Consider the following 144,179-nt stretch of genomic DNA (forward strand, 5'->3'; position numbering starts at 1 on the left):
TAATGGAGCTGTTTGTTTGTCATACACTTGGTGGCAGTCTTCACGTCTTCCTAAGCCTTTATTTTTTCATTTTTAAAATGGGAATAAAATAACCATTTCGTAAGGTTACTGGGAGGAAAAATAAGGCATTACGTGCGACGCACGTAGCACAACGCCCACCATGGAGGACGTGCTTCCTCGTTATGTGATGCCTGGTGAGGGCAGCCCTAGGGCTCCGAGGTTCTGGCCGGGAGCTGTGGCTACACAGGTTATGTGATGCGAGAAGTGATGCCAAAGTGTGTTTCCTGCTTCAGTGTCTCCCTCCACTTTCTTGTTGACCAGGTGGAGGTCCCGAAGACAATTCCTGCCGCCTGGGAACACCGTGAGGACTAACTAAAGTACTACAGGAGGGACTGTCTCCTCAGCTGTAAAGACTGGTTCCTAGTATTCTAAGGGGCTGGTATGTGAGGAGGGACCGTGACCAGGAGAATGAGGACGAAGAAGGAAGAACCAGGAAGACACTGAATACAGATTTTCCCGCCCTCAGTCACGCCCAAAGGCTACCCCAGCTGTCTCTGAGAAGTCCAGCTCCCCAAATACGGTTGTGCGCTGCAACGAGCGGGCTTGCGCCAGAGGCAAACAGTTTACCATCACTTACTCTTTCGACTGAGAGGTTCCAGACTCACTGATCTATTCCTGGGTCAACAGCACGCAGATGACGCCGGAAGCCACGGCCTCCGGAATGCAGGGCCGTGGGCTACAGAGCGCCTCCCTCACTCCTGCTACAGGATCGCCCTTCCCTCCCCAGCCCGCCAGCACTGGAGAGATGGGATGGCCAGGACGGCGTGGACTGCAATTTCCCCAAGGCACTTCTGTTCCACCAGCCAAGGCCCACCAAGCAAATGGCAAAGTATATTGACACTTGCTGGCCTGCCCAGACTGACCTTTGAACACATGAGAAAATGAATAACCACAAAAGAGTTAGGTTATCACAAGGTTCATTCTCTTCTAAAGTAACAAAAGTCCCAGCCAGTGTGTTGAAGTCTGATACCCTCTCCCCTTCCCCCTGCTACAGGGTCCTCAGTAATAACATTACGAGCTCAGGCTGGAATGTCAACTTGAACTTTAGCATTTGCGGCACAACCAACCATTACTCCGTTTAAGCAGACTTCTTTTATTTGATTGAGCATTCCAATTTACTCTGCACTTCCTGAGGCCCTTGGGTTAAAACAACATGATCTGATGCAATGAAAACCAGCAAGAAAATATATTCCTTACTTCCAGTAGCACCAGGCCAGCTGAATCCACCCAAGCACACTTCAACGGTGTTAATCAGCCTGGAGATGAAATGGTTTTCTCTCCTTTCTTTATGTCCACACGTTCAACTCAGAAGCCCGCCCCCCATTCCACTCAGTCTTTTGATGGTATATAAACGCTCACAGTTTCAGGAATAACCCAGAATCTCTTGGAGCTAAAAGGTAGTGTCACTGAATAGTTTTGAGGCATATTAGACCAAGAAGAAAAGAAGTTCAGCCTTCAATAGTTAATTCTAATTCTATAACTGCTGCCAGCAGTGCGGGGTATAAGAACTTTATAATATTCTTTTCTTTCTTTTTAATATTTACTTTTTATTTATTTTGGCTGCCTCGGGTCTTAGTTGTGGCATGCAGGATCTTTCGTTGCAGCACGGGGCTCTTCAGTGTGGTGCACGGGCTTCTCTCTAGTCGTGGTGTTTAGCAGTTATGGCGCATGGGCTTAGTTGCCCTGCGGCATGTGGGACCTTAATTCCCCAATCAGGGATCGAACCGGTGTCCCCTGCATTGCAAGACAGATTTTTAACTACAGGGAAGTCCAAAACTTTATAATATTCTTGAGGACATAAAACCAGGAAAGGGATCAGGGAGAAGTTGGTACTGACTTGGACTTTAAAGCAAAGACAGGACTTGGTAGATGAAAAGGAGAAAAGAGGATGAGCTGGCACACGGGGCCACACAGTGAAGGCAGGTACGCACAGGTGAGCACGGCATGCGTGCACTCAACAAGTGTTTAATAGGGCATGTTCTGTGTGCCAGGAAATGGGCCGGATCCGGGAGCCATCGACGAACGCAAATATCTCCTGGAATTTGCACTCTCTTGAAGGCAGAGGGACAACAAAAAATAGGTGAGTAACATGTGGAGATGCCAGTTGGTAACAAGTGCTCAGGTGAAAGGACAGAGCCAGGAAGGGAGTGGGGAGCTTGAGTCACGGAGTCACTCTTCCCACAGAGTGACCGAGCGATGCCTCTCTGAAAAGTGACCATCTTAGTAAGTCCTGGGGGAGGTGAGGGAGTGAGCTTGACCGCTCGATGGGGGAAGAGTGTTGTGCACAGACGGTACAGTAGGTGCAAAGGCCCTGAGGTAGAATTACATGCAAAGAGTGAAAGCACGCATTCTCAACAGGGAGACATCATCCAAAGGGGCAGGAAATTCACTCTTGGAGGACGAAAAAAGCTTACTCTTTTAATGTGTAAAGCAGGGGTCCCCAACCTCCAGGCCATGGACTGGTACTGGTCCGCGGCCTGTTAGGAACCAGGCCGCAGAGCAGGAGGTGAGTGGTGGGCGAGCGAGTAAAGCTTCATCTGCCGCTGCCCGTGGCTCGCATGACCGCCCTGACCAACACCCCCAACCCGTCCATGGAAAAACTGTCCTCCACAAATCCGGTCCCTGGTGCTAGAAGGGTTGGGGACCGCTGGTGTAAAGCACAAACACAGAGACGGTGGATAATCAAATGTAGTATATTTATGGCGCTAAGATTTCATGGGGTGATGTAAGAGGGTCATTAGGAAAAAAATATCTAAACAGCACTTCCCTTCTGCTCCCGGCAGAGGCAGTAATGAAAAAAAGTCAAGAAACAGAGTTTGAGGGACAGTAAAGGGGCTGGGCTGGCTAGAATGGGGTGATCAAGAGGAGGAGAAGAGGAAAGAGCAGATGCGGGAAACGGTCTGATAGGTCACTGTAAACCCTCTGACTTTTACAATGAGAGGCGCTGCATCACAGAGGAGAGGTGCGACTTAGCTTTTCAAAGAATCCCTCTGGCTGCTGCGCTGAGAGCAGACTGCGGGATGACCACCGCGGGTGGGCGCTGTGGCCCAGGTGACCGGTGAGGGTGCTCCGTCTAGGATGTCCAGGTGAGGTGGTGGGAAGCAGTGGGTTCTGTGTCTGTCGAAGATGAGACAGACGGGAGACGCATGGATTGAATGTGAGGGTGAAAGAAAGAGAAGAGTCGAGCACGACTCCAAGTTTTGGCCGGAAGGCCGGGAAGGACGGGGCGAATGCTGACCAGGAGAAGGGGGATGCGGAAGAAGCACCAGGAAGAATCGCCACCGTGTTCGAGGGGACCACTGAGAGAGGAGCAGGAAGGGCCGTCGGGAGGCTGGGCCTGGTGTGGGTGTGAGACGCCTACGAGGTGCCCAAAGACAGACGCTGAGGAGACAGTTGAATCTCGAAGTCTGGGGTCCAGGGGAGGGGCCCAGGCTGCAGATACAAATCTGGTCCGTGAGGCCTGGCGGTGAGATCAAGAAGGCTGTGAGGCGGGGAAGAAAAAGGAACAAAAAGAGAGTAGACAAAGAGAAGACAAACTCAGTGGTGGATCCAAACGCAAGTATGTCAGTAATTACGTTAAAGATTGATGGAAGGCAGCTGAAAGGCAGAGACTGTCAGAATAGAGATTCTCTATATATGCACCGTCCAGAAGAAGTGCAGGTTGAATACAACAACACATGTAAGCTGCAAGTAAGTGGATGGAGAAGGATACATGCAGCAAAGAGCAGGCATGAGACGGCCCAGGGGCTGCATTACTGCAGAGGAAAGAGACTTTAAGACAGGAAGTACTGGGCTTCCCTGGTGGCGCAGTGGTTGAGAGTCCGCCTGCCGATGCAGGGGACACGGGTTCATGTCCCGGTCCGGGAAGATCCCACATGCCGCGGAGCGGCTGGGCCCATGAGCCATGGCCGCTGAGCCTGCACGTCCGGAGCCTGTGCTCCGCAACGGGAGAGGCCACAGCAGTGAGAGGCCCGCGTACCACCACCAAAAAAAAAAAAGACAGGAAGTACTTCCAGAGATGAAAGGGGACATTTCATTGCAATAAAATGATCAGCTCATCCAAAGTCATAACAACCATAAACGTGTGTGTGTCTAACGACAGAGATTCAAAACACAGGAAGCAAATATTGCTATAATTAAAGGGAAAGGGAGCTGTCTCCACAATTCTAGTGCGAGATTTTAACAGCGCCCTCTCAGCAATTGACAAGATTGCTAATAGAATAACCAGGCAAAAATCAAGAAAAACAATAAGATCTGAACACTACCACCTACGTTTTTAGGTACCTGACAAGGGCAGAACAGCGTTCTTTTCAAGTACTCATGGTACCTCTACCAGCATAAACTATATGCTGGGCTATAGAAAAGTCTCTATAAACTTTAAAATATTGAAATCATATAAAGTATGCTCTCTGACTACAATGAAATTAAATTAGAAATCAATAATAAAAATATAACTAGGAAAACCCCAAATATTTGAAAATTAAACAACACACTTCTGAACAACCCACAGATTGAAGAAGAAGTTAAAAGGGCAATTAGAAAAGGTTTTGACAGACTCGCAGACACAGAAAACAAACTTATGGTTACCAACGGGGAAGGGAGTTTGGGATGAACAGATACACACTACTATATATAAAATAGACAAGCAACAAGGACCTACTGTATAGCACAGGGAACTCTATTCAGTATCTTGTACTAAACTATGGTGGAAAAGGATCTGAAAAAGAATAGATATATGTAACTTAATATATTTATATATAACATATATATATATAACAATCACTTTGCTGTACAGCTGACACTAATACAACACTGTAAATCAACTAAACTTCAATAAAAACATAAAATAAAAATGAAAGCAAACAAAACAAAACAAAGAAGTTTTCCAGTGGAAGGATAATAAAACTACAACATGTCATAACTTGTGGAAGGCATCCAGAGAATACTTAAAGAGGAATATACGGACTGCAGTCTTTTCATTTAGAATCGAGAAGTCCAGCACAGGTCACCCCATTCTATATTTTGAGTGCTGCTGACCTTTTAATCCTGCCTCAGCAAGGGAGAAGCTCTCACTGAGTGACTGAAGGTCTGCACGCTTATCACAGGGTCCTACCCTCAACTCCCAAAAGCCCAAGTGTCTCCAAGCAAGATGCTTGGACTACAGGAGAACTCAGAGCAGAAGGCAACCCCCCAACACCGTAAGTACAGGCTTTTGCTTTGATACAGATTTCTGGGAGGTTGGTGAATGAAGGCCATGAAATACAGTAAGTTTCTGCAAAGTCCAAGAACGTTAAACATCACCATCCCAAATAAACTGTAAATGAGGAGATGCCACCAGAAGGCTCGGAACACTGTGAGGATGTTTTCCCAGCTCTGGTCTAGATACGTCACAGTTTCTGGTTTTAGGTCCAAGGCTGATTCAATTTTCTAGATAAACAAACCCTCCCCAGCCCTGATCCTGCAGCTTTGCTCGAGCAGCACTGGTCTGGCGTCAGCAGAAGGCGTCCAGAGCAGGGCTTCACAGCTGAGGCCGGAGCTCGTGTTTAATGAGGCGCCCACGAGCCTCTGGGAGGAAGACCAGGCCCCGCCACCAGGTCTGCTCAAGTGGCACCGGTGACAATGCCGGCCAGGCACAGACAGTGTCTAGTTACAGTACGGTCACAAAACTCATACTTCTCGCTCCTCCTTTGAATGAGAAAGCATCAGCGCTGGGTTTCCTGCCGCCCCCGTGCACACCTCGCACATCGTGCACACCTCGCACATCGTGCACACGCCCGTCTCTCAGCTGCCTGCTGGTCTGTACAGGCTCTTCTCCCTGAACCCATCTCTTCGTTAACTCAGATCCCAGCGCATCCCCAGGCTGGAAGAGGCCTCCACACTCACACCCGTCTGGCCCCTCGGGCTGCCCCAGCAGGCCCTCTACCTCTTTCTGCAGCCCTCCTGGGGTTTAGAGACCCTCCTGCCTGGAAAGTCTTGCTTTGCCAGACCTACAAACTTGACAGGATTTTAAACATCACACGTCCCCTCGGAGCGTCCTCAGCGGAGGCACCATCCCTGCGGCGACGCCCCTTCACCTGTCTGGGGACCACTGGACGTCACGGCCCGAACGTCTCCGGACGTGACCCGTTCCAGGTCTCTGCAGCTGAGTCCTGCCGGGCAGGGCCCCGGCTTGCAGAGCCCAGGGCTGGGCACCACGCGGGCTGGAGAGGGTGTGGCAGGGATGGGACACGGCAGCCTCAGCTGGACCGCGGCCCCGCTCCCCCTCAGCAGCACCGCCCCCCGCCCCCCCGCCCGTCCACCCTCCCGGCCTGGCCCGGCCCTGGTCGCAGAGCTGGGGACAGAGGTGGCAGGGGGCGGCGGCGGCGGGGGTCTCCGTGTGACGGACCACACGAATCCGCTGCCGTCACTCCCGGGCGCCCCGGCGGGGAGAGGCCTCGCTGGCCGCCTCGTGCCTCTACCAGGAGCCGCTGCCCAGGCCTGAACTCCCGCGCACGGCCCCGGCCGCCCAGGGGCCGCTGTCCTGCCCGCAGGACGGGTGAGCGGGCAGCTCCCCGGCTGCGGAGGCCACGACCCCAGGCGCCCCGTGGCGCGTGCAGGGCGCTCGTGACCCCCGGGCAGGAGGGCCGGAGCCTGCGACCAGGCCCGCCTCTGCCAGCCTCCCTGAGGGCCACCTGGCCCCGGAGGGGAAAGCGTCCCTCCCAAATGCTTACCTGGCACCTGGCAGAACAGCTAGCGCGGAGGGGCCAGGAGTTTCCCGCACGTCCTGCAAACCTGCGTTATGAGAGTGCGGTCAGGTCTCTCGCCCTCGTGCGCGGCGGCAACGTCCCCCTCCGCGGGGACGGAGGCTTATTCACGCCGGGGGCCCGGCCGCGCGGGCGGGGACGCCTCCGTTTGCTCCTTCACTCCCCTCGTACCTTCCGGCCTTTTCATTTTATTCCATTTGACTTTAGTATTTATTTGTTTGTCTGTTGGGCTGCGCCGTGTCTTAGTTGCAGCGTGTGGGATCTTCTTTAGTCGCGGCGAGTGGGATCCAGCTCCCCGGCCGCGGATGGAACCCGGGCCCCTGCCCTGGCAGCGCGGACCCTTAGCCACCAGGCCCCCAGGGCAGTCCCCCTTCCTGCCTTTCTGGTGGTCTTCTGGAGGCTTCCGTGCGCATGCCCCGCGTCCAGGACCCCCCAGAAGAGGCCTTCCTCTCCCTCGGGCCCCGACCCTTCTGGAAGGGCGGGCTGGGTTCACGGCGGGAGGCACTCGGCTGCTCGGACTCTGCTAAGCGGCTGCGGACGCCGTGGACAAACAGGCCTCGATCTCGCCAGCGAGCCCTGAGCCCCGCTTCGTTCGGCTCTCCTTGCGGGCGGCGGGGGCGTCTGCTCGGCCGGCGGGGCCCCTGGCTCAGGCAGCGTCGGGCTGGCGGCCCCACAGCCCGTCACCCACACGGGGGCGGTTCCGAGAGGGAAGGTCGCGGTCCCCGGAGGCGCCCGCGGCGGAGCTGAGCCGCGCTGCCCCGGGCGAGCCTCGGTCCTCGGCGCAGGGAAGGGCGCTGACTCCCGCTGCTGCCCCGAGCCGCCCCCGAGCCGCCAGCCCGGCCGGACGCTGAGGTCCCGCAGCCAGGGCCCAGCAGGGCCCACAGCGCCAAGGTGGGCTTTTACAAACCTCGCTGGGCCTGGTGGGCAGGTGCACGGGGTCCCTGCCGCCCCGAGGGCCTGGGGCCCTGGCGAGGCAGCGCCGCGTGGTCACGCCCCTGCCCCCACCTGCCCAAGGCAGGACCCTTCCCTGGCACACGCATGCACACACACGTACGCACGCACGCACGTGCAGATGCACACACGCAGCGCACGCACACACACGTACGCACGCATGCGCACATGCAGCACAGCACGTACGTACGCACGCACACACGCACACGTACGCACGTGCGCGCGCACACACACACAGACACACACACACTCTCTCTCTCTCTCTCTCTCTCCCTCTCTCTCCCTCTCCCTCTCCCTCTCCCTCTCCCTCTCCCTCTCCCTCTCCCTCTCCCTCTCCCTCTCCCTCTCCCTCTCCCTCTCCCTCTCCCTCTCCCTCTCCCTCTCCCTCTCCCTCTCCCTCTCCCTCTCCCTCTCCCTCTCCCTCTCCCTCTCCCTCTCCCTCTCCCTCTCCCTCTCCCTCTCCCTCTCCCTCTCCCTCTCCCTCTCCCTCTCCCTCTCCCTCTCCCTCTCCCTCTCCCTCTCCCTCTCCCTCTCCCTCTCCCTCTCCCTCTCCCTCTCCCTCTCCCTCTCCCTCTCCCTCTCCCTCTCCCTCTCCCTCTCCCTCTCCCTCTCCCTCTCCCTCTCCCTCTCCCTCTCCCTCTCCCTCTCCCTCTCCCTCTCCCTCTCCCTCTCCCTCTCCCTCTCCCTCTCCCTCTCCCTCTCTCTCACACACTCCCCAGCCGACCCACCTCACCCGCCAGCATCGTGCCCCCCTGAGCCCCTCGAGGGCCGCAGGGACTGAGCGGTGAAAATGGGGTCCTTCCACCCGAAGGGCCACGTCCTGCCGTGCCAGCACTGCAGGTGCCCAAGTGGCCCTGCGCCATCCGCAGCCGTGTCCTGGGAGCAACCGGGGCCACCTCCCACCTCTCTCCTTCACTCTTCCCAGAACCGCAGGGTCACCCCCATCCCCCAGCATCTAGCGCACCAAGCAGCGAGGTCGGCCGCCTTCCCAGTGCTCACGGCATCCTGCACCCGCCACCGCCCAGCCCACAGCACCTCGCGCCTGGACCGCTGCAGTAGTCCTAAGGGCCTTGCTTCTCCCCTCACTGCACCCCCGTTCGGTCTCTTCTCGGCACACAGCCCTCTAAGACATAAGCGTGATCTGCTCCAACCAAAACCTTCCAACGGACCCAGCTCACTCCTCACATGCCTCCAGGGCCCCACGTGATCTGGACCCTCCACCCATCCAAGCTCATCTCCTGCCGGTGCCCCTGCCGATCGCTCCGCCCGCCCCACGCCAGGCCTGCTCTAGCCGGTGGGCCTTTGCCCCAAGTCTTGGCGCCGTGTCACCGCTCGACCATGCTGACCCCCCAACACGCTATTTAAAGTGGCAACGTGGGGCTCCCCAGCAGTCCAGTGGTTAGCACTCTGCGCTCCCACTGCTGGGGGCACGGGTTCGATCCCTGGTCGGGGAGCTCGGATCCCGCGTGCCGTGGGGTGCAGCCAAAAAAATCAAAAGACAAAATAATTTTAAAAATGAAATAAAACGGGTCTGTTCCCGCACCACTCACGCGTCTGGATTTTCTCACCCTGCACTTCTTGTACTGTATTCATATCACCTATCACCTTCTAACTCACCACATAATTTACTTAAGTGTGATGTTCACCATTTGCTGTCTGTTTTCCCGTGGAAGCGTGCGCGTTCCAGCGGGCAGGGGGGTTGCTGTTCAGTGATGTGGCCCAAGCACTGGGGAAATTTCCTGGCGCACGAGAAGGCGCTCAATTAATGTTTGCCGCGTGAATGGGCAAAAAGAATGTCACCCTTTACCAACAGACGTTGCAGCTCGTACTGGGCCCTGAAGCTGCCCTGCCAGTGCTGCCAGGACCCCCAGAGCCCATGGTGCGAACCCCACTTCCTGCTAGCTCGTAGGTGTGTCTGCGCCTCGGCGGTGACTGCACAACTGGGATTAAACCGGCATCACCGGTTTAAGCCAGATACGGAAGAAAATACAGTAAGTCCCCTACATCCTAGCGAGTTCATTCCAAGAGCGCATTTGTAAGTCTGATTTGTTTGTAAGTCCAACAAAGTTAGCCTAGGTATCCAACTAACACAGTCGGCTATATACCACTGCTTTCACGCTCGCTTCCGGACATCCTGGGCTTGAAATAAAGATGCTGCACTACTGTGGTCTACACAGTCCTGTAAAGTACACAAAAGCACGACCACTTGCAGAGGATGCACGCACGTGACAACGTACGCCAGACACGTGAACTAACTCACATGACTGGGCACGCGAACGCACGTTCGCATCTTTGAGAGCTCGCGACTTGAAGGTTCGTATGCAGGGTCCGTACTGCACGAGAAAGGGCAGGAGAACCCCCCCCGCCGTGCAGCTCCCTGTCAGAGAAGCAGAAGGTGGGGAGGTGGCTTGGTCCGGTTCACAGACCTGGCCTAACTCCCAGCCACTCCACCGCTACCTGGGCGGGTAGAGGACAAGCGCCCCGCAGAGTCGTTACAGCGGCTACGGAGATGATCTTGTGCGACAACCCAATCTGTAGTAGGGACTTGATCGATGACTGAACGCAGTGGCTGCCTTTGTAGCCCAAGCAGCGTGGCTGCGTTTGCCTCGCACATCGGTCCGGTATCTCTGAGGCTCATCACTGCTGTCCGGGCACCACCGGCTCGGCTGGTAGCTACCCCACAAAAGTAACAAACATCCTGGCTTCGTACATGCACTGGCCTGGGATGGAAAGCTGAATGATCAGAGAAGTGCAGTGCATGGAGCAGTCACTACACAAAAGCAACCAAGTAGTTCAATTTGCTAAAAATCCCCTTCATGGCTTCTCACCACAGGGCAGTATAACTGAAGGCCCGATGGAGGGTGAAGCAAATACACACGTTCCTGGTTAAAATGAAACATCCACAGGTGGTAACTGCTACATCAAAGTCATATTCTCTTCTCCTTCGGGAAGATTTTTCCACTTCCTTCCTCTTCAGGTAGAGAAAGTCCCAAGCTCTGTTTCTAGAGCCACCACGGTACTGCTCACAGGTCCGCAGATACTGGACCCCGTCCCTCCCTGGCCTCTCTCTTTGGGAAAGAAAGGAATCTGTTTCATTCTGTAGGTTTGGCTTCTCCTGGCTGGGTTCTGCTTCCTTCTGTTCCCCCTGGGATCTGAGCAGAAAAGCAAAGATCAGATCGAAGCCGGTCTAACCCATCACCCGCCTACTGAGGTAACTTCCCCCCCTTTTACTTTTTTATTTCCCCCCCTTTTAAATTCTTGCCAACTCCTAAGAGATACAAAGCCCACTAACAATAATGCCTGCTTTCCCCCAAGTTAGATAGACAATAAGTACCATCGATTCAGCACCTTCCGTTACGTCCATCGTCTCTCACTTAATTGTCACAATCACCCTTCAAAGCAGGTCACACAATCCCCGTGTTACCCGCGAGGAAGATCACACTTCCCAGAGCTGGTTTTCACAAGGTCTCGGAGCTAGAAATCCGCAGGGTTGAGATGTGAACTCAGGTCTATCTGAATTCCTTTGCACTGACTGTCCTGGCTGACCATTCGGTGTTCCCAGCGGAGATTAATCGCATCTCACCCTGGGCTGTAAACCTAGCAGGTAAGGAAAGCCAGGTACCCAGGTGCCAGCTGACTCTCAGCTTGTCCCTAATATCATCCCCTGGCTGGACTCCTGACCCGCCCCATCCACCTGCCGGCGCTCTCATCAAATGGCCCACTTCCCTGTCTCCTGTTTCCAACTAGCCCGGTTTGTTCCTCCTCCAGTCCAGTGGCCAGCACGGCGGTCCTGGCACATCTGGCACTCAAGCCCACTCGCGTGATGAGAGTGGGTGGTGAGTAGAACCCCGCCAGCCAAAGCCTTTGGATTTTTCAGGGTGGATAGAAGAGGGTAGGCAGATGGCTTCCTGCAACAGCCCAGCACGTCCTTCCTGCAGGTTCTGTGTTGCTCAGATGACTTCCTCCTGGGTTCCTTCCCTCTGTCCCAGGCACTGCCCTAGACTGCTCACCTCCACATGGACAACTAAGTGTCTTGTCCATAGGGACATCAGAATACTGCCCTCGAGGATGTTTTCCAGCTCTGAAAACTCCATGATTTAAACACCAAACAGTAAACCTACAGCCAAAGAAACAGCCAAAAACAACCAAGGAACTGCTGTGCCCAAGGCAGGCATCTCATCGGATGCAAACCTGAGCTACTCTCGTGGGCACTGCTTACCATCCCGACAGCTCCAGAACCAACAGGTCCGACGCGACGGTGAGAGTTCGGATGAAGGGGGAGAGAACTTAGCAGAGGGTGTGATTGCCTCCAGGTAAGGGGTAGGGGGTTTACTCATTCAACAGACCTTTATTAAGCACTTACGTGCCAGGCCCTATTCTATTCTAGGCGCTGGGGACGCTGCCGGAAACAAACGAGACACATACAGGCCCTGCCTTTGTGGGGTTTGCTCCTCAAGTGGCGGGAGAGAAGCCACAAATCTATAACGACTAAACCTCATGAGGATGTGCAGTCCTGCTCGGAACACGAGGCTGCTGTCCACCTCCCTAACCTGAAGCGGAGTCCACTGTCCGCCCGACACACAGGGAGCTCTGGAAAACAGGTGGGCTAGAGCAGAGGCAGCGAGGTTTTCAGGAGGATAAAACCAACAGGGACTCGATGTTGGGGGGCAATGAATGACCACGGCCGCAGGGCGCGGCTCGGGCTTTGTGTCGGGCACGCGCTAAGGACTTTCCCAGCATCGCCACGTTTGTCCCGCGCAGCAGGTCCTACACACGCTCAGCAACAGAGAGCCTCCTTGAGTCTATGGCAGAGCCTGGACTTGACTTCAGTAGGTCAGACTCGGAGACGGTGCTGACTCAATATCCCCGCAAAAGAAGTGTGTTCATTAAAATAAGTTCTCCGCCATTTCCCCCTTCCTGTCTCTTCAGGGTCTGCTTGCAGTTCTAGCAGCTTCTCTGAAAGCGTCCCCGTCCTCCTCTCCCGCCCCAGCCCTAAAGTGTCGGGGGGACCTTCCTTCCTGAAAGCAGCCCAACACCGCCACCTAGTGTCACCAGCGGGACGGCCCAGCCCGCCCCGTGCTGAGATCTGCGGGTCCTGATGCCGCTTCAAACCCTTTGTTTTTTTCCTGACTGCAGAAGAAGATGCTTATTGTAAAACTTTCAGGTATGCTTGTAGAGAACGACTCTAAAAGCCAAGTTACACAGTGGAAAGCCAAAGCAGCCCTGATTTGACCTCCATATGGGTGTTTCTCTAATTTTCCTTAACTCCCAAACCCCACCAAATGGTATCTGTTCTTGTGATAGTGTTATTGGTTATGTGAGGTGCTATCCTTACCTGTGGGAGAGTCACGCTGGAGTGTGGAGGGTAAGTGCTACAATGTCTACAACTGACTTCCAGATGGTCTGGGGGGAAGGGAGGGAACGGGGCTATGACAATGTGACCGATTCCGGATGGTAGCACACAGGTGTCCGTTGGCCAGTTCTCTTCACGCCTCATATGTCTGACATTTTGCAAAATAAAAAGTCACAAGCGTCACTGGGACAGGCGAGGAGAGAGGCCAAGCATGTTCCCAATGTCAGTATCCAGATTCGGGAATGGGGACCGTGTGTGCCCTTGCGTGGGGCTCCTCGGGGCCTGTGTGCTGCTTATGGGCAAATCGGACCCTGGGGGACTGGATTCCAGCCAACAGCCTCAAGGGCAGCCTCGCACCTTCTTGGAGATCAGTGGCTTTGCCTGCTTGATAAGCTCGGTGGAGCCAACCAAACAAAACATGGTCAACCCTGCACGGCATTAGACAGAAGATGATGGACATGACTGACTGACTGGAAGCAGAGAGGTTGCAGGGAGAGGGTCTCCCGCTGGCCTGCAGCACAGGCGCTGGCTTGAGTTGGCTCGTCTTTTTTTTTAAGATTTATTATTTATTTATATTTGGCTGCGCTGGGTCTCAGTTGCAGCGCTCAGGGTCTTCGTGGAGGCACACGGGCTTCTCTCCAGCTGTGGCGTGCCAGTTTTCTCTCCTCTAGTTGTGGCGCGTGGGCTCTGTAGTTTGCCGCACGCAGGCTCTCTAGTTGAGGCGCGTGAGCTCAGTAGTTGTGGTGTGCGGGCTTAGTTGACCCGCGGCATGTGGGATCCTAGTTCCCTGACCGGGGACTGAACCCGCTTCCCCCGCACTGGAAGGCGGATTCTTTACCACTGGGCCACCAGGGAGGTCTCAGACTTGACTGTCTCTTGAGCTCAGTTTCTCTCTCTCCCGGTTGGTACACAGGCGCCGCTCCATCCCCTCTCAATCCTGGACAGTTTTCCTTGTAGATGCTCACTTTCCGTTCTTGATCAGCTGACATTCCTTTTCTATTTCTACACCAAAGCAGGAGAGGAGTCAGAAACAAAATGGCAAGTGACAATAGTTGAAGGGACTCGGGGAAGGGCCCCGAAGGGTAGGCTGGCCCTTCTCCGGTGGGGTTTGGGGCAGAGGACACAGCGTGTGTGGGAGAGGAGAACCCTGCAGGCTCCCGACGGGACCACGTGAGCCAGAGGTAAGTTAACCGCACCCGTCACCCAAACACTCTTGCTGTGGACAAACCCCGAGCTGAAGTAAAGCGTTAAAAAAGTGTGCCACTTCTTCATATAATTGGAAGCACCGTCGAGGGGGGACACAGGCAGGGAGAAGGCCCTTTGCAAGCGAGCTTCATGCCCGGATCCCCATCCTTTCCCTCCAGGCCTGCGGCGCACGGTTCCCTAACTGAGGTCATGGACGGAGCCCGTGAAAGTGCTAACTGACAGGGCGCAGGGGGCCGGTCCTGGCCGAGAGAGGGTCTGGCCCAGCGGCCTGCCCACTGCCTTTCCTTCTAGTCGCGCCCGGGGCAGGGGAGACTGGCCTGGGGACTTGTCCACGTTTTTATTAACTAGAGATTTGGTAGGGCGATAATGCTGGTCAGATATGCAGAAGTGTGCTGGTGAATACTTAACAACAGGCCCGGGGGGTGGGGTAAAGCCTGGTTTGAGGGTTAGTCCATTTCCATGGTGTCCATATTACCACTGTGGCCAATTTCGAGCTGCCAACATGCAGTCATTAAACACAGAATTGGGAATTACACGCGCACAGTTGCACAGCCAGCGCCCTTGAGCTTGGCTTCCTCGCACCACTGAAAACCACAGTAGTGTTTCCCGAAGAGTATTGGAAGTAACAGAGGTGATAAGAGCGTGTATCTGTTCACGCGGTTGTCCGGGACAGCTTCCCGTGCCGCGCCGCTGAGCCCCACGTGACGTGGAGCTTGACACGCTGCCTCTGCTCCCTCCTCGGGGCTCAGCCCCAAGGTCACGTCTTAGGCGAGGCCTTTCCAGGCTCCCTCCCTTGTGGGTCTCTAATTTATTGCCGTGTTTGGTTTTCTCCACAGCAGCTATTTCTGTATTAGGCATTTTGTATTGAATGCTGAACTTTTTGTGCATTTATGTTTTCAGATTATGATTGTTTTGCCCTGGCTGGAGCAAGCGCTTGACCTGCCCATACAGAGATCTTTCTATTGATCAGCTCCTGTCTTCTCCCTGCTGAGAAGCCAATGACTGCACCTGAATCTCCTCCCATTTCCTTATCCCAACGTTGCCGCGCTTTCCTACATCACGAGCCTCGAGCCCCGTCTTCCGGGGTTGCAGGGCTAGGTTGCTTCCACGTCGCCAATGGTGCTTCACTACCTTCTCCCTTCATCTCTTGGTTAGATTTTGTCAGTTTTGCTTTCTTCAAGGTCTCTGACCCTTTTATGTTTGGGAGTGTCTGCTGTCTTTATATTTGAACAACTTCCTAACTGTAACATCTGGGTCACAATACAGTTTCTCAGACATCTGTTAGAACTTCGCAGACGGTGCTGCATCACGTCCTGCCAGGAAGCGTTGCTGAAACCGGCACTTTCTCTCGTCCCTTGTTCTGCTCGAGCCGGTTATCTGCTTGCTCGCTCAGGTCCGTTTTCCTCCCGTTTCTTCCCGTCTCAGGGCTGCAGAGCACGTGCCGGGCTCTCTCGCCGTCCTGCTTCTGGGTAAGCTCTGCCGAAGTGGGCCGAAGCAGAGGTGGGGAGGTGGGCCTTCGCCCTCTCTGCGCAGCTGGCATCTTCCTCAGTGGGCTCGCCTTTGCCTTGGACCCGGCTCCCCGGGCGGGGCTGCCCCTCTGTCTGCCCTCCAGGTCGCTCGCTGCCCCGCTGTTCCCTCCAGTCAGGCCTGCCTTGGTTTACCCTCCGCCAGCTTCAATTTCCCTCCTTTGGAAATACCCAGGGTGACTTCTACCTTCTGGCTGGGCCCTAAGTCAGGGGTGACTGGATGTGCTAAACTCCACCAAAATTTTCTATCCGCTTTTCTCTAACCAGCTGCCACCTTTCACAGATTATAGGACAGGTTTGTACTTTTTTCATTGTGTTGAGGTTTGTGGAGGAATATTCTGGCTCTTCAAATGCTATTGTTTTGTTAAGCGTTGGGGGATATTTCATCAGCTATCTTATGCTGTAATTCCATCATCAGTATTTTACATAATATCTTTGCAACCCTTGTGCTTGTCAAACAGGTAAAGAGAGATGGAGCCTGAGATTCTGCATTGGCATTTTAAAAATCAGAGTTTCTCCAACCATGGAACTATCTTCTGCTTATCACTTTTAACAGTTTTAGCTCAAAAAGATGATAAAATGTCAAGGTATCAGAATGGGAAAAAAAAAGTGAAATTTAAAGAAGTGGCCTGTTGATACTTCACAATGACTCCGTTCAAGCTCTCCTCTTTAATCATGAATTTTAATAAAAATGTTTGAATGTATTACATTTAAATATTAAATACAAATTTGACCAATCCTACCAAGCACATAGCTAAAATGTTTACTTCACTCATTCATGCAAAAATATCTGAGCATGCACTAGGTGCTGACTTTTCTAGGTGATGGGAATACACAATACAGTAAAGAAACAAACATCATTGTCCTTGCAGTCTGCCTTTTTCATCCGAGGGAATAACCCTGGGACTACCTCAACAGGATGAGAAAACGTGAGGCCACAACACACCCGCACAGGCTGGTCAAACTGGGCAATTAAACAGTAGGCACACACAAAAAAGAAAGAGACACCTGTCGATGCAGTGCACCCAGTCGCAAAAGCAGGGAATTCTCCCACCCCAGCTGTTCTCCTCTAGGGTGGTTGTGTGTAATAGACGATCCTCCACCAGTGACACGTCTCAGAGCGCAGTGTGTGCTTTCTGCCTAGAACACCCGTCCTGAAAGCAGCATCTGGTTGGATGTCAAGGCATCACCTGAATCGAAGACATGGGCCTAGCAAACCTTCCCTCCCTGTGAATCCTGGACCCAGTCTCCAACCCCCCTCACCCGGCCATGCCCAGGCTTCTCCCATCAGAAGTAGCATCTTGCTTCTCAGTGGCTTATTGAATCTTAAAATGTGTTCAAGCTGACTAACCTTGCCTGAGAGAGAGAGAGAGGGCACATTTCACAATGCTAGCAATTAAAATGGGTTTGGAGTTCGGTTTTGGTAACCAACTGTCATTTCTTAAAAGGAAAACATACAAAACTAGCTGCTGTTCCGTTCCTATCTCCCAAGGTGAGAGGACCAAAATTACAACTTGAAGAAAAAGCTCCGTAATCTTTGTCAATCAATCCTCTTAAATTGATTCTGTCCGTAGCCCTTTAACACTCATCATTCATTCAGTAACTATCTTCTGAAGAATACCAGCATGCAGGTGTAGAGAGCGGTGCTCTGATCTGGATGGGAGGTCGGGGAAGGCCTCTGGGAAGAGACTGAATGGGCGGCCAGCTATAGCTGTGCAGGCCTCTGGGAACAGGGCTTTCCACACAAGAGAACGGAGGACCCTGGGGGACTCACTGCAGCAAGCAAGGGAGGAACCAGACATGAGACAGCGCTGACGTTCGGGCCTTGAACACAAAAGCCACGGGGGAGCTCTGGGTTTTGTTCTGAGCGTGACAACACGGACAGCAGGCTGTGCACGTGCGTGGGCGCGGACAGGAAGGCAGGAGGCCTTCAAGAGGACCGAGGACTGGGCTGGAGGGGCAAACGTGGGCAGGGGCTCTCAGGCCCAAAGCACATCGTGAAGGCAGAGCACGTGTGAGAACAAAAACGTCTGGGTCTTGAGCAACTGGGGGAACCGCGGTGTCGGCCCCTGAAGACGGGGAACAGGGGAGGATAAAAGTCTTAAGCGCAAGAGCTCCTCTTTTTCTTAAGAGAATTTGCCATGCGTGGTAAGGCAAGTGTTAAACTAACTTGTGGGGAGCTCAAGGAAGAGACCAGGGCTGCAGATAACCTGGGTGAAACCGACCTAAGAGTGGGATTCTTAAAGCCAAGGGCCTGGACGCGCTCACCTCGGCAGGATGCACTTTTGGGCACTCCCACGGCTCGGCATCGGGGGCAAAGGGTACAGCAGGTCATAACGGCATCTAAAGAATCCCAACGCCAAGCTTTTCACTCAAACAGTGCAGTTAAGACATTATATGAAACACGACTGGAACACCACTCTTCAAAAATTCTGTAGTAACCTGGTATCTTAAGTTTTCTTCTTCAAACGCATAAAATTATGCACTCTTTCAAAACAGACTGCTCTGAAATAACTGCACAATGTAGTCAAAACGTATTTATTACTTTCCAGTGTCATTCTGTACACTCCAGTACAAATACAAGAATATAGCCATATTTACAGGTATTGAAAAGAAATCCGTATATTCAAACCCCACATCTAAACACAGTAGCTTTAAGTCCTGAACTACAACAGTTCTGGTTTGCAGTGAATTACTTCACGCCCTGCCCCCTCCCCCCCCCTGTTGAAATAATCCCTCGAAGTTAAGGTTGTGTTTAAAGACAACAATAGATTGTTTCTGAAATGGGTTCACAATTAATTCTTTGAAAACTTTTAAGCACCTCCTTTCCAAGATTTTACAACTGTGAAGCAGATACATAAAATCTGGAAGATAAAACCACTCATTTGGGCTATTAAAAGCAGCACAATGTCTTTAAAAAGGGCTGACAGAGTTTTCAGTGTGCTTAAAATCTGGAGATATAGCCCAAGTTTTAAAATGAAAAAGTTAGTCAAACTAGTTAAACAGAAAACAAAGGGGAAAAGGTAGGGAGGCTGGCTCCTCGGGGATAAGACTCTAACAGACCCACCTTCACAAAATACATTTTACTACAACATCAGTTTTTAAGGTTTGAATGTACCACCACTCAGGTCCCTTTTAAAACAGAAAAATAAAAACCCTGAGGTTTCCCAGGGGCTATTTGTATTTCTATTCGCAAACTATCTGAACCAAGGTGTCCACCAAAATGAGATACATGCTCAAAGCCATGGCAACAGGACAACCAGATAGAGAATATTCTGGGATACTATGCCTATTTTAATAAATATTCCCTGGTTACCTCAAGAAGGTTAGTAGCTGGACACCATGTGTGTATTAAAGTGCAGTATTTAAAGTAATTCACTACAGAATAAGTGAATCAAATATTATAAAAATATTTCCACAAAATTTTTAATTGTTTAAAAATTCACCGGGAAAATTTCAAATTAGGCATCACATATGTGTATGTGAGCAGTTCCTTTAGGGATATGAACATTTTTAAAAGTCAAAACAATAAGGTGACATAGATCAATAGACAACTGGCAAATCAAGTTCAAAGTTAGCTTAAATCACAAGTTGCCATCTGACTGGGAAACATCTGCCTACTACATCATCTCTCCAGAAAAGGTACAGGCCTACATCAGTAAGGGTTCTAACTTAACATAGTTCTCCCGAGTTTCATTTACATGCACTAATCAAGTCCAGCAAATCAACAATCTCACAGGTATTAACACTTTATGGCGATATAATTTATAACATTTGTTTTTTCTTACATTTTAAAAGTATCCTCAAGTTACAATAAAAAAAAATCAGTTTCCAGTATGACTTTAATTCTTAATTACACTGGAACGTTTTTGTATTTTAGAAAGTATCATCCATACTACTGCTTAGAGTTTACCGCTCTGAAATTTACTGAGAACGCCGAGCACTACCTTCCATGCTTTAAATATGCTTAAAGCGCAGGAGCAACGTGGAACTGCGGCATCCCAGAATGCAGTGACAACGGCTAACATCACAAAAGAAGCCCTTGGTGCTGGCGGTTCTGAGAGCACGTGAACACATCTGCCCAAGAGGAAAAAAAGGCCTCTAAATTGGGTAAGTTAAGATTTTGAAATTAGGAGGATTTTCAGCATAAAGAAACCCTTGTGATCTGATTTAATACTGGCAGTGTCTTGCTAAGGCCATGTGACCAATATTTTAGCAAAGAAAAAAAAAAGCCAAGGTAATTTTATAGTAGCAATAGTTTCTTTTTTTATTTTAATATACTTTAGGAAACAATATACAAAGCTGAGCCTTCCCGCCATTCCCAGGTAACAGCAGGAAGCTCTGATTACACAAATGTAGCGTGTTGTGATGCTGAGAACAGCAGTCAGCACCAGACCGGAACAGTGAGCTACAGCACAGACACCCTCCAAATGAAACGGCATCAACAGCAAGACAGGTAAACCAGGGGTTAACAAATGACAACCACTTGGGAAGTGACTTCATCATTCTTGTTGAATTTCATATTTCATTAAATATTCTTAGACACAATTTCCTGTTAATCGCTTTAAACAAAACCTCCCTTAAGGAATTACTTCAATTAAGTATAGATGTTCAACAAGAATAGTTCTGACAAAGAATCCCCAGGTAGTTCAAATTCTAATATGCATTGACCGAAGGTAAAGAAAAATAACAATTTGTGTTTGTTTTAACATGTTTATTATAACAGATACAATTCACATCTGACTAGCTGTTTCCTCTTCCCCCACGACCATGTTCATTGGGCCATTTCCTTATATTTGAGCCATCAATGTACTTTCAGCACACATGCCCAGCAGTACTTTTAAGTCCATTCTTACAGGGTGCAAATGGATTTAATAATTTACACAAACAAGTGGGTTATGCTCAATCACTGCAGTTTTACGCTACTGTACACAGGAATGCAAAGGGTACAGAAAAGTGCCATGGCAACAGTGCCTTAAGAAAGGAGAGGAAGAGGAGCCTTAAAAAGTGGATAAAATCAGGTGAAGGATTCCAGAGGGAGATGGAGCACACGGGAAATGAAAACACTTCTCTGCGAAACAAACGCGAAGCACTGCTCTTGATCAGGGGCAAGTGTGGAAACCGCTGCTTCCTGGTATTTTGTACTCTGCCCATATGGTTCAAAATTGTATCCTCAGACACAGATCGCCTGGCGCTTGCACTGAATCTTTTGAAAATGCAAGATTTCTGAATGATAAATTAACCCCCCAAATTTTTCTTTAAAAAAGCTAATTTTGCAGACAGGTTTACGTGTAAAAGGCTAGGTATTCAGCCACCTCAGCACTGATTAGTTTTGGATGTCTAAGCTCTGTTACACATGGCTTCCCATGGCTTCACTCTACAAAACATATTTACAACGTGAAGAATACATCTACAAGAAATCTACATTTCAAGGGTTTTACAAATCCATCTTGTATCTTTCCCCTGAATTGAATCTCACAGACCCCCACCCCTTGTCATCTCCTTTGCCCAGCTTAACGGTCCAAAGTCTACTTAAATGCAGCTCAAAAGTGTTAAGACTGGGTAACAGATTTACAGTCCTGTTCTCAACACCACGTGCAATTATTCACATCTTCACACCATGAAGGAATTCTGATTTTTTAGCTTTTCGAGTTCCTTAATTTGTTGTCTCAAAAATAGTATCCTGAAAAATAAGAGAGGGCGTTAGAACCCACGTGGTCACTATAAACGCTACAGAAAAACCAGGCTTTCAACTATAAAGATAGCTTTACAAAGAAAATGAGTAACTACTAGTTAAGATGAAGTAATTTAAAACTGGTTAGTCTAGTTAGGACAAAATCACCATTTGAAAACATTACATATATTAAAGTATCAGGATGACAAAAGTTAGAAGGTTTCCTAGTTTTCTAAAACCCGTTCTCAATAATTAGTTTGAATATAATGACTGACTTAAAAGGTAACTGTTCACTGTATCATCACCAGACACAAAAGGCAGCAGATAACATGAGATAAACTTACACTGCATGTTTTCTGGACCACAATATAGTAAGCCTAGAATTAACGAGCGGCAAGAGGCTAATTGTTTCTGAAGAACAATTCTCAACATAAATGTAGGTTCATAAAAATGGAGCAAAGTCCAACTGACATGCATATCTAAAACAAAAACTAAAACACAAATTCCACAGCTGACTCGATTTCCATGAACTTTGTTAACACTGTTCCTCTCTGACCCCTTTCTTCTGTGAACTATGACGGTTACTGCTTTGATATAGCATGGTATCTGTGTACAGTCAAACATGATACATGACACGTGACTGATACGATACCTGACTGCTTCAGTAAGCTGCTCTAACGAGTATCGCCTGCCTAGCAAGCCAAAATAAAGTTAAGTTTTATGTACGTCAGAACTACTTTCAGAGCAATCCTAGAGTAGAAAATTCCCAACTGATATTCAACAAGTACCTCCAGACATTTCAGTAGTTGAAAGGTTAGATAAAAACTCACTTTTCCAAGTTTACTATAAATCCCAACTTGGCATTTATTAAATTTTTGTGATTTCATGACAAGATTAACTCTACTTATTGACCCAGTCACTCAATATAGACAGGAAGTGAAGCCAATGAAAGTTAAGTCCTCGATTTTGTAATAGGCATTAAAAAAAATATCTATACTATTTAACACGATATAGAAATCCTACTTGAGTAAGATACTAGATTAAGAAATATGAGACAGAGTTTAAGTGAAAACAATTAAAGAAAGCAGATATATATCATTAAACTTCCTGGACAACTAAATTCTTAATGTAATTGCCAAGGGATCTATCGATGCTGCGAGGACAATGTCAACAGCGATTTGAATTTCAACTGAAGTATGTACCCTCAGCAAGAGAGCGCTGCCCTCAGTCGAACAGGGGGCTCCTGGTAACTCGCTGCTGTCAACACCCCGCTTTTCAAGTGAAACATTACTGGTACCGTATACTGTCATAACGCAAGAGAAAAAGTCCAATAATGAAGCATTTACCATGGGTGAAGAGAAATAAAATCTAGATGCCACTACCATTCGCCAGGAATACTATTAAATTATGAAAACACAGTTTACAGTATCATGGAATGTGATGTATCAAAGAACTTTAAATTTCAGAAATGAAATTCGACTTACGTTCTTTAGTCCAATTTAAGATCTAATTATTTTAAGATATGTAATTTTTAGCATTACCTAAAAAAAACAGAAAAAAATTCATTTCAGTGAAAGGCTTACCTTTGCTCTCGCAAAGTTGCTTGAATTTCACATACTCGGACTAAAGATCTTAAATTTTTTAATTCAGTACAGATTTCCGACATATGAACGCTTCCCATGTTATGGGCTTCCTCTCGCAATCTCGATGCCTATAATTAAAGAAATGAAAATCTCATGAAATATAAGTCATATTCACATACAAAAAATAAAACATTAAATTTGAGTTTAACTTTATACCAAGATTACAAAATAAATCTTTTCCTTTAAATCCACAAAAATGCTCATGAATCTAAGGGGGAAAACGATTCTGTTTTAAAGAACTGTCTCTAATGGTGGAAGGTGTTCATTTTAAGGTTTCCCCTTCAGGTTTCCTTGGGAGGATAGTATTTCCCATCTCACAGTAGTTCAGTGCTGGGACAGAAGGACTCATGATTTGTGGTTAAATAAAGATGCTGGATCAGCCAAAGTGAAGTTCAGGTATTAACACTGATAAAAGGGCCTACTGTATCCCTGTATCAAGAGATACACAATGCATTTCCGTGAACTTACAGAACATTTCAGATGGTTAGTCATGTGATAAAAGGGAAAAGCCAACGGCAGTGACTGCAATGTCCTAAGGTCCCTCATCCCAAAGCAGAAGTGTTTCCTAACTCCAGTAGCTAGTCTGGAGGGACAGACAGCTGAACCTTGAGCAACAGATCTGAACTGTGCAGGTCCACTTACACGTGGACTTTCTTCAATAAACACCACGGTACTACACGATCCACGCTTGTCTGAACCTGCGGATGACGGACTCCGGATATGGAGGGCTGACTATAAACCATACTCGGATTTTCGACTACGTGGAGGGCTGGCCTCCCAGCCCCTGAGTTGTTCAAGGGTCAACTGCACTAACAGGTTCTAAAACTATCAGAGTAGCCGGCTGAGTAGAAAAAGCACAACGGCTCTGAGTCATAACACTGCAGTAACTGCGTGACCCTAGTATAAATCTACTTGGTCTTAAAGGCCTCATTAGTAAGATGGAAAACTCATTATCTGCACTGCTTAGTAGTTTTAGAAAGTGGAGAAAACAAACATAAAGCACTTAGCACAGAGCTAAATGCTGAGCACTTGATAATGGGGGCTATACTGATAATTAAAATATTTTATGTGAAAGCACAAAAAGTTACCTCACAAACATCCACATCAAATATTTTATAGAGGGACCACAGACCATCTAACTGGAACATTTTTTTTTTTTTTTTTTTTTTGCAGTACACAGGCCTCTCACTGTTGTGGCCTCTCCCGTTGCGGAGTACAGGCTCCGGACGCGCAGGCCCAGCGGCCATGACTCAGGGGCCCAGCCGCTCCGCGGCATGTGGGATCTTCCCGGACCGGGGCACGAACCCGTGTCCCCTGCATCGGCAGGCGGACTCTCAACCACTGCGCCACCAGGGAAGCCCTAACTGGAACATTTTATAGAGGGACCACAAGACCATCTAACTGGAACATTTTATAGAGGGACCACAGACCATCTAACTGGAAATTCGTTGCTTTAAATACAGCTTGAATCCACTGGTCCAGATTGGATTTTCTCCAGGTAGAATTAAGCTGCCAGTCACCCGCAGGTGAAACACCTGCTGGATCACGTGACATACCTGCTTCTCAGCATGATCTGCAGGCCATCCTTGAACATGTTTGATGAGACTTTCATTGAAGTGTGCTGCTAGCGTAGGTGTTAATGAACACGCAGGACGGGCAGATGAATTCTGTGGTACAGCTGTTGCATTTGATGCGTTACTACTAGAAGTATGATTTGGACCAGGTGACGGACTTCTCTGGCTACTAGAAGAGAAAACACTGTTGAATGTGTAGGATGTTTACAAGTGGTCTCTGGGTATCCTAGACACTGTCTGTCAATACCTTTCATTAATTTAAAGGTACACAAATTCCTAACAAAAATTTATTATTTTAACATCAAATCAACAGAACTTAAAATCCGACGTATACTTATATCGTGTATTCCTAATACACTTTTGGGGGGTTAAAAGAGCCCCTTTAACATTAACGTCAGAGTTATCAGTACTCTCCCAAATTTGACAGCAGAACCTGTTGACTTTGTACACTACAAACACTAACGAGAATGTAACTAAGCAATGGTCACATTTGAACAGTTGTAGATATAAGGCACATTATTCTATCTTAAGTACATGAAGATATGGAGGGGGAAAAAGTACACTGCCTCTGACTGTTTAATATCAGAATAAAGTGCTGAATCAGAGGGTGAAATAATGTGAAGCAAAAAACTTTTAATTGCAAAACAATGAATGAGTTTAGTGGCAAAATAAGACCAAAAAAAGCAACACTCTGAGGTTGCTTATCTTCTTCTGAAACTATATGGCTTGGGCTAGGATTCGGGGATATAAATAATCACCCAAGTTGATTTCCTACCTGCTTCACATCAGTTATTTCCAAAAACTAAGTCTCCCAAAGGATGAAGCGTTTTCACCACTGAGGATATTTACAATTATACTGCAGCCTCTAATGCCAATTTAAAAAAAGAATTTCCCCCAAATGTTCTGAGCAATGGCAACACTGCTGCAGTAGATAGCTTCCCAAAGTGATCATTTTGAAGGGAACAACTCTCATGTGGATGTATATGCTCTGAAATGCTTGTTTAGAAAACAACAATAAAAACAACAGTTGAATTATGTTGCCACCTCATAACAAGAAATAAAAATAGGAAAATCAATCAAATTAAAATCATTTAAAGTTAATTAACAAAGAAAACCGACAACACAATACAGCTCTGTATCTGACAAGCAATCCGTACAGGGTCAGAGTTGAGGCTATTATTAGGAAAGACACACACACCAGTTGTAAAATACTGGCCCAACTTTTAGATGTGAGATATTTGGCTTTATCAATACATTCAAATCTAAAACTGCTATCAGGAGGTTAAAAATGGTATCATTTCCAACTAATGAAGTAGTATAAAATCACGTGCCCTCTGCAAGTATCACATATTACTACCCCCCCATCCCAGTTCACCAAGTAAAATTCTAAAGAAAGAGCCACTTTCTTCAAATTAACCCAGGATTCATTACTAGAGACAATCTACTTATTGTAGTAAGATTTGCCTTTGTAAATTTTGTAATCCACAAAACTATGGTTAAGCTATTCACGGATTCTTCCAAGATCAAGTTCTACTACATATATATATATAAAATAATATCCAAACAGTATGGCAATGTGCCACATTAAGGAAAAAACAACGTGGCCTCAACACGCCGCAGCAACTTACTGTGAGCGCTGAAGACTTCGAGGAGAGGCAGGTTCATGACCCTGCTGCTTGTCAGCAGGCACAGGCTGCTGCGTGGCTGATTGGGAAACTGGTCCTTGCTTAACTACCGGAGTACTAACCTGAAACATCAAACTCTGGTGAGACAAGGCTTTGCCACAGAGACAAAAAGCATGAAAACTAGATAAGAACGAAAAGTTCTACCAATGAAATTATTTCTATTATTATTCTATTATCTTCCCAATTATTTCTATTCAGTGATTTTTAAGGTAACAAGAGTAGTCCTAACTGTCCTTACCTAATAAGATTAGTATTAGAAGTCCTTACCTAATAAGATCAGTATAAGTGATACAGCCACATTCAATTGTGTTAAACTATTGTCATTTAGGGCCGAAATCCACATACTCCTCTAAGTCTAGTTAGTAATCTTAAACACTTTATATAATCTAGAGGTTTAAAGAAGTAGAATCAAATGAGTTTCCAAAGGTCATGTAGTTAGAAGAAAGTCAAGTTCTGAGACTTAGATCTAATTTCATAAAACAGCCCTGGGCCAAAAAATTACTTAGCAAACCAGCATAAGAAACTAGTTCTCCTGATTTTGAGCCCAGTTTTCTTTCCAGTACACTATAATACCTCTTTTGATTTACTGTTATTCCTGTATCAATAAAAATAAATATGTTACCACCTCATACAAATACAGCTGCTCAAATTTCAACCACATACGAAGAGAATGTATACACCGGTCTATCAGAGAATGAGCTACGGCCCATACACAATTCAACTGGAGTGGCCTTCAAAGAGATGTCACCCTATACAGGCAGACCAAGAGGTCCATGACTACAGTGGGGACACATATATTAGGGTGGCCAAAAGTTCATTTGGGTTTTTCTGTAAGATGTTATGAAAAACCCGAACGAACTCTCTGGCCAGCCTAGTATGATTCACATTCAGATACGACAGGGAGAAAACAAGGAGTCAAAAATGGAAGCCCGAAATTAAGGCACGAAGGCAGACGGAGGCACCTGTGATTAAGTCACACCGTTCAGCAGCAGAGGCTGTTATGGGGGGGGGATAATTAATATCGCCCCAAACAACTCTGGTTAGCACTGCTACTTCTGAATATAGAAGAGTATGTTCTTTTATAAAGAATTTTTTTGTGAGATCAAATGTCCACTTACTTTTAAAAACAACTTGTAAGTTTTTAATGCAAAAACTCAGAGCCACCTGCTTAAAAGGATTTGAAGTGACAATGTTAGCACCGACGGTAAACCCAACACTGCCACTCATGCCACGTACTCCTAGAACACCACTGCAAGATGAGCTGTAAGCTCTAAGAATAAGGTCTCTTTTTGCTAAAACTCACCTTTTAATTCTTCTCCCATCAAAATACAGGCAAACAAGAACTGCACAAAAAACTAACAATTGTAACTCAAAATTTAAAAACTTAATCTAGACTGACTCCAAAACACACACAGACAAATGGCTGATGTAGGGAATGTAGGGAAGATGAGCCAATAGAATAGAAGACCTGAGAGCCGGCCCACCATCGATTTCAAGCTGTTTCAATACATTTTTATTTTCAAGCTTCTGCTTATGATTTTATTTTTTTGCGGTACGCGGGCCTCTCACTGTTGTGGCCTCTCCCACTGCGGAGCACAGGCTCTGGACGCGCAGGCTCAGCGGCCATGGCTCATGGGCCCAGCCGCTCCGCGGCATGTGGGATCTTCCCGGACCGGGCACAAAGCCGTGTCGCCTGCATCGGCAGGCGGACTCTCAACCACTGCGCTGCCAGGGAAGCCCTTATAATTTTATTTGAATAAAGAGTTCTTTGGCATGAAAGTTTCAAACAGCCCACTGTTTTACAACTAAAAAGAATTTCCTCCTATAGTTACCAGTAAGAGTTAATAAAAAAAAAAAATTAAACCTGTACATTCCAACTTCCAAACAGCTCAAGTTTTACTGGTGGTATGCTACAAAGCAAAGAATGAGTGTGACTGGGAACCGCTTATGAATTTGTGCGTAAGACTCAAAGGATGTAATATAAAATTGGCAGTAGCATGGTAAGGTCCTGTTCACAGTCCAGTAAGAATAGAAACCAGCAACTTTCTAACCGTGCTCTGAGGAGCCAGCCATACGCGATTTCACTGGGAAAACCAGGCAGTGTAGCTTAGTATTAATGAAATGGGTTCTGTGCTCAGAAAGGCCTAGGTCTCAAAATCTGACTTGACCACAAACATCAGACTTAACGGAAGATTTCATTTTCTATTAAATGAAGCAAATAGTAGCTGATGTGAAAATTAATATAATATATATAAAGCTCTCAGCACAGAAACTGACTCATTTCTATAATTTGTAGACAGATGGATGCACCTAGAGTCTGTCATACAGAGTGAAGTCAGTCAGAAAGAGAAAGACAAATACCATATGCTAATGCATATATACGTAATCTAAAAAAAAAAAAAATGGTTCTCAAAAACCTAGGGGCAGGACAGGAATAAAGACACAGACGTAGAGAATGGACTTGAGGACACGGCGAGGGGGAAGGGTAAGCTGGGATGAAGTGAGAGTGGCATGGACGTATATACGCTACCAAATGCAAAATAGATAGCTAGTGGGAAGCAGCTGCATAGCACCGGGAGATCAGCTTGGTGCTTTGTGACCCCCTAGAGGGGTGGGATAGGGAGGGTGGGAGGGAGACGCAAGAGGGCGGGGATATGGGGATATATGTGTACATAAAGCTGATTCACTTTGTTATAAAGTAGAAACTAACACACCACTGTGAAGCAATTACACTCCCATAAAGATGTTAAAAAAAAAAAAAAAGTATGGAGAAAATCACTGGAAAACATGTTCTGATATCTCAGTCTAAAACTTCTACAAGTATTAAGACTCAATTAGTATACCTTCTTTGGTATATTATTATACCTTCTTTGGTATAATATTAAGACTCAATTAGGATACCTTCTTTATCCACAAAGCCAATGAAGAGAAGAGAACCAGTGTATAGAAGTGGCCCGATGCAATTCCCTCCTCCAAGCCATCAACTGAGAGTCTAACCTGAACCTATTCTCACTCACCTGTCATTCATCCCACCACTACCTCATTCCCAAAAGAGAGCTTTTTCTCCAATATTCTAAAACATTATGAAACTTGCTTTAACCAGAAGCGGTGTCTTTCCCAGTTTCCCTCAAGGGCGACATACCTTGGGCTGTGATGAAACAGGAGGAGTACTAGCCAAAGGCTTGACAGGGACTGCGTTCGTCTGAGGTGTGCTTATTCTCGGAGACACATAGGATCTCGGGGATGACGCGTCAGACGTCAAAGACATCGGAGACTGATTAGACGGCTGGGCTGTGAAGGGTGAAGTAAACCAAAAGCCGCTGTAGTGCATGTGCAGGAGATCTGCACGTCTCTCCACGCGCCCCACAGCCCCAGAGAGAACAGCTATCTGAAGAAGTCAGCATCTAAGCACTCGCTGGGGTCGCACTGACCAAATGAGCTGCTGAGCGAGACCGGCACACCCAGTGCGGCCCCCACTGGTCTGAGAACGCACTCACCAGAAGGCCTCACCTCGCCCTCGCTGCCGCCTCCTCACCCTACGAGGAGGCCTGGCCGCCCCCTCAGGCCCCCGCCCCTCGAGCCGCCCAAGGGCTGGTGGCCCTCGTGCGCCGCGCCAGACACTCCTGCTGCTTCGGCGGCTCTCGGCACCGGGGCTGGGGGCAAGCCAGGCAACCCTTCCATTCCCCACGTGCTCCTTCGTGCCCCGTCCCCGCTGGGCTCCTGCACGGGGAAGCGGGCTGGCTAACTCAAGGCAGGGCTTGCGCGTTTCTGCATCCTCTGGTCAAAACCCATCTAACACCAACTTGAAGCAAACTTCAACTCTTAAAACAGATCCAGCGATTCGCAAAGATTGAGGCTATATCATAGTTTACTTTAGCTTTGGAGTAAAACATCTCACTAACGACTTAAATGCTGAATTAAATATAGATTATATTGCAGATATGATGGCAACAGTGCAAGATATATGTCAAAAGCTTGTTTCATCTAGAAAAGGTAAAGAAAAATACTACTTGTATACAGCAGTGTTAAAAAATCAAAATAAAATCAATATCATAGCTACGCTCTCTTCAAAGACTAAAGAAAAATCTGCTACGAATCCCACCTGCCCCCACCAAGGCACAATTCTAGAGGCATCTAAGAGTATAAGTACCTTGTGTAGAGAGCTGAGCAGCTTGAGAGATCAGAGAAGTCATGTTGAAAGCAGATGGTCCAGCAGTGAGAAACTTATGAATGATAGACTGCAATGAGGCTTGGGTCACAGCTGCTGTAAGAACTATAAACATATTACATCTTAAATTCAAATAAAAACACAGTGGCATATGTGGTATTAGTTACAACTTGAAAACTCAAAAGGAACCCAGAAAAAATCTGGAGTGTTTCCATACTAGAATTCCCAAAATAAAAGTCTAGAAGATAGGAGTAATACAATGAGCCTAGAGATGTGAAATGATCTGAGGCAAAGGCAAAGAAGTTTAGTGGGTTTATATAATAAAACAGTAGAGTTTCCTTTACAGTAAAGTTTAGGTGTCCAGTTAAAGGAAACTCCTCTATGAGACTTTTAAAACAGCAAAGAGTATTCACCGGAACTTCTGATTATACCAGAAACCTATCCGTACACAGGCAACGTACTTAGTACATTACTTGGAATTAACTAGGTAAACAGCAGTTATTTCATCCGAATGCATCCTTACACCAGCTGAGCACTCAAACCCTACATCAACACCCACCCACAACAAGCTTTCAAAATGGATATTAAAAGCTGGGTACTTTGGAATACCATGTATTTCTGAAGCATAAGATCTTTTATTATTGACATTTGCTTAGGCTATCATTTCTTCAAAATGTTTAAAAGCCCCACTTTGCCCAGTAAAATGTTTACCTATCAAACAACAAATACAGAAATGCTGAAGAGAATAAGAATGGAAGATTAATGACCAACTAGCCTAAGATAGCTCCACTTTTAGGGTAAAGGAAGAACTTAACCACTTATGTGGAAGTGTACACACACAGAAAATTTTATAATGTCCATAAGGCTTAATGTTTCAATCTGAATGGTTTACGGATTAAAAACTACATCCACTTTTATTCAGACTTCTTTGAGGTGGCTGCCCAAATACTTTAGTGGTACACTGAAAAGCCAAGTTGGAATTAACAATGCAATTAACTAGGAAAAATAGCATAATGTTATCCATTACTTCCCTTCTCAAAAGTGTGTAAGTAGTTTAAGAACTACCTGAATTCCTATTCTTAGTAATTAGCATATTTTAAATATTCCAAATAATCATTTACCGATGTACATGAGATTGCTTGAACTATGTTAGAAACCAGGTGTTTCCATATCAGTTTTAGCAAATATTCTTTTTTCTGTTTTCACTTAAAAAGAAAAAAAAACATTCGCCATATATACTAAGCTGATGGAACAGTTATCTCCAGTAACTACCAGGTACGCAGCAAGTCTTGAAAAATACACAGAAAATCCAAGTATTGCTAATTCAATTATAGTAACAAATTAAGCTATGGGGGATATAAACTCCAAAGCATGAAGTTCAAATGTGAATTTCAAAACAAAACAAGACCATTCCTATACTGGGGATTTTACTAATTACATAATTTTGCACAACGCAGCGAACTTTGTAGAAATTATCACAATGAGAATTTACCTTCATTTATCTTGGATATGTCCACATTAGAATTATTGAGTTGCAGCGTGGCTTGCAAAGCAGGAAGCAACTGTCTGAGCAGATTTGGGTCCTGCAGTAATGGAGGTATTGGTGACTGTGGGACAGGAGAGACAGGCATTGCTGAAGCAGAGGCTGGAGGGGCAGGCGTGGGGTTCAGTCCAGAGGCAGAAGACGTGGAAGGAGTTGTGCAAGAGTGTGACACCGATTTGTCTCCTGATGTAGATTCTAAATAAAAAGGAGATAATAAAGCTGAAAAACATTACTTCAATAGAGGAAACTGGAACCAACATCAAACAAGCAACACCCACGTGGCAGGCACCTAACTCAAGTAAGCTCATTTAGTATTTACAAGGTAGCACAGAGGGGGCTCAGTAAACAACTAGCTGACTAGATATGAGGCAGACATTTCATAGATGAGAAAACTGAAAAAGATTACATAACTTGCTTGAAGTCACAAAACCTGGCAAGGCGGTGACCCTACCATACCCATGTCTGAGTCTCACAGTACCACACTCTATTAGTAACGCTGTCTCAAACACATGCACAAGCACACCTTCTTGTACTGCATTCTGCCTTTATTGCATTTTGCAGTTGCTGCCTTTTTCTTCCCCCCCACCCCCGTCCCGGCCAACAAATTGAAGGTGCTGCAGCAACCCTGTATTGGGCAAGTCTCTCCGTGCCATTTTTCCAACAGCATTCTTTTTAAATTAAGGTATACTTTGTTTTTTAGATATAATGCTATGGCACACTTAACAGACTACAGTATAGTGTAAATACAACTTTTATATTACACTGGGAAACCAAAAAAATTGTTTGACTTGTTTTATTGTGAGACCTGCTTCACTGTGGTGGTCTGGAACTGAACCCACAATATCTCCATGGTATTGTCCTGTATTAACTACACTTTCAAATAAGCTTCCATTAGGATATAAAGGGACAATACAATTCTCCAAGACTTAATTTCTATGCATCATAAAATAAGGTGAAAATGCTTATGGGCACAAAAACAGTCTACTTAAACGTGACAACAGCCTTAATATCAATCAGGATAGTCACGGTGGTGAGCAACCCCAGAATGGACTAAGGATGTGATGCCTAAGAGGAGACTCCTACTTTGAACTTTCGTCCTTACAACTGAGTTTTAGAATTACGTACTTTTAAATCTTTCGGATTTAAAAATATAAAGTAATGAACTACCTCTATTTGTATCACTTAATGATTATTAGCACTAAAAAAGATACTTTTAAAAGCAAGAAACTCCCACAAGACCCCCTCAGTGTTTAAAAAGTATTAAACATGCATAAAAAATTATCCTTCGAAAGCCATCCTTGCAAATTACTTACATAGATTCAACGTAACTGAAATTAAAAGCCCAACAGCATTTTGGTAGCATTTGACAAGCCAATTCTATAACGTATTTTGAAGACGTATGGGCTAGTAAGAGCCACAAAATTCTTTAAAGAAAGAACACAGCAGGCTTCCCTGGTGGCGCACTGGTTGAGAGTCCGCCTGCCAATGAGGGGACGTGGGTTCGTGCCCCGGTCTGGGAAGATCCCAAATGCTACGGAGCGGCTGGGCCCGTGAGCCATGGCCGCTGAGCCTGTGCGTCCAGAGCCTGTGCTCCGCAACGGGAGAGGCCACAGCAGTGAGAGGCCCGCGTACCGCAAAAAAAAAAAAGAACACAGCTACTAACATGCCTTGCCAGACATAAAAACTTTAACATTTAAAACAAAACCAATTTAAGGCAGGTTAGACTTCTGTATATATATTTAAGTCTTTAGAACTAGTAGATGAAAACACAGGAAAATAACTTTGATGTGAGGATGCAGAAAATAACAAAGAGCAAAACAATTACACCCAAAGTACTGGTGACCAAACTACTTTAAGGAACTCCTATAAATCAAAGCAGACAGACTAAACAACAGAAAGGTGAACAGAAGACAAGGAGACAATTCACAGAAGAATCGTGAATGGCTTAAAAAAGACAAAGGATGCTCAACTTCATTGATAATCAGAAAAACGCAAATTCAAAAGCAACAGAATATTCTTTTACGTTCATCAGACTGACAAAAATGTCCAAAGTCTAACAATACCGAATGTTCTCAAGTAGTAATGGAAACACCTAACATCTCAGGTGGAGACTAAACTCATGTAACCACACTGGAAAACAACCTGACATTATCTAGAAAAACTGGAGCTACGTGCACTTCACGACCCAGTAATTCCCCTTAGGTATACACCCTTAGAGAAACTCTAACGTACATCAATTTGGAGAAATATTCAACAATTCTCATAACAGTGTTATGCTTCTCTTTTTATTTTAGCACAAAACTAGAAACAAAACACATGTCCACCAACAGGAAGAAGAACATAAACTGGTATTTTTATACCATGAAATTTTACTAATACAGTCACTGTAATGGAGGAAACAATTAGAAACCAAGGTCCCATAGGTAACGACATTAAGACTAGAGTATTCAAGATATTCATACAGTCTCTTAAAATCTTGGCTGAAAGGCTCTTGAATTTCCCATATATACCCATTTCTTGGAGATTTTCAAGCTCATATATACATTATATAACTGAATTAAGACTGCTACTATGATGTATAGAAGTTTCAGGAACACTACATTTGAATATTACATTGCTACCTAACAAGTATAAATCTTCACTCCCAATTTAGGAACTAAACATTAATTAATCATCATGGCCCCAAAGAAGCCAGAAATTACTACTGAATAGCAAGTTTACTGCCAAAAAAAAAAGAAAAAAAAAAAAAAAACCTCCTCTACGGCCTTTTTACACTACTGTAATGGTCAAAACACCTATAGGGACAATAGCTGCTTTCAGTAGATTTCACAGATGTGTTGATCTCGCATGATCCACTCAGAAGGTCTAAGACATATTCATTTTTGTAAGGCAGATATTTTCATTTTAAAAGGCACACATTTTAAAGGAGGTAGTCTCTAAGTCTAGCAGATTGCCTACCGTGTTCAGCTTTGCTGTTTTGGAATCATAAACAAGTATAAAGAAACTTGAAGGTAGGCATCCCTGGTGGTGCAGTGGTTGAGAGTCCGCCTGCCGATGCAGGGGACACAGGTTCGTACCCCGGTCCGGGAAGATCCCACATGCCACGGAGCGGCTGGGCCCGTGAGCCATGGCCGCTGAGCCTGCGTGTCCGGAGACTGTGCTCCGCAGTGGGAGAGGCCACACCAGTGAGAGGCCCAGGTACCACCAAAAAAAAAAAAAAAAAGAAAGAAAGAAAGAAAGAAAGAAAAAAAAAAGAAACGAAGGAAATAAGATCTTCCTTGTGAAAAGTTTATTACTTCCTTGTGTCAGTTACTACATTTTATGAGGCAATTATAGACTATAGCAGCAGTTCTCTCCAGATCATATACCTTAAGGTTCAGCTTAAGGAATAAACAGTTTAGGGGCATCTTAATGATGTTTAGAATGAAACAAGTTCTCTGTTTTTACTTCCTGCATGAACAATTAAATTAGTACTTATATCTCTCTGAAATGACCCTTTTGTTACGTTTACTATGGTTTTCCTCTGCCTTTAATGATAGGAGTTGGAGAAGGTGTAAGTTGTTTCCAAATTTGTTTCAATGCTGCTAAATCTATCCACAGATTTGAAAAATTAACAAAGGCTTGAAAATTCTTCAGTGTTGCCATTCAATCCAGGAAAAGGAAAACACTCCAAAACAGAAGATACATATCACTACAAAGAAATAAGGTAACAATGTAAATACGTGTATGTATCCTGAGGAGGAATTTCGTTTGCAGTTTTGTGAGAGATTATTAATGAACAGTATGGAAACCAGTTACTACTACTCAATACTTACGGGAACCTTGAGCAAGCAACATCTCTGAAGGCCAGAATTTCTCTTTTTAGAAGGTCTGACTTTGATAGGACTTATCCAAGTTTAAAAACAAAAAACAGACACCAGGGCTCCACCCCAGCTCTAACGAACGGGGCGGGGCTGAGGTGTCCGAGCATATGGTGAACTTCCAGTTCCATGGGTGATTCTGGCACACCTTGTTGGTTATGAAAAAAGAGAGAACTTCCCAGATTCCTTTTAACTTTAAAAAACAAAAGGAAACAAAACCAAAACAAAATTTTTAAAAATCTAGCACAAACACAGAGAACTAGTGGAGAAAGGGCAAGATCAAAGACAGCAAAGCGAAACTGCTTTTCCAGGTAGGTCTTCAGCATGCTATTTGCACACCAGTTATTTATTTTTAAAAACAGCTCCACTCACCCCCTCTTCCTAAAGGACACCCACAAATGCCTCCGGAAGTGTCACACCTTAAACATTTTTAATACTACTTGCCTCCATCCAGAAGTATAATTGAGAAAAATAATTGTGATAAAAATATAAAATGCTACCCTGAAAGGCAGTCTTGGTTTCATCATGAAAATATAAACGAAAGGCGTTTCCCTGGTGGCGCAGTGCTTGAGAGTCCGCCTGCCGATGCAGGGGACACAGGTTCGTGCCCCGGTTTGGGAAGATCCCACATGCCGCGGAGTGGCTGGGCCTGTAAGACATGGTCGCTGAGCCTGTGCTCCGCAACAGTCTCAAGAGGCCACAACAGTGAGAGGCCTGCGTACCGCAAAAAAAAAAAAATATATATATATATATATACACATATATAAACGAAAGCTATTGGTTGGGTGCCACTCCTCTGTGTTCAGAGCGCCCTACCACAGACATTACCCAGCATCTCCTATTATACAGCTTATGATCTCTCTCTCTTGTATCAGAAAATGAACTCTTTCAGGAGAAGAATTTTGTTGTATTTATCTCTGTAGCTCTGGTGCAAAATGGGGTCTGGCACCAAGATGGCCTCAGCACGTACTTGTTGACTGGACGCCTGATTAGGCAAGAAAGGCTCAGGTGCCTGTGTCTGTGCTGTTCTTCTTAAGCTCTACGTTCAAAACTTATAGTGGGGAGGAAAAGCCTAAGGTCTCCAAAAATAATTCATTGAGCAGGCAATGAACAGCTCACTTTATGCTATTTTTTCATAAAGCTAAGTAATACTACATAGTCTTAGAGACAAACAACTTATTTAGATTTATTTTAATAATCATAAAATCCTCAACCCCCTTCTTCTTTTTTTAAACACTCAAAGGCAACAAGCAACTATTCAGAACAAATACACAGTCACTAAGTGTGCTTTTTCTACACAGATATTTAATTTTAATTAACATTTCTATTTGTCTTTTTAATCCGGAATCTGTTACAATGTTAGGTTAACATACTTCATGTTTAAACAGTTTTGTATCAAACTAAAATTAAAAATCTGGATCTTTGAAAATAAAGACAAATAATGAACTTAAGAAAATTAATGTAGTGTTTTACGTTACAAAGCCATTTCAAAAGGCTCTTCTGCTTTTTAACATCAGCCTCTAGTCTCATTCTTTAAATGCAAACTTTTCCAAGCATTAAAGAAACCTAGGTGGCTTTAAGCCTATTTTTTCAGCTTTTGGCAAAACAACGGTATCCAATTTTAGCTCTACCATGTTTATTTTTTTATTTTGTGTGTGTGCGTGTGTATGTGTGTGTGTGTGTGTGCACGCGTGTGCCTATGATTTTTTTAAGGATATGTGGTGATGTTGTCCTATGGTATTTTAAACTTAAAATGAGCTTTAAGGTCACTTTCCTACCTGATGTTTTTCTATCATTTGTAGATCTCTAACCAATTCTTATCGTAAGCCATGAAATAAATGTTACTCTTTGATTTCAATTTAAATTGTGTATATAAACTTTGATAAAACCTTTTTCTCTCCCTTTATGCTTGTAATTACGAATTATTCATTTATACTTCCAATTTTTACCAGTAGGGGGAGTAACCTACCAAAGACTAGACTTCACAGAGAAATGTACTATTACCTAACTTTTTAAGGCTTAAGGTAATAACCACTCACCTCTTCTAATTATAGGCACCCTTTCAAAATACCCAAGACAACACAGACCAAAGTCAAAATTTTCTGACCTACATTTTTCTGGTATGCTAAATAACTCCTCCTCAATCTGCAGTAAGGTCTAAGGAGATACTGCACGTAAAGAGTAAAAGGTACTGACTGCATTTCTAAACATTAATTTCCCACAATGTTCTGACAGTTGCCGTCATAATACTAAACAGGATATGGCTGTAAAGCTCAAACTACTGATGCAACAGGGCAGCCTGCTTGTTCCATTGTGTAGTAATGGTGTTACAACATGGAGGAATCATAAGGGAAAACAAAGTATACAAGTGTAGTAGAAAAAACCGCAAAATAACTAGGTGACAACACCGGGTATATAATCTGTGACTTTCATTTTAATTTATTTTTTACTCTATAATTCATAATTTTAAATGTGTCTGTCCAGAACTTTTCTATGCATTTAAAATGTACATAAAAATAAGTATGGCATTAATTGATGTTTTATAACAATTATGTTTTTGCAACTTGCTCTTTTATTCAACCGAGAAAATCTTTACGCTAATACATACAAAGGATAAGCCTATTTTAAAACTTTTAACAGATTTTACTTAAGTGACCTCCATAATAACCACCTTCTACACTCCTACCAGTTTTGTTTCCCTACATTCAACTGTTAATTGTCACCAACTTTAAGAGTGAAAAATCTCATTTTAATTTCCAATATTGTATTGGTAATCTTTCTCTTGAATTCTTTTATGCTGGTAAAATATACAACATACAATTTACCATTTTAACCATTTCTGGCTTACAATTCATTAGCATTAAGTACATTCACACTGTCATGCAACCGTCACCACAATTCACTCCAGAACTTTTTCATCTTTCCAAACAGAAACTTTCTACCCAATTAAACCACAGCTCCCCATCTCACAAGACCAGAGTTGAGCACTATTCTAGTTTGTCTCTCTATGAATTTGCCCATTCGAGGTACCCCAGAAGTGGAATCACACAATACTTGTCCTTTTGTGTCACTTAGCATAAGGTTTTCACAGTTCATCCATGTTGCAGCGTTTATCGTAATTTCACTCCTTTCTAAGGCTAATACTGCATGTGTGTATATATATATGTGTGTGTGTGTGTATACACACACACACACACACACACACACACACATATATATATATCACATTTTGTTTATCCTTTATCTGCTGGTGGACACTAGGGTTGTTTCCACCATTTGGCTGTTGTGAATAGTGCTACTGCGAACACTCGTGTATAAATACCCGTTTGATTCCTTGGTTTTCAATTCTTTTGATTACATACTTAGGCATGGAATCACTGGATCCTATGGTAATTTTATGTTTCACTTTTTGAGGAACCGCCAAACTGTATTCCACAGCAGCTGTGTTATTTTACGTTCCAACCAGCAATACGCAAGGGTTTCAATCTCCACGGCCTCAAAAACACTTGTTGTCTTCTACTGTTTTTTTAATATATATACAGTAGTCATCCTAATGGGTGTGAAGTGATATTTCACAGTGGTTTGATTTTCTGTCCCTGTTGACCAATGATGCCGAACACCTTTTTATGTGCTTACTGGCCATTAGACTATGTTCTTTGGAAAAATGTCGCATCAACTCCGTTGCCCATTTTTGGACTGAGCTGTTTCATTTTACTGTTGAGTTCCAGGACTTTGTATTCATATATTCTGGCTATTAATCCCTTATCAGACATGACTTATAAATATTTCCTCCCATTCCATGGGTTCAGTCTTTTCACTCTAGAGTGTCCTTTGATGCACAAAAGTTTTTCATTTTGATGAGGTCCAATGTATCTATTTTTTTCTTCTGTTGCCAACGCTTTTGGTGTCATATCCAAGAAATCACTACCCAATCCTGTGTCATAAAGGTTTTCCCTCGCTTTCTTACAGTTTTATAGTTTTTAGCTCCTAAGTTAAGGTCCTTGTTCCGTTTTGAGCTAATTTTTCTAACTGTTGTAGAGCAAGACTGGCCATTTAAACTTCCTCTCCTGCAACTGCCTGTTCAGATACTTTGCTCATCTTTCCATTGGATTGTTGGTTTTCATACTGCTTTGATGAATTCTTAATGTAGCCTTAATGTACCGTTATTCATATTTGTTGCAAATATTGTCTCCCAATTTTGTATTTTTTTTCAACCTTTGTTTATTGTATCTCTGTCACAGAGAAGTTTTAAATGTCTTATGTAGCCAAATTTACCAACTTTTTAAGGCAAATGTGTTTTGGGTCCTCATTTAAAAGGTCTTCCTTGCCCCTCAAGTTAAAAACAGTATTTTCTAACATTCTTTCATCACAGGTATTCCCCTGCCCCACTGCTCAAAATGCCATCTTTATTACATAATGTAATTTTAGTGAAACTTACTGACTAAATTAGACTAACACCAATCCCCCCCCACCCCCCGCCCCTGGTTAACGTCCTCAGTTATTCAACAAATACTTAAGTACTTCTATGGCCAATTGGTCTAATTTTACATGAACATTTAGTAATCCTAAAAGTAGTCTGAAAAGTAGTTTAAAGCAAAGCAAGGAAGAGCTAAATGTGTCCCACTTTCAGCCAGCTATGACCTCCTATGTGGGCTATAAAAGATCACTGCTGTTAACACACTGGGAAAAGTCTTCAGGTTCATTTTAACTTCACCCAGTCTACAAATATCATCAAAACACAAAAAGGAAGTTTATTCCAAGTGACTAACTCACATCTCACATTAAAGAACGACTAATCCCCTTCCATTAGATTCCGACTACAGAACAGCATGTAACTACGTGACTCTTTGGACAGGCTGATTTTCTGAGAGCTGCCTTGAGGTCACTGAATAGGTCTGCTTCTGTGGCTGCTCTGTTTACTTTTCAAACTTATCTCTGTTAATAAACTGTAACTCTAAATTATTAAATAAGAAACTTAAAAGTCATTAAACTCTTCTGACCCTGGCACTTATTTGGCGAAATCAAAAAACAAGGACCCACGTCTCCCGCCTATTTTGTCATTTCACAAATCTGCAAAAGAGGCTGGGGTCAGGACCAGTTTAGAATGGTCAATGGGTTGCAAGCCTATAAAATTCGGTTTTAGACTTTTTTTTTTTTTAAGCACATCAGAGTTTCTCTGTACTTTGTTATATGGCTGTCCAATAAAGGAGTCTTGCCAAGAGATGTTCAAATGTTACCATAAGAAACAGATATAAATCTAAAAGGAGGTACCTGATGCCCTTGTTTTACCCTACCTAACACTAGGATTATTCTCTGCAGAACTGAAGAGCTTCACAGCTCCTCCACACTTCTGTCCCTCAAGCAAGCACAGACTGATTTATCTAAGATTCTTTTTATCGAAAGACACACCGGCATTAAACAGATCTACATCTATTTCTTTAATTAGACGCACAACACATGTAACATTCTTCTTTTTCTCCAAATACGTTTTTTAAACCATGACCAATGTAGGTGCTTCCCCAACTCTCAACACATGCATTACCATTCTTTCAGTTATTTATCCATATACCACAAATACTGAACTGACTGCCTATTACCTGTCAAGTACTAAGGATACAGCAGTGGTTAGGACAAAGTTCCTGCTCTTCTGTCATTTATTAGAGCATTCTATTGCTGTCATCCTTAAATACCGTTTAGCTATACTAGTAGCACTTAAGACCAAGAGACCTATCTTATTTGAACCATCAACCTCTTAATATAAATTATTTGTTAAGGAAAATCCAAACAAGGAAATCACTATGTTGATGACAACAGTCAATAGGAAGCTTAACTTAAATAACATGGATGTCTCCACTGAGGAAAAAAATGTACCGCAAATTAACGGGCCTTTCACAAACTTAGACTAACTGGAAAACAATCTGAAAAGATCCAAATTGTTATACAATTTATTTAAGGAAACAGTACTGTCTTCAATTCACATGCAAGGGGAAATGCTTGGTAAGACGGTACTATCTTCCCTATACACCACACCTAGGCGATTCCAAGATAATCAAGTTTCTTCCTGTAAGTTTAAAATAAGTTCGTGATCAGCAAACACACTTTGTAGAATTTAAACATGAATCACCTAAGATTTGTGAGGAGTTTTGAATTACTGGAGTCCAAACTAATATAGACTGGTGATGTCTTTCATTACGCACAGTTTTATGGAAAGAACGTGGACTTTGGAGAAGCACCTCTTACACCGTATGTTTCAACTTCAGCAATGTGCAGGCTCTTCATATCTAAGAAGACAATTCTTTCCCTCACAGTGTTGTTTTAAGGAATAACCTAAAATATGTACAAAACATTTAGCACCAAACCTGGTACACAGTTAATCTTTAATTACGTTAAGTTTGTCAGGAATGGTGCTTGAAGCTTCGAGGGAGAGGTTAGGGGGTGAAAAAAGTACAAAATGCAATAAATCATAACGTCTGACCCTACACAGGACAGTCTAATTGAAGGAACTAAAATCGTAAAGTGGTGAGTGCAGTAATAGACAGAAAAACAAAGTGTTTGAGAGGTTAACTGACACTGAGAACCCAAGGACACCACCGCTGGCCCTTAGAGAAGGAACTGAGTCCAACAGAACGGAAATGGAGGGAAGAATACGTCCTTTTCAGCAAAGGATCAAAACATGAAAGAGCATAACACGATCTAAAAAACTGTACACGTTTGCAGCAGATGAATTATACAGGGAATGTTTAAGAGTGAAATACTGGAGATCAAGCTAGTAAGACAGGCTGCAACCAGACTGTCAAGGACTTGCTATCATCTTACTGAGAAGTATGGACTTCTCCTTTGGATAAAACCATTAGAAAATTTTAAGCAAGGAAATAACACAATCCAATCTAAATTTTATAATGATGTCACTGTAAGTGGATAGAGTGGGTAGAAGGAAGCACAGCAGTTATCAGAAGGTTACTTCAAGAGCAATGACCTGAGGCTCAATAATGGCAGTGGCAATAACAAGAGAGAGAAACAATACACACCAGTAAGACACAGGAGGAAGAATCCAAGATTTGCTGATGGATGAATGGGCAAGAATGTTGAAGAACATGGAATGGCTGGGAGGATAGTGTTGTCACTGAGAACCTAGAAACTGTGGGAAAAGGGAGGAATTTAGGACACACTATATTCTGGGGAGATGTTAACAAATACCAACTGCTTGGAGAAGGAAGCAGACGTGTGTGAGTTAGAAATAAAGATTTGGGAGTCACTTATGTAGACAAGGTAGTCACGAGAATTGCTACTCAGCAAAAGAGGACATGTTGGGCAGGAAAAAAGAACAAGGGCTTCCCTGGTGGCGCAGTGGTTGGGAGTCCGCCTGCCGATGCAGGGGACGCGGGTTTGTGCCCAGGTCCGGGAAGCTCCCACATGCCGTGGAGCGGCTGGGTCCGTGAGCCATGGCTGCTGAGCCTGCGCGTCCAGAGCCTGTGCTCCGCAACGGGAGAGGCCACAGCAGTGAGAGGTCTGCGTACCGCAAAAAAAAAAAAAAAAAAAAAAGAACAAACCACAGTGAAGACTGGGCTCTGATGCTATTTCAGGAGCAAGAAGAGGAGAGGGCAGGAAGCTGAGGAGCGCAGCGTCCCAGAAGTCAGGGAAGAAAAACTCTCCAAAGAGGAGGTGACAGCTAACAACAGGTAAAGTGGGAGAAAGACCAAAGACCTTTCTGAAGGCCAAAGGTCGTTTTTTCAAACTGAGAAATGTTTTTAAAATAAACTTTTTCTGTAACCAAACTAAAAGCGGCAAAACTGAAAAACCCAAACACCCTTTAGAAAGTATTACCACACTAACAATTAATGCGTTAATTCAGACTTTCTCTCTCAGGAATTCTCTCTTGTAAATTTAATTCTGCATCAGGGCAAATATGATTTGTACATATGAATTTTGGTACAAGCCATCTTTGGGGAATCTGACAACATTTGGAATAACCTGTTTATGTATGATGCACTCCATGATGAAAGTATGTTTCGTAATGTGTAACAACTGCTACAGGGGAAATTCAAACTACATACATAAAAGGAGAGCAAACTAGAAGCAAAAGAAACCCAATTACTTAAATCCTTTGTCAACACATCAAATCAGTGTGAAATAATGAGTCTGACAATAGAGTAAAAGCTTAAAGACTCATTAGGTCCACACAGCATCTTCTAAACCCAAAGGACATAAAAATTCCTCAACGTTTACTGATGCTAATCTGCTAATTCATCTGCTACGGGGTCTACCCAAGGTGATTTATTTACTTAATGCTTTTCAAATTTCCTTAGTTCCTTAAACCTGGGTTAAGTCTGGGACTGTGGCTGGTCTACGAAATAGGCTTATCCCATCACCCTGCTTCTTCCATTATGCATCACCCCCCAAGTGGTGGTTGCCACAGTTTTTCTGAACCTTCTATGGTTACTAGCACCGAGTCAGATAAACACAATTTGGGTTGTAAAGTTCAACTTCTACTCTTCAGACTTAACGCATAATTCAGACATTAAGACTCCTTATCTTATGGCCCACAACTCAGTTTTCTAATTCACAAACTGAAACCAATAGTTGCATGTATGTGGAAATGACAAGTTTTTAAATGTCTCTATTCATATTAAATTTTAATAGAAAATTGAGACAATTTCTAAACTATATCATGAAGACAATTATCACAAAAACCAAAAATTACTTTATACAAGTATGATGGGACAGTCATTTTAGCTGTGAAAAGTTATTTTATCCATTACTAACTGTTATAAATTAAGCACTTGACTTCAAAGTGTCAGAGGCAAAAAACAGTTCTGAGGCTTCATAATTAAAAAGAAAAAGAAAAAAGCTAAATATGGCTAACTCTAGATCTAAATCTATGCAGTAACATTCTAGAAGACCTTTTAAAAGAATTCATAATTAAGCGTCTTATTTAGCTAACGGAAATAATGTAATATAATCAGAAACTCCAGAAACTCCAGTTCAACGTGCAGCATCTAGTAGTAACGGCATACCTTTTCTCTCTGCTTTCTGTGCAGGGACAGAAGATGTGGGTGTAGGCAGTTTTGATAAAGTGGATGCTCCATTAGCATCAAATGATTTCTTTGGCTGGTGATCGGACTGTAGCGTGAATGGACTAGAAGGAACAGTGCTGGGGGCAGCAGTTGGATGAACCACTGGTTTGATGGGGTGCTGTACTGGCGTAGAACTACTGTGAGTCTCTGCTCTTGGCAGTCTGTAGTCTCTGTCATTGTGTCTGCTTGTCTGAGACAAAATATTCTGTGGGAGCAAACTACTGGCATCACTGGAATGCTTGTCTTCCACTTTAGTTCAGAGTTCGGAAAAAGAGATGTTGGAAATGACGGAAGGGGAAGAAAAAAGATTACGTTAGAATCCTGTCTTTAACATCAGCTACTTTAGCAACATACCTGTATTTAACATCTTTCTATGAACTGCGAGCCCAGTTAGCGTCTGCAGTTTTACCACTAGCACGCAGATATTCCAACGCTGCGGGCGGCATTGTAGCTCAGCTGTAAGTGCTTCACCTACGCTGAGATTTCAAGCGGCTGCTACTTTGGGGACTCTTTAGAGCCACACCATAAGCTCAAACAAAACATGAGCTCTTTTGTTTAAAACATCAAAACATTGATGTTTTAAAAGATCAAAATGTATGGAGAGGTGTAACACTTTTTACTCAAATAAAAAAAAATATTTTTAAAATAGAAAAGGTAAACGGTCCATTCTTTTAAAATACGGACCTTGGTTCTAATAACTGACTGACTTATCCACAGGGGTTCAAGTACAGAGGAATACTACTTTGCTGTTAGCCTGATTTTTCTGAATACTGACGCGGCTGATTAGTGGGCTCTAAAGCAGCTGGTACTAGGGCTTAGACGACCTCATTTTGGGATGGCTGAATTTTATAAAGAACTCTGCATTCGGTAAGTAAATCAATTCATATTTTTAATGATGCTAACAAATACCAGAGTTAGTTATAAAATCAAGTTATAGATAATGCTATCTGACAACAGGAGCCCTACATCTGCAGCAAAGTCAGAAAAATATACTTGGTATTATCCGTCATGTTAAGAACAGATCCTCTTCCAATTTAAAGCCACAAAAATATTTTAAACTCAAAAGTACTTCTGCTTCCGCAAAAAGAGTACAAAAGAAGGAAAATTTCAACAATCACGGCAACAAAATTTGTATTTGTCAAAAAAAACCTCCAGCCTAAATTACAAGTCTCATCAGTAACTGAAGGATTAAAGCAACTTCCAAGGAGAAAAACACCTTAAGACTCAAGCACATGATATGTAATGATACTACCAAAGGATGCCCTCCCTGTTGAATACTGTGTCGTTTTTTCCAGTTCATGGTTCCTCCAAGTCTAGAGAGCATGACAGCACAAAGAAGGAAGTAGGCTTAAACCGCAAAGCAGTTTTCAAGTTGTCAACGCACACCTGCAGCAGAGACACTGCAGAGCATTACAGCACACGTGGGCGCTATGGCGCCAACAGCTTTCTCCTGCTCACGGCTCGAGGCGTGACGCCGTTCAGCAGAGACTCCATCCATCCGCACAGCCCCACGACAGGAACACTCAGCAAACATCTGCAGACACTTCTGGGTGCCACCACTGGGCGAGGAGAGGTGTGCTACTGGGGCTGGCACGGAGAGGCCAGGCGTAACTCTCTACATCCTACAACACAGGACAGAATCCATACGCATTCCCTGACCCCAAGCGCCATCCGTGCCACTGCTGAAGAACCCAAGTTAAAGTTTCTCTAACCACAGAGCAATCAGTCTGTGAGGCACCGATTAAAGGTAATAAAAATAATCAACAATACAACTACACCAGTACAATTACAGCAGCAGTAATACCAAATTTAAAACTCTACCCCTACAACTTCACTGTCAAACTGTGGGTATTATTTGCTACATTGCCAAAACTCCCGAAACACAAAAACACTCTTGAAGAATCTTTTTTCCTACCTTTACCTCTTTACGTAGGAAACGTTCCCAACCCTCCCTGTCCCCTCCACCACACGCACACCTCTTTAGCTGGCTGTTGGGGACAACAGAGCTTTAGGCCCTACCCTACATGAACACCAACGTACCAGACATATGGGACACTCTGCCAGCATTTTTTGGATAGACAAAGTTAAGCACTTCAGTGCCTAGGAACCATTATTACCATCACGCCAAGTACAGTCAGTTGACCAATTAAAAAAAAAGTAGCAGCAATACAGCTGCAGCCCTTTCTCAAACATTACTTAAAACTCAAGAAGTGTGATAAAGGAGTCCATTTCAGCACAAAGACCCACCGACTCCTCATCTGCACTTCTAGGAATTTAGCTAAGGAAGTAATCAGGGAAGTGGGCAGAAATACGAACAACAGCATTGTTTACTGCAGGAAGAAGCTGAAAACCACGCGGGTATCCACGGAGAGAGGATTATTTATGAATGGGGGCACGTCCAAAACCGGAACACCATGCAGTTAACATACGTTGAACTATAAAATGGCAAAAGGAAACAAATCTTTGGAAAACATTTTTTTCTTAAATTTTTTTTTGGCCGCGCCGCGCGGCACGCGGGATCTTAGTTCCTCAACCAGGGATCAAACCCGCGCTCCGTGCAGTAGAAGCACAAGAGTCTTAACCACTGGATCGCCAGGGAAGTTCCATATCCTTGAAACATTATTGAACAGAAGAAACAGGTTAAGAACAGTAACATACAATCCTATTTTTGGTGTAAAATACATGCATATGTAGTTTTTATATACTTTCACATGCAGCTAGAAAAAAGTGTATGTCTCCAAGCGTTCCTGAGTCGTGAGATTAAAATACTTTCCCTCTCTCTACTTTTAATAACAAACATGCCTAACTTCTGAAATCTTAAAGAAGAAAAAACTGATTTCCCTTTTGAAAGAAAAAGATGCACACAGATAATTTGAAACCACAATTCTGATTTTATTTCCTTAAAGATTTTTATTAAGCAGCCAAAAGTACTATTTTCACTTCCACCAACTTTTCTGTCAGACCTCTAATTACCCCAAGAGAGGACGAGTGACTAGGTAATTTTGGAAAGAACAAACATACTAGGCTGTGATCTTTTCTTCTCTGGGAACCAGCAGCCACTACGTGGAGAAGCCTGGCCCAGTAACTAAAAAACGTTATTTTTACACTCATCTAGCGAGTCTTCCTGGACGCCCACAATTTGTTCAGGAGGACCACAAGCTGGGCACTATATTTTTTTTAGCCTGGAAAAAAGGAAAACCTCTCATTTTTAGTTATTTGCCGGAAAGTCACAGTTACTTAAGATATTAAGTGAAATGGGATTACAACCCAGGTCTTCTGTCTCAATATACAATATTCTTAAATTCCCTAACTTCAGTGCTTTAAACCACTGTTATTTTCTAAGAATTAAGTACAATTTCACTAATATAAAAAGTTAAATTTTCCAGGGAACATACTTTAAACATCAGCCCTACAGAACTGTATTATTTGTTTCATCTTAAGTAATTTCTCCCATCAAAAATTCAATATCCCCCACTGGGACCAAATATAACCCTACTTTTTGTCTTGAGTTACAGAAGGAGAATGCAAACGCTTAAGTCTAAGAATTCCCAAAACACATCTAAAAATTCTCAGAACTTCAAAATTCGATGAAGAGCCTAAGAATTCTATGTGGCATTTAAATTTTATTCTGGGCAAGACCAGCCACTGGGAATAGAATATATTTAGTGAAATCTTCAAATTCAAATTTTACTTGAACTTAAAAATAAATGTATGTTACCCATACTGGCCAACTCGGACAAAATCTGACCTCAAAAGAACCTGAAGGTGCCCATAGTATGGAGACGGCACACAGATCTACAATCGTGGTGAAACCCATTTCCATATACAAGGATGAACAAGCGTCTCGCTGATAACACAGACGAAGACAGTCACTTCACGTCACTCTCTGTGTGCAGCTATCGTTCAGTTACTGGACTGAAACCCAGCGGGTCTCTCAGTGACCAGTGTAAACGGGGGTGGGGTCTCTTGTCAATCCACAGCATGAAAGCTTACTTCTTCACCAACTCAACGGCATTAGAGCCATCACGGGTAGTGATGGACACCTCCACGTGCACCGTTTCAAGAACAAAATGATGCCCGTTACGAGGACAGACCCAACACAGAAAACCTTTTATGTGTCTGTTTCTTTTAGTTTACCTATATAAACGGCTATGCACATAAATCTGTAAAGTAAACAAACTACAGGAATGAATCAAACATTCTATTGGTTCCAAGAAAGAACTTAATACTTACTTCCACCGGCAAACCCACTAGTGGCTGTTGCTTGCATCACCTCTCTTCTGTAATCCCTATCTTTTGGGAAGCTATTAACTGCCATCTTGTTTGCTTCCTTTTGTCTCTGTTCTCTAAAAATAAAAGACACACCCACAAAATTACAAGACATACAATGAATCTACATTTCACACTTCTGGTCAAATGCTCAACGAAACTGTACGTGGAACGTAAAAGAACAAGGCAGTAATATCATTCAACTGGTGTGGGACATGGGATATAGCAAACAACATTAATGTTTCTCACTGATGGCAATATTATACCAATTATTCACATGCCATTAACCCTACAACCAAAACTCTGTAATGATAACTCTCCATATATGAAGGAAACATATTATTGTCCTACAAGAATGATAAAGTTTTCTAATACAAATTACAGGGAAGATGTATGATAGATAACAGATTAATATAAATTTTTAAATTACATAAATACACTGACTGTTCACAAGGCCCTTGTGGACAGCTGCTCATCTGTCCTAGTTTTTTTGGTTTTGCTTTTTAAGGTAAAGAGAAATTATGGAAAACACAGACGATGCGCCAACCACTGCAGTTAAGGAGTGACGAGCATCACACTAAGAAACCTAAGCTCAGAACGATTAGCACCTAAGACGTTCGCCGGCAGGATCAGCAGTGAGAAATACTGTTCAGAACGATTAGCACCCTAAGACGTTAGCCGGTAGGATCAACAATGAGAGATACTGTTCACTTAAATGAGCAAATACCTTTCAAGCCACTCCTTTGGTTTCTCCCACTGTGAAACTTCTGTTCGACAATTGTAGTAGTATTTTTTCCCAGAGGAGCTAATATGCTCAGACCAGTCATCGGCAGAATCATAAGGCTTAAAAACACATTTTAGAAAATTAGCACACGTTAATACAATTTAATCACTTGGTATGAAATATCAAGAATGTCAATGGTTTTCAAGGCATACATATGGAAAAAGACTTGAGATAAAAGTCCCCTGCTCTATGACGTCTAAGATGTAATTATCTGCATATATATCTTAGGAGACCCTAGTCTATGAAAACCTTCAAGGGGAACAATGGAAAACTCTATAAAATATCAAATTAAACAGATCAGCAGGTTCATCAGGCACAGGAAGAATGACACGAAACTAACATCATAGTGACTTCAGAAAAGCATTACAAAGCCCCCCATTACCACAGTTTTAATTGCTGAAATCTAGTCACATGGAGAAGCCACTCTCAGCTGACTGATCTGATGGCATGAGAGTACATCAGTTCTAAACACTCTAAGGCACGAAGTAATCACAGCCTGCCTGTATTCACTGTTACTCAGTGGGAAGAAAGCACACACACACACACTTCAATGTGAATACAGAGCTAATTAAAAGCTATGGATTTGTTTCAACTTCAAAACCCATGAGATGGGTCAAGTATTAACTAAACCTTGTCTCACACAGTATACAGGGTCGGCGGCGTTGCTCATTTTCCCGTAACTAAAACTGGTCTGTCTTCCGAAAGTTCTCAGATACAGTCTCTTGCTAGTAATTTCACAGGCACTGTAAAATTATAATGACGTTAGAAATATCTGAAAGGCCCAGTTCCCATGGAATGAATCTCAAAAAAGTAATGTTTAAGTGCCTGCAGCAGCTCCAGGAAATCTGGTAGAACCCCAAGTACACTTGTACGTGAATTTAACTGTTTTCAAAGGAGCTTTGAGGCTAAAATGAAATAAGGTTATACTCTGGCAGCCCATCCTTCTTCTGGGCTCACCACAGTGCAGAGGAACACAATTTTAAAGCTTAAGGAAAGGGACTCTTATGTACTGCCTACCCAGCTTTCTTTAATCTACCACACAGGAACAAGCTGAAAGAACTTACAAGTTGTCCACAGGTCACAAAAGTAATCAGTGGCAGAAGAAAGGATCAAAACTCAGGTTTCTGGACATCTATTATTTCCACTAAGTCAATACCAATTTTGGAAATGTCGTAAGAATTCTGAGGACAGTTGAAGAAACGATGCAGATTATGCTCTCAGGCTGGTGTTCAAAATCATGAAGCTGCTGGAAATCAGCCTTGTGCTTCCAAACCTCTAAAGACCAGTGGAGAGTGAACTCTCAAGCCCCCTAGCTCCCAGGAGGCTTTGCCAGGCTGCAGGAAACCCAACCACAGAAGGCGGAATTCAAAAGGCTCTTTTCCACCACCTACCACTCCCTACACGTACATTAGTATATGCCAGCTGAGCCCCTCTACGGAGGTATCTGCAAGATTTGGTTTGCTGGGCAAGTGGCCACGTGGGGTTACTAGTTTGGTCTGGAGAGGCAGAAGGAGATTTCAGGCAGGGGAACAGAGGCCACCAGAGTGGAGCAGAGGGTCTAAGCCCACGCCCCTCACAGCGGTGCCTGTGCCGGCTGTGGCCTGTCTGGAGAGAAGAGGAGCCCGCGGCACAGCGCACGCTGACACACTGCTTCCCGAGCCAAAGGCCCACTTCCGGGACAGACGCTGCCACCGCTCAACTAGGCAGTGCGTTTGACGGCAGTCAATCTGCACTCTGGCACAGCCTCCAGGACGGTTCAAAGTTCACAGACCAGAACCTTGAAGAGCATGGGTTCACCAAACCCTAGGCTGGTACGAGTTAATGTCTTACTTAACAGAACGTGCTCCAGGTACAGCACTGCAATCACATACTAGTAACTTAAGCTCATCTTCTCCACCCTACTTCTATCCTCAAAAAAAGGTTAAGGAAAAAACCTTTAAGTAACAGGGTTTTTAATGTTTTTAAATGCTGATATGCAACAGGAGGTGTTAAATTCCCCACCCCCCTCGTTGTATTTTTTTCAGCCTTACTAAGGTATAACTGACAAATAAAATTGTAAGACATTTAAAGCGCACACAGTAACGACTGGACGCCCACGTTCACTGGGAAGGGTTTGCTTGTCTAGTTAACTACCACGTCTGTCTCGTCACCTCACTCACAGGCGCTTCTTCTGGTTAGAACACTGACGCTCTACTCTCTTAGCAAATTTCCATGACACAATACAGCATCACCAACTATAGTCATCACGTTATATATTAGATTCTCAAGTTCCTTGATTAAAAAAAGGTATCTAAAATTAAGAATTAAACAAAAGTTTTGCAAACATTTCAAGTTTTCTAAATTAGGCTTGCTGTAGTTGCCAAGTGCTGCCCAGGAACCCTTGAGGAACCCCGAGATCATTCACAAAATCACAACTATTTTCATAAATAGTTTCATAAATAATACTCAGATAATTTTGTCTTTTTCCTCCTCATTCTATCACAAGAACACAGGGGAGTTTTCTCAGAGGCTTTATGGGAGATCTGATATCACAAAAGACTGAAGGTAGAACAACTATGAAATTCTATGTTTCTTCTCCCTACTCAGGCATTTAAAGAGATGCTCAATGTCTATTTTTCAAAAAAATAGAAAGTTATTTTTCAAAAAAATATATTAAATGTGTTGACATGTAATAGCTTTACAATTTTTAAATTATCTTTCAAATTTATCAATTTTAATTTTTAATATGGTTACTCACGACGGAGTCCACATAAACAGAAGCTCTCAATTTTCATGAATATAGAGGCCCTGAGACTATGAAGCATGAATGGCTGCTCTCTAAGAATGGCACTGAATAGTTCCTGTAGCACCCGTCTACTCTTCAGTTCAAAATGACTTTTAGAACTTATATCAACGCTGCTTTTCTCTTCTTAAATAAAAAAGCATCTCCCTATTTACTCTCTCCAAAATAGAGTTCCACCACTTCTCCTCAAAGTTAAACTATGGAAAATAAAGTGTTAATCTCGGAATTTAATTATGCATTGTTAATAAAGAACAGTTCATTAAATAACATCAAAGATGGCACTCACTGTAACAAAGAATTTCATGGAGTCCTAAGAGTTCTATGGTTAAGTAGAATATCTTCAGTCAAGACTGGTTACAGAGAATACATGTAAAGAAGAATCTCCAACTTAAAACCTCCAGAAGATATTTAATTGATAACAGAAGATATTTAATTCATAACAAGGGGAGCTGGAGTATAAATGCAAAGTAACCTAGGACTGAATTTAAAGCACTTCCAGCAAATCAAAATTGGTAAACGATACTTAAGGGAAGATTCCAATTATAATGTCTTTAAAGGGAAATAAATTTCTCTTCCTAAATAAACAGATTTTCTGAATAAAGAGATCTCTTTAAAAAAATCAGGAATATGCATAACATAATCTAAGGCAGCCTACATGATGTCTGTAAATCCTACCATGATTTACATTAGGAAGCAGGAGGCGTTCAACAGGCTACATATTTAAATTCAACGAGGCCTGCCTGTGAATATCTTCATACTAAAAAACAAGGTAACTGCAGCTCGACTTCCAACAGTTAACTTGATAAATATAAATCAGCCATACAAACAGGTATCTGCGTGCACAACTCCAAATAATACTGCTACTGATTTTCAAAGACATATTTAAAGCTCAGAAAGCACAAAATAAAAACCCACTTTAAAAAAAAGCTATTCCGTATTTTAACCTGGGTTAAAATAATGTGTTGACCTGGGTTACCTGATATTCTTCTGTTCATCTCTTCTTTCATTATGAAAGTATTAATGAAAGGCGACCTTATGTTTTACTTTACTACTCAAAAACCTTCCACTGGAAGTGATTTTAGGACAAAGTCAGTTTACAAGTAACCTTCAGAGATGTTCAAAACCCAGGCTCTCAGGTAACATTAAATTATAGTTTGCAAAAATGTCATTCCCCCGGGTACATTATGGTGAAAAAGACCACTACTTGAGGTTAATTATATACCCAGAGTTGAAATCTACAGAAAGGGGAACCCTGACTCTGAAAACACATGACATTTAATCTGTCTTCAGTTTCCATTCACACAGCGCAGTCCCCTGACACCCTTTAGAATTTGGATCTTTCAAACTTATCTGATGCCCATTATTTATTCTTTCTGATTTCATTATGTCAATCCATTTCTTGAAAATCAAAATAATCAGAAACTGTTTTCCCTGAATAAGGAATTTTTTCCACCAAAACGATGTCCACATGGCCCGCCTCTGTCCTAATAGCAAATACCAAATCTAAACTGTCAGTAATAAAGGAAACATTAGGTTAGTGCTAGCCTGTTAATTTAATGGGGCCATTTTTCACAAAAATAGAGACACGCATTGCAAAATGCTGAGTATATGTCTTAGTGAAAGTGATTCAGCACAAGCAGTGTGATGACAACACCTGTGAAGGTTCATCAAGCTGTCATCTCAGTCTCGATACCACCCTTTCTCTATTCTGTGATGCTAAGGCTGGGATAACGCCAATTACATTCCGTTTAGCCAGCTGGCTTCCTCTTAGATTCTGCCAATACCAGGCATTAGAGGAGGGATGAAAGGCAGGAGGAAGAAGCCTCGCAGTGCAGCGGGTTCCATTTTCCAGCTCTCAACCCAGAATCAGAACCAGCTTCGTCGTACCTCGCAGAGGTACCATCACCAACTGTGCAAGGCTCTTCCTCTGAGCAACTGGGTTCTGATGACCCCAACCTCTTCCTTTTGCTCCCAGCCGTCAGGGGTAATCACTATATGTTCCTTTTCCTTTCCTGTATTTGAAATTCTCTATGCTAAAATAACCGGTATGAGTTCTGTTTTCCTAACTGGACCCTAAAAACTACTCTAAAATTTTTATGAAAATCGCTGATGTCTCAATTTTCTATGGAAATGTACTATCTACACTGATTCAACAAGAGACAAATAATAATAAACCCCAAGGGTTTTCAGTACCGATTCAGGTATGATGATCACCTGAGTAACAAAGGCAATGTCTGCCGGATTCAGCCTACACTTCTACAGCCTTCTAGTTGTTCTTCCTTCCTATAATGTATTTTCCTATCATGTTTTTAAAATTGCAAACATGGTACTTCACTGATTATACCCTTTAGTAGCTCTCCACTGCCTTTACATATAGTTCATATTCCCTGGAAAGGCAGAGAATGCTTTGTAATCCGGCCCCATTTCTCTCTGTAACCTGAGCCCCTGCCATTCCTCCACACCATCGAAGTCTGTGTTCTGCAAACATGTGGTGTTATTTCATACTTCTACGTCTTTGTAGGTGCTGTTCCTTTTCATGCTACACAAATTCCAACCTCTTCCACTGCGTGGGTTACAGTCAGTCTGTTGGCCAGCACACCTTCCTCTTCCAGGCTGCAGCCCCCCTCTTGAGGGCTCCCCAGCAACATTAACATGCATCATTTTAATGCTTTACTTTTCAGTCTCCACCATAGGTCCAAAAGTTCCTTTAAGATGGGCTACATTTTCTCAGTTCTATACATCAACAACCTAGCATATGCCTGGGAAATTGAAACCTTATTTTTGAATGAATGTATTAAAACTTTTGTTTGAACCTTGACTCTAAAAAGTTCAACCTGAGTAATAGTTAACTTCATTAACAATTACTTCATTTTTAGAAATACCTACAACTCCTCACTGGGTTTCATGCCTTTCAGGAGAGGGACCTCTATGTCACTAGTGTCTTGTAGAGTATGTAATACAAGTAGACACTCAATAAATTTATAGAATTTTTTTTTAACAGAAGTTTATAGATTATGAAAAGCAGCAGCTCAAGTTAAGCCACAAGTTTCACAATCTAGAGTTCTGTGTATCTCAAGTATCACAATGGTAAATTCTGCTCCACAGAGGAAGGCAAACAATATTATTTCTTGGTGAAACAGTACCAAGATGGCATATTTGGACCACGCTCAGTTCGAATAATAAGGCCAGCTCATTAGTTCAAGTGCGTTAAGAAAAGATCAACTTTGATTTAAAAACAATTCTTTTGCAATGAATTCCAAGAACACAAAACTGGGCATGTTTATATACTTACTGCATCTGAAGTTTTGCTTGGATTACTGCTTGGATTAGAAGAATGTGAATTTGAACTATGAAGAGCACTGTGGTTGTGTGAATTTTCTTGGGGAGAGTAACTGGTCCCTTAAAAAATAAAAAGCAAAGTGAATTATAAGTCATATTTGATGTTTGCACTGGTTTCTATCATACTACAGATCACTGTATATCACTAACTCATCATTGCAAAACCTCATTTTTATCATTTCTAGCAACTTGTAGCTTTTTATAAAATAAAAGTTCTAATAAAGACACAACGTACATAGAGAAAAGGCAAAAAAGTTCAACTGACAGAGAACTAGAAGTCACAATTATCCAGTACGTTTTTGCAATTATTTTTCAACTTCTTAAACAGTTTCCACACTTGCTCTTTTAAGTTTTGCCAAATTTCAACTAAAACAGTATGAAGTTTTCAAAAAGTTAAGTTTCAGGAAAGGTGCCTGCTTTCAAGATGATGAAGATGGCATCATATCTCCTCACTACAGGACCAACTCTTCCTAAAAACTGCTTACAAGTAATTCATGAGTTTTATGAATAATCTACACATCTCAGAGACCATCAGGGATGATGGTTTCTATTGTCTTAAGAAAAACCAAGATATAAATACCCACACTTGATTCATGATACAAAAAGGTCCACTACAAAAATCTAACTGTTAGTACTTCAATTTCATTCCATGTCTTTATTTTTCAGCATCAAGGTAACATAATTCAACTCCCCACACCCAAAAATGAGCTAGCAAGTGGTATGGAGGCTACAAGACGATGAACAAAAAACTGGAAGTGGGAAGAGCAATTTAGATGGTCCAGTGGTCCTGGAAATTAATTAGCAGTCAGAACCAGAGCTGTTATGAGAAGAAATGAGTAAGAATTAACCATTTCAATCAACAGGAACAACTACAGGCCTACCTCTCTTTTACTGGGCTTTGCTTTATTGCGCTTCAGTTACTGGGTTTCTTACAAATCGAAGGTCTGCGGCAATCTTACATCTATCAGCGCCATTTTCCCAACAGCACTGGCTCACCCCGCGTCTCTGTGTCGCAGTTTGGTAATTCTCGCGGTATTCCCAACTTGTTCGTGTTACTCTATTTGTTACAGCGATCCGTGGTGAGTGACCTTTGAGTTGCTACTGTAACTGTTCTGAAGCACCACCAACCACCTCCACTGCCCCGCCTCGGGCCACGCTCTTCCCTGAGACACAGCAATGCTGAAATGAGGCCAGTTAATAACCCTGCAATGGCCTCTCAGTGCTCAGTGACACAAAGAGTCACACGTCTCTCACTCCGAGTGAAAAGCCAGACACGGTGAAGCTCAGTGAGGAAGGCTGGTCGAAAGCCAAGACGGGAAGCAAGCGGGGCCTCTTGCACCAAACAGTTAGCCAAGCTGTGAATGCGAGAGAAAAGTTCTAGAAGGAGAATTAGAAGTGCTGCTCCAGTGAACACAAGGAAGAAAGAGCAACAGCCTTAACTGCTCCTGTGGAGAAAGTTTTAGTGAGCTGGACAGAAGATCAAACCAGCCACAACATTCCCCTAGGCCAAAGCCTAGTCCAGAGCAAGGCCCCAACTCTCTTCAATTCTACGAAGGCTGAGAGAGGTGAGGAAGCTAGCAGAGGTTGGCTCATGAGGCTGAAGGAAAGAAACGGTCTCCGTAACATCGAAGCGCAAGGTGAAGCCACAAGTGCTGATGTAGAAGCTGCAGCAAGTCACCCAGGAGATCTAGCTAAGATCACTCATGAAGGTACCTACACTCAACAGATCTCCAATGTAGATGAAAGAGCCTTCTGTTTCATAGAGAGAAGTCAATGGCTGGCATCAAAGCTTCAAAGGACAGGCTGACTCTCTCAGGGGCTAAGGCAGCTGGTGACTTGAAGCTGAAGCCAATGCTCATCTACCATCTGAAAGTCCCAGGGCCCTTACGAACTCTGTGCTAAATCTATCTACTCCGCCTGTGCTCTGTAAAAGGAACAGCAAAGCCTGGATGACAGCCCATCAGTTTATAACATGGTTTACTGAATATGTTCAGCCCACTGCTGAGACCTACTGCTAAGAAAAAAAGATTCCTCCCAAAATATTACAGCTCACTGACAAGGCATCTGGTCACCCAAGAACTCTGATGGAGATGGACAAGATTCGTGTTGTTTCCAGGCCTGTTAACACAACATCTATTCTGCAGCCCATGGATCAAGGCTCACTTCAACTTCCTGTTCTTTTTTGAGAAATACATTTCATAAGGCTATAGTTGCCACAGACAGTGAGTCTTCTGACTGATCTAGGTAAAGTGAATTGAAAACCCTCTGGGAAGGATTCACCATTGTAGATGCCGTTAAGAACATTCATGATTCACGGTAAGAGGTCAAAATATCAACATTCACAGAAGTTTGGAAGAAGCTGATTCCAACCCTCACGGATGACTTTGAGGGGTTCAAGACTTCGGTGGAGGAAGGAACTGCAGACATGGTGGAAACAGCAAGAGAACTAGAAGTGGAGCTGAAGATGTGACCGAATTACTGCAATCTCATGATAAAACCTGAATGGATGAGGAACTGCTTCTCATGGATAAGCGAAAAAAGTGGTTTCTTGAGATGGAATCTACTCCTCGTGAAGATGCTGTGAAGACTGTTTGAAATGACAACAAAGGATTTAGAATACTCAGTAAACTTAGTTGATAAAGCAGCAGCAGGGTTTGAGATCATGGATTCCAATTTTCAGAAACAGGGTTTTTTTTTGTTTGTTTTAACATCTTTATGGGAGTATAATTGCTCTATAATGGTGTGTTAGTTTCTGCTTTATAACAAAGTGAATCAGTTATACATATACATATGTTCCCATATCTCTTCCCTCTTGTGTCTCCCTCCCACCCTCCCTATCCTACCCCTCTAGGTGGTCACAAAGCACCGAGCTGATCTCGCTGTGCTATGTGGCTGCTTCCCACTAGCTATCTATTTTACATTTGGTAGTGTATGTATGTCCACGCCACTCTCTCACTTCGTCCCAGCTTACCCTTCCCGCTCCCTGTGTCCTCAAGTCCATTCTCTACGTCTGCATCTTTATTCCTGTCCTGCCCCTAGGTCCTTCAGAACCATGTTTTTTTTTTTTTTTTTTTTTAAGATTCCATATATATGTGTTAGCATACAGAATTTTTCTCTTTCTTACTTCACTCTGTATGACAGACTCTAGGTCCACCCACCTCACTACAAACAACTCAATTTCATTTCTTTTCATGGCTGAGTAATATTCCACTGTATATATGTGCCACATCTTCCTTATCCATTCATCTGTCGATGGACACTTAGGTTGCTTCCATGTCCTGGCTATTGTAAATAGTGCTGCAGTGAACACTGTGGTACATGACTCTTTTGGAATTACCGTTTTCTCAGGGTATATGCCCAGTAGTGGGATTGCTGGGTCGTATGGTAGTTCTATTTGTAGTTTTGTAAGGAACCTCCCTACTGTTCTCCATAGTGGCTGTACCAATTTACCTTCCCACCAACAGTGCAGGAGGGTTCCCTTTTCTCCACACCCTCTCCAGCATTTATTGTTTGCAGATTTTTTGATGATGGCCATTCTGACAGGTGTGAGGGGATACCTCACTGTAGTTTTGACTTGCATTTCTCTAATGATTAGTGATGTTGAGCATCCTTTCATGTGTTTGTGGGCAATCTGTATATCTTCTTTGGAGAAATGTCTATTTAGGTCTTCTGCCAGGGGCTTTTTGAATAGGGACTAGATTTCACATTCTATGAAACAGATTTATCTAGAACACTTAGCAAAACTAACAACTTTAACTTAAAAAAAAAGAAATGAGGAGGAAAAGGAATTTAGAAGTGGATCAAGAAGTCTCTTCCATTAAAAAGATGGGGACTTCCCTGGTGGCGCCGTGGTTAAGAATCCGCCTGCCAATGCAGGGGACACGGGTTCGATCCCTGCTCCGGGAGGATCCCACATGCTGCGGAGCAACTAAGCCCATGTGCCACAACTACTGAGCCCGCGTGCCGCAGCTACCGAAGCCTATGCACCTAGAGCCCGTGCTCCGCAATGAGAAGCCCACGCACGGCAACAAAGAGTAGGCCCTGCTCTCCGCCAACTAGAGAAAGCCTGCGCGCAGTGACAAAGATCCAACACAGCCAAAAATAAATAAATTAAATTTTTTTAAAAAGATGAAAGTTAGGGGACGCACATAGAATATAATGAACAAGCACTATGAGCTCAGAATGAAGTGACGGCATGGCGAGAGAAAAGGCAATGACCAAGATTTAATCCTGGATAGGACCCAAGTTACTGGGGAAACTAGAAGCAGCTTCAGATCCAAAAAAGCGAGTGATATGACTAAAGACAAAAGGGGGTTAAGTGCCCAGCAAAATGTAGCTGATACAAGAGAGGAAATTTCCCAGCAAGACCGCTGCTTGAGATGCCCGACAGTTTCTTCATCATCTACTTACTTTTAAATTTGTCTTGCTGGATGGTATGTATTTATGTAAAACACCCTAAACTTTTTTTTAATACAGTAGTCAATGAATTCTTCAATAAACACTGTAAGAATGAACACGACTGAAAGAAGAAATCAGTCAAGAATAAGCTCACGCATACAGGAAGGTTAGCACGGAAACTGAGACTGCGGTCCTCAGAAAAGCCTGCTTGCAGAGTTGGTCCCTGGCTGGCACAGTGACTCTTCAGGAGGAAGAGCTGCCACAACAGTAACTGCCAAGAGTGGCTGACTGTGGCTAAGCTGTTGTGCAGACGATATGGTTTATGCTGAACACCTGCTTTCCTACTGAGAATCCAGACTTCTGGTGAAAACTAGGCAGAGATGCCTACCTAAGAACCCAAATCCAATAGAAACCTTGGGTACTAAATCTCTAATAAGCTTTCCTGGTGGACAACATTTCACCAGTGTTGTCACAATTCGTTGCTGGAGGAATGAAGCGTCTGCTTGTGTGACTCCACTGGGGCAAGATTCTTAGAAGCTTTTTGCACCTGGTGTCTTCCAGGTTTTGCCCCAGATGCCTTTTCCCTTTGCCGACTACATTTTGTATTCTTTCATGGTTCGTAAGTCGTAGCCATGCTATCAAGGTCCTATGACTCCTCTTAAGAGGATCATCAAACCTGGGGGGGTGGTATGAGGACCCCATCACATTCAAAGAAAACTCAATACTCCAAATTAGACTTTAAAGAAAATCTCTGCTCTATGGCAAAATTTGCACTTTTCAGCTGTAACTGATGAATTTCTTTTTTTTTAAAATCAAGCTTTACAGCTGCATGCAAATAAAAAAGAAACAGTAACATGGACTACTACAACACCATACTTATATACACGACGAGTTGAGATTTCCACGGAAATTTCCATAAATATGTTGGCAATGTTGAAGAAAAGGCCGATATTACTGACTGAAATGATCCCCAGAGTAGTTCACTGAGAAGCCTGAGTTAGATGCCCTGACATTTATTTGCATACGTTCTTGAGCAAGATGTAAGTCTATGAGATTAAAGTGCCACACAAAAGGTTTCTTAGAAGACATGATAGGGATAGTACTCTATAAGCCTAAGATTGATTAGAAATGAAATCTATTGATCTCTCATGAGGTTAAGATACAGGAATTCACTTTAGTGTTAGTCTTCATATCCATGGAAATTCAAAAAATTGACAAGCACCCAATTAAGCTCTTAACCTCTGAAGAAGTGACCTGTCTTCCACCAGCCTGACAGACGTTATGGGACAGTTCTCAGGTCTACTCTCAGTGCTTTCAGAGGGCATGACGTAACAAGTAGAAACCATAAGCACCAAGGCACACCAGCATAAGACTTCATAATCGAGAGAAAAACGGCATCAGCTGTTGAGAGGAAAGTCATTTGCAGAAACAGGAGCTTTCTGAATGGGGACTAGACTCCACATTCTACGAAACAGATTTACCTAGAACACTTCGCAGAACTAACAACTGTTAACTTAAGAAAGAAGTGAGGAGGACTTCCTTCTCTGGCGGTCCAGTCGTTAGGACTCGGTGCCTTCACTGCTGAAGGCGCGGGTTCTATCCCTGGTCGGGGAACTGAGATCCCAGAAGCCACGAGGTGTGGCCAAAACAAAAGGAAAAGAAAAAAGAAAAAAGAAAAAAGAAGTGAGGGGCAAGAGTGAGATACAGATATTTTACTGCAAGACTAGGGATAAACTCACATTCCTAAGGAACCAAACTAAGTGAAAGGTGTTACAGGAAGCATGATAGAGCCGGCAACAGAGCTGTGGATCAGCGCCAGAAGCATGCACTTAGAACTGATGGCAGGGCAGCTCTGCCTCTGAGGATCAGGACCAGGATAAGCTGAACAAAGGTAACTCTCCATTTAAAAAGCTACAGTTTATATTATCTTCCAAAGCACTGGGGGGGAAGGGAGGCATTAAAAGCACTGAGGCTTTTAATTTCTCCATGTAGTTCTTCCCAACATGAAGTAACATGCAAGCAGGAAATCAAGGTCAGAGCAATGATTACGGTTATGGTTTCCTACAGCCGTACCTTAAAGTGCTACAGAACAGTGTTTCTTTGAAAACTCCTATTTTATCTTAAAAACTCACACAAACTGTTATATCCTATCCCATGATGGATGGATTTGTATGTTTCAGGATAAGAACAGAAGGGTTTTTTTTTTTTAAGTAGTAGTAGTAGTAGTAGTAGTAGAATGTAGAGTCTAAAGCCGAGAGAAAGAATAAGTGATTTGAGGATGGTAACACATCCAAAGAAAAGCAGAGCCATGCATAAAACCTGAACTCAGATTTTCAATGCTAAATCCAGAGATTTACATACATGTATGCTGGTGAGAGATCATCTCATAGATGCTGTTTGGCCCAACAAAGCAATGGAAGCAAAAACTGTTTGTATGTCTGGTGCCCTAAAAAAAATTATGCTTTCTTTACATTACCAAGAAAAAGGCTTGCTACTTTAAAGAAACAGAAATTATCTCCTTGAGAAAAGTAGAAGTTGTGGCTAAGTGGGATAAAATTGGTTTTAAGCAATACACATTTAAACCAACCTTAAAAAATTAAAGTTAAGACTGATAAAGCAAGTATTCAAGACTTCTAAGAAAGGGATACTACTGAGAATTACTTGGGGTCTTGCTTTTGGGAGGGGGCAAAAGGCGGGGCGGGGGGGCGTTTTATGTTTATCCTTGCAACTTGATCGACCTACAGGAGTGGGCAAAGTTCTCCTGTCCCGAGCTCCAACCCAAGGCAGACATGAAAAGGAGAGGTGGCAACATGACTGGATGCTAGTATCACACGAGAACACAAGGATCCAACCTGCTGGGTGTGTGGTGCAGCCACAGCCACTTAAGTACTGTCTACGGCTACTTTTGCTCTTTTCACTGTGGCAATGACTATGTGGACTGGAAGACTAGAATTTTTACTATCCAGCCCTTTAAGAAAGAGTTTGCTCACGTGAAAGAACGCTCACTTCACTAATCATCAGAGAAATGCAAATCAAAACTACAATGAGATATCATCTCACACCAGTCAGAATAGCCATCATCAAAAAATCTAGAAACAATAAATGCTGGAGAGGGTGTGGAGAAAAGGGAACCCTCTTGCACTGCTGGTGGGAATGTGAATTGGTACAGCCACTATGGAGAACAGTAGGGAGGTTCCTTAAAAAACTACAAATAGAACTACCATATGACCCAGCAATCCCACTACTGGGCATATACCCTGAGAAAACCATAATTCAAAAACAGTCATGTACCAAAATGTTCATTGCAGCTCTATTTACAATAGCCTGGAGATGGAAACAACCTAAGTGTCCATCATCGGATGAATGGATAAAGAAGATGTGGCACATATATACAATGGAATATTACTCAGCCATAAAAGGAAACGAAATTGAGCTATTTGTAATGAGGTGGATAGACCCAGAGTCTGTCATACAGAGTGAAGTAGGTCAGAAAGAGAAAGACAAATACCGTATGCTAACACATATATATGGAATTTAAGAAAAAAAATGTCATGAAGAACATAGGGGTAAGACAGGAATAAAGACACAGACCTACTAGAGAATGGATTTGAGGATATGGGGAGGCGGAAGGGTAAGCTGGGACAAAGTGAGAGAGTGGCATGGACATATATACACTACCAAACGTAAGGTAGATAGCTAGTGGGAAGCAGCCGCATAGCACAGGGAGATCAGCTCGGTGCTTTGTGACCACCTGGAGGGGTGGGATAGGGAGGGTGGGATAGGGAGGGTGGGAGGGAGGGAGACGCAAGAGGGAAGAGATATGGGAACATATGTATATGTATAACTGATTCACTTTGTTATAAAGCAGAAACTAACAAAAAATAAATAAATAAATAAAAATAAAAAAAGTTTGCTGACTCCTGGACTGGACAATATTCATCTAAGACAGATAGTTAACATAACAATGTAAGATGCTGACTTCTTCCCTGACAGAATTTTCACTATTTAAAAGGCAGAATAATCCCTCCTACTTGTCACTCTCTAAACTTCAGAAGGTAGATCTTAAGGGTGAGAAGGATATAACCTACAGTCTGAGAAAGATGGAGCCCTAAGAGAGTACTATGGGAAATGGACCCAAAAAATGTAGCAAAACTCACCTAACTCAGCAAGAAATGGGTGTTAAGCAATTAGATTGCCCTCGCATTTAGAAAAAGGGAAGTTGGATATTAGGTGGCAAGTGGGAAGTATATACAATTCTATATAAACAAACAAGGCTGGGAAATGCAAGCAGCTTTTTTAAAGGTGAAACTAGTTTCCACTCTACTCAGGGGCAAAACACTATGGCATTTGTGTCCTTATTCAGAACAAGACAACCACTGGAATTCCCTACTACATCCTCAGACTTAGAAATTAAGTCTTAATGCCTTCTCCAAGAAACTGGAAAGAACACGTAAGGTACACCTATAATGATAATGAAAGATTTCAAGTACATCCACCACCCCGAACTGCTATTCAAACTAACACAAGCAGGTAGCAGGCATGACTAAGGTTCAGTAGTGGACCTCGAACTTCAGTCTATTAAAAAATGTCGAATTCAAAGTTGAATTTCACAGAGATTGTGAGTCACACTATATGAGACGGGACCTCAAGACCTGAATTATTAATAGGCACTCCCTCTGTCAAAATGGTTTTGGTGGTCCGTATGCAGATTGCACTTTATTCCAAGTGTCCTCCTCTCATCACTTCAAACCAGAGACCACAAATATTTAAAAATAAAGGGATTTCACAAAGGATGTCATGTATCTGTAATGGGTATTTCTGCCATAACATAATAAATGTTTTCCTGAAAAACCTTAAACTCTGCAAAATTGCACACTAAAAGTTTTATGGGAAAAATAGGGTAGAAGCAAATCACTCGAAACTATGCAACTTTACCACAACCAGAGCACTAACAAAAACCTGAACAGCACCGGCAAGCAGCTCAGCATGGTTGCAGACTGCTTCAGGGGATATTAAATTGCTGGGGTTGAGAACATGGAAATGAAATTCTGAGCATTGAGGCTACAATCCAAATAGAGAAGAAAAGTGCAACTTGCCACAGAGAGGGAGCCATGCAAGACGAGGGGAGCAGACTTGAAATGTTCTTTAGGGGTCCTGCCTGTACAGCTAGTTGAGGGCTTTTTCTTTCTATTTGAAGGTTATAACCTTAACTCCTACTATTTTGATTTGCACTGCCTAGAAAAACAAAATTTCATGTATGAACCAACACACAACTTCAGTTTACACTGATGCCATTCACCAACTGCATATGAGCTAACTGGTGGTGAAAAGCAGAAGTTGTAGCTAACCAGACTTTCTCCTGGGGAGAGGGGAAACAGGTAAGATGACGTGTCAACCAGGGGCTGGCAACCTGACAGTCCCCGGTAGGTGAGTTACTCCCCACAGACCTGCGCCATCCAAATGACAGCCACCGGCCGACACACAGCTAGTGAGCACATGACGTGCAGCTCCTCTAACCTGAGATTTGCCGTTATGTGTAAATACACAATGGATTCAGAGACTCAGTACCAAAAAAGTGTAAAATAGCACATTAATACTTTTATATTACGTAATATATTGGGTTAAATAGTGTATTAGTAAAATTAATTCCAGACATTGGCTACTAGAAAATTTAAAATTGCATGCGTGGCTTGCTGGACAGCACTGCTCTAGACGAAGATGCCCACTGACACTTAGTGAGAGGCGGCCAGGGATGACTACTGTGCACAGGACATTTCTCAAAGAACTGTTGCATATCTGAAAAATCAGTTTCTAATCAGCTGAGCCCAGAGCCTGATTCTGCTTAATACAACCTGCTGAATTTTGTAGGAATGTAACTGTTGCACAAATTGTATTATACTTAGTTTTGTTTTGAACTTTTACCAAAATGTTCACCACTCAGAAAAATTTCATCAATAATGCCATACAATACACCTGCACTTGTATTTATTACAAAGAAATGGTAACAAGAAGACACCCTTGTTAAGAGCGTTAGGACCAAAAATAATTAAACTAGTAGAGATAAATGAAAGATAACAGCTCTCAATGACTTTCATTAATAAAGACTATGTTAAAAATAGTACTGCTGGGCTTCCCTGGTGGCGCAGTGGTTAAGAATCCACCTGCCAACGCAGGGGACACGGGTTCGAGCCGTGGTCCAGGAAGATCCCACATGCCGTGGAGCAACTAAGCCCATGCGCCACAACTACTGAGCCCACCTGCCTAGAGCCCGTGCTCCACAACAAGAGAAGCCGCCTCAATGAGAAGCCCACGCACCGCAACGAGGAGTAGCCCCCGCTCACCGCAGCTAGAGAAAGCCCGCGCGCAGCAACGAAGACCCAACGCAGCCAAAGATAAATAAAATAAATAAATTTATTTAAAAAAACAGTACTGCTATCCTGTATGTTTATCCCAAATGAACATGCTAAATATATCCTGTATGTTCATCCCAAATGAACATGCTAAATATTTTCAGCAAGGTGATACAAACTACTTTGTGAAAATCACATTTAACATTATCTCCTTTGAAGCTGCCCATATCTTTCCTGTTCTTACATGTGCAGGTAGCACGTATTATTCATGCTTGTCTACAGGCTAGAAACGGGACATTTACAAAATACTTGAGAAGGTGCACATGCAACAAAGAACACTGAGTTGGCTCCCTTCCTCACATCATACACAAATATTCAAAATGAATCACAGAAATTAATGTAAGAGCAAAAACTGTAAAACTCTTAAAATACAGGTGTAAAATACTGCCAAAAAAACAAGCGAAAAGAAAAACAAATTAGACTTTGTCAAAATTAACAACTCTGTGCTTCAAACTCTGTGTCAAGAAGAAGACAATCCACAGAATGGGAGAACACACTTGCAAATCTTATGCAAAGGGCTTTTATCTGGTTCTACCAGTAGGAACTCTCACAACTCAATAAAAAAGAAAAACCAGACTTCAGAAGAGTGAAACAGGCTTTCTTGGTGGTCCAGTGGGTAAGACCTCGCGCTTCCACACGCAGGTGGCGCAGGTTCGATCCCTGGTCAGGGGAGCACATGCCACGTGGTGCAGCCAAAAAAAAAGAGTGAAACATCCCAACTTTCCCCAAAGACGCACAAATGGCCAAAAGGCACATGAAAAAATGCTCAACAACGTTAGCCGTTGGGGAAATGCAAATTAAACCTGCAATGAGATACAACTTCACATCCATCAGGATAGCTACCATCAAAAAGACAGACTTGGGCTTCCCTGGTGACGCAGTGGTTGAGAGTCCGCCTGCCGATGCAGGGGACGCGGGTTCATGCCCTGGTCCGGGAGAATCCCACGTGCCGCGGATAGGCTGGGCCCGTGAGCCGTGGCCGCTGAGCCTGAGCGTCCAGAGCCTGTGCTCCGCAATGGGAGAGGCCGCAGCAGTGAGAGGCCCGCATCCCCCCAAAAAAAAAAAAAAGAAAAAACAGAAACAGACAGGCTTAACAAGTGTTGATGAGGATGTAGAGAAACTGGAACCCTCCTACACACTGCTGCTGTGAATCTAAGCACTCAGCTGCTTTGGAAAACAGTCTGGCAGTTCCTGAAAAGGTTATACATAGAGTTATCATATAACCCAGCAATTCTACCTCTAGGTACATGTCTAACAGAAATGAAAGCATGTGTCCACAAATGTTCATTGCACACTATTCGAAACAGCCAAGACACGGAAACAAACCAAATGTCCCACAAATGATTAACAAATGAATAAAACATGGTATATCTATACTATGGAGTATTATTCAACAAAAAGGAACAAGTACTGCTGCATGTTATAACATGATGAACCTTGAAAATAGTATGCTAAGTGAAATAAGCCAGTAACAAGACTACAACAAGACGCCTGAGCGTCCAGAGCCTGTGCTCCGCAACGGGAGAGGCCACAACAGTGAGAGGCCCGCATACTGCCAAAAAAAAAAAAAATAGGCCAACTACAGAGACAGAAGGGAGATGAATGGTTGCCTAGGGCCGCGGGCACGTGGGAGACGGGAACAGTAAGAGCCACAGGGTTTCTGTTTGGATGACAAAAACATTCTAAAACTGGCTGTGGTGGTGGCTGCACAACTGAACTCCCGTACAGTTCACTGTAAATGGGCCAACTGTACGGGACGTGAATTACACACCAATAAAAATGTTACCAAAAAAAAAGTCTACCATATCTTACATGTGACTTCTACTTGTCTAGCTTATACAGAAGTCCGTCATCATTTCTCAAATTCTAATCCTATGAGATGTTTTCAATAAACAATCTTGCATGGTCACGCGAACCTGGAAAAAGCTGTATATGGTACTGTTTTACGGAAAACTAAAATGTGCTTTAAAGGCTCTGAGAATTACCGTTAGTGAATAAACTTTAACCTGGGGGAGGGGGGAGGGAATTAAGTACATGATACAACGTGAACAAACCTCAAAAACACCATGCTAGGTGAAAAAAGCCAATCACAGAAGACCGCATAGAATCCATTTCTATGAAATGTCCATAACAGGACAATCTATCAAGACAGAAAGCAGACGAGTGGTCTGGGCGCGGGCAGGGAGGGGAAGAAAATGGAGAATGTCCGCTAACAGGTACAGGAGGTTTTTTCTGGGGGGGGAGGGCTGGCAGGGATTAATTGCATGGTATGTGAATTATATTTTAATTTTTAAAAATAACGTTTAAAATATTTTGCTTTTTTACAGGATGGGGAGGTTGGGTCTAACCAAGTTGAGAACCACTCATTTAGTGAAGGGTACTCAATCAGGCCGCAATCAGGCAACCTGGGCTTCAGTCAAGATTTTGCCTCTACTTTACTAAAAACTGAAGAGGTCATCGAACTTGTACAGTTACCTCCACTTGTCAAATAAGGTACTGGTTTACAGTGTGCAGGGCTGCAAAAAAGTCACAACTAAATCTGAAATGCCATACTTAGCAACGTTAACAACCTCTTTTGACCTCTGCCATGTGACTTTTCACTATGGGATTAATGAAGATTTTAGAGTAAGATTTTTATCCTCCTTTCTGTTAGCTCTTCAGGAGGGCTGTATTAACAAAGTAACAATAAAAGTCTACAGCCTTCAAACTGCCTATGCCCTTAAGATTCAGCGCCTTATACTTCTACTTGCCTAAAAAAATTATCAACTCTCAACTCTTCAGCGATCTCAGGCACTTAGTTTGCTAACACACACAGCACACAGGCAGTGAGCACCACAGGGCTATGCAGACTTAATCCTGGACTAGCGATCTCCTCCTCTTTACTGACTCCAGCAGAAATTCGCTGGGCTCACCATAATATTCTAACTGCTCTCCCACTATCATTCTTATCTCCATTTCAAAACACTCTCTACAGAATAGTCAAAGTAATCTTTTAAACATGTACCTCAGATCATGACATGTGTTTTGAATTTTAATGAGTACAGAAGGAAGCCATTCACTACACTTTGGCTACACTGGCCTCTTTCAGTTCTTTGAATATATGCCCAGTTCTTTCCTACCCTAGATCCTTCATACATTCTACCCCCTCACCGCTTACCTCCCACTCCGTCTGCCTATTTCTTCAGGTCATCCTTAGGTTTCATCTTAAATGCCAAATCCTTAGAAAAGCCCTCCCTGATCCCTCAATCTAAAAACAAGCCCCCATCACAGCACACACTGTCCTTAACAGCTATTCTTATGCAGTGTAATCAAGACTACATCTCACATTGCTCCCTATGTTTTCTCGTTTTTTAATTAGCTGACTGGCTAGCCTAAGGACAGAATGCATTCCTTTGAGAGAAAAACATAAGTTAGTATGGAAAACAACGAGCACTTTTAGTTAATTTATGAAATTATCCTAAGATTCTAAAAGGGAGAGTAGGAAACTGCAACTGAAAAACTAAGCATCCTCCCAAGCTGATGCCTTTAGAGACAGAGAAAGAGGCGCAGGTGCTGGCATGCCTCAAGGTCTCTCTCCAAGTATTTTCACCTCCTGACTAATCAACTGAGCAAGAAGTGGCAGAGTTCAACCTTGGAAACCTCATGGTCATGGTAACCCCTCACTCCATCTATGAAAGGATGAAAAATGACCAAAGGAATCTTCAAGTATGTGCCATGTCCTAAATGTTTCATACACTTAAAACTCTCAGTTACACTAAGATAGTGAGAAACTACACAGATCTAAGAGATTTAACTGGGTACAATGAAATGGAGAATAAACTTCAGTCACGGAAAACAATAGGAGCAACTGGCATAAAAAGAGGTAAACACAGAATGGCAAGGGTTCAGAGGGCAATGAGTAAAACTAGTTTGACAGGAACATGCGGTTCCCAAATGAGATAAAAGGGAATAAAGCGAACTTAAGCTAAAGACATCAAGGGCCTTGGAAATCAAACTAAGGGAAAAAAAAAAAGAAAACAAACAGATTTTTATCTTCTGGACAAAGGACTGTCAAAATAAATAATTAAAAACCTATTTTTTGCTTTTGAGGTTCTTTTTTTTTTGGGTGCTTTTGAACAGTACTGGGTGCATCATGAAAAAAGCAGATTAAAAGTAGGCATCTCTAAGGGTAACATAAAAGACTAAAAAAGAGGTTTAAGAGGATTCTTTCTAGAGAAATGGTTACCTAATATTCTCCCCCCAACTTCAAGCCACAAAATTTCTTGCTTACATGGCTGGCTGCTCATCCTTCAGGTGTCAACTCACAAGCTGCCCCTAAAAAAGCCCTTCCCTGACCACCTCCTACACCTGCCTCCCTCTCTCCTGACATTGCCATTTTCAAATCGTAATTCACTTCCTTTACAGCACACATCCCAGTATGAGATCATCCTGTTCATCTACCTTAGATCATGTCTCTTCCCCTAGGAGGGAAGCTCCCTGAGCACAGGGAACCTTGCCTGTCATGCCACGCTATAAACCCTGCATGTAGTTACAACGGTGCTTGAGTTTCTCAACAGACTCTAAAATAGACACATGAATGGAAGCCCAATACCACAACAGGAGCTGCTCTTCCTGCAATGGTGGTAGTGGGGGATTAAGGACAATAATTAGCCCAGTCACATTCTTGGAACCTCTGGGCTCCATACAGTATCATTTAAAAAGAAATAACAGGGCTTCGCTGGTGGCGCAGGGGTTGAGAGTCCGCCTGCTGATGCAGGGGACACGGGTTCGTGCCCCAGTCCGCGAAGATCCCACATGCCGCGGGGCGGCTGGGCCCGTGAGCCATGGCCGCTGAGCCTGCGCGTCCGGAGCCTGTGCTCCGCAACGGGAGAGGCCACAGCAGTGAGAGGCCCGCGTACCACAAAAAAAAAAAAAAGAAAAAAGAAAAAAGAAATGACATAGATAATCTCCAGAGATTAGCTGTCGAAAGGCTAGGTAGTAGTAACAAGTTCTATGTATCATGAGCAGGTATATAAACTTCACCTGTTAAATATAAATAACATGACACAGCAAAGAGTTCTAACAAGACACTCATGACCTGAAACACCCACTGAAATTGAAAATTACTCTCGACTTCCCTGGTGGCACAGTGGTTAAGAACCCGCCTGCCAATGCAGGGGACACCAGTTCGAGCCCTGGTCTGGGAAGATCCCACATGCCACGGAGCAGCTAAGCCCGTGTGCCACAGCTACTGAGCCTGCGCTCTACAGCCCACGAGCCACAACTACTGAGCCCGTGAGCCACAACTACTGAAGCCCACGTGCCTAGAGCCCATGTTCCGCAACAAGAGGAGCCACCGCAACGAGAAGCACGCGCCCCGCAACGAGGAGTAGCCCCCGCTCACCGCAACTAGAGAAAGCACAGCAACGAAGACTCAATGCAGCCAAAAAAATAAACTAAGATCACTGAAACAGAGCCTTAGGCTTAAAAAAAAAAAAAAAACTTACCCTCCATTCTGTTACCTGTACAACATAATATAAACTGGAAAAGCGCTTTTCCCAAAATTTTAAGGTATATGAAAGAAAAAAGGCAGCATATTCCAGCAGAGTTACCTCAAGGAAAACAGTAAGTTTCCTCTTACAGATAAGACACTTTGAATACTGCTCTTGTGTGTCCCTTAACAGAGACATATGCAAACAAACAGCATTTACTCCATCTGTTTTTGCTGGGGGGTCATCCTGCTTTGGATCAAGACAGGCCTGCAGTTTGGGATAAGGTACTGGTGAACGAACACTGGACACTGTGTACCTAGGTGTGCTCCAACTGTGAAATGGTGTCTGTTAAAGGGGAGAGTCAACACTGCCATACCACCTAAACCAGTTTTATAAACATTTAAGTGACATATGCAAAACACTATGAAGTATTTTAAAAATAAAAACAGAAGCTCAGAATAAGGGGGAAGAGAAGCTGCAACAGATAGATGACATTTGCTGATAATGTTTAACCTACATACTGATTTGATGACAACACGCTTTGCACAAAGAATATTATTTCATTATCTCTTCGCTCTCCCTTCAGTCCCAATCTTCCGGTTCCTCACCCCCCTCCCTGTCCAATCACAGTTCTAGCCAGACTTAGATTATATAGATTTATTGAGGAGCTGTTTCAAACTTTCAAGGAAAAAGTATATAATCTGTTCCAGAATCAGACTCAATCATAAAATTAACCAACTGGAAAATCCTGGCAAACATTAACAAGAATTGCAGAGCAATAGCAGAGCAACAGTTGAATATTCAAAGTCTTGCATGAATATACACATTGAATGTTAACTTCTTAAAATATGCTGTCAACAGATAATGAAGAGCATTTGATAAATTTCAAAGCATTAAACAACTAACTGTAGAAATAGCTGGATGTCTCCTTAATATGAAAAAGTGTCTAATGAGGAATGATCTTTACATAATGATCATCTTATCACCAGGCAATACCTTTTTAATACCAAGAACCACACCCGCGATTGAGTCTTTTACTGTTTTTTAATTGCAATAACTATTATTTGATTTTCTAAAATAAAGAACAGGTATTAATATTATAATTGGAAGCTACAGAAAAACATGAGGAAGGATAACTGTATCCTCACAGGCTTTTTTTCTGCACATACATCTAATACCCAAAGACAGAATCACACTACTTTACATGTGTATTTTTCTACTTAAATGGCAGACAGAAGAGGGGGGAGAGAGGGTCACTCGGCCCAACTGAGTAGAGAACTACCTGAATCAGAGGAGAGCCCTGCCACTCTAAAACCCTGCCTGGATCCACAGACGTTGACTCTTGGAAAGAGAATTAAAGACAGTGGAAGTTCAGGGCTTCCCTGGTGGCGCAGTGGTTAAGAATCCACTGAGCCCTGGTCCGGGAAGATCCCAAGGCCGCAGAGCAACTAAGCCCGTGCGCCACAACTACCGAGCCTGCACTCTAGAGCTCGCATGCCACAACTACTGAGCCCATGTGCCACAACTACTGAGCCCACGTGCCACAACTACTGAGCCCGCGTGCCACAACTACGGAAGCCCACATGCCTAGAGCCTGTGCTCCACAACAAGAGAAGCCACCACAATGAGAAGCCCGCGCACCGTAACGAAGAGTAGCCCCCGCTCGCCGCAACTAGAGAAAGCCCACGCACAGCAACGAAGACCCAACACAGCCAAAAATCAAATCCATCAACCAATAAAATTATTTATTTATTTTTAAAAAAAGGCAGAAGTTCGGAGAAAACAGTATGAACTGCTACTTTCCCACATGATCACTCTCCTCCTAAAAGACACCTCCCTCACCTTCTTCCCTTTGTCTGGACTCATTTTAGGAACCACCAACTTCTAAGGCTACAATTAAGACAGTGTCCAGAAGAGTAAGAAACAAAGAGAATCTAATCACACTTTACCTATATATATTTAAAACCCAACAGAATGACTTCACTCAAGTACACAGAAACCATTCCACACAGAGCCTGTGGAGAGACCAAAGTGGCAGTATATAATAACCTAAACAGAAGAATACTTCAAAAGAAATCTCAGGAAACCAGTAACTTCTTAAAACAAATTCTCTTTTATCTCAAGAAATAAAGAGAACATGAATTCTACGAAACAAAGCAAGAGATAAAAGGATACAAAGGAGGGGGGTGGAATAAATAAGAGGAGGAACTCAGTGAAAAGATGAAATCCAAGAAACAAAAACCACCTTAGAAGTAATGAAAGAATCAATACTGCTGCAAGCAATGTCAACCACAAGGAACACAGACCTGAGAAATATCACAAAATACATGGGACAGAAGGACAGAGATGACAGCATTTAGAGGTAAGATGCCAGATGTGAAGGATGAAGCCAACATATCTAGAACTGGAGGTCCTGAAAAGGAGGAGAGAAAACAGGGAGGGCACCCAAGAGAAAAGAAAGCTTCCCTGAAATAAAGGAAGATCTCCATCTGGAGACTGAAGGGGCTCACCATGTAGCAGGGAAAAGTAACAGAGAACCAATAAAAACACATATCCTCACATTCTGGTGAAGCTGCTGAATTGTAAGCATAAAGACGGAATTCTTAAAGCATCCAGGCAGCAGAAGCATGTCACTTATGAAACAAAGAAGGGTTCACCGCAGACCTCTCCACAGAAAACACTAAATGCCAAAAGACAATGAAGTAATGTCTTCTGCTAAGAGAAAAAAAATGGATGTGACCCAGAGAATTATTTTTCCAACTAGGATGTCATTCATGAGTAACAACAGAAAGAGGACATTCTCAAATATTCAAGAACTCAAAACTTAAAGTACTCATATTTTGGGAGGTGATGGGGTTAGTAGATAATCCTAAGAAAAATCAAACCAGCCATTCGCCAGTGGAGAAGCTGTGCTTTCAGGACAGGCAGCATGCACTGAATGAAGCTAAACGCATCTCCTTAACAGCTGGGTTCAACAGCCACGCACTATTACCAAGCATGTATTCTGATACCTGCCTTGTGCCAAACGACTGACATTATACAGCAAATCATTGTCAAAATATACTCTTTAAACTTTTCCTTTGTTACAATTTTATAAAAGCCGTCAATGACATTACACACACACACACACACACACACAGAGCACTCATTTAACAAATGTTTCATTTTCTGAATATTTTACTATATGCCAAAGACAATGCAAGACACTAAGAGAATAGGACCGAAGCCATTCCTCCCTGGAGCTTAGCATAGCTTCCCAACCTTAACTACGTATTGGAAGAAACTGAGGTGCTTTTTAAACAGTTAAAATTCCTCGTCCCCTTCACCACTTTTCATAATTTGAGGATTTTTAGGTTTGTTTGAACTTCTTGGGTGACTCTGATAGCCAGGTTGAGGAGCTACAGGTCTGCCACAGTTACAACATATACAGTTGACCCTTGAACAAGGCGGGTTTGAACTGCACAGGTCCACTTATGCTCAGGTATTTTTCAGTAGTCAATACTACGGTCCTACAAGGTCTGTGTTCGGTTGAGTCCAAGGACTTGGAGGAACCGAGGCTACGGAGGGACACCTCTAAGTCACACTTAACCCCCGTGCTGTTCAAGGATCAAATGTACTGCGACCTCTCCAGGTCTCCTGAATCTTCAAAGGCAGATTAAATAACATCCAGTAATCTTACTGTTGACAGTATTTTATTCTAAGTTTTTTGACAACAGCAGTACAGTCATGATATACTTTGCTATAAATGTCAGAGTCTAGATTGTGTCACTGCTTCTTGAACAGTTTTTAAATGTCTTAAAAACAGTGACAGCAAAACTGACTTCTGTGAAAATATGTAACAGCTCAAGAGTTTGATAAGTTAAAAATAAATTACCTTAAATACATACTTAAGTATAAATAAACACAATATAAACAAATTAAATGTGAACAAAGTATATTTGTTTCACAGAACACACTGACCAAATATCAAAGTACAGGTTATCCAGAAGAGTTGCCTATAGTATGACCTGAGCAAAATGAAAAGCAAATCTGGTACACTTACTATCACTCCGTGTTAGATACAAATATTAAACATTAATTAGCACCTTTCCTTTAAAAAAAATCAGCTATTTGTGTAATGACTTACAGAAGAATGTGATTAGAGAGACGACAACAGATGAAGATTAAATTCTGGCAACAGTAACAGTTTGATAATTGATGACAATGAGTGAAGATTTTCCTACTTGCAACTGTGACTAAACAGTTAAGCAGCAATTATACTCCGGCATTCGTAACAGAGAGATGAAAAGTTACTTCACACAAAAATCTGTACGTGAGGGCTTCCCTGGTGGCGCAGTGGTTGAGAATCCGCCTGCTAATGCAGGGGACACGGGTTCGAGCCCTGGTCCGGGAAGATCCCACATGCCGCGGAGCAACTAGGCCCGTGAGCCACAACTACTGAGCCTGCGTGTCTGGAGCCTGTGCTCCACAACAAGAGAGGCTGCGATAGTGAGAGGCCCGCGCACCGCGATGAAGAGTGGCCCCCGCTTGCCACAACTAGAGAAAGCCCTCGCACAGAAATGAAGACGCAACACAGCAAAAATAAATTAATTCATTAATAAACTCCTACCCACAAAAAAAAAAAAAAAAAAAAAATCTGTACGTGAATGCACAGCTATATCGGTAATAGCCAAAAACTGGCAACAACCTAAATGTCCTTCAACAGTGAGTGGTTAAACAAACTGAAGTACATTATACCACAGAACACTACTCAGTAATAAAAGAGAAACACGCCATTGACACACAGTCCCTTGGTTCTCAAAGGGAATCATGCCGAGTGAAAAAGAACTCAATCCCAAGAGTTACCTACTGTGATTCCATTTATATAACATTCTTGAAATGACAAAACTATACAGATTGAGAACAGATTAGTGGTTGCTGGGGCTTAGGGAAGCATGGAAGGAAGGAGGTAACTGTGGCTACAAAAAGAATAGCACAAGAAACGGTGCTGAACTGTTCTATAATCCAGACCTGGGCGGGAGTCACGTTAATCTACTCATGTGATACAACTGCATGGAATATGCACACACATGCATGCGCGCGCACACGCACACACACACACACAGCGCGTGTAAAACTGGTAAAATCTGAACAGTTAGTGACGGTGTCCACATCAGTTTCCTGGCTATGACAGTATACTACAGTTATGCAAAGTTTTGTGTTTTTTTAGTAGCCACAGCCAAAGCCAAACAGCTGGGGTGCGAACCCAAGTGTGAAGGCTCCTATTCTCCTGTCTGCTAACAAGTACAGGTGCTGTGGTTCTGCTCTCATCGCCCGGAATAAGAGTCATTCTTGTTTTGTTTGTTTTTTTAAATTTATTTTTTGTTTTTGCAGTACGCAGGCCTCTCACTGTTGCGGTCTCTCCCGTTGCGGAGCACAAGCTCCAGACGCGCAGGCTCAGCGGCCATGGCTCACAGGCCCAGCCGCTCCACAGCATGTGGGATCTTCCCGGACCGGGGCACGAACCCGCTTCCCCTGCATCGGCAGGCAGACTCTCAACCACTGCGCCACCAGGGAAGCCCAAGAGTCATTCTTGCTGGAGGTGCCCTTCCATCACTGCTCTGCACTCTCCCCACTGGACTCCCTAACCTCCACCGACGCGTGTTTAATCACTCCCGTTTGCTCATCTAACCTCCATGGCTTTTCTCTCATTTCACTGCCGTGGAATCCATGCACATCAAAACATCCTCTGGATACATCACTCGCCTTCTAGAGAAGCCCCAGTTTCAGCCAATCATGTCAATGAACTCCACACAACACTTTCCCACTGTTCTTGTTCCTTAATTTTTCTGTCAAGTTTTCTCTTTTTAAACACTTCTAGATTTGATGCCATTTCAGAAGGAAAATCTCTATTCAAATAATGTTTTACTATAATTCTCCTTAAAAATACAAGTCTTGGGCTTCCCTGGTGGCGCAGTGATTGAGAGTCCGCCTGCTGATGCAGAGGACACGGGTTCGTGCCCCGGTCCGGGAAGATCCCACATGCCGCGGAGCGGCTGGGCCCGTGAGCCATGGCCACTGAGCCTGCGCGTCCGGAGCCTGTGCTCTGCAGCAGGAGACGCCACAACAGCGAGAGGCCCACATACCGCAAAACAAAACAAAACAAGTCTTGTGTTGCTATCATTAAATTGCCATAGGTCTGAAAAATTCCCAAACCTGTTTAGTGCTATAAAATACAGCACTTTAAGAAACACTCTCAATAAAAGAAGAAGTGTCACCCTTCGCCCTTCCTTCAACTCCAAAATCTCACTTGTCCTATCTCCTAGAGCACAATCACTATGGTTTGGCTATAAGCCAAAATGAAGGAACGTCAGAAATATTAGGCATTACTAAACATCCTACATAGGGCAGAAGAATCGGATTACTTGAAAAGAGTAATGCTGAAAGAATATGGTTCTTTGTGCCTAAACAGTATCATAAAACAGAAAAACAAAAAACAAAGTAACATTTTTTGATTACCATTTTTTGTAGGAATTGTTACAAATTTCAAGCATATTATTCTATTTAATCCTCAAGCAAATCTTTGAGAGAATAGTAAAAATGCCTGTGTTACAATTCAAAAAAGAGAGAAGTTTTAAACAATGAGCCCCAGGCTACAGAGTTACTGCATGGAAGACAAACAGACCCCTGGCCCTGATGCTCCTTTTACAGTATTTTCTTCGCAGTGCCGCCCATGCTCCACTATCTACAGAAGTGACAGCTGGTACAGGAGAGCCGATACTAAATTAGTTTAACCACTTCAAATAAGGGATAGAATGAAATGCCCAAATGCTGTTAATTTTATTAATTTTTCTCACCTTTCTGATCTCCTAAAAGTATATTCTTAAATTATATTCAAATTCAGAAACAACTATTAACCATAACTATCTGCTCATTAAATCACCAATATCATTCAGCAACTACTGTGTTCAAGGAGAACATGTAACAGACCAAAAAGCACGCTGGAAATGGTCAGATCACTCTATTTGCATCAGATTTTCAATTAATGTCACTGCCCTTAAGGAATTGGGGGAAAAAACATTTAGAAAACCTATGAGAAAACAGAATTCATCTGAAATGTCTGCAGCGTATCATGTATCGCAGTCAGTTCCCAGCTCCCGGTTTTCTGCCCTCCTACCCTCTCACCCTTAACGCCCACCCTTACTCCACTGAAACCATAATATCTCACCCACCATCCCGCCTAATGAAAAACCTTTAAAAGTTCTGTGATCCCTGTTCCCCCCCTTAGGGTCAAAGCCCATTAAAACACACACACGTCCACATACCCTAATGTAAACTGTTTTAAACTATTCTTTTTAAAAACACCAGTTAAAAGTGAACTTCTCTGGTAGTTTCTGTCAAAGGAAAATCTACAAAGGTGACTTTAAGAACTACCATATGACCCAGCAATCCCACTCCTGGGCATATACCCAGAGAAAACCATAGTTCAAAAAAACACATGCACCCCAATGTTCATTGCAGCTCTATTTACAACAGCCAGGACATGGAAGCAACTTAAATGTCCATCCACAGAGGAATGGATACAGAAGATGTAGCACATATCTACAATGGAATATCAGCCATAAAAGGAACAAAATTGGGTCATTTGTACAGACATGGATGGACCTAAAGACTGTCATACAGAGTGAAGTCAGTCAGAAAGAGAAAAGCAAATATCGTATATTAACGCATATATGTGGAATCTAGAAAAATGGTACAGATGAACTGGTTTACAAGGCAGAAACAGAGACAAAGATGTAGAGAACAAACGTATGGACACCAGCGGGGGGAAAGCAGGGTGCAGGGGGGTGTGGTGGGGGATGATGAATTGGGCAATTGGGATTGACATGTAGACACTAATACGTATAAAATAGATCACTAATAAGAACCTGCTGTATAAAAATAAATAAAAATTCAAAAAAAATTAAATTTTATTTATTCAAATAAAAATTAAATTAAAATCAAAGCAAAACAGTCAAATTCATGGGAATAACAAACATCAAAATGAGGACAATTATATGAAACTAATCCTTCCCATGTTTAACTTAAAAAATGGTACCGCAGTGCTCTCTCCAGCTATAATTAAGTAACTGGTAAATAATAATCTGTATACATTAGAGTATGTATACATACAGCCCTACTCACTACCAGTGGACTGTTAATGCCCAACCTAAGGCCACCCTCTACTTTGCACTCCAAGCGATCCCGCTTCTCTTATTCGCATGGACTACGCGACTCCACGTCCTCCAATGGCTCTTCACCTATTCAGGGCACAAGCCGACATGCCCCCTCCATCCCCATCTCCTGCCACCTCCCACTCTCAGCCGCTGGCAGTTCTCTTGTTTTTCCAACACACCAAACGTGCTCTCACCACAAGGCCTTGACACTTACCCTTCTAGAATGTACTTCCTTCATCCTATATTCATACGCCCACCTCCCCTACTTCCAACATTTCCATCGAGCAGCCCCAACTTCCCAAGATTATTTTATTTCCTCTTATTCAGCTCTATTTTTCGGCACGGCAGCGCTTTTCTCTAACTCATACACTATCAGTTTATTCTCTCTCTCCCAAGAGAGCGTGAGCTTCACGAGGGCAGATTTAGCTACCCGCAATATGCACAGTGCCTGGCACACAGGAGGCGCTCATATAATTTCCGTGTACTCTACCAGCGTCTCAGGGAAATACCATGCTCCCCCAACGGCTTTCTACCTTACACATTCCACCTGTTACATCAATAAATTCACCTTGGTGGATCTGTACTACTATACATTCTTCACTCTACAGTTTTCTGTTATCTTCTCACCTTTCACTTGTAATCAACCTTTGACTTCTAGGTGCCTGCCTATTATATCAACTAAAAAGCCTACAGTGTATGAAAATTACGTTCTGCTCTTTGAAGAGTGTCTTTATTCCCCAGGACAGCCCCACCGTGGGATTCCCTGAACTCCCTGAGTGCACCAGACTTTACTGATTCTGAAGCAAGCTCATTTACTTGCCTTCACTAATTATCAGCAACTGCAGTCCTTGACACAGTAAAGTGCAGTAACATGAGCCAAGAAAAATGAAAAACTGTGAACTTACCTAGGCTGGTTCACTTACATAAAACTTCTTACAATTTATATTTATAGGGACTTCCCTGGTGGTCCAGTGGCTAAGGCTCTGCACTCCCAATGCAGGGGGCCCGGGTTTGAACCCTGGTCAGGGAACTAGATCCCACATGCATGCTGCAACTAAGAGTCTGCATGCCACAACTAAAGACCCCGTGTGCAGCAATGAAGATCCCACGTGCCGCAACTAAGATCCGACACAGCCAAATAAATAAATATTTATCAAGGTAGTTTGTTGTGCGTAACACTGGAGAACAAAGTAAGCGGCAGCAGGAAAAATAATTTCACAGAAGTAAAGTTTCATCTCTAAAAACCTGAGCTTGCTAAATCTCATATCCTTAATACAGGTAATGATAATGACAACATTAATACAGTTTTATAATACTGTTGTTACACTGCCTCAATATGTGATGTTTACTGGCACTGAAAATGCATTAAATTATGCCTCAGAGCGGGGTCCCCAACCCCCAGGCCATGGACCGGTACCGGTCTGTGGGCTGCTGTTAGGAACCGGGCCGCACAGCAGGAGGTGGGCGGCTGGTGAGGGAGCACAGCCTCATCTGCCCTCCCCATCACCCCACTCCCCTGCCCCGTGGAAAAACTGTCTTCCGTGAAACCAGTCCCTGTGCCACAAAGGTTGAGGACCGCTACCCAACAGTTTATTAACTGATAACACAGGTACTCAAGTTAATTTCTGAACACCTCAGGGTATAGATAACCACCTGTTTTTATTAGAAATAGACTGTTTCAAGTTAAATAATCTTGACTTATGCAATTACCAGTCTCACATGTTTAGGACAATCTCCATCTTAAAACTGTTACACATTTAATGACAAAAATGCAAAGTTTTCATTCAAGGAATCTACTGCTGGCATGCAGGAAACACAGTCTTCTACAATCCGAAATAACCCACTCACATCCAGGCCGAAGCTGAGTGCTAGTGTCAAACAGCCCACAAGTACTGTAACAAATACCTGAAGTTTTCTGATGCAACGAAAGCACTAAGATAGGAGACGTTTGCCTAGAAAGCAGAGGTTTATAAAAATCTTTACACACTGTACATATGACTCAAACACACTGTTTGAATCACAGGTTATTCCAAAGTTCTCTAGTGTGAGCACTAGAGACAAAATGTCATTAAGAATTAGAAGGCGTGTGAGTGCTGACGACTCCAACGGGATCCTATTCAGCCCCAAAGTTTGTCACACTTGCTTCCAGGAGAAAATGAAAGATACTTCCGCAGACTTAAAGGGCTCATGTTCGCTTAGTATCAGAGTTTCAACTTATAGTTCTTTAAAGTTTTAAATATATTTAAATTAAAACATTTTTAAGTACTCAAAGATTTCACGTTAAGGCTTCTCCCAGACTTCTGCCACTAGCATGCCGTGGGATTCACCATCGGGCTTCATCATTCACACAGCACAGAGCAGTGGCTGTCCAACTTTTATGTGCACCAACCTGCAGGTTAAATTTGCTGACATTCAGGTCTCAGCACCCAGAGGTTCTGATTCAGGTGGAACTGAGTGGCATTTTAAACACCCCAAGTGATTCTGGGGCAAATGGTCCCTGGACCACACTCTGAAAAACAATGGTACATGTTTCTGACCATGGAAGAAAAAAAAGAAAAAACAAAAACGCTTCTCTAAAATATGATAAACATAAATTTCTCTGAAACATACTGAAGTATATTCTGAAGAACACAGAAAAACTGACAAGACTTAAAATTACTGGCAGTATATTTCATAGTATATGTTCACTTTTTGTTCAAAAAATCCTCTGTACACCTAAATAAATGCACTGGATTTAGTCTAAGATTAGATATTTAGTCCTCTGAGGGGAGAAGATTCCTGAGAAATCAAGCATTTGAACAGTCTGTTGCTGCCCTGGGTGAGAACCACAGATGTCACTGTCATCCTTTCGACTATCCCATTTCAATTCACTCAATGTTATTACTCCTTAGCAATTATTCTGAACGGCACATTTTTAGATATCATTTTCAAACTAGCTAAGTGGTTGAGTGAAGCTATCCGAGACACCCAGTAGGAAGGCAGACAGACCGTGAGGCAGGAAGTACCTAACATGCTCGAGGAGAGTCAAGGAAGTCAGTGCTGTAAGCTCAGCAAGTCGAGAGGAGGATCTAGAGACAGAATGTCAGAGAGGTAACAATGCTGCAGTCACAAATCACACACGGGACCTGCGGGCCATTGTCAAGGACATTCGAGAGGGTCTGCTGCCCTGAGAATAAACTGGAGTCAGAAGGTAGGAAAGCAGAAAAACCGGTTCGGAGGCTCAAGATTATTGGTCTGAGCAACTGAGAGGCTATAGTTTCTGCTTATCAAAATGCGGACGACTGGGGAAAGCAGGTTTGAGGGGGGAAAATGAGCAGCTCAGTGTTGGACACTAATAAATAAAGTGCTTCCTGGGGTAACAGACGTGCTAACTAACCTAGACTGGAGATTGGGAGGTTAGAGAAGCAACCTCTAAATTGAAGCCTGAAAAACAGGAAGGAATTAATGAGGCAAAGGGGAGTGGAGGAGAGACAGTATTCTAGAAAGAAACAGCACGTGTAAGTTACCCATGTGTGACAGAGCTCAATTAGCTTCAGAGAACTACAAGAGGGCTAGACACAGAGAGATGCAGCAAGGTGTTCACTGAAACATCTGTGCTTTACCTGGAGGGCACTGGGGAGACAAAAGATTTTTTCATAAAGAATGAGCAAATGTGCTTTTCTTAGAAGGCGATTCTGGCTGCAGTGTGGATAATAAACTGGGGAGAGGAGGGGACAGTAGACCACTGCTCTGATTTAGGCAAGAGGGGATCACGACCCCAGCTAGAAAAAAATGAGTAAGAAAGGGAGGATAACAGCATTAAGAAAGTCAAGAGCGAAGCAAAGGAAAGGAAACCAAGATGCAGCTAAATGGACAAGCAGGATATTGCACCCACACCTCAATGCTTATTGCATTACACAGTTAACCTAACACAGCATTACAAAAACATACTTACCCGTGCTAGATTATTTTCCTTTTGAAAAATTCATTTTCACCAAACACAAATCGCCAAATTTAGGTATTAACATGTACACTCTACCTACATACTTTAAACTTAAAAGACCAGTAATGACTCTTCCCTTAACCTTAAATGGCCCTCTATATAATTTCATGACACCTTTGTTTTATAACTTTGTAAGTATCTCATCTGTTAAGTAAAAACCAGAAAAGGCTGTATGTTCAAAAGAACCTACACTAGAATACATAGAACAAAAAATACAAAGAATAAAGAATACACAAGAATTTCTGAAATATGAAATTAGGATTTCTTCCCTTTTTAAAAGTAAATCCACCAGGAAATGGTATTTGACCAACAGAGTAAGTTTAAAATATTTAATACTCGGCATCTTGAGTCAAAATGATTACTTCCCGACAAAGCAAAAAAAATGAATACTATATTTAGTGGGCAACTTAAGACTTAAATTGGAAGCTGTATTGACACGGTCACAAACTAAATCACTTTTTTACATAAACAAAAATGATTTTTGAAGTATATACCATACAGTGAAAACTTCAGGGCTTCTGTTTATAAGAGTCTTGAAAAGTCTCAGCCTTATTTCTCAACTTAAACTTAATGAAGGCAGAGGAAACTACCATGCTGTTCTATCCTTCTCTATATACAGTGATGAAAATACTACATGAACACTGGAGAGAAATATTCCAAAGGTCCCCACACAAACAAAACAAGCCATACATACTACACTTCTGGCAGGGACAGAGTTTTGGTTACCATGCAATGGTAGACAGACACCCAGCAAATATCTGAAAGCACCAAGCTAACAATGCTCTCTCTCTTAACAGCATGCCATCCTAAAAGATACGTATATCCAAACACAAAAAAGGAACTTCTTACAACTAGAATCCAGTCAATATTCAGAGAGCTCTGGCTTCTATGATTCAACATTTTCTTTTTTTTAGGTTTCAAATTTTACTTGGTAGTAGTTCTTTAACACGATGCTTTGACATGTGTATTAAAAACCCAAATGCCACCCAATAAGCGTCTTCTGAAATAACACTGCAGAACACAACACAGAAGGTCCCCATATGCTTCCTGGCCTTCCTCCACTGACAGCGGTCTTAGTGATACTGAAAGGTTACAGAGAGGGAATATCTAGTATGTCCAAGAAGAGACGGCTAACAAACCCAACTTAGGCACCACTCTGACCAACAAGCCTGATTTTCTCCACCTGACAGAGGAGAAAGCAGGATGATACACTATTCCAACATCACAAAAATAAATTAGTGCTTTTAAGCCAGAAGACAGCTTTTTAAAAACCACACATATCCTTAAGAATAAACATTGAGAGAAAAATTGGAAAGGTGATAAATTATGTGATGATCTTTAAAAAGATAACATTAGAATACACACATACAGAAAAGTAGATAGGAACCTTTAAAGCATTCACCTTAAGGAGTCTCCAATGATGAAAACTCTTACACACACTTAAGTACTCCTCCATTGAGAGTCTAGAGTATATTCACTCAAATATCTGAGGCCAATTCTTTAATCACTGAAGATGTGTTTGACTATTAAAAATAACTAATAATTCAGTGAAAATACTGGTAACTGAGGTAGGAGAAAAGTTGGCTAATATTGTTTGGTTAATATTGTTTCAGATCAAAAACAAAATGGGACTTAAGAGAAATTAAGATCGATCTGTTACTATGGCTCTTGATTTTCAACAAGATGTGAATTCAACCCCAGAAGACTTCAACTGAGCCACTGCTGGACTGAAATAGTCTATGTTCTTTAAATGAGTTTACTTTTTTTTTTTTTTTTTTTTGCGGTACGCGGGCCTCTCACTGCTGTGGCCTCTTCCGTTGCGGAGCACAGGCTCCGGACATGCAGGCTCAGCGGCCATGACTCACGGGCCCAGCTGCTCCGCGGCATGTGGGGTCTTCCCAGACCGGGGCACGAACCCGTGTCCCCTGCATCGGCAGGCGGACTGTCAACCACTGCGCCACCAGGGAAGCCCTAAGTAGCTCTTTTTTTTTTTTTAAATGAGTTTACTTTTAAAAGTCATAATTTTACTGTCAAAATTTTACTGTCAAGAGCCAAAGTATGCCACGTTATAGTTGTATTCTTTTTTTTGCTGATGAAAAATGATCTTCAGTTAACATTTTAGTCACTTTTAGGAATAAAATCACAACATAATGAATCACTAATTAAAAATAATTAGAGCAGTAATTCTCAAGGGTGAAAGAAATGGAGCACCACATGTGAGAATTTCTGGGAAATTCTTAATTTCAGTAAGCTTGAAAAACCTTATTGAATATTCAAATATAAGGAAATTTGGGGAAAAAAAGACCAACAACCAAAAAAAAAAGCCCTACAAAACAACAAAAACTCACCTTATTGTCCTGCCTAAATATATCATAGAAAGTACAACTGTAAGATCTCCTTAAATAGTGGGTGGTGCATGAATTTAAAAGGATCTGAGAAACAATTTACAAAAGGAACAGTAAAAAAATTAGTAAAGAGTCTGAAGTTTTAAATGTCATTATTCAAATTAAATATAGTATATTATAGTTTATCATATGGCAACTGATAGCAGTCTAACTATCAAGGTGACTTAAAAGAACTGGTAGGGCTTCCCTGGTGGCGCAGTGGTTGAGAGTCTGCCTGCCAATGCAGGGGATGCAGGTTCGTGCCCCGGTCCAGGAATATCCCACATGCCGTGGAGCGGCTGGGCCCGTTGAGCCATGGCCACTGAGCCGGCGCATCCAGAGCCTGTGCTCTGTAACGGGAGAGGCCACAACAGTGAGAGGCCCACGTACCGCAAAAAAAAAAAAGAACTGGTAATAATGTGTTGGAATTAACATACCAATTACTATACACAATTTTTTTAAAAAGTTTATTTAGATAGTTTCCTGAAAATGTGAATAACTGCTTGCTTCCTTCACAAACAGTAAAAAAGCAACTTCAATCCAACCTAAGAATTCTAGAATAGTAAATGCACATGAAAACAAACTCTCTGAGGTTTACTACCACTCACCCGTTTCTCACATGTACTAGATATGTAAAATGGCATTAAATTTAACAGTACTGAGCACGTACATTTATATGCCAGGCCCTGATACAATTAAAATTAAAACACAGCCTCTGCCTTCTAGGAGCTTAGAGTAAGCAAACCACATATGTGAACAATTACAATTCACTGGACAGGAACTGTAAGAGAAATAGGTTCAAGGAAGGCTTCATACAATAAAAGAACTGGGATCCTGAAGGATTAAGAGGTTTGCCAAGAAAAACAAGGTGGGGTAGGGGTAGTGAGAAGACAGTTTTGGTTGTGAAAAACACATACAAGGGGGACAAAAGTATCTAATGTTCTAGGACCGGGCAAGTAGTTTCTACGTGACTGTGTAGAGAGAAAAGAGGGGGGAGCTGAGAAAAGTTTGGACTCTTGGCCACGGTGACTCAGAAGATTTTCAATTCTTCAAATTTTCTAGCTTTGGTGTTTTTTTTGGTTTGTTTTTGCGGTACGCGGGCCTCTCACTGTTGTGGCCTCTCCTGTTGCGGAGCACAGGCTCCGGACGCGCAGGCTCAGCGGCCATGGCTTACGGGCCCAGCCGCTCCGCGGCATGTGGGATCCTCCTGGACTGGGGCACGAACCCACGTCCCCCGCATCGGCAGGCGGTCTCTCAACCACTGCACCACCAGGGAAGCCTTCTAGCTATGTTCTGAGATGCCAACTTTCCACCGTGAACATAACAGCAGTTTCTTTTCACCTCAGTGTCCCCTACGTATACCAGGCAGGAAGACCACCCAGGTAGGCATATGAGGAAGCAGGGAGGAAAACTCCCACATCTGCACAGTCATGTTGCTCGTATGTGATGTGCTTAGATTTAGAGCCTCCACAAGGTCTAGGATTCCTCCTAAACACAGGAGGAAAGGAAAGGAAAAGGAATCAAGGATAACTGCCCAAGTATTAACCAAGACAGACAATACTCAAGTTAGGAACGTCACATGAAACATGCCTAATGAGCAAAAAGGTATGCAAACCTAGAAATCCAAGGAGAGGGTGCACAGCAAGGACAGAACGACGCAGAAAACACTAACATGTCAGTACAGATAAATGAGACTCAGAGCTCAGGAAGAGTTTGTAACAGCAGCATGGAAAGGAAAGACAGCATAATGAAAAAATCAAAAAACTACCAATAAGGAAGGAGAAATCACTTCAAAGGACTCAAGTAAAAGAATGACTGGAAGGTTTTCAGTGGACTTGGCAACCAAGAGATTATTAGCAACCGCGAAAAGAGAAATCTCAATATTACAGAAAGAAGACGCCATAACAGCAATGGGCTAAATTTAAGTTTTTAGTTTTTTGTTTTTTGTTTTTGCGGTACGTGGGCCTCTCACTGCTGTGGCCTCTCCCGTTGCGGAGCACAGGCTCCGGACGCGCAGGCTCAGCAGCCATGGCTCACGGGTCCAGCTGCTCCGCGGCATGTGGGATCTTCCCGGACCGGGGCACGAACCCACATCCCCTGCCTCGGAAGGCGGACTCTCAACCACTGAGCCACCAGGGAAGCCCTAAATTTAAATTTTAAAACACTAAAACTTCTTAGTTGCATTAGCCACATTTCAAGTATTCAATAGGCACATGTGGCTAGTGGCTACCATACTGGAGAGCTCAGATACTGAACCTTTTCAACTACACAAACGTTCTTTTGGACAGTGGCTAACTAACCTACTCTCTTTCCCAAATATGAACGGACAACTTCAAACAGCAAACGTATGAGGAAACCAGTAACATGGAAGAGATAAACCAAATCCAGACAGAAAACTTTCTGAGGACACATATTTGACACAGGAAAAATTAGAATATAAAATCTCAAGTGTATTTCTACTGAATCAGTCATCAAATTACAATAAGTTATTTAAAAATTAAATCATCCAAAATAAAACTTTCAACAGGTGGACAAAATGAACACAGCTTTCACTATAATTCTGGCACCAGGAGAACCTGCCATGGGATTCCTCTCCCCAGAGTACAATGTACACACATTCAAAAAGTATCCAAACACCTTTTTACTAAGCAAGAGATAAGAACAGAACCAAAACACATCTAACACAAACCCCAAAAGGAGAAGAGTCAGAAACAATTTTTAAAAAAGAGGGGGAGGGCTTCCCTGGTGGCGCAGTGGTTGAGAGTCTGCCTGCCGATGCAGGGGACACGGGTTCGTGCCCCGGTCCGGGAAGATCCCACATGCTGCGGAGCGGCTGGGCCCGTGAGCCATGGCCGCTGAGCCTGCGCATCCAGAGCCGCAATGGGAGAGGCCACAACAGTGAGAGGCCCGCGTACCGCCAAAAAAAAAAAGGGGGGGGGGAGGGTGGCATGAGGAGGAGAGAGCGAATGACCCTTTCTAAGGGTTATCCTCCGGCTAAAACAGCCCTAAGCAGAAGTACAAAAAAAAAAAAGGACCACACTTAAGGAGAGACTGGTGAAGGAGAAATCCTAAAGACTCTCAAGCTGGGGGTGGGAGAGTAGAGGGAAGTGAGACCTACGCATCGTAGTGGGTTAAGCTACCTATAAAAAAGAATTAGGTTTGACGTGGACTTCTCATTTGCAACTACGAATAGTAATCAATTTAGAAGTAGCTTCAAAAAAATTAAATAAAATTTTAAAAGATTCAAGGAAAAATGATTTTAATCTAGCCAAAAGATCATTCTCCATGTACAGAAACAAAATGAAGACATGTTTGGGCATAGCAAAGCCTCAGATTACCACCCATTAAAAAATAATAGTTATGAATCTTTATGTAAACATAAAAGTAGAACACATAAAGGAAAAAATGCTCTTAAAAAATAAGAAGTGAAATCAACTATCATACTGGAAAACTCTCTCACCTGTCAGAAAACAGATCAAGTAAACATTAAGAATAAAAGGATTTCTATTACACAGTAATGTACGACAGAATTAAAGAACTTGATCTAAACAGTTCTTTGTATCGAAGAGAAAAATACATTATTTTCAAACACCTCAAAAATATCTGCTGTAATTAAAGTATTCTGAGATAACGAGAAAAAAATCTTAATTCCAAAAGGCCAATAAAATGAGAATAACTAAAAGCCAAATAATAATTTTTAAAATACCTATTTACAACATTCATTTAGAAATTTGAAGGCACACTTCTAAATACTCCTGGACTTACAAAAAAAAAAAAGGAAAAATCAAAACTGAAATCACCTTTAGGCCTGAACCAAAATGAAATCACTCTATAACTCTACATTAAAATCTATGTAATATGAACAAAGCAGCAAAGTTCAGAAAATTTACATGTCAACCCGTTCTACATTATCAAAGTAGGAACCAGAAGTTTCTCTATTAGTGAAATTTTGATACGGTTCCCAAACAAGATTGTAAGAGCAACAAAGAGGTCACCCAATGCAAATACATGTCCAAACCTATCTATCTAGACTTGACACCAGAAATCAGTTTTTCCCTCAAAATACGCATATCAACTGCAATCCTCTTAAATTCTACTTCTACCATCTGAATCCAAACCCTCACCACCTCAAATCTACAGCACAACAAGCAGCGCTAACGATACACGGCTTTATATAATCAAAGGCTGGCTAACGTGCCCGCATCAGCACACAGAGGGACAACCTGAAAGCCTAACTGTACAGTGTGCCCATGTGCAAGGACCCAAGGGGAAGTCCTGAAGAGCGTGTCATCCCCTGGGCTAATCACGACATGGTGCTGACAAAAGTCCGGTTCAACGGCGAGCAGGAAGCCCACCGGTAGTTCTGCTCTAAGGAGACCTTACTTAGTGAACGCGAAAATCAACTGATACATACACTAAACAGTAATTCCCTATCTCTGCACTAAAAATAAGTTTGACATTTAAATACTAAAATGAGTGCTACATTTTAAAACCTGTTCTTCCCAAGAATCAAGAACACCCCTAAATTATGAGAGTCAGCATCAGGGACTCACCCAACTCCTTGTCAAGGTAATAATAAATAAATCTAGCCCAAATCAAACTGACAAGGAAATCTGGAGGCCCAAGTGCCTTGGGTCGACGTTTGCAAAATGACCAACACTGACATGTAAGTTCCACGACAAAGGAGCCACCATAACTGCACGAGACACAAAACTGAGGTTGGCCTGTGCTTTAGACAGCACAGCCTGTGACCTAACCCTTCAGAATATTCTTTATAACTTAAATGCCCCATGGTAAACGAGACTCAGCTCTATGCACAGAGTATTACATACGGATACTTTAAAACCCTGATAAGGAGCCAACAGGCAGCAGGAACACGTCGTCACAGAAAAGGCTGTGGGACCGTAGACACCACCACTTCTAACAGCCTATCTTACTGTGTTCCAACTCCCATGTTTTCCCCAGGGCTTCAATTTTCATAAACCACCAGCACATACTTTTATGAAGTTGGAAGAGTCTGGAAACTTATTCTTCACAAATGCATTATTAAATGCAGAAATATTTACCATGATCTTCTCATCTGAGCCAAAATATTCCAAAATAACATCTTTTTCTCGTATTGCTTTTTAGCTACCACAAAGGACTAGTTTTATGGGTACAGTACAGGTCAAAACCCTTCAGAAGATGCCAACACGATGCCATGCTCTTCGGGCGCACCGTCATACAATTCAGAAGTAATCAGAGATTAACCAAAAGACTAGCACTATCTAAATACATCAAACACGCTCATCCTAAGTTTCCTTCAAAATGCAATTACAGTTGACCCTTGACCAACACAGGTTTGAATTGCATGGGTCCACTTACAGGCAGATTTCTTCCCCAATATACACATTTCACAGCACTACACGAGCTGAAGTTAGTTGAATCTGAAGCGCAGAACGGCGGGTAAGGACGCTCGACTGTAAAGTCATACATAGAACGGCTACGGGGGAGGGGGCTGGCTGGCACCCTAACCCCACATCGTTCGACGGCCCGCTCTACTCCTCAGGACCAACTGCAGGAAGACGGTCTGCTAGCACCTGAGGTCGGCCTGAGCACGCCAACTCGGGTCAAGGCTCTGTGTTCCAGAGAAACAAAAACCAGATGAAGCTTAGCACCGGGCTGCCTCAGGAAAGCCTGACTGCACGGGGGGGTGTGTGCCAGAGACACTCGATCTAAGTAAGAGCGGCAGCTTCAGATACAACCCAAACATATCCTGCAGGCCTGGCCAGCTGCTAATACTGGTTAAAAACTCCTCTGCTTCCCAGCATTAGTTCTACTCCGGAGCAATGGCCATTACATTAAATGCCACAGGATGCTAACTGAGCTATTTAAAGCGTAACTGTATACAAATTATACTATTATCTGTGCATCAGAAAAGAAGGTGACAGAGAACAAAGTTCTCTGAAACTCAAGAAAGCACACAGTATGATCTGGCAAACAACCACTCTGACTTCTAGACTCCTAACGAGAAAATTCACATTCCTTCATGTCCATCTCAGCGTTCCTCCTCTTGTGCGCACTCTGCCTAGGTCTACAGTCTGCATGTATCTAAATTAAACCAGTGTTTATTTAAAAATTCAGTTTTCTAGTCTCCCCTCCGCACCCGCCCCCCAATGCTCTGATTGATGATAATTCAGATGGAGTCAGGAACTTGTAGCTCTAAAAGCTCCCTAGGTGATTTGAATAGACAGCCAAATTTGAGGTAATTACCCTAAATTTGTGTTTTGGTTTACCCTTCCAACAATCCTAAACATCTCTCAACTGCAGAGCTCTGGATGAGCAGGTAACAAGCTAGCATGGCCCTGTAGCCCCTTCACGTACGTAACTCTCACCGATCAGACCCCTCACCTGGCAAGTGAAAATAATACCCAGGATGGTCCTTCCTAAGGAAGAAGGAAGAAGGAAGAAGGAAGCGGTAGCTTGAGACTGGGGCTGCTGGTCTGACACCAACTCCTCCTCAGTCACAGGAATAAGAACAAACATCATAATGTACTATGTCACAGTCTGAGCACTTGGCTAGATGCTTCACAAGTGTTGCAAGGTTTGTCATTTTCATTCAACCCCACCGCAATCCTAGGGAGTGGACACAAAAACACAGAGCGAGTGACATGCCTGAAGTCGCCCAGCTACACGTTATCAGCGACTGGACTAAAACACAAATCTAACTGAAAGATGGCTCCACCCATTGGTTAAGGGTAAGAGAGAAGTGCTCACATTCTCTGAGCACTAACTAAAAGTATGTGTGGTCAGTCCTCTCACACTGATACTGCTGACACCAAATGTCTACTGAATCACTATGAAAATACACTGAAGACGAGCCAAATAACCCCATAATACGAAACCATTTTTAATAAAATCTGCAAAGGCTATGTATAGGATCCTTCTCATATGTTACGGCACAAGAATGAGTCCTATGAAAACTACCGACAGGATCTGAGGCGATTTCATTTTCCCCCTTCTCTGCATTTTCTAGTTTTTCTATAATAAATTCATACTAACAAACAGAAATTGTAGTACAAGCAGCACTATACAGTTCAAGGGCCCATTAACTCCAACCCTGCCTGGCATAAAGATGCTGTTTCAGAAATCAAGCGGATAAAAAATTTCTTTAGAAAAATAGGAAAACGTGTTAAGCTAAATAGGTCAACAGGGTGATCACATTCTCCAGAACTGTGCTGTCCAATTCAGCAGCCACTAACCACATGTGGCAAGTAGGCACAGGAAATGTGGCCAGTCCCAACTGAAATATGCTGCAAGCGTAAAATACCAGATTTCAAAGACTTTGCACAAAAAAAGGATTACAAAAAAAATCTTAATGGTTTTTAAAACATTCAGTGCATGCCGAAGTGAGTATTTTGGATACGCCAGGTTATATAAAATACACTAAAGCTCACTTCGACCTCAACGGCGCCACGAGAAAACCCGCCCTTGTGGCTCCCTTTGCTTCTGCTGGGCAGTGCTGCTCTAAGACCTTGTCACTCACGTGCAGCCAACAACATGGCAACATCTGGGATCTTGTTAAAAAGGCAGACCCTTGGGCCCTACCCCAGAACTGCTGAGCTAGAAAATGCATTTTAGCAAGACCCCCAGATGTTCAGCATACACACGCATGTCTGAGAAACACTATTCCAGAAAACCAGTTTCATTTCCCTTTCAATCCTGACAATCCCAATAGTCTTTCATCTACCCATTTACTAAAACCTGCCAAGGTGTTAGGCACTGTTCTCGGCAACAGGGATACAAGGGGATAAAATCATCAACAAATTTACTCCCTGTTCTGGTGGAGTATATTCCAGAGGACAAGCAAAACTGTCAGTCCCGCTATAACACTTTGCGAAAAATGCAAATTTGTTTGAGCACTACTGATTTACCAGGAAACTACCTGAGCATGACACAGATTTCCCCACTTACCTACAAGCAATTTCACCCGGGAGAAACACGAGCTGCACCCAGCTGGACCAAGCTACACGGGGATTCATGGCACAGAGACATACGCCTCTAATACCTGCCAGCTACCCCAGCTCAGCGTCCGAGTTACGGGTCACATCCATCCACAGTCGGTGACAATTTTCAAAGGGTTATTTCAGATAACCCTCCTTCCATCACTTGACAGTAACTCACAAACTGCAGCCCTTCCACAAGCTACTAACTTCAGGCCTTCGTCAAGGTAAAATGCCGCATCTACTGTGTCGTTAGTGTACTCCTTGACCGTTTAACAAAGTTGTGCAAGCTCTTCGCAAGGCCGCCCCCTTCCTAACATGCCGCCAACAGTGTTCTTGGAGTCCTGTGCCCCACCCACGTCCCCCCCATAAACCCTGGGGTGCACTGTGCACGGCAACTTCCAGGAACACGTGCTGTAACACAATGACAAGAAAGCGGTAACATCAGGTCACCTAAGTACAAAGAAGGAACAAAGCAGTGGGAAGGACAGGCGATGACAGGACGGCTGAGTGCCTGCAACGGCAGGTAAGGCCTCTGGGAGAGGGTGGTACTTCAGCGGACACCCTACTGGAGAGACGGCACCAGGGGGACATACAGAAAGATGAACAAACCTGCTGCGGGGCCAGTGCGGACAGAGCGGCACCAACAAGGGGAATAGGCCACAGAAGTACCCAGACAGCAGGTTACACAGGGCTCATTACAGGCCTTGGTAAGTAACACAGTCAAGGGAGGGTCTCGAGCATGACAGCGATGTAAGCTGTCATTTTAACTGGACTACTCTGGCTACGTGCTGTGTGAAGCATAAAAGATGTGGGACACCATTCAAGAGGCTCCTGCAGAGTCCAGGCAAGAGGAGGAGGGGACAACAGTTTTACTTTAAGTACACACGGTCCCAGACTTACCACGGTTCGACTTAGGATTTGTTGACCTTACAATGATGTGGAAGCCAACAGGCAGGCGGTGGGAACCATACTTGTAATTTTGAATTCTGCTCTTCTCCCAGGCGAGCGATATGCAGTAGGATACGCCCTCAGGATCGGAGCTCCCAGTCAACCACGTGACCAGAAGGCGAACCACCCCTACACTTACAGCCATTCTACTTTTCACCCTCAGTACAGCAGTCAGTAAGTTACACGCGACGTTCAACACTTTACTGTAAAGCAGGCTTTGTGTTAGATGATTTTACCCAAAATGCTTTTGCTCGTGTAAGTGTTCTGAGCACATTTAAGGTAGGTTACATGTATTAAATGCATTTCCAACTTACGATATTTTCAACTTTTGATGGGTTTATCGAGAAGTAACCCCACTGTAAGTCCAGGAAGATGTGTACTAAGTGGTTACAGCTGGAATACAACTTTAAGGTAGAGATAAGGTTTTATGTGTAGCAAAAAGACTTGCTTTCTACTTTCAACAATAGTAGGCTAAATAATTAGATTATATGTTCATCAGTAAAACAGGAATAATCCTGATCAGCCTAATTCAATGGGTTATGGGACCAGGTGAAAAACAATGTAAAAGGGCTTTCGAGATTATGAAGCATCATATAAATCATAAAAAGGAGAGTCTTCATAGGATATATTTTCAAGCCCTAAATAACTGGTTTTGAAATGACTGACGAACAGTATCTCCAGTTCTTAGCACAGGGTCGCAGAAGCAGAGTCCAGGTACAGATGTGGTCCCAGGTACAGAATCTCTACCAAGATACCCCAGCTCACTGCTAGCTCCACTCTTTCCAGCATCAACAAAATGGTTCCCTACATAAATCAAAACCATTCTGCACAACAAAATAAGACAAACAGAGCCTCACCAGGAAGACAACCTCGAATATATAAATTTTCTGTGAATTATGGACCAGAAATCCTAAGTATGTTACACAAAGAACTTTAAATACATCTTGCACAACTAAAACAGTTCAACTGAGACTGCCTTAAAAGATCAAAGTTCAACTGAGACTGCCTTAAACCATTCCAAAATATTTTTGACTGTGAAATTGAAATCCATTGTATCATAAATACATAATAACCACCTTTTTAAGAATAACAAATAGGTTAAAATGTGATGACTACAAGACAAATGACATGGTATGTGTTCAAACACACGCACAAATCTTTAGAGCAAGTATTTCCTAAAATTAAGGAATACTGAAGAGTTGAAAAATTAAAACTGTTTATCCACCAACCTTATTCTGTTCCTCTCGAAATGGAATACCTATTTCCTATGAAAACCCAATGCAAACCTATCTGCCTAGTTTATTACCTTACTATATATACACTGGACCAATAAAAATAGATAATACTTATCTATTTTCACTAGACAAGAAAACACTTAATTCAAGTATCAGTGAATTTTAGATTCTGTATGAAATTTCCAAGTTGCTTTGAAAACAAGCCTCTGTATACGAGGGCTTAACTTGAGAAAAATGGCTTCTTTCTAGTAAAATTGGCAAGCTTTCCCATTAAAACTTATTTTTAAAAGTACACTAACGTGATCATCTGGTCTAGAACTACACACACACACCACACAACCACAACCACAACCACACACACACACACACACGCACACCTACTATAATTCATTAAGATGTATCCGGAGCATTAAGGTACAAATCAAGTCATCTTTATACTAATTTGTAATATAGTAAACACCCACCAAATAAAGTTCAAATATGCCTGAATGTTTCATCTCCAACAGTGTACACAAGTTACCAGAGTAGAGAGGACTAATTTCTAGACTAATCTGTCACTATGGGTTCCTTTCATAAAAGTAAATATTCCCTCATCTATAAACTGTAATACAGGGATACCATGTGTACTATCTACCTTCCAAGGTCAATGAGGATCAAATGAGACTGTTCATTTTTATAGTACTTTCTAACATTACAGATGCACAGCATATTTCGTTTTATTCCAAACGTAAAGTTATATGAATAACCGTAAGACCATACTGTGCAATTATCAGTCTATTATTTAATGTGAAAATACTAAAACATTACTAAATCATACTTTAAAAACTGTAAGAACACCAATTATCCCCAAATACTCCCTACTGAACAATTCCTTCAAATGTTACAGTAACTGTCATTTGACAACTGTATTAAATACATTTCCAAATTTCTCCAGATATAGCTAAATGACAAAAAAATAAAAGCTTTCATTATGCAGCTACAAACTTTAACATCTTTAGAAATGTAACCACTAAGGGCAATTTTTCCTTTGTACTCAAAGGTATATGAATGCTAACTCAAAAGCTATGCAAAATCACTGTTAAGTCCCACCAATCAGGGAGCCGATACAGAATATTTTTCAATTAACCAATGGAGCTATCTCCCCCCAAAAGATGTTTCTAACAAGTATGTTTCTGACAGTTAATTCTTAGAAGGATGATGAGAAAAATGGGACAACCCCCAAGAGGCTGAAGTTCTGTGGGACAGCTTTACAGAACCCTTGTAAAGACATCCCTCGTTCCTCAACTCATTTGTACTATCAACATTCTTAAAGTTACTTGGTAACATTATCCTCAGGACTAGTTTCGTTAAAGAAAAACATACTTTAACGAAATGGAAAGAGTTTTACAATTCCACAGAAGTACAAGTTCAACCAGTACTGTGCTGTCGTACTTCTGAAGTGGGGGGATGCAAGCTGCACCTTTAAAAACATGTCTACGCTGCAAAACCAAATCCAGTGTACCTTAAGATTCTTGTTTTTGGTTATTTTTAAACAAAAGATATTTTGCAGACAGATCAGGAAATATATAAAAATAACTTATTCCACCAAGTTAAACAACCTTCTAGGTAAGCTGTAATGTCACATAATTTCCCTTAATTACGACAGATAATCTACATTCCCTTTCATAAATCCTACAGGATAAAAACCTCCAATTCTTTTAACTGCACATACAGAGCTGGAATAAATCCTTTTTAGCTGCAGATTTCTGCGAGTGACGATCCTCCTCAATCCCTGCTTTCTGACTTACGATATACCTTAAAGTCATTTTATATATTACTTTGAATTGGCACTTTTCAAGGAAATCCAAGGTGCCATGGAAGAAATCTAGTGAATTACTGAAAAAAAATATGCTGTGATGTGGACAGATGCCAGTAAAGCCCCATTTGGCGGGGGGGGGGGGGGGGGGGGGGGTGTACACACATCCTTAAATTAGGTACTTATTAAAATTATGAGATTTTTTTTAAATCCTAAAATAAATATCAATTTGAAATTAGTTCAATAAATACAGTAACCTGTTCTTACATTAAATTGTTACTTACAAATGCTGAGTGCACAGATAATCCAACTCACTTGCACTTCACTTTGGATAATGGTTTTGACTGTTATGTGGACATTTATCTAAAATATGTATATATATATTTTTTCTTTGTTTTTTTTTGCGATACGGGGGCCTCTCACTGTTGTGGCCTCTCCCACTGCGGAGCACAGGCTCCGGACGCGCAGGCTCAGTGGCCATGGCTCACGGCCCAGCCGCTCCGCGGCACGTGAGATCCTCCTGGACCGGGGCACGAACCCGCGTCCCCTGCATCGGCAGGCGGACTCTTAACCACTGCGCCACCAGGGAAGCCCTGAATTCATATTTATTTAAAGATAAAAATCTCAGGGAATAAAAATGCCTGTAATAAAGTTACATATTCCCTTTAAATCTGTTTCAAACTCTCATTAGCAAGGAAAAAACAAAAAAACACCTGGAGTCAAAGTATAATGACTAAATATATCAGTATTAACTGAGGGAAGAATCACCACTTCACATCTTTAAAACACAGAATTAACATCAAAGATGCACTCTGAGCTCAAGAATGTAGATTTGATTTTATGGTATTCATTATTATTCCTACCTAGTGTAAAGTAATATGGTAGCCAGGTATATGAGAGACGATACAGTCAGGGATGAAGTTAGTATTAGTTAAAAGGCTCCAGAGAAAGAAAAGCAAACAGCTAAAAAAGCAAATCAGAAAGTGGGGTTTTAACTGAGCAAGGGACTAGATCAGAAAAATAAGTTTCTTTACAAATGGAGCTAAAGAACCATCAGCAAGCAGATGCAAATAAAAAGGAAACTAAAAGCAAACAAGAAATATCTGGACTACACATAGAAAGGAAAACTAAAATCAAAATGAAGAAAGAAAAAGTACAGAAAAAGCAAGCAGCTCGACCACCACCAGAGTGGTGGTGACTCTCCAGAGTCAGCGCCTTTAAGAATAGCTTCAAGGCCAGGATCACATCTTAGCATTACTTCCAGGAATACCACACAACTGCTGACACATAGCAGATGCCCAATGTTTGCTGAATGAATGAGCAACAAAATGTTCTTGGGATTATTTCACCTGTAAAAGAATTTACCAGGCGTGATTCACTGTAAATGTATGAAAGCATTTACAGAAGTTTCCTAGAGTACTTAAAATGACCTCCTTCCTGGATTTGGGGATCCATGATAGATTAACCAGATCAGAATCACTAAAAGAGAACCTGGGATACTTATCCATAAGGAGATGAGGTGCCACATCCTATTTAGTCACAGTCACCAAAATTTTAAAGATAAAGCAAAATACAGTGCAAACAATACTGCCTTCTAAGAGCTAACATTTGAAATGAAATCCACTACAGAAGAGTGGTTGGTAATAGAATCATCTTGACTACACATACACTATGAAAACTTACCTACAAAATTAAAAACGTTAATAGTTTAAGTAATTCTGTCCAAGAACTTGTAACGCTAAATAACCAAACCCATCTGCTGTTACTTACAAACAAATATACAGATTATCTGTGTAAGTAGCACAAAACTATACTATATTTAATGGAGAACTATATTCCCCTCCCATTCAATAACCATCCAAATGTTCCATCTCAATGCAATCTTCTGATCATTATTAATTTCCTCAACCCAGTAATTATATACAGAGGAGACCGATGTTTCTCAATATCTCATCATACTGAGTATAGCTGACTTCTACCCTAGGAGGCAAAAAAGAGAACCAGAAGATGCAGGATTTTTTTTTTTTTTTTTGAAGTAAAAGCAAAATATTGAGAAGCTAGTTGAAAATCAGACAGAAAGCCATGTGAGACTACCGAGTTTCCTTAGAAGTTTATAAAGACACAATCAATAGGGTATATTTATTTCGAACACGTTATCTATTAAGCAATTTAAGATCTTATAACAGGGAAAAATAGAGATTAATTGCCTCAGGGAAATTGGTTTATCCCTCAATGCATTCTTTAGACATGAAATCTGATTATTTTGGTAAATTTTGGCCACATTAAGTCTGAAACAGTTAAGAGTTTAACTTTTTTTCTTGGCCTTCCACCTACCACAAAGAACTTGAGGCAAAGGAACAGCTGAAGTTACCCTTATACCACTGAGGCTTTTAACAAGGTGAATATGTGAAGAAATATACGAGTTACATTAATAAGATCCTAGGGAACAGGAAAAATCTCATTTAAATGTTCACAGCAAAAAGTTAAGAAAAATTTTCTGAATCACAAATGATTTTTTTAACCTGTGAACTGTCTCAAAATACCTACTAAATTTTTAAATTCGCACTTCACCATTAGGAGACACGGCTGAACTCCTTAAAAAAAAAAAAATTCAAGCAGAAACAAGGATCTCAAAATAAACCAAGCCAAATAAACTGAAATCTTTACTTGAAGAGGTGAAAGTTCCTTTCTTGGAAAAACGTCCTGCATTTTTCCCTCACCATTAATAAAGTACTGGTAGGCTACATTCATAAATGCATTCTCTATCAGCTACTGGAGTCCAGTTTTGCATCCTCAGGTCAGCATCTGTTATCTCTACATCACTTGTTTGGGAATCACATAAATAAAAATAAAATATTCTGATGACATAACCATACAGTAACGTCTGCAAGCTGGAAACATGACTGACACCTTTTGTTTTATACAGAATTATCATGAAAAACCAACATGTGAAAGTTTCAACCAAAAAGCTACTCACCACCATCCCTCTCTCTAACTCTGTGAATATGCACATTTTTGGCCTTACTGTGACCTGTGCTGTCACTATATTTGTTTTCAGGACTATCAGATCTCCGCAACATTTTATTTGGTGGTGAAGGATCTGCGGCGTCTCGCATTTTTTCATGTCTGTGATCACCGCTACTGGGGTGACTCTTCGATGAATACTTAAGTGCCTGTAAAACATCACCCCCCCCAAAATAAGAGAATTAAAACATTGAACTCAACTTTCTGGGTTAGTTCTACTGTAAAACTTGGCATATTAACTTCATTCAGTTTTATGAATTTGTATCAAGAAAATTAAAATTTCCTTTTCCAAGTCTGTCTTTAAGTTATTCAAACAAGACCTAAATGACTAAGAGTTACTGTAAGGCTCCTCATACAAATCAAAATACCACATTCAAAAAAAAAAAAGATCCACTCCACTAATTATCTTGTAAATACAAGAAATCAGACACTTTGGTAAATTAACTCCTCAATAAATTTTTCTGGGAATTAGAAAGTTTAATCTAAAGGAGAGTACTACCGTCATCCCGTTTTTGCTCTGCAACTGCTACGCTAGACACAAGATATAAGCAAGCATGCACAGGTTTCTGCAATCCAACAACACAAAAGCGTCACTTTCTCCAATGCTTGGACTCACCCATGTAAAGCATTTGGGACCTGACTTCACTGCTCTTGCAGGTGCGGGAAATAATTTTAAGAGGCAGAAAGAAACGCTGGCTGATACTTCTGACCTATCACGGCGGAACTTAATGGAACTCCCTCGCAATAACGTATCTGAGACAACCACGACATGGCAGTCTTTCAAACCGCATCATCAATTATGCTTTGGAGGGCCCGGCTCAACAGGGTTTGACCTCTGACTTATGCAAACTAATGAACACTGTTTTGCACATCAGGGGGCCTAGGGTTTTTAACTTGGGCTTTTAACAAATCATGCTGGCCAGTAACACTACCGTCAGCTTAGAAACCTGCTCTCCTACCCGGTAAGGGATCAGACGCAGAAAGTATTTCCTTCTAGTGTCATCTGAGCGCTGCCAACCATGTCTGAGACCCGCCCCACCGCCGGAACCAGGGGCCACTTCTACCAGGACTTTTTTTTTTTTTTTTTTAAATTACAGGTTTACGTGCAGCCGCCGCAGGCACACACTAGAAGCACCTTCCTTACTTAGAGCGGCTGCCCCAGCACCCAAAGACCTCAACTCCGGCAGGAACAAAAGCGCCATCTTCCACTAGCAATGCACTTAGCCGCCCCGAAAACAAACTGCGAAGGGAGAGCGCTCCACCGCGCGCCCAGGAGTCGCAAACCCGTCGGCAGCCTCGCCCCAGCCTCGCGTCTACTCTGGACACCTTTCCGGCAACTTCTCGTCGCCCCGCTACAAAGGAGCGTGGCTCCAGAGGCCCCCGCGCCTCGCCCCACCGAGTCCCTCCCGCCCAGAGGCCCGAGTCCGGCCCCGCCCGGCCGAGATGGGCTCCGCTCGCCACGCGGAGCTGCGCTTCCTCCAGTCACCTGTCAAGATGAGCGCCCACACCTCGACGGCGAGCGCCGCGGGGGCCGAGCGCAGGCTGCGGGCGCCGCGGAGCCGTGGCCCCGAAGGGCCTGCAGCGGCTCGCGAAGCCTGCGCTCGAGTAGCGGCTCCTCCCTCCCCGCCGGCCCCGCCGCCCCGCCGGCCCCGCCGGCCCCTCCGGCCCGCGCCCGGCCCGCGGGTACCTGGTAAGGCTGCGCGTCCCCCCGCCGGTCGTGACAGCTGGAAAACAGGAAGAGAAGCGGCCTGAGGCCGGGGGCCCCGGCGCCCCCCCCCGCGGAGCCCCCGGAGCCCGCCCGCGCGCACACGCACACTCGCGCCCGCCGCCGCCCGCCGCCCGCGCGGCCGCTCCCCCTCCCGGCTGCTCCGGATCAGGGTTAACAACAAAAATGGCGGCGAGGCCGGCCCAGATAAGGAGCAGCCGCCCCCCCGCCGCCCGCCCCGCTGCCCCAAAACGAAAAAACGATTTACCCATCACTGAGTCTCTGCTGTTTCCTCGCATACATTACCATCAATGCCCGGCCTGTGAGCGTGTGTCGGGGACGGGGAGCGGCCGCGGACCGGGCGGCGGGCGGGCGCGCAGGCGGCGGGCGGCGCAGGGCCCGGCGCGCCCTCGGCGACGCTCAGCACCTCCCCGTCACTGGCGCCGGCGCTCCCGGGCCATCCCCTCCGTCCGCACCACGCTCACGCTCAGCTCGGATCGGCTCAGGCCGGGCAGCGGCGAACCGGGGGAGGGGGCACCAAGATGCGTCCGGCTCGGCCCCGCGCGCAGCGACTGCCTCCTCCGCCTTTGCCTCCTCCCGCTCCGCCGCCGCTACCCCTCCTCCCCCCGCCGCCGGGTCCTCCTCCTCCGCCGCCGCCTCCTCCTCCTGCCGCCGCCGCCGCTGGTGCCGCCGCTGCCGCTCCACCAACTACATCCGGGCAACTCGGCCGCTGCGGCCTTCGGAAACCCTCGGCACTTTCCGCCGCGCTCCTCCTCTCCCACCCTCGCGCGCTCCGGAACGCCGCCTTCGGCAAACCTCGGCTCGCCGCGGCCCTCCTCTTCCTCCGCGGCCTGGCTCGCCTCCTCGCGACCCGTCCGCTCTTTCCGGTCGCCGCTGCGGGCTCGCACACGCGCGTCCGGCCGCCGCCCTTCCACTTTAGGGGTAGTCCGGCTCGGGGAGCCGCCCGAGGCTGGTCCCGGGGGCCCCGGGGCGCGCGGGGCGGGCGGCGCCTTCGGGAGGAGGCCGGTGGGGCGCGCGAGGAGCCATCGCGGACTTAAGGGCGGCTGCGCTGCTGCGCGTGCGCCCGGCGGCGCGGGGCGGGGAGGCGTCCCGCAGGAGCGCGCGGGCCGCCGCCCCCGCCCCTGCGGGCTCCGACCGGGAAGCCCCTGGTTGGGCGGCGGGCGGACGCTGGCCCAGGCGCCCGCTCCGCGCGCGGGGACGCGAGCTGCCCCGGAGGCCCGCGCGGCGGCCTGGGGTGGGCAGGGCGCGCCCCTGGGCCGTCGGCGTCTTAGAAGTAAGTCACCGCCGGAAGCGCGGGGCGAGGGCGGCGTGCGTTCCGGGTCACTGCGCGGAGCGCCCGGAGCCCGTGGGCCTGCGCCCCCCGGGTGGGGGGGGGTCCGTGGGGGAAGAGCGAGCGCCACCTGGGCCGCTGATTGGAAACGCGCGATGCGCCTGCACGCGTGGGGGAGGGGGGACCTTGGAAAAAGTGTTGTTTACTGTTTTCCACCCCTAGTCGCGCCCTCCCCTCCGTCTCCTTTCTTCGTTTCCCATTTTTCTCTCTTCTGGTTCCTCTTTGCTCACGTGCGGTCGTTTGGAGGTTCTGCATGTGAATGGAGGCCTGGGGAGTGCTAAGGAAATTGCTGTCAAGGGAATTTGTTAGCGCGCTCCAGGCACAGTAGCGGCGTTGGCACGTTGGGAGGGAGAAAATCAACTCTGTCACCCCAGCTAGGTTTTCCTGGACGGCGGTGGTATCCAGGTGGTTTTATTTCTCCTTCTGTTCTAAACATCTTGTAAGGCAACACTGAATGAAGTGTAATAAACATACACTAAACATACAACAGATTACATGGAAGAAAGAGGTGAGGTAGGAAACAAATCAGAAGAAACAAGGTCCTTCCGAAGAACTGATTTAATTGGTATCCAACCAGTTAATTATGGCTGACCTAATGAAGAGGTGGAATGATGCGGGGAAGAAGGCCCAGAAATCACAGCTGATGGGAAAAGAAAAAAAAAATAATTACGTAGCCTTATTTGTCACATCTACCTGTCAAAAGCCAAGATTATTGCTGTTTGGGAGGACTAGTAAAGTCCACTTAAGGCCCACCGAATGTGTCAGTAACTAAGAACAAAACTGCCAGTGACTGAAATGAGGAAAAAAAGAAAAGAAAAACCGGAGTCTTTTAAGTGTGGTTTCTAAACACTTTTGTGACAACTGCTCTGAAGACGAAAGACGTCAGATTGGAAGAGTACAGAAAGTAATACATAAATCTCATGCAGAAACTTTTTGAAAGCTGGCAGCAAAATTTATTACTAATTTCTTGTTTGATGATTAGACGTCTGCTGAACTTGTTATATACCGTTTGATCAAAAGCAGCAAACCGGGCTGAGACACGCAGCAAACAGCTCTAGGCAGTGTACAGTCGGTTCTCGTTATTCGCACATTCCATGTCTGTGAATTCACCTGCTCACTGCAATGTATTTGTAATCCCCGAATCAGTATCCAAGGGTTCGTGGACGTGCACAATGAAAAATGTGACTTGCCTGACAGGCACTACTGAGGTTAAAGGAGACGACACTCAGCCTTGTTACATCAGCTCTTGCGCTGTAAACAGATGTGCTTTTCACAGTACATACGGTGTCATGTTTTTAGCAAATTTTTTGTGCTTTTTACTGGTGGCTTTCGTGTTTTAAGTGCCTCCACACCCCCACCCCAGGCGTAGTGCTGAGCTGCTATCTAGTATTTGTGGAGAAAACGTGTGTCCTGCATCCTGTTCGTTTAGGGTTATCATTAGTGCTCTTGGCCGTGATGAGGTCAGTGCTGGTAAATCAACAGTACATTAAATAAGATGTCTAAACAGGAACTCACATAAACAAAGTTAGGTACCGGTCAGTTGACGAAATGCGACCGCAGGATCTTAGGAACCTAACCCTTTGCTCCTCCAGGAGAAGTTTAGCGTTCCCGGTGACTTTATAGAACACAGCTCTCTCAGATAATGAGAATCGACTGTTACTAAAGGACACGTCCAAATGTTACCCGCATTTTTAAAAATCTCATCTCGTCGCCTACTTTAGATTCCATTATCTGTTGTTGTGAGTCGTCCTTTGGAAATACCTTCCATCCTTGCCTTCTCCCTCCACTTTACATATCTAACCCACAGCCCTGCTCAATTCCCTGCATGCGTGAGGAAAACATAACACCTTACTAACTCTGAAAAGAGCTCCCTGGGTTCCTCACCCCCCTCCCACTAACTTCCCTGATCTGTCTACCCTGCCCTCTTCAACAGCTGTTTCACCTCTTCTAAACCTGACGGTACATCCCCAGTCCTTGCTGTGTTGCTTCTTGAGATGATAGATGGAATCAGAAATCTGTAACAGCTTTGGCCCACGCCCACCTTGCATCTACCAGCCTTCCTCCATCTGAATACACTGCTAGCCTCCATAACTGGATGGATGGTCCAAATTCCTGTCCAAGACCCAAACTGCCACTTTTGCATTGAGTTCCATTTTACTCTTGGAATTGTCCTCTTTCCTTAGCAGATTTTCCCCGCTCAACTTGATTGTTTTTGTCAACTTGTAAAGATTTTAATAGCTAAAATCTTGATCATATCTCCCTGCAAATACTACCCCATTGCTCTGACGTGGTCTCCTATACAGAAGGACTTCATTTGCGCATCTGCTACTCTCTCTCGAACCCACAAGTCAGACTTGACCCCCAGACTCCACTGAAACTAAGGCTCCGGATCCTGGGAGCCTCCACCCTCTCAAATCCCACTTTCGTTTCTCAGTCTTCATGTCACTCCACCTGTCAGCAGCATTTGACACAGCTGATGACTTACTCTCTTCCTCCTGAAGCCCCTTTGCTTGCCTGCCAGAATTCCATTCTGTATTTCTCTCTTGCTTCCTAAATGACTGTTACTTAGTCCCCTTGCTGGTTGCCCTCTTTTTCCAGCCTCTAAATGCTGGAGTAGCCCAGGGTTCAGATCTCACAACTTGGACTGCTTCTCCTCTCTGTTCTTTCTCCCTCAGCAGCCCCATCCAGATCTCTGGCCAAATGAAACCCACGTTTGAATCTCCAGCCCACGCCTTTCCCCTAAACACTAGACTCGCACTTAACTGCCTACTTTACAGCACTGCTTGAATGTCTGATAGGTGTGGTAGACTTAATATAGTCTAAACCAGACTGTTAACCCCCCTCCCACCCCACCAAAGAACTGTGATTTAGTGTTCCCTATTTCATGAAATGGCAACTCCATTCTTCCAGACTAAAAACTTTGGAGTCATCCTTGATTCTTCCACACCTCACATCCACTCCATCAGCAAATCCCACCAGCGCTATCTTAAAAATATACCCAGAATCTGATCTCAGCTCACCACCTCCATCACAGCCACTCTGATCCAAGCCGCCGTCTTCTTACACCTGGACAATAGCAAAGGCCACCGGGCTGGTCTCCCACTTCTACACTTGCTTCCACGTCATCTACTCACTCACGGCAGCTGTCAGTGTGATCCCTTTGAAAGTCAACAACATTCCTATCTTAAAGCCCACTGATGGCTTCCCATCTCACTCAGAACAAAAGCCGTGGTCTTCCATTCTTACCGTGGTCTGCAGGGCCCTGCGTAAACTGCTCCCGCCCGCATTACCTCTGGTTTCACATCCAGTATGACATTTCTGCGTGCTCAGTCTTTTCCCACCACTCCATCCTCCACTTTCCTCCACTATACCGAGCATGTCTGTCTCAGGGCCTCTGCACTAGTATCCTCCTGCCTGAATGCTCTTCTCCTTGGTACCCACTTGCTCACACTGTCACTTCTTCAGGTCTCTGCTCAAATCTCTCATCAGAAAGGGCTGAACTCTGAGAACTATGTAAGCAGCACCCCACCACCATCTCTCTCCCTTACCTTGCTCTGTTTTTCCTGTGCCTCTTGCCACGTAATATGTTGTGTATTTTGTTTATTGGTTGTCTCCCACTAGAATGAAGGTTCTGTGTGACATAATCAGATAAATATTTGGTGAGTGAAAGAATATTTACCTACAAAAATATATACAAAGAAAACAGCAAAATATTATAATTCTCACGAAGAAAAAGATAACATGGGTTTATTTCTGCTTGCTTTCTTAAAGAACAGAATTATAAATTGAGTCCTGCTGTCACAAATTAAATGGGAGTAAAGCTGGATTATTCCTAATACTCATAAAATATTGTAAAAGGTAACATTTGAAAATTTATATGAATTTGCATATGTAGCAAATCTTATGCAGACCACTTGCGTTTCTGTTGAATGAGAGATCTCAAATTTGTGAATGAGAGATCTCAAGTTTGTGAATGAGCAGAGATCCATATTTCAGCCAATAAATGAACACATATCAACCATTATGGGGGAGATCTATCAGCCAAAAGGCCATGGGTGACCCTGACGTTAGTGTGGCCCTATTGGTGGAGGAAGAATCAGAAAGTCACGTCATCAGGCCTCTAGTTGTAAAAGAGACTTTAAAAGGTTTGCTCAAATTTTTAAAGGGTCACAAAATAAGGATACATCCTCTGAAATTTTTACCAAGCACTTTTCCTTTCTATCTTTTTTCTCTGTCCTTGCCCTTCTCTCAACTTGGCACAGTTTAGTGTTTAAGAGCATGGGTTTTGGAATCAGAGTGACATAATGTGGAGCTCTGGCTACATTATTGACGGACGAGCAGTGTAACCTTGGGCAAATTGCCAGAGTCCCAGAGGTTATGCTTCCTTATCCCTAAAATTGACTTGATAGGGTATAGGGCTGTTTGTAAAAAGTTAATGAACTTCCGTAAATAATTTAGCAGCACGTGGCACATACATAACTCCACTGCTGGTGGATATCATTCATTCATTCAAAAAAAAGCGTTACTGAGTTTCTGTGTATCACGTCTTGGGAACATAGTATTAAGCAAATTCACTTGGTCTCTGCTCCTATGGAGTTTATGTTTTAACTAAGTGCAGTACATAACTTAGAGGAGACCCTTTGTGTTCTCAGGTTTGTGATGTGAGGCTTTCATTCAACTATGTTGAAAATTAGCAAAAACGCAACAAAAATTATGATTTAGAAAAGGGGAGTAAAAACTTCCAGGACAGCATCATATCAGTATATGGTATATCCTTCTAAGCTGGGGTAATAGTGTAAATAATGGAATCAGCAGGTCCTGGGATTCCCACCCTCCCCACACACCCCCAGGATCCTTGTTGACTCATGTATTCACAGTTGAGCTAAGTTCTGGATTTACAACTTGCCGGTTTTTTAAAGTTTCTCCCAGTGATAGATAACAAAGTGCAGCCAAGATTGAGAACTATACCTACACCCTTTGCCTCTGGGAAAACTTCAGCCTCGATTAACCCAACTGTTCACTTTCTCAGTACCTGAAAGCAGTTGCATGCTGCTGAAGGCTGTTGAGTGAACTTCTGAATAGACTGATTCCTCTAAAGTCTCATGATCACCAAATAGACGGACCCTCAGTACAGCCAGGCAGTCTTAGACATTTCTCTCTTCAACCCCCTCATCTACTCCAAAAAGTTCCTCTAACTTCCACTCTCCTCTCACTGTGCTGCCTCCCCTTCACTTTCAGAAGATAGCACCTCCTTCCTCCTAAACCAAAGCCCCCAAATGGAAATTTCTTCCTGCCTCAAAATAGCCAAATTTACCTACACGCATCTTATCCTTCCTTCTACTTACTCAACAATTTACTGAGAACCCACTAGTGCTGGGAATACATCAATGAACAATACAGACAAAAATCTCTACTCTCCTGGGGCTTATATTCGAGTGGGAAAAAACAAACATAAATAACTGATATGGTAATTTGGATAATAGTAAGTGCTATGGAGAAGAGTGGAGAATGATAGGGAGAACTAGATTAGGAATAATATTTTAAACAGAGTGGTCATTGAGGTGACATTTAAGCAAAGACTTAAAGGTGATGAGAGAGAGGAGTGTTCCTGGAAAAGGGAACGGTGTGAGCAAATGTCCTGAGGCAGGAGTGTGTCTGGCGTGTTCAAGAGAAATAAGGAAGGTTGTGTAGGTAAAACGTATTGACGGAGGGGGAAAGTATGAGGAAATGAGGTCAAATAGTTTAAAGGAAGGGATGGGGGAGTAGGTGATGAAGGATCAAAAAGCCATTATAAGAAGGCTGGCTTTTATTCTGAGACAGATGAGAAGCCATTGGGGAGTTGAGCAGAGAAGTGACACTGGCTACTGTGTTGAGAATAGTCTTTATGACAAGGAAGTATGCAGAGAAACTAGTTAGGATGCTACTGCATTGTCCAAAGGACACTGTTTCAAAACAGGAGTTAAGCCTCATCTCTAAGGCCATTTCCTTCACATATGCTTTCCAGCCTTCCACTTTAAGGAACTAGAACAAGAAGAGAAAAGTAAATCCAGTGATAGCAGAAGGAAGGAAACAATGAAGGTTAGAGGAGAGAGAAATTATATAGACAATAGAAAATAGTACAAGCAATGAAACCAGAAGTTGGTTCTTTGAAAAGATCAGTAAAATTAACAAACCTTTAAATAGAATGACCAAGAAAAAAAGATCCAAATTACTAAAATTAGGGGAAAATGGGGATATTATTACCAACCATATAGAAATAAAAAGAATTACAAGAAAATACTATTAACATTTGTATGCCAACCAATTTGATGACCTAGATGAAGTGTACAGATTCCCAGAAACAAAGTACCAAAACTGACTCAAGAAGAAATAGAACAGACTTAACGTCACAAGTAAGAATATTGATTGAGTAATCAAAAAACTTCCAAGAAAGAAAAGCCCAGAATCATACGGCTTCACTGGTGACTTCTATCAAACATTTGAAAAAACACCACCAGTCCTCAAACTCTTACAAAAAATAGAGGAAGAGAGAACCTCTTCCTCTAGGCCAGCATTACCCTGATAACAAAGCCAGATGAAGACATCACAAGAAAATAAAACTACCAACATAGTCCCTAAAGAATATAGATACAAAGTGTCCCTAATAAATATAAATACAAAAATCCTCAACAAAAGTAACCCAGCAGCATGTTTAAATGATTACATACCATGACCGACTGGAATCCACAAAATTATTAGTGCTAATAAATTTAGCAAAGTCACAAGGTACAGGATCAACAAAAACCAGTTTTCTTTCTATACACTTGCAATGAACATTCCAAAAAATAAGAACACAATTCCATTTACAATAGCATCGAATAAAATACTATGAAATAAGTTTAAATGAGACATAAACTACATTGAAAGCTACATAACATTGAAAACTATTTACAAAATACTAAAGAGCTAATTAATGGAAAGACATTCCCTGTTCATATTTTGGAAGACTTAATATTGTTTGGATGGCAAACTGATCTATAGATTCATTGCAGTCCCTATCAAAATTCCAACTATGTTTTTTTGCAGAAATTGACAAGTTGATCCTAAAATTTGTATAGAGTTACAAGGGACCCCAAAACAATCTTCAAAAAGAAGAAAGTTGGAGGACTCATACTTTCTGATTTCAAAGCTTACTACAAAGCTACAGTCATCAGCATAGTGTGGTATTGGCGGAAGGTTAGATTGATAAGTCAGTATAATAGAATTGAGAGCCCAGAACTAAACCAATACATGTATGTTAAATTGATATTTGACAAAGATATCAAAACATCACTGGTGGAAGACTAGTATTTTCAGTAAATGCTGCTAAGAAAATTGTATATCCACATGCAAATTAATTCGTTTGAACCCTTACCGCACACCATATAAAAACACTAACTCAAAATGTAAGAGGGCAACTATACAAGTCTTAATATATTGGGGGTAAATCTACATGACTTTGGATTTGGCAATGTTATTCTTAGATATGACATCAGAAGCACGAATAACAAAATGAAAAGTAGATAAATGGATTTCATCAAAATTTAAAACTTCTGTGCATCAAATGACACTATCAAGAAAAAGCCCACTGAGTGGGAGAAATATTTGCAAGTCATACACGTGATGAGAGTCTGTTATCCTAAATATATAAATAACTCTCATAAATTCATCAATAAAAAACAACCCAACTTTAAAATGGTCAAAGCACTTCAATAGACATTTCTCCAAGGAAGATATTTTAATGGCCAACAGTACATGAAAAGATGCTCAATATCGTGCCATTAAGGAAATATTAATACAAATCAAAACCACAATGAGGCCTTCCCTGGTGGCACAGTGGTTGAGAATCTGCCTGCTAATGCAGGGGACACGGGTTCAAGCCCTGGTCTGGGAAGATCCCACATGCCGCGGAGCAACTAGGCCCATGAGCCACAACTACTGAGCCTGCACGTCTGGAGCCTGTGCTCCGCAACAAGAGAGGCCGCGATAGTGAGAGGCCCGCGCACCGCGATGAAGAGTGGCCCCCACTTGCCACAACTAGAGAAAGCCCTCGCACAGAAACGAAGACCCAACACAGCCCTAAATAAATAATTAATTTAAAAAAAAACCACAATGAGATACCACATCACACCCACTAGAATGACTGTAATTAAAAATCAAACCGGTGTTGACAAGGATGTGGAGAAATTGGAACCCTCATAAATTGCTAGCGGGAAAGTAAAATGGTGCAGCCACTATGGAAAACTGTTTGGTGGTTCTTCAGAAGTTTAAACATAGGATTACTTTATGACTCAGCAGTTTCTACTCGTAAATATATACTCCAGAGAAATGAAAACAGGTATTCAAACAAAAGCTTGTACCTGAATGTAGCCAAATAATGACCAAAAGTGGAAACATCCAAACTGTCCACAACATATGAATGGATACATTGTGGTATATACACACAATGGAATATTATTCAGCCATAAGTAGGAGTGATGTACTGATACAGGGTACAACATGGATCAACCCTGAAAAACCTGCCAAGTGAAAGAAGCCAGACACACACAAAAAAACACATAAGATTCTGATTCCATTGGTGTGAAATGTCTAGAATAAGCAAATCCATGGAGATAGATGAGTGGTCGCCAGGGACTAGGGAGACATAGGACTGGGGAGTGACTGCTTGATGTGGAGTTTCTTTGTTGAGTGATGAAATGTCCAAATTTAGACAGTGCTGATGGTTTCAGATGTGAATGTGCTGGAAGCCACTGAATTGTACGTTACAATGGTGAACTTTGTGTTGTAAATTTTACCTCAATTTACAAGAAAAAAGCAAATCATCAGTGCCTCCCCTCTCTATTTGCTTCCAAGCACCCTGCCTACTCCCATGGCCTCTGTGTATAGTTACCACCTATACACAGATGGCTCAGTAATTTGTATCTCTAGCTCAGACCTTTTTTCTAAGTTCCAGGCCTGAATATCCAACTACTTACTTACCTAACACCGCCACATGAAAGCTTCAAATGCATCTTTGAAATGTAGAAAACCGAGATCATTCCCTGGCCTTTCAAACTGGGTCATCTTTGAATGTTCCCTATCAGTAAAGGTTAAAAATAGCTCACACTCATTGAGGGTTCACCTCGTGTTAGGGCTGAAATAAGTGCTTTACATCCATCAGTTCATTCAGACCTCATAAGAACCTCATATATTATCTGCTTTTCGCACAGAGAAAATTGAGAGGTCAAATAACTTGCGGATATAACACACCATGCAAGTAAAGCTAACTTTGAGCAAGGGCATCCTGACTTCTCTTTTTCTTTTTTTAATTAACTAATTTTTTTTTTTTTTTTTTTTGCTGTGTTGGGTCTTCACTGCTGCATGCGGCCTTTCTCTAGTTGTGGCGAGCGGGGGCTATTTTTCGTTGTGGTGCACGGGCTTCTCATTGCGGTGGCTTCTCGTCATGGAGCTCGGGCTCTAGGCACTCGGGCTTCAGTAGTTGTGGCTCGCAGGCTCTAGAGCATAGGCTCAGTAGCTGTGGCGCACAAGCTTAGTTACTCTGTGGCATGTGGGATCTTCCAGGACCGGGGATTGAACCTGTGTCCCCTGCATTGGCAGGCGGATTCTTAACCACTACTCCACCAGGGAAGTCCCATCCTGGCTTCTCAAAGTCTACGTTCTTAATATTGCTGGACCATCATCTACCTTTTTATAGAAACCTAAAAGTCATCCTTGTCATTTCTCTCCTTTACACGCCATAGCCAATTCATCATTAGGTCCTATTGACTTGATTTCCTAAATATCTCTCACTCTATCCAGTTCCTTTTATCTCTACTACCACCAGCCTCATCCAAACCACTATCTTTTGTCTATACAGTGGCTTCCTAATTGACCACTCCATGTCTAGTGAGAACAACCTAATGAAAAATAATTATAATTTTGTATCTTCGAAGTAGGGAATTCATATTGTCTTATGCCCATGGAGCATTTACAAATATTAATCAAATTTGGCCACATAGAAATCCTTACTGAATTTCAAAAGCTAGTAATCTTAAAAGCTACTCTTAAGATCTCAGTGCAGTAAAACTTGAAGTCAACAAAGTTTACCTTTATTTCTTGATATTTTTTTTAGATTTTTTTTTTTGACATGGACCTTCGTTTTTTTTAAGCCTTTATTGAATTTGTTACAACATTGCTTCTGTTTTATGTTTTGGTTTTGGTTTTTTGGCCACAAGGTATGTGGGATCTTAGTTCCCCGACCAGGGATCGAACCCTCAACCCCTGCACTGGAAGGCAAAGTCTTAACCACTGGACCGCAAGGGAAGTCCCCTATTTCTTGATTTTAACTTCTGGTTCATCGTCAGTATCTCCAACACTCCCGCCTTCCTTGTTGGTGATTTTAGTATGCATATCAATGCTCTGATACCTTGGCTCCCATCTGCTTGAACAGCTCTCCTTTTCACTCTGCCTGAGTCATTCCCTTGATCACTCTCTAGTTGGAGCTTCTTCTAGCAGTAACTGCAAGCCCTCCATGTTCTCCATTTCATGCATCCCCTCCTCTGACCAGCCTCCTGTTTTCCAGCGCACCCCTCTAGGTATCTGGTCTCGACAATTCTTCAAAGTCACTGAGAATTCCAGTTATTGATCCTATCAGTGTTTCACTGCCCCTTACCCTTAGTTCCCTCTTTACCCTGTTTAAATTCCATAGTCAATCATTGATGACTCCCTTAGATATGCCCTTGATTTCTTCTCTTGATTCCTCATACTCTCCTGGCAAAACCATAACTCATACCTGGCTCCCAGGTAACTGAACATGACTGGAAGAAAAATGAAAGCATGGTAAGAGGTCTCACTTTAAATTTATGAACACAAACCTCAACTGATCTCAAAGTGCTGCCAGGCAATCCCTCTCCCCTTTTCTTACACAACTATTTGATACAGTTCTTCAAATATTTACTGCTTTCTACTCCCAGTCTTACCCTCAGTGATAACTTTTCATACTTCCTGGAGAAAACTGAAACAATCAGAAGAGGGCTCCTGCCACTATATCTATCTGCCTATCAGCATTGAACTGATGGACTCTGCGTTCCAGCCCATTACCGTATGAAAACCATCCCTGTTCTCCATGTTCTTACCTAAAATCAGCATCTCTGCTTGGGTACTAGATCAGGGATCAGCAAACTGCAGCCTGTAGGCCAAACACTGGTCTTTGTTTTTATACAGCCCATGAAGCAAGAATGGTTTTTACATTTTTTGATGGTTGGGGGGAAAAAAGACTATACAACAGAGACCATGAGTGGCCCTAAATTATTTACTGTCTAGCTCTTTACAGAAAAAGTTTTCTGATTCCTATACTAAATCCCATCCTCACTCACCTACCCAATGATCTTGATTCAACAATTCTCCCTTTTCTCCCTTACATTAACAAGTTTTTGCCTCCATACTGGATTATTTCCACCATCGTTCAAGCATTCTGTTATTCCTCTCATTTAAAAAAAGTACAAAACTTGATCTCCCTTCCCTCACTTGTTACTGTCCCATTTCTTTGCTCCCCTCTGCAACACAGCGTCTTGCAATAACAGTCTGTAACTTGTCTCACGTGTCTCCCTTCTAATTCTCACTCGAATCTACTCCCAACTAGGCTTTCACTATCACCAAAACTGCTCCTGTCAAGGTCACTAATACCCGCCATATGCTAATTCCAATGGTTAATCTTCAATCCTAGTATTAGTTGACCTAACAGCAACATCTGACAAAGTGGTTCACTCCCTCCTGCTTGATACACTTTCTTTGCTTGATTCCCAGAACACCATGCTCTGCTTTCTCCCTACAGTACTGGTGTCTCCTTTACTGGTCTGGTGCTTCTCCCTGGTCTCACATTAGAGGGACTGAGGGCTCAGTCCATTCTCCATCTGTACATCTCGTTTCGTGGCTTTCACAACCACCTATTTGCTGGCAACTCCCAAATTTAAAACTAGCCTTGACTTCTGAAATCTAGTTTCCTGTATCTAACTGCCTACTCAACATCTCCATTTGCAAGTCAAATGAACATCTAAAACTTAACATGCAGAACCAATGGCCTGATCTTCAACCCTAAACCTATTTAGTAGTCATCCTCGTTTCACTGATGCTAAATTCTATCCTTCATGTTTTTGAGGCTAAAAACTTGAGAGTCATTCTTGATTTCCCTGTTTTACACCACACATCCATTCCATCAGGAAATTCTGTTGGCTTTGCCTTTGGGCTAGAACCAGAGTCTAATTCCTTCTCTGTTCCTCCACTGCCACCACCCTGATCCAAGCTGCTGTCGTCCCTCGCTGGGTCACTGCTCAGCTGCCTACTCCATGGTCTCTCTGTTTCTACCCTTGCTCCGCATAGTTTGTGCACCATGTAACAGCCAGTGATGCCTTAAAAATATAAATCTTATTGTGTCACTCATCTGCTCAGGATTCTGCCATAGTTCCTCATTTCATGAATACTGAGACCTAAAGTCGAAACAATGGCCTCCGAAGGCCCTACGTAAACTGGCCCCTCTTGCCTCTCTGACCTCATCCCCAGTTCTCTGCCCTTACCTGCTCCAGTGGCCTCCTTAGTCTTCAAGTACTCTGGAGTCCTGCTGCGTAAGGGCTTTTGCACAAGCTGCTTGCATCCTTCTGCGGTATGTGCACTTGGGTAACTCCTTTGCCTCCTTTAAGTTCTTGCTCTAATTTTGCCTTCTCAAAGAGGCCTAATTTGATCAACATATTTGAAATTGCAGCCCCCTTCCTGCCCTTATGATTCACCTTGCTCTCCTCTGTTTTTTTCACCTGTAGCGTCTACCATGCCCTAGCATGCTGTATAATTTACTTACTATGTTTATTGTTTATTGCCTACCTCCTGCCCACTAATGTAACCTCCGGAGTCTTTGTCTCTGTTGCTCACTGATGTGTCCCAAGCATATAGCTCATAGTTGATGCTCAATAAACATTCAATGAATAAATGAACAAACAAAGTTTTAAAAAAACTTAACTGGGCTTCCCTGGTGGCGCAGTGGTTGAGAGTCCACCTGCCGATGCAGGGGACACGGGTTCGTGCCCCGGTCTGGGAAGAACCCACATGCTGCGGAGCAGCTGGGCCCGTGAGCCATGGCCGCTGAGCCTGCGCGTCCGGAGCCTGTGCTCTGCAACGGGAGAGGCCACAACAGTGAGAGGCCCGCGTACCGCAAAAAAAAAAAAAAAAAAAAAAAACTTACTAACTTTCCAAACAATCTACTACACAATTACTAAATCATAGCTGCGATTACAAATCTTATACAAATGGAAAAACTAGAACAGTTTATATGAAAATACATGAGATATGAATAAAACTTAAACGCAGAGGAAAAAATCGTAGCTTTAAAGGAATATAATGCCAAACATACAAATTCTTACTGTGATCAGAGATCCGACTTGGGCTGTCTACCATCACCTGTTATATCCATCTCAGCCTAGCTACTGGACTTTCTCTACCAAGGTTACTGCATTAGAACAGTGGTTCTCAAAGCGCAATCATTGGGCCAAAGCACCAGCACCACTGGGAACTTGTCAGAAGGCAGATTCTGTTCTAATAAGCCTCCAGGTGATTCTGATGCACATGACTGAGGTTCAATATATTAGAATCAGGGAATTTATTTCTTACTGGCTTGTCTCCTTCCAAGGTCCAGGAAGAGGAATAGAGTCTACTTTTGACTCAAATACTTTGTCTTGCATAGGGAGACAGATTTAATGGATCAGCTAAGTTTATCATCTATGTTAACCAATACAAAATATCTTCAATTCTTCATGCATGTAAACTTTGAGTACCTTCTGTTTGTTAAGATGAGGCAAGATAAAAATATTGTACAGAAGAAGATTCACAATCATAGGCTTACATCTGTCTTAGAGGTTATTATCCTGATTGAGGTTGGTAATCACAGTCAGATCCTCATAGAATATCCTGTTTATTTAGTACCTAAGAATAAGTTTAAAGGAAGTACCAAGACCTATATTGAGAACATCTTAAGGATTTACAGAAGGATGTAAAACAATCTGAGTAAATTGAAAGCCATTTAATTTCCTAGGTGGGATAACTTAATATTGCATAGGTGGACAGTGCTTCCAAATAAATGCATAGATGTAATGCAGTTCCAATCACAATCACAACTTGGGGGAAGTGAATGTTGTTTTGGCAAATTCATACCAAAATTTATCTTGAGAAATGAACTCATTAAAAATTCAAAATTAGGAGAAAGGAGAATGACGAGGGGGAGCTTTTCATACCATACATTAAAATTGACTATAAAGCAAAAGTAATTTAGATTGCATATTATGGATACTGGAAGAGACAAATACAAACGGAATGAAATGGCCAAAAATAGATCCATGTGGTTATAACAAATCACTGTATTATAAAGGAGAAATTGGAAGTCAGTTGTAAAGTGATGGACTATTCAAGAAATGTTGAGACGATTAGTTACCCATTCTGAAAGAAAGAAAATTAGCTCCTCTCTTGGTATCATGCTCCAAAATGAATTCTTAGTGTATTACATCTCTAAATATTAAAAATTAAAGTACAGGGACTTCCCTGGTGGCACAGTGGTTAAGAATCCGCCTGCCAATGCAGGGGACACGAGTTTGAGCCCTGGTCCAGGGAGATCCCACATGCCACGGAGCAACTAAGTCCGTGCGCCACAACTACCGAGCCTGCGCTCTAGAGCCCGTGAGCCACAACTACTGAGCCTGTGAGCCACAACTACTGAAGCCCGCATGCCTAGAGCCCGTGCTCCACAACAACAGAAGCCACCACAGTGAGAAGCCCGCACACTGCAACGAAGAGTAGCCCCCGTTCACTGCAACTAGAGAAAGCCCATGTGCAACAATGAAGACCCAATGCAACCAAAAATAAATAAAATAAATAAATTTATTTTAAAAAAAGAAAGAAAGAAATCTAGGGCAAACAGTTGGCTAAAGTCACAGAGATAATAAAAGCAGGAGGACTGTGGCATTTGGGCCCTAGAAAATACCCTCTCATCCACTACACCATGCCACCTCTAAATGAATTAAAGCGTAATTTTCAAGTGTGAGCTGGGAGTAGTCAAGACCCTTTCAAAAGATCTCTGAAGTCAAAACTTTTCATACTAATAAAGCATTATTTGACTTTTTCACTCTCTTTTCTGAGGGTACAGTACAGTTTTCCTGAGGCTACATGACAAGTCTTATTGCAAAAGACTGAGTGCAGAGCAGATGTGAGAATACAGCCGAGTTCCACGAAGGCAGATATTAATGAGACTCACAAAGATGTAGACAAAGCCACTCTGTGTTTTGAAAAATACAGTTATTTTCCTAAAAATATTTATGTTAACATGTAGTTTATTATTTTAAATGAATTAATAAACATTTTAGAATGTTCTTAGTTTTAATTTCTAACCTGGTAAATATCAGTAGATAAAACCCACATAAACGAAAGTTCTTTGGAGTCCTCAATAATTTTTAAGGATGTAAAGGAGTCCTGAGACCACAAAGTTTGAGAACTACCAAATTAAAGAATTACTTTCAGGGACTTCCCTGGTGGCACAGTGGTTAAGAACCCGTCTGCCAGTGCAGGGGACACAGGTTCAAGCCCTGGTCTGGGAAGATCCCACATGCCACAGAGCAACTAAGCCCACGAGCCACAACTACTGAGCCCACATGCCACAACTACTGAAACCCACATGCCTAGAGCTCGTGCTCCACAGCAAGAGAAGCCACCACAATGAGAAGCCTGCACACTGCAACGAAGAGTAGCCCCCGCTCGCCGCAACTAGAGAAAGCCCACGTGCAGCAACAAAGACCCAACACAGCCAAAAATTAAATAGATAAATAAAAATTAATTAATTAAAAAGAATTACTTTCAGACAAGAGACAGTCATGTCACTTGGGCCTCCATCCCCCTTTCTGTGTTCCTCACTTAAACAGAAGAGATTCCATGGGGGAATCTGTGGCTTCTCCCTCAAGACTAAAATCTTGAGAACTCTTTTCTAGACTAGAGCAGTGTTTTCCGAAATGTACGCATAGAAAGTTACTTGAGATGCTACTATCCCACCATCAGCCCATTTCTACTCCCTGGGCACGAGTCTGTGTACAGCCCCCTCTGTTCAATAAATAGCCCCCCAGGGTGCCAGCAGATGTGAAGGGGCTCCCTGTAGGCAGAGCGCATGCTTCTCTAGGGCCCATGCGCCATCAGGGCAAGTCCAGGATGACAAGGGAGTAACTGATGTTTGTAATCTGCTGTGGCCAGAAGGGCACCTGATTCTGGTTTTCCATATACAATACTGATTTTTAACGTTTCCTTTTGAGATCAATTTAAGTTTAAAAACTGAGTTGATTTAAAGAAAAGTGTTGGGAAAAAATGTTATATATTATGTGAATATGACAGTAAAGAAAAATTAGATATTCTGTGAATATGGCAAAATTTGTTAAGTGAGGGAAGTTTGAGAAGCGCTGCTCTAAAACGAATCACTGATCTGTCTGGAGTGGGTCTTTAGATGGTTGTTGGGATCTGAGAAAAATAGGGCAAGACTTGAGGTACCTTCACACCCGCACTCTAGGGGAGATACAGAAGGAGGAGAGCTCTGCGCTAAGAGTGAAAGATCAAAGCCCTTTACTTTGGCGTTTGTGGGGGATTTCTAGCCTCTAGTTATTCCTTCCCCCAACGACACCTGCTTATCAGTATGTTTCTTTCACTTACACAAAGCTTGTGTTCCTCCCCTGAGTCTACGCTACTCAGCCATGGTGCAGACTTAATTACCCCTTAAAGCACCACGTGATATCATATCTGATAAGGATTGATATCCAGAATATATAGGGAGTTTTCTACAACTCAACAGCAAAGAAATCTGATTTTAAAATGGATTAAGGACTTGAAGGAAATACACGCACTGCCAATAAGCACATGAAAAGGTACGCAGCATGACTAAGCATTAGGAAATGCAAGTCAAAACAACAGCAAGATACTATCTCACACCCTGCAGGATGTCTATTATTAAAAAATTATAAAAAAACAAAAAAGCAGAAAATAAAAAGCATTGATGAGGATATGGAGAAACTGGAGCCCTTATGCCCTGCTTGTGGGAATGTAAAATCGTGCAGCCACTATGGAGATTCTGCAAAAAATTAAAAATAGAATTACCATATGATCCAGCAGTTCCACTTCTGGGTTTATGCCCCAACGAAAGCAGGAACTCAGACAGATATTTGTTCACCAATATTCACAGAAACAATGTCTGCAAAGGCAAAAGATGGAAGCAACCCAGTGTCTATTCATATATATGGATTTTTAAAAACTACACACACACACACACACAGGAAGGCACTTAAAAAGGAAGGCACTTCTGACACACTACAACATGGATGGACCTTGAAGACATTATGCTAAGAGAAATAAGGCAGTCACAAAAGGACAAATGTTGTATGATTCCAGTTAGATGAGACAGCTATTGTAGTCAAATTCATAGTGACAGAAAGTAGAATAGAGGATACCTGTGGCTGAGGAGAGGGGGTAAGGGAGAGCTGTGTTTTTATGGGTACCGACTTTCAGTAGGGGACGATGAAAAACTTCTGGAGGTGGATGGTGGTGCTGCTTGTGCAACAACGTGAATTTACTAATGCCACAGAATTGTACACTTTAAAATGGTTTGAACGATAAAATTTATGCTATGCTTATTTCACCACAATCTTTAAAAAACACAATGTGAGGAACTATTACCCACAGAACTTAAAGTACAATCTGAATCATAATACTATACATCTCATGTGAAATGGATAATCAGACATATGGCACAGGTGACCCCCAAGATACCAACCGACCCCTGCTCACAAAACCACAATATTCAATGCAATTTGCATGGCATCGTCTACTCATCTGTAAGCCCATTTACTCACAGACTAAAGTTGTAGTCTGACGGAACATTGCTTCTGGGTTCACATTTTAGACTTTACTTTTCTTCCGCAGCCCTGGTAAGATTACAGTAAAGCAGGCTGGATCCAAAAAGGAAGCACTCCTCACCGGGGAGTTACCCCAACACGGAAGCAAACAGTTAGTTATCCAACCAGTATATGCGGCAACACCTCTTGGTGAGGGAGTGAAAGTACGGTGGTGACAGTGCTCAGGCCTTACCTGTTCAGATCCTGGTTTATCCAGATCGTTTTGCAGTGCAAACTTCGCCAGCTTCTTTTTGCAAAGCAGTATAAAACCTTGAGAGCTGATTCATAGTTTGAAAAATGTTCATCATTTTATCTACTTTTTACCAATTACTCTTTTCTTATGAACAAATGGTATTTATTTTTAATTTTTTTTAAATGTTAGGAACTACATAAACTAGCAACATTTCTCCAAAAAAAGAGAGCTTATCACTGCCCCTAAGGCTTCTGTTTTGCCCTTCAGTTATTATCTGCCTTTGAAACAAAGCAGAGGGAAAGTCTGAAAGTGGTTTCTTGGGGCCCTTTTAGTCTCTTAAATTTTAGAGAGATGACACCATTTCGGGGTCTTTAGTAAAGCAAGATTTGCTTATAAGACTGGTGAACTCTAGAGGCCTCTGATAGATTTTGCAATGATTTCTTGTTAAAGTAGCGTTTCTCCAGATCCTGCAGCTAGTAAGCACCACCCCGTCAACACTCTCCCGACAGCACATCACTTCTGCAAAACCTTCCAAATATGCATATACAGGTATTTTGTTCAGAATTTGAATGCCTGGGATATTGCTAGATTAAGGGAGTCACAGGCATACAGTGTAATCCAATTTAGGATAGAGTTAACATGGTACCCAGCTTTTCATGCAGTGTTTAAGGAAATGTTATGATGATATCACTCATGTCAATGTCCAGTATTTCCTAATGAATCAAGCTTCATTTCAAGGCTGTATGACTTCTGTAGGAATATCCTTTTAAGCTCACCGTGGACCTGTGTTATGTGCATTTAGGCCGCCGCAGTAAACACACGGCAGCAGGGAGCACCCTTGGCACACACGAGCGGGTCTCTGTCCTTGCAGCCCAGCCCGGGAGGGACATATGACTCCATCAGCACGGCTCCAAACTTGTATCAGTGTTGACTGCTTGCCAGGTGGTATGGCACCAAATTCTCTCCTTTTAGAGTGTTGTCTTCCCATCTGGCTTTCATCCTTTCTTGCATCACAAAAGTATACTTCTAGAAAAAGGAATATTCATCAGCTATATCAAAAAAGACAGGCCGCCTTAAATCAACATCTAAAAAGATTAAATTTTGTTTGCAAAATTCTAAGACAGATTTTGGATGTTTTCTACATGAAAGCTACTTTCCTGTTCGAAGGAATATTGACCTGTTTCTATAGTGAATAGATTTACCTATGGAACCCTACAAATACAATAGCCCTCTGTGGCAAAGAGGCTTTCTGCCAGTATCTTTTCTCCTTTTCTTTCTTAGTAGAACCCTTGGTTTGTAGTGGGACCCATCTCGGTCCAGGAGACTATTGCCTCACTTCCCTGTAGCTTGATGTGGTCATGTGACCAACGTCTGTCCAATAGGAAATAAGCAGAAGCCGTGCAAGGAACTTACCGGAAGTCCTTAAACAGAGGCGGCTCTTCTCCCTCTCTCGTTCCTCGGGCACAACATGAGTGTGGTGGCCGGAGCTTGAATAGCCCTCTTGAACTATGAAGTGGAAGCCACGTGCTAAGGACGACAGAGCAAAAGGCAGCAGCCTGGTTTTCTGGCACCGTGGACAGGCATGTCAGCCCAGGAGAGACTACCGCCGGATTTCCACACGTGAGAGAACGTACTCTGCTATTTTGGTAAGCCACTGTAATTTTGGGTTCCTTGTTGCTCATAGCTACGTCTAACTCAGCTCTCGAATATGGAAAGAAATGATCTTCTTTTGAGAATATAGCATCATGTGCTCTAAGTTGTTTAATTGAGGCTGATGGCGGCGTCTCCATTTAATGAAGGAATTCAAATCTGAATGATGTCCCCGTAGTAAAAAAAAATAATAACAATACAAGCTCACTTTGATTTCTCTCTCTGAGGGTGTCAGTACCTTCACTGTGATGTTCACTTCCTTTGAAAGAATAACATGTTCTGACAAGTGGAAGTTGGTTATCTAAAGCAAATACCTTGCTACTTTAAATCTGCTAAAAAACAAACTGTATTCGTTTTCAATTCCTGTGTCTAAAGCAATTGTGGAAAATGTATGTTCCAATGAATTCAAAAGATTAATGTTAAATTAATAGTAAGTGCATTCTGCACTGAGGATGGTTGCCTCTAGAGTGCTGCTAACTTATTTCTCGACCTAGATGGTGGCTGCTTACATATTTGCTTTATATTTGTCCATTAAACTGTACCTATGTTTATGTACTGTTCTTTGTTATATATTTCATAATAATAAAGGATTAAAGACGTGAATTTTGTGATTCCTTTTAAAAATGCACCTTTCACTTGTTTTGAAGCAAGTGTTTTGTTTAATATTTGTTTTGGCCACACCGGGTCTTAGTTGTGGCACACGGGATCTTTTTAGTTGTCGCATAAGAACTGTTGGTTGCAGCCTGCATGTGGGATCTAGTTCCCTGACCAGGGATTGAACCTGGGGCCCCTGCATTGGAAGCGCAGAGTCTTAGCCACTGGGCCACCAGGGAAGTCCCACAAATACTTTGTTTTTGACGAAAAAATGTAAAATATAAAATTCATATTATTGTCAGCAAATTTCCCAATAAAAATGTATTGCTTTGATTAACAATTTTTATCAAATATGTGTGGTATCTTCATTGAAACCGTCCAGTAGTTTAACTAAGGATAATCCCAGAAAATTATCAGACTTTCTCTATAACATCCACTTTAGCCAAACCCTTTAATAAATGGGATGTAGTTGAAAGATAACCACCTCGTCTTCAGTAGAACAAACCTAGAACGAATGAACGGCTAGATTAGATTTGTAAAGTTCCAGGAGCATTCTCAGACATATTTCTGTAAAAATAGATAGCATAGTAAAAGAGCATTGGTCTCCACTAGTGTGTTTGGACAAGGCACTTAAGTTTTTGAGTGTTAGTTCGCTCTATCTATAAAAGAGATATGATAATCCCTGCCCTCCTAGATGTGTGAAAGACTGTTCAACAAGCGTTTTATAAGCCTGTTATTATTAATATACAGATTTGATTTAACATGGTTATGGTCCAGATTGATCCAAGTTCTCTGAGGCTTCATGTGCCAGCAGAGGGGATGTATCAGTTGAGTTAAGCCATACTAGCTGCCTTCGCAGGCACTGTGACCTCTCAGGGAATTAGCACAACACAGATGTACTCCTCCATCATCCTAATCCAGTGCGAGTCAGGAGGGTCTCTTTGGTGGCTCTCCTACAATTCTGGGACGTGGGGTGCTTACATTTCACAACTCTGCCGTCTTAAAGTCCTTTACTTCCAGCTCTACTGATGGGAAAGAGAAGACGGAGAACTCACACCTGCCCATAACGGTTCTGGACTGAAAGAGTCATGTGTCCTCCCCCCAGAGTCCTCGGCCAGCACTGTTTCTGTAGCCCCATCCCAGCTGCAGGGGAACACAGGTACTTACAACACTGTCTCACAACAAGCAACTTACAAGGAAGCTACTTGATTTAAAGCCAGGATTCTTAATATCAAGTCCATGGAATGGCTTTAAGGGGTCTGAGAGTCCCATTAGATTTTACACAAAAATCTGGACTTGTGTTGTGATGTTTATTTTCCTAGGAAGAGGATCCATCTCTTTCTTTGGTCTCAAAGGGGTGCTCAAAAAAAAGTAAAGAATTACTGATTTAAGGCAATAGGTAAGGGGAGAAAACTGTGGAATTGGCTGCTATCCTTTCTTTTAAATTTAATACTGCCTACAGTTTACTGCCTACTTAGGGTAGAAGACACATGGACAGTAGAGGTTCCACGCACAGTGGATGGCTAGTTGTTACACCACGCATTTTTCATATGCTACCTTTAATCTTCACATTCACCTCGAAGGCAGATATTCTCATCCCCTTTGTGCAAATAGGGAAACTGAAGCTGAGCGGGGCCCTGTGAGGTTCCCAGGCACCGAGGCCCTATGCCCCCCGTTTCTTGTAGGCAAGACTCCAGCCTCCATGACCTCCCCTGAGTTCCAAAGGGCAGATTATGGAACAGTTGCTAATCAGGGGGGAGCAGCCAGGAAACCACCTGAGGCAAGACTGAAGGGGCCAGAGAAGCTCGTCCACCTGAGATGAGGTCAAGGGAGCGCACGCCCTGCACACCTCCCACCCTGAGTCATGGTTACAAAGACCCTCATCAAATCCTGGCAAAGTAATAAAACTGTCCTTTTCTGCTTCACCCCAAACCCTGTCTCCGAGATTTGATTCTGCACCCGTGTGCAGAGAGGCTGAGCTTTCAGTAGCAAAACTAAGAAGCATAAGGATCACATAATATGCCTCAGATCACACAGCTAGTAAATACAAGGCATGTGTGTGAACCCAGGACTGTTTAGCTTCAAAGTCCTCATATCACACTGGGCCATTTAGGTGTTTATTATCCATTGTGAATGAGACGTAAAAGACAATATGGCCTGAATGTATTCATAACTTTATTTTCCTGCAAACTGAACAAACCAGACAAAATACCAGTCTTTAGCAGAAATGTCATAGAAATTTCTGTGGTTGAATGACAAGACTCCAACATTGATGAAGATCTGTTGTGTACACAACTGACTGCAGATAGAGAAAGGCCAAATAGCAAAGAAGAAAAGTGAAAGAATTTCTACCTGATTCATATTTAAATAGATGGATAGATAAATAGAAGTTATGTGCTTAATGCTTTTCTGATTTTTAGATAACTTTTATTATTTTTTAAAATTTATTTATTTATTTAGCTGTGCTGGGTCTTAGTGGCAGCACGCGGAATCTTTTAGTTGTGGCATTCAGACTCTTAGTTGCGGCATGTGGGATCTAGTTTCCTGACCAGGGATCAAACCCTGGCCCCCTGCATTGGGAGCGCAGAGTCTTAGCCACTGGACCACCAAGGAAGTCCCTGATTTTGAGATAACTTTGCAAATAATTTTCAGTAGTTTCATTTAGCTGGTGAGAGCTTTTTTTATTCTTTCTAAATTTTTTTCTGAATTTTCTAAATTTTCACTTTAAATATAGAAAGTCATTTAGAAATATTAAACATGTCCCTGAAGTGTCCAGAGTGACTCATGATCCACTCAGCCACTTCAGAGAGCACGGTGGAGTTGGTACCCTGGAGCATTTTTGGCAAGAGAATCTGGATTTTTTTTTTCTTGCAAACAACAAAAACCAGCTCTGGCAAAATGGAATTTATTGGAAGAGCTTAGAGAATTCCTGGAAAGCTGGGTCCCCCAACTTGGACAAAGAATAGGAACCAAGTTGATCTCCAGGGTCAGGAAGCAAGTTGCTCTCCATGGTCGGGAAGCACGTTGTTACTGCTGCGAAGGTCTTGCAGCAGTAACATTTTGTCAACTTGTAGCTGTTCTCATACCCATGCTTCACTGATTCAAAGTCTCAAAGAGGTCTGAATATCCAATCCTCCATCACAGGCTCAATACCCCTCTCCGTGCTATTTCCCCACCCCAGCAGCCTTTTGTTCCTATAAGGGAAAGAAGCCACTTCCTCCAAAAATGACACACGATAAAGGATTCTCAAAAAAGAGATTGGGGTGCCAAATAGGACAGCCAGACAGTAACTAACTGCCCCCACTACAGCCAGCCATCCCCAGCTCACTGACACAAGGCTCTTTGTGTACAAATTTTAGAAAAGGAAATTAAAAAGTGAAATGTCGTAGTCAAATTTCTTAGTTACCTATGCTAAATGAAAACATAATAAATGTATTCTATAAAATAATATATTAATTTGGAAATACCACTCATCTCTTAATCACTGCTGTTTCTTTCCCAATACTTATCAGAGGAACAAAAGCTGAGTACAGATAGGTCTTTTAAAAGAATAGTATAGGAATTCCCTGGTGGTCCAGCGGTTAGGACTCGGTGCTTCCACTGCTGTGGCCCTGGTCTGGGGATTAAGACCCTGCAAGCCACGCAGCATGGCCAAAAAAAAAAAAGAATAGGATTGATTATACCAAAGGGAGTACAATAAGGAAAAGAACTTGTGAATAGTTAATAACAAAAGTAAGAGGTAGATAGAAATAAGGGATGAAGAGACAGACCCTGCAGAGGAAAAGAGAGGGAGGCTGTAGAGAGAAACATGGGTGTAAGTCTTTAGCAACCTCTTCCTGCAGCCTCGCTCCTTCCGCTAACGTGTATTCCTCATCACCCTTCCCTTCCTGTCACCATTACTTGCATCAGTCCCGGTGAGTTCCCTGCACCTAGAGACAGACATACGCCCTACAGAGATTTAGAGCTCATTCAGATTCCTACCAAGAGCAGCTTCCTTGCACTATCGGAACAGGAGCTCAGAAAGCCGCAGTGCTGGCCACAGCAGCCCTGGGGTCTCCGGCAGAAGCCTGGCAGACAGAGATGACAACAGCCATCAGAACCCGTTCCTCCTTTTTCTTCTTTAGAGCCCTTCCGAACAAAGCTCTTCCAAAAGAAGGGAGAACCCTTCACTAGCGGAGCCCAGTGACGCAAACCAGGGCTAACCCACCCCTCTGGCCTTCACCCAAAAGGAAATTCACCCAAGCGCTAGCTTTCACATTCTCCCTCAAAGTCAGCTAAAAAAGAATCTTAGGTTTACCTCTTTGGTTTTCACGTTTTTCTTCCACGAGCTTAAGTAAAAGGGACTGTTACAGAACCCAACTCGGGCCCACTCACCCACAGGCAGTAAAGACAGTCTACTGACGCCGGGTCGTGGTGAAGGAGAGCGCGGCACTTTCCGCAAGGCGCCCAGTGTTGGGCCAAGCGGAGCCCGGGAAGCTCATGCGCAAAGGGCCCAAGCTCCCCAATGGCTTTCAGGGAAAGGTTTTTAAGGACAGAGTGAAGGAGAGGGCTTTGGGGTGTGTGGCCATCTCACGGACACTCTTCTGATTGGTTGGTGGTGAGGTAATTGGGAGTCAACATCATCAGCCTTCTGGTTCCAACCGGTCTGGGGTCTCCGTGTGGGTGGGCAGCATGCAGGTAACACACAGTGGCTCAAGGACATGGCTCAGAATAGTATCTACAGCCCTTGAGGAGGAACTAAATGTCCTTGACTTTGTTTAATGGCTAAACTATTATTATCTTGTCTTGCTTGACTGTTTTCCTTGTTTCTGCATTTTCTCACTTCTCTGATTAAATGTCTTCTTTGGAACTCAGGGAAGGCCTAGGAGGCTAACGCTTTTCATAAACAAGAGGCAGGCGGAGGACATGGGGTGGGGTGGGGTTCCAGGACTGCTCTTGACCAGAAACTTACAGCGACATGATCACTGGTTACAGAAGTCCTGGAAAGTCCTCACAGCCCCTAAATTATAATCTACTTTGAAAATGAATAGCTGTATTAGACAAATACAAAAAGTCTAAGAGTGGGATACTCCTAGATGTTTGTCTAAAGTAGGAAGAGGTAGAGAGAAAAAAATAGATTGTGATAAAATCTTTCCACTCTGTTTTCTCAAAAGAGGATTTTTCTTGTTCCTTTCTTTGGGAGTTACCCTATTAACTCCCTTTCCATATTAACAGTGTGTCTCAACTGCAGCCAAGTTTTGCTATATTTTGTAAATCAACTTTTTTTTTCCTATCAAAAATAGCAAGCACAGAAACTTTTAAAGAGGAATGACTGTATCAGGACTAAGGCTTGAGGAAGAAGAAAAACAGGTCAACTTAGGCTTCACTTTACTGTATATGCTTTTTATAATATGTATGTTTCTTAAATTTAGCATATATTTTTGTTACAGAACAGCAAAAATGTAGAGGAGGTTCTATATTTGGAAAACTGTTTGATAAACATTTTGGCATTTATTAGGAAGAGTCAAAATCTTAAAAAGGAGAGCTGTAGACTGCAAATTCTATTGGAAAATGAATATAGATTTGGCAACATATCCTGATAATTGGGTGGTAGGCACATGACAATATTGAATGCAGAAGACAACGGTTTCTAAGAAAACCAGAATATTAGCCTTGTGTCACTGAGATGGGCTGGTGAACATAGAGAAGAATCATTTAGGAGAGGTAAACCTGGCTCTGTATTCCCAGAAAAATGGAACTGGAGTTAAGAACATTTTGTACGATTCAGTGTTAAGCTGGGTAGGGGTGAATTTGGCTATCAAGAGAGCATTTTTTTACTTGGGCTGGAGGCCAGGCCTCAGGCTCAGATGAAAAGGAGTGTGCTTCCCTAATACCCAGGGGAACTGAGAAGAAAGAAACTGAGCAGCTGCTTTAAATCCTCTTAGCAGCAGTCAGGGTATGTATCTCAACTAACTAACTAACTAAATGGCTCTGGTCTTGGCCTGGTCATGGAAAGACGTGGACTAGAATGAAACCTGGAAACAGTTTAAGTGGCAGCTCTGCATGGGAACATGAGTTAAATGGCTTGCAGCAACACCTATGCTTATTCACCTCTTTTGTACGTAATTTGTGACTAACGATGTGCCCGGACTAGAGTAAACTAGTTTATACACCCTAAATGGCTGATGGCGAAGTGGGTCTGGAGCGAGAGCACATGCAACACGACCCCAAGGACATCCCGGACCATCTCGTGGACTCTCACTTCTTTCTGGCATAACTGTATGTCTCTTTGCAACGTGACTTTGCTGTACCTCCCATCAGGAGACAGTCCTTAAATCTGGCCTTGACCATGGGACTCCTGTGTGCAAGGCCTTGCCCTCTCTTGCTGTTGGGGACTCTGCCTGTTACCGAGTCTATGCTCATACTGTTCGACGCACGACAGGCCAGTCAATCGAGAGACAAGTTGTTGGGGCAAGGTATAGAGGTTTTATTCCGGAAGCCAGCCGACTGAAAAGATGGTGGACTCATGTCCCAAAGACCCATCTTGCCCAGGTTTGGATGCTAGTTTCTTTTATGGAACAAAGAGGGGAAGGTGAGGAGGTAAAGTAAAAAAAGGCAGTAGGTTGTTGCAAACATTTCCTGGTTCCAGCCAGCCTCCAGAGGGGAGGTGTTAATTTCTTCTTTCCTGCAGCCATTCATAGGTGGACCTTGTCAGGATGTTTCCTGGGAGCTGAACAAAGGTATTTTTAACTTAACACTCAGGCAGGGGAGGCAGGGTTTCTGGAAATGGGCAACATCCTTTTAATGATTAACTTGTAAAAAAAAGCAATAGAATACAAAGGTTAAAGGACAAGAAACAGATCCAATATGGAGTCAGATTTGTTCTTCCCTATTACCTGCCTGCTCCTCTTCAGAAAAAGTCCAGGCTAGTCTCATAGAGGACAAAAGAGTGTGTGGAGAGAGGACCCGGCCTTGCCAGCCAACTCAGCCTCTCCAGGTGAGACCTATACACAGACAGGGAACTGCCCCTGCATGGAGCAAAAACAAACCCCAATTGCTGACCCACAGAACTGTGAGCAAATAATGGGACTCTGCTTTAAGTTACTACATTTGGGGGATGACTGGCTACACAGTAAAAGTTAACACCATTACTAATAAGTCAATACCAATTCTTATTATTTTTCAAACAGAAGATGTTGTTACAAGGCTTCAGCAAACATACATGATATGGGGATAATTTTTTAAGACTAAAATAAATCTAATATATCTTTATTTGTATACTAATTTATTATATATTTTAAAGAATAATAGAATTTAAAGCAGAAGTTAAAGAAGTACAACACAGCTACAATAAAGTAATTCACTGGAATTCAAATATCTGCAATCATTTAATCCAGGGGCTAGCAAACTACAGCCTTCAGGCCAAATCTGGACCCTGAACTCTTTTGTAAATAAAGTTTTATTGGCACACAGCTATGCTCATTCAATTACGTATTGTCCATAGCTTCTTCAATACTATGACTGCAGAATTGAGTGATTGAGACAAAGACCATGTGGCTTACAAAGTCTAAAATATGTACTGTCTGGTGCTTTACAGAAAAAGCTTGCTGACTCCTAGTGCTTGTAATTCAATAAATGTTAGCTGTCATCATCATTGTTATCATACATTGTCATCATCCCTATTCTTGTCGCCAATGGGATGCAAGTGGAAAGTAATTTTCCCTTGATAAAAGAGCAGACACCTAAACCTATAAAATTACTATTCCTAACCTTTACATGAACACTGTCATTGGCAGGTGAAGAGAAACATACACTCTTCTCCTTATCTGAGTAAGTATCAATACTAACAGAGACACTTGCCTTGTATTAGAATGCATTTATTTGCCATCCAAGTCCACACGTATATTTTTTACATAATTGCAAAGATATGATACATTTAAAAATCTTTTTAGATAACCATTAACCAAAATCAGCTTAAAATAAAATATGGACAAGAAACAAAAATTAGGCTTGATTTATTATGTGAAATTAATTGTTAGTGGTGTTTAGGAATCATATTAGCTGTTACTAAAAAGCTTAAATCTGTATTTCTACAGAGGAGTACAGTATTCTGGGGTCCTCAGAAAAAAAGGATAATCCAAGAGAGGAAGGTGTCTGTTTTTGCCTCCTTTCATTTTAATTTCTTCTTGACTTTCTTGGATATGATGATTTGAGTCTTTCTTGAATTCTGAGAAATTCTTAACCATTATATCCTTAAGGATTTCCTTGCCCCGTTCTCTTTCTTACTTCCTTCTGGGACTGGGATTATAGGTGCAATACTCCATGTCTATGTCTTTTAACTCCCTTTCACAGTTTCCATTCCCATTCTCTCTCTTGAACAGTGTCTATTGAATAGCCAATCCACTGTATCTCTAATTTTATTAAAATTTTAATTTTTAGAAGCTGTGTATAATACGTTTTTAATGCCAGGTTATTTTTTAGTCATTGATCTGATTACCTTTTTGATTTATTTCTGCAAATTAAGCTTACTTAGTTTACATTCCAAATCCAAAAAGTTAAACACTGTTAGTCTTTCAAGTCTGATTCTATTATTTATTATTTCTGCTGACTCTCACTCATGGTGGCTTATTTCCTCATATGTTTTGTGTCTTTTGATTGTGCATTAATATTTGTTGTAAATTTATCTCCTGTAATTCTTTGAAATCTGTGTTTTAAGTTGGGTTCCTTCAGAATGGACTTATATTTGCTTCTTCCAGGTACCTAGGGACACACAGGTAGCATGAATTTGTGCCTTAAAACTGTAAGAGGACCTGGTGGTGTTGGAAATTTTCAGTGAAACTTTACCTAACCACCTGCTTCCAGCCAGAGCCAAGGCTGCTAGGTAAGTTCCATTAGTATCTTACGTGAGGGCTTGGGTTACCAGATTTAGCCAATAAAAATACAGGATGCTTCGGGGCTTCCCTGGTGGCGCAGTGGTTGAGAGTCTGCCTGCCGATGCAGGGGACATGGGTTCGTGCCCCAGTCCGCGAGGATCCCATATGCCGCGGAGCGGCTGGGCCCGTGAGCCATGGCCGCTAAGCCTGCGCGTCCGGAGCCTGTGCTCCGCAACGGGAGAGGCCACAACAGTGAGAGGCCCGCGTACCGCAAAAAAAAAAAAAAAAAAAAAAAAATACAGGATGCTGGTTAAAAGTGAATTTCAGAAAAACAACAAACTTTTTAGTGTAAGTATATCCTTTTTCAAGAAATGGATCATTTTGTAATTCATCCAGCATAGTGCTTCCTTTCAGGGTATTCACTTTATGTGGTGGTCTCTGCCCTGACTTTCCACCTTGCATGGGCCCTTAGACTATAGCTGATGTACCCCTCCAGTCTAGAGAAATCAGCAAAGGCCTTCAGGATAGCTTCTGCCATAGTATATGCTTTTCTGGATTCATGCTTTCTTATCCTTTTTTTCTTTTGTTTTCCATTTTTCTTCCTTCCTTCTCTCCCCTCCTTCCTTCTTTCTCCCTGAGGATTTCTTTTGCTTTACTGTTATTGAGCTTTGCTTTAAATATTAGTGGGAGAAAAGTTACTTAAGACATCATATGCTTGCCACTGTTGTATCCTGAGCTTTGTGTGTTCAGTAAAGCCTAGGGGAAAAGTCCATAATTATCACAAAGTGAGCCTGTAGGTCTTCTTTATCTTGCCAGTTTGGAATGGTTTATACCAATATAAAGAATAAATGTTAAAGCAATATATCCAAATTCCATTCAATCAGAGTTTTTGGAAATGAAGAAAAATGCATGATTTTACAATATTCAATACCAAGCTCCTTGTTTTAATGTGTATGTTTCTATGTTTGAAGAATGTTCTTGGCCAGAAAGTTAATAAGTTTAAAAGTCATTCCAATTTTTCAGTTGAGAGAATATACATATGAGAAAATACAGGTGGTTTTATGGGTGACAAGATTTGAGAAGATAGACCCAAGAACTAAAATATGTGTGACGAGGAGTATGATAAAAATTGGAAAATTTTAAAATATGGAAACATGGGTCCTGTGCCTTATAACCCATTGTTCGTTTGGTTTTGTTTTTCTTTATGTCAGAAAGCTTCTAAGAGTTCTTTGTCATTCTTGTAAAATTTCAGGAGGATGTGGCTAAGTATCAGTCTGTTAAAATGTATCAATATTAGATGGGGAGATTTTCTCTGTTATTGCTTTCATTACTATCTCTGTTCTCTTCCTGGAATTGTATTCATCCTCATGGATGGATCCTACATCTCTCTCAATCTGTCATTCATATTTTCTTTCACTTTTTTATCTGTCTGGAAGTTTATGTTGACTTAGCTTCTTAATTCATGAATATGATCTAAATAAAAAGAAATCAGCTTCAGATATATCTAAATTCTCACTGAATGTTTTCTATTTCTCTTGTCACAGTTAAGATATAATAACTGAAATAGAGAATCATTAATAAATGTTTAATAATTTTCCTAAATTTTATAAAAAGTTTACTTATCAAAAAACCCAATGATCTAAAGAGGTTGGCTAATAATGGATACTCATTTCATAAATGACTAATAAATAACAAAAGTAACTAGTGGCAGAGTAGGGTTAACATATATTGACTCTGAATTGGGTCTAAATGAGTCCACAGTGGGTAAGTAGTCTTATCAGCCTACTCCAAAATGAAAATACCCACTTCTAACAAATATGTCTTACTTCCCTTTACAATAGTAGCAGTTAATGAATCTTTTAATTACACTTATACATTATTCTCATCAGCCCAGCTCCCAATGGAAATATCAACTTTTAACAAATACCTGTCTTACTAATAAAGGGTAACTTAAATATATAGGCAGACACTTAAAACTGAAAGATACCTAGTCCAACCTCTTCATTTTTTTTTGGATATTTTTATTTATTTATATTTTAAATTTTTTATTTATTTTTATTTTTGGCCGCGTTGGGTCTTCGTTGCTGTGCGCAGGCTTTCTCTAGTTGCGGTGAGCGGGGGCTACTCTTCGTTGCAGTGCACAGGCTTCTCACTGTGGTGGCTTCCCTTGTTGTGGAGCATGGGCTCTAGGTGCACGGGCTTCAGCAGTTGTGGCTCACGGGCTCAGAAGTTGTGGCTCGCGGGCTCTAGAGCACAGGCTCACGAGCTGTGGCGCACGGGCTTAGTTGCTCCGAGGCATGTGGGATCTTCCCAGACCAGGGCTCGAACCCGTGTCCCCTTGATTAGCAGGTGGATTCTTAACCACTGTGCCACCAGGGACGCCCCCTCTTCGTTTTAACAGTGAGGAATCTGAATCACAAGGATTAAATGATTTGTCTAAGATAACAGTGAGAAACACGGTTTCTTGATTCCTACCTCATTCATAAACAATCCATCGTCTGAACCATCAGCATGACTGGTCTTGGTGACAGTGAGATGTGCCTTGGGAACAAGCCAGACTTATCAGAAAAGAAAATGCTGTGCACAGAGCTGCTTCTGGGGAAACGACACCAAAATAACCATCGGAACTCTGCAGAGCCCAGGCTACTAGAGGCGCCAGGCGCCAAACTCGTGAAGTAGTAAATCAGAGAAAGGGATGTAACATAGTGAGCTGTTACTGAAACGGACTCTAGGCACTCTCAGACACACGTAAATAAAATCAATCTATAACGTGGCCCTACAATCTCCGTGCCAAGCCCACACCTACTTTTCTCTTACTCACTTCTCTCTCAAGGCCTCTTTCTCTTCTCTGTCTCCTTTCCCCCATCACCACTCCCTCAAAATCTAATTTTTTAAAATATTTATTCATTTATTTGGCTGCACCTGGGCCTTAGTTGCAGCAGGTGGGATCCTCGTTGCCGCGTGCAAGACCTTTGCTGCGGCATGCAGGCTCTTAGTTGCAGCATGCATGTGGGATCTAGTTCCCTGACCGGGGATGGAACCCGGCCCCCTGCATTAGGAGCACGGAGTCTTATCCACTGTGCCACCAGGGAAGTCCCTCGAAATCTAATTTTAACTAGATTATATTTCCATCAGTATTTTTTTTTTACGTGGCAGGGGAGAGGGTAAAAAGTATACAACACATAGGCAGCGTAATTTCCCCTAAGTCCTGAATTCCTTAAACTTGATCTTAGCTATGTAATTTAGGCATTTTCCCTATAGATTTAATTTAAGGGTAAAATTTAAAGCTTTAAAAATAAGGCTGTATTTTTTCCCTTTAAAAGAATTATAAGGTTGCTGCATTATGCACCGCGTGATCCATATTTTGGAAAAGAATTTTGAAGAAAAATAAAGATTATTAAACTTACCATACATTTATATGACTGGAAGTATCTCTTTCTATGAATCTTGCTAATTAGAGGATTAAGTACCTTTAAAGAAATATTCTTTAAAGAAGTGCGTCTACTGTGAAATTTATCAGACGGCAGATAAAAGCCAGCTCCTGTAAAGGAAGAGGAAGAGAGCAGAAGCCCACTCTCTAATTCTTTCTTCTTCTTCTAACACGTACTTTCCTCTAAATCTGTAATGTTCTGCCTTGATGGAGCATTAACTTAGCGCTTAGACTGTGCCGGCGGTGGCAACTGACACGTCAACGATATGGAAGGACTGTTTACTCTCATCACATTGTCGAAAGGTAATGAAAACAGAATTTCTCAGTGGTTTTCATGGCACGTGAGCACAGGCCAATTTACAGTTATTCCATGATCCTATTTTAGTCCCCTGTTGATAATGGAGTCCCCGCTGTGTTGTTTCTTTTAAAAATCTCATACTTTTGAGTAAGTTGACATTCGATGTGTGCTATGTCTATTTCTAGATGTAGTGTTATTAAAGAAATTATCATCTGAGCGTGTGAACACACAACATTGTACCTCTAGCTTCTTGAGGGTATGGTCTTCTGAACCTTAGAAGTTTGCTTCCAGGGCGGCTTAGCCCCTTTCTGCAAAGCAGGAAAGTTCCAGCTCAGACTCTGGAATAATTCAGATCCTCTGTAAGTGGTAGACAAAGGACCCTAAGTCCACACATCACCAGCCCAACATCGGATCAGACTCTAACTACTGATAGTGTCTGACCATTTACCCCAGTGTTTCTAGGAGATCGCTTCCTCATTTACAGCTCGCCTTCTTCTTTGAAGGTGGGAAACTTCATTGCTGCTTTTCTCCCTGTGCTTCACTGCCTCACCCCCTGCACACTGGGTACTCCCCCATCCCCATCGCATCCAGCCGAGTGAATGGTTTGCGCCTCTGAACATCAGTGTTCAGTGACTAGTATCCCTAGACCTCCTCTTTCTTTTGGAGCTTTTCCAACGGCCTGGGATTTGGACACCCACCTGCCTCACTGACCGCAGCCTGGCAGAGCTAAGGTTCATCACCTCCAAGGACTGTGCTTGTCTGCACTGGATCCGACCACTATCTATCCTGACATCTTTACAGCGTTCCCCAAATGAGAGATCTGGCAGCAGGGGCTCTGCAGAGAAGCCCTCCTAAGAACACAGGCTTCCGAACCGTCACCATATGGGCAAAAGCCAGCTCCCTAGTCCAGTGGTGGCAGAGGTCCCGAGACGCGTGGGGCATGGGGGCAAGGATGGCCCATCAGAAGGTGACCTTCTCATGCAGCAGCAAAGGCCAACTTGAAGCTCTCTCAGCCTATAAACCAGTCTATAAAAATAATTAAATAAGCCTTCAGAGCAACAGCCATTCGCTCTGGAGAGCCAAACAGGCATCCAACACCCAACATCCTGAATCGGTGTCTTTCCGAGGCAGAAGGGAAGTGATGCCCCTACTGCATTTTGAAATGAAAGCAGAAGTTACTCTGCGGCCGGGCTAGAGCTTAACGTTTTCAGCAAGACGTGGATCCTTTATTTGCTCTCCACTCAACGACGCTCTGACTGAAAGTCCTGTTCACAGCAAAGGGGAACTGAGACCAGGGTGCAGAAACTAAGCCCCCAACTTGCCTTGGGTCGAGCCGCTGTTTCAGGTAAAATCGGGGGTTGCCCTGCCTAAATAATGCAAAGTATTGTGTGTGGCGGCCATTAGAATGAGCCTCTCAGACCGCCTAGTGCAGGAGGTATAACCGGCCTCCAGCCCCGGCCCCTGGCATGCTGGCAGCCAGGCCAAGCTTCCCAAGGGCTGCTCCGGGCGGTGCCCGGGCACGGCAGGGATGCCAAGGGGGCCCACAACTGGGAGGCAGGGCCTCCTCCCATGGGTGACTCTGGCTCAAAGACCCTTTCAACCTTGCGGGATTTTCTTAGAACCGCACAGCAGTCTACAGCTCTCCTCCACACCTTTACTCCCCGTCCTTTCCTCCCACGCTGTCCGCTTCCCCTCCATCCCTCCTCCCCGCCCCCCTTCATGGGTGTCAGACCTGCATCAAGTCTGCTGGCTCCTCCCACCCCTTCTGCTGCCTCCCCACCCTCCCTCACAGGTGTTTTCGCCAGTGCACCTCTTTTGAATACATCTAATCCCTTCTTGGCGTCTGCTTCTCAGAGGACCTAAATAGCTAAGTCACTATTTAGCTATTTTGTTTTGCATGTGCAATTTGGAACCAAACATACTTTCTGAATTCTTAGTAATGAAAGAATGTGAATTACATATATTGACCAATTAACTCTGTTGACCTAAACGCGTAGAAAGCATTTCAGTTCTGAGTAACTTAAAATGTCTAGAGCAAGGCGCTCTAGACTTGAAGAGCTATCATAGGAGCCGCAAGGAAAGAGGTGAGGCCAGGCAGTCTCCCCGTCCTACGTGCACTGGAATGAACTTGTAGAGGAGGTGCTGTAACAACTGAGAAAGCACAGACTGCCTCAAGGCTTGGCTGGGGGTGGACAGGGCTCTGAGGGACACACTGTCCCTCATTACCCAGTCACTCATCCACACAACAAAGTCCACTCAGCACCCGCTCCACAACGAGCTTGCCTTCAAGGATGATAGAGGCAGGCCTTTCCAACTCATCACTTTGCCATTTCCCTTTTGCTGGTGTAAAAAAAATCAATAATCAGAAACCTCAATTAAACAGAGTTAGGAGACCAGCAGGGGGCACTCTCACGCACTGTGATGGCAGCAGAAGCCAGCAGGAAGAAGATAAACTCCCCCTCTTTCCTGGCGAGGACTCAGCCAACAACAAACCCTGGACTCTGTTTACTTCGGCCCTAGTAAATCTTCCCTTCCCCTCTATAAAAGTGGTCTCCTCCCCTTGCTGTGCAGGGCCTTGCATGTGGTTCCCCATGGTTACAGATCTCGAATTGCAATTCTCTGCTGATCTCAAATAAACCCATCTTTGCGGGAGAAATATGTGGTCAATACTAGGAACACAGGTGTCCATCCATGTGTCTACCTTCTGAATGCCTGGGTTTTCAGACAGTATCCAGGAATCTACTTGACCTTTATCTGTTGTTAAAGTTTCTTTGTAAAAAGTAAGTATATGGGATTTGGTTACAGTTTGCTTTATATTTTTCTGTTTGTTTGAAATTTGTCATATTAAAATTAGGTAAAAGTGAAAAGTGATCTCATAGACTGAAAAAATGTTTTCCCTTTTTTATGTGGAAATAATTTCACACTTAGAGAAAAGTTGAAAGAATAATACTTTCTGATCTTTTGTTGTTAGTGTATAGGAATGCAAGAGATTTCTGTGCATTAATTTTGTATCCTGCTACTTTACCAAATTTTTTGATTAGGTCTAGTAGTTTCCTGGTGGCATCTTTAGGATTTTCTATGTATAGTATCATGTCATCTTCAAACAGTGACAGTTTTACTTCTTCTTTTCCAATTTGTATTCCTTTTATTTCTTTCTCTTCTCTGATTGCCATGGCTAGGACTTCCAAAACTGTGTTGAATAAGAGTGGTGAGAGTGGACATCCTTGTCTTGTTCCTGATCTTAGTGGCACAGCCAAAGCAATCTTGAGAAAGAAAAATGGAGTTGGAGGAATCAGGTTCCCCAACTCCAAACTATACCACAAAGCTACAGTAATCAAGATGGTATGGTACTGGCACAAAAACAGAAATATAGATCAATGGTACAGGATAGAAAGCCCAGAGATAAACCCACACACCTATGGTCACCTTATCTTTGATAAAGGAGGCAAGAAAGTACAATGGAGAAAAGACAGCCTCTTCAATAAGTGGTGCTGGGAAAACTGGACAGCTACATGTAAAAGAATGAAATTAGAGTACTCCCTAACACCATACACAAAAATAAACTCAAAATGGATTAAAGACCTAAATGTAAGGCCAGACACTATAAAACTCTTAGAGGAAAACATAGGCAGAACATTCTATGACATACACCACAGCAAGATCTTTTTGACCCACCTCCTAGAGCAATGGAAATAAAAATAAACAAATGGGACTTAATTAAACTTAAAAGCTTTTGCACAGCAAAGAAAACCATAAACAAGACAAAAAGACAACCCTCAGAATGGGAGAAAATATTTGCAAATGAAACAAAAGACAAAGGATTAATCTCCAAAATATACAAAAGCTCATGGAGCTCAATATCAAAAACACAAACAATCCAGTTAAAACATGAGCAGAAGACCTAAATAGACATTTCACCAAGGAAGACATACCGATGGCCAAGAGGCACATGAAAAGATGCTCAACATCACTAATTATTAGAGAAATACACATCAAAACTACAATGAGGTATCACCTCACGCTGGTCAGAATGGCCATTATCAAAAAATCTAGAAACGATAAATTCTGGAGAGGATGTGGAGAAAAGGGAACCTTCTTGCACTGTTGGTGGGAATGTAAATTGATACAGCCACAATTGAGAACAGTATGGCAGTTCCTTAAAAAACTAAAACTAGAACTACCATATGACCCAGCAATCCCACTCCTGGGCATATACCCTGAGAAAACCATAATTCAAAAAGTCGTGTACCACAATGTTCATTGCAGCTCTATTTAGAATAGCCAGGACGTGGAAACAACCTAAGTGTCCGTCGACAGATGAATGGATAAAGAAGATGTGGCACATATATACAATGGAATATTACTCAGCCATAAAAAGAAATGAAATTGAGTTATTTGTAGTGAGGTGGATGGACCTAGAGTCTGTCATACAAAGTGAAGTAAGTCAGAAAGAGAAAAACACCGTATGAGAACGCATATATATGGAATCTAAAACATATATATATATACGTTACTGATGAATCTAGTAGGGCAGGAATAAAGAGGCAGACATAAAGAATGGACTTGAGGACGTGGGGTGGGAGGGGGAAGCTGGGACGAAGTGAGAGAGTGGCATGGACATATACACACTACCAAATGTAAAATAGTTGGCTGGTGGGAAGCAGCCACATAGCACAGGGAGATCGGCTCGGTGCTTTTCGACCACCTAGAGGGGTGGGGTAGGGAGGGTGGGAGGGAGGCTAAAGAGGGAGGGGATATGGGGACGTGTGTATGCATATGGCTGATGCACGTTGTTGTACAACAGAAAGTAACACAGTGTTGTGAAGCAATTATACTCCAATAAAGATCTATTAAAAAAGAAAAAGTATATATAGTACCAAGAACATCCACATTGTTCCCCTATTATTAACACTTTACCTCATTCACTTTATCATTTGCTCTATCTCTTCCAAATTTTTTTCCTGAATGAGATGAGAGGAAGTTGCATACATTAAGGCTCTTTATCTCCATATACCTCACTGTTTGTTTCCTAACAATTGCACAGTTACTAACTTCAGTAAACTTAACACCATGCAATGCTTTTACCTAATCTCATCTATCATCGGTAACAGTATTCCAGTTTTGTCATTTAAATCAATAATGTCCCTTATAGAAATTTTTTTCCCTCCAGTACACAATTTAATTTAGTTGTCATGTCTCTTTCAGTCTCTTTTATTTATTTATTTTTTTTGCGATACACAGGCCTCTCACTGCTGTGGCTTCTCCCATTGCGGAGCACAGGCTCCGGACGCGCAGGCTCAGCGGCCATGGCTCACGGGCCCAGCCGCTCCGCGGCATGTGGGGTCTTCCCGGACCGGGGCACGAACCCGCGTCCCCTGCATCGGCAGGCGGACCCTCAACCACTGTGCCACCAGGGAAGCCCCCAGTCTCCTTTTAATCTAGAACATTGCTATAGCTTTCCTTGAAATGTTTGAAAAATACAGCTCCCCACCCCCTTTTTAAAATAGAATATTCCTCACTTTGCGTTTGCCTAGTTTCCTCATGATGAGATGCAGGTATACATTCTTGACCAAAATACTACACAGGTAATATACCCTTCTCAGGACCACTTCTGGAGGCACGTGGTAGTCCTCTGTTCCTCCCTGGTGATGTTGATTTAGATCATATAATTTGCTGTTTTCTTCCCTCTTACAACCAATAAGTAGTCTCGGGGGAGACGCCAAGCCCCTCATCAAAGTACCTGGATTGAGCATCTTGATGACTCTCGCCTGATCCAGGCTTTGCTGTGAGTGTCCATCTCCAGCACACCCTTCACGCTGGTCAGTGAGCCCTCATCGAGAGTCTTCTCTCATCCCCAGATGCCTACCACTCATTATTGGTTATCATTATTACTATTATTATGGACTTGTGGATTACTACCTTCCCAATGGCTTATAATGTACTAACACAATTACTGGGGTGCCACATTGTCCTAGGACAATAGCTGGGGAGACCCAGATTCGAAACACGCTTGAATTGTATTCCTCTGGACTACAAAATGGGGGGGCTTATAAAGGCAGAAACTGCAAAATCACATAAGTTGTTTGTCCAG

General features: G+C 43.0%; 1 protein-coding gene across 4 annotated transcripts; it reads right to left on the reverse strand.

Annotated features, from left to right (window-relative positions):
* Positions 1-18,361: 18,361 nt before the first annotated feature.
* WAC (WW domain containing adaptor with coiled-coil) lies at positions 18,362-104,618 on the reverse strand. Of its 4 annotated transcripts, none has more exons than XM_082647755.1 (14): positions 104,583-104,618; positions 103,749-103,785; positions 102,015-102,210; positions 56,188-56,294; positions 50,057-50,172; positions 49,294-49,406; positions 45,001-45,309; positions 32,076-32,321; positions 30,566-30,688; positions 29,558-29,706; positions 26,359-26,477; positions 24,713-24,899; positions 23,097-23,224; positions 18,362-21,522 (listed from the first exon to the last, which is right to left on the reverse strand). In XM_082647755.1, exons 3-14 carry the CDS (start codon positions 102,151-102,153, stop codon positions 21,453-21,455), a joined length of 1,806 nt encoding a protein of 601 aa, XP_082503881.1. In that variant the 5' UTR covers positions 102,154-102,210; positions 103,749-103,785; positions 104,583-104,618; the 3' UTR covers positions 18,362-21,452. The 4 variants fall into 4 exon arrangements, with proteins under 4 accessions (XP_082503881.1, XP_082503879.1, XP_082503878.1 ...); XM_082647753.1 differs by lacking the exon at positions 104,583-104,618 and adding an exon at positions 104,035-104,136 and having other exon boundaries at positions 24,713-24,896; XM_082647752.1 differs by lacking the exon at positions 104,583-104,618 and adding an exon at positions 104,035-104,136.
* Between the last annotated feature and the right edge of the window lie 39,561 nt (positions 104,619-144,179).

The sequence above is a fragment of the Grampus griseus genome, assembly GCF_964374135.1.
Source record: "Grampus griseus genome assembly, chromosome: 2".
NCBI classification, from domain to species: Eukaryota; Metazoa; Chordata; class Mammalia; order Artiodactyla; family Delphinidae; genus Grampus; species Grampus griseus.

Bases quoted from the DNA above. Each gene is read 5' to 3' on its own strand.
- WAC (XM_082647752.1), bottom strand. From the start codon at position 104,075: ATGGTAATGTATGCGAGGAAACAGCAGAGACTCAGTGATGG. The intron at 49,407-50,056 runs GTATTTGCTCAT...TTTTATTTTTAG, and splicing joins CCAAAGGAGTGGCTTGAAAG to AGAACAGAGACAAAAGGAAG. The intron at 29,707-30,565 runs GTACTTATACTC...CACCCTTCACAG, and splicing joins TGCTCAGCTCTCTACACAAG to CCCAGCCGTCTAATCAGTCT.